The sequence below is a fragment of the Mus caroli genome, unplaced genomic scaffold, assembly GCF_978045245.1.
Source record: "Mus caroli unplaced genomic scaffold, Mus_caroli_1 scaffold_1, whole genome shotgun sequence".
In the NCBI taxonomy this organism is placed as follows: Eukaryota; Metazoa; Chordata; class Mammalia; order Rodentia; family Muridae; genus Mus; species Mus caroli.
The window spans coordinates 51,338,246-51,482,424 of NW_028227256.1; the positions used below are offsets into that span (position 1 = coordinate 51,338,246).

Below are 144,179 nucleotides of genomic sequence, written 5' to 3' on the forward strand. Positions count from 1 at the left end.
TCTTTTCCTTCTTCCTCTGCGTGTTTGCTTGGTTTTTTTGGGTAGCCCAGGGACCTTAAACTCTTGATGTTTCCTCTCCACCTCTGGGATTTCAGGTGTGTGTCACCACATCCCACTGAGTTGACTGCTTTTTACAAGTTAACTTAAAGCTGTAAAGTATAGCAGCAGCAAGATGAAGAGACTCCAATCCCATTCTTGTATATAAGGCCTTGGGGAGCCTAGAAAATAAGGGCATTTTCTGGCTACACCAACAGAGATGCTAACCCTGTTTTCGATCTTTCCATGTCATAGAACCAGGACAGGTTCCAAGTCAAACCTAACCCTGACTGGCTTCACAGAGACTTCTCAATTTGAGCATCACAAGAGCGCCCCAAAGGCAGCTCACTTGTTTCATTTCTGCCTCCCTGAACTAGCAGATGGCAACTGAGGTCCTGACAGTGTTGGCCTTCTCAGTGAAGACGCCAATCATTTGGTTCTTAGACATCACTAACAGCATGCAGGATGCAGAGAGGCAGCATCCCTACCTTATATAAAGAATTCTGGAATGTGATCACGTGTCCATATGGCTTGGCTGCTTGAGCAGAAGAAACCAATGCCTAGAAAGAGTGTCACACAGCTCTTTTAATGTACCTCTCCAGAACCATGTTTACATTGGAAAATGAATCCCAAACATTACATTCCAAATGACTGTAACATGGGAACACCAGTTCTTCAGGCGGTGGAGGCAGGAGCATCATTTATACAAACTGCCAGCTCCATGACAGTTGGCTCCTTTCATAGTGTAGAACAAACAAATTTCTCTTTGCATATTCAAGGTTTATCTTGGGCCTCCTCACAGCGCTCTCAGCAGAGAAGCCTGCAGAGGAAACTGGCATCTATGTTGCTTGTTAGTAAGAGTTTCTGATCTAGAAACCTAATTTTTATCTTTACAATAACTAGATCCCTATCTTTCATCCCACATAAAATTCAAAATGGATCAAAGACCTTAATTTAAGACCTGAAACACCAAAACTGCCAGAGAGAAACTAGCTCACACAGAGAAACCATTTCAAGATAGTTCCTGGTAAAACCTTCCTGAGCAGAAATCCAATAGCATAGGCCACAGTCCCAAGGTCTGGCAAATGGGACTACAGGAAACTATAAAGTTTCTCCCTGGCATAGCAACTATCGGCAGAGTAAACAGACCGTGCATAGAATGGGAGGAAATCTTTGGCAGTTATTCTTGAGACAGGGTGCTACTATCTAGTACACACAAAGAACTGAAAAAAAAAAGTAACACCAAACATTCAAAACTGAGTATCAATAAATGGGCCAAGGACTTGAACAGAGTTCTCAAAAGAAGAAATATGGGACTGGAGAGATGGCTCAGAGGTGAAGAGCGCTGACTCCTTCTCTAGAGTTCAATTCCCAGCAACCACATGGTGGCTCACAACCATCTGTAACGGGATCTGATGCCCTCTTCTGGTGTGTCTGAAGACAGCAACAGTGTACTCACATAAAGTAAATAAAATTTAAAAAACCTCCTATTAAAAAAATAAATATGAATGGCCAATAAATACTTTTAAAATTGTTCAACATCCTTGGCCGGCAGGAAAAGGCAAATCAAAACTATTTTGTGATTCTGTCTCACCCTGGTCAAAATGGTTATCAAGAAGAAGACAAGCATACAACAAAGGTTGGGAAAGAGCTTTAAAAGGAAGCCTCCTACAAAGGAGGGGTGTGGTGGTATAAGTGAGAATGGCCCCCACAGACTCGTGTTTGAATGTTTGGTCTCCAGTTTGTGAAACTGCTTGGGAAAAGTTAGGAAGGCTGACCTTGTTGGAGTAGGTGTGGTTTTGTACGAGTGGCCTTTGAGGTTTCAGAAGCCCACACTAGGCCCAGTCTCTCTCTGCCTGTGGATCATGATGTAAAGCTCTTGAACTACCAAGGGAGCATCATGCCTGTCTATTTTCTACCATGATCATTGACTAATCCCCTGAAACTGTACCAAATAAATGCTTGCTTTTATTAGAGTTGTCTTAGATAAGGTGTCTCTTCATAGCAATAGAACAGTCACTAAGGCAAATAGGTACCAGGAATAAAGTATTGCCGTGACATCCCTGGCCATGCTGCTTGTTGGAAAAATATGGAAGGCGCTGAGACTCTGGACTAGAAAAGCAGTAGAATGCTTTAAGTGGGCTTAATAAACCATCCTAGTGTGAACATGGAAGACAGTGGTGGACACCCAGCTCACGAGGTTTCGGAGGGGAAGAATATTAGAGACCATTCTTGTGATTATTATGGCTAAAAATGTGGATGAATTTTGCCCTTATCTGAAAAATCTGCCAGTTGTTGAATTGAGTTTTAGGCTAATATCACTCACAACCACCTATTATTGACCGTGTTTATGGTTGTTAGTGTTCACTCTAATATCACTGATAAGGGAAATTTCACAACAGCTTACCATTGACTATGCACATGGTTGTTAGTGTTCACTCTTATGCAGATCTACAGTGAAAGTACAAGTGGGGCAAAGAGAAACATGAAATGTACAGTCCGAGGAGAAACGGAGTATCAGGTGGCCCAAGGAGCTGAGGTGTTTAAAGCAAAACCTGGTACTAAATGGAATGGGGGTGTGTGTGGGGGGGTAACTTCAGGGCAAGACCCTGCCCAGCTAATCCTGCAATTTATTAAAGGAAAAAACCAGAGAGATTTCCTAGGTCTAAATAACAATATTTATGCAACAAAGTTTATGCAAAAGTAATTTAAGGAGGAGGCCAGGTTCCAGTCCCTGCAGAACTTGGCAGCTTCAACCATTTGGTTCTGAATTACAGTCAAGCATAATACAGGAAAGGTGTTATGGAAAGCCCCTGAGACCAGGCCTCTTACAGCAGAGTCTATGCATGGAGGCCCGAGGAGGCCATTGCATGAAGCTGGAGAGTGAAGCCTGGCTTGTGTTAGAGATCCCAAGATGTTGGAGATGCCAAGGAGCGCTGCAGACAGAGTGTGGAGCCATTCTGACAGAGAGGTGGTTTGCAGAAATGAAAGCAACACTATAGTTTATATGGGGTGGTTAAGGCATTAATGGACTACATTACTAAATATCCACTATATTCAAATTAACATAACCATCATAGATTGATGCACCTTCAAAACACTATTCCCAAAAGCCACAAGTTGAAAATGACAGTAATGCCTGAGCAACCATATCTACAACTTTCAGCTCTACTAGAAAGAATAACTTAAGACAAACATCTCTCACCACTAAAAATAGTTAAGATTTGAAAACCAAATTGATATTACTACTGTCCTAGTATGTTCAGTGTATGTAGGCATACCTACAGTAGGGTGCAGACCAACAGGTGATGATCAGTATCTTCCACAACGTTCCTCCACATGATTTTTATTTTATTATGCATTTTTTTAAAAAGTTTATTTTGCCAGGAATGATGGTGCACACTTGAATTGTAGCATTAACAAGGCAGAGGAAGGCAAATTTCTGTCATTTCCAGGCCAGCATGGTCTACAGAGTGAGTTTCAGGCCAGTTGGGGCTACATAGTAAAACCCTTTCTCTTTGTCAGTCTCTCTCTGTCTCTGTCTCACACACACACACACACACACACACACACAAACACACACACACACACACACAATCAGTATAGAATCTTGCCATTGTGTATGTATGTGGATAACTTGCTGGAGTTGGTTCCAGGGGTTGAACTCAGATTCTCAGGCTGGTGGCTATTCCCTTTACACACTGAGCCACTCACTCCATTAGCTCTCTACCTTATTTTTTTGAGACAGGTCTCCAATAGAACTTGGAATTCACTGGTTTGTCCAGGCTGGCTGGCCAGTGAGCTCTAGGGATCCCTTTGTCTCCATCTCCTGCCTCCCAAGCATCAGGGTTACAGGTGTGCACTGCCATGCCTTGCTTCTCTTGTGTGTTGTACACACACACACACACACACACACACACACACACATGTTTGAGTGTGTGCCTAAACTCAGGTCTTCACACTTGCAAGGCAAGAACTTTACCAACTGAGCAATCTTATCTTCTGGCTCTCAATCTTAAAACTGACATTTTTTGGGCCTGTGTAATAACATATACAATATTTGTATAGAAAGATAATGAACATTTGCTCATATTTAGGGATGCTGGCTAAAAATACAAGAAACATGCCCCCTAAGAAATATCCTATCTCATTTGATTCCTTCTGTCTAATTCTGTAACAGTGTTTGAATTTATGTTAAATTCTCAAATTACTGTCACTTGGAAATCTAGAATTATATAAGTCTCTCCAGTTGCTTCTAGATGACCTAAGAAGTTGGGTTTATTGACTAACACAATGTCTACCAAACTTCAGAAAAACCTGTTAACTAGAACCCAAGGCCTCTCCTCTCCTCTCCTCTCCTCTCCTCTCCTCTCCTCTCCTCTCCTCTCCTCTCCTCTCCTCTCCTCTCCTCTCCTCTCCTCTCCTCTCCCCTCCCCACTCTTCCCCTCCCCTCCCCTCTCCTTTCCTCTGATTAACTGCAAAGTAACCTATACATTTGCATACAATGCCTAAATCGCTTTTCATTCTTTCTATGCTAGAACCTGATCACCTAGGATTATATCCAGTTAGCACGTGAAAAAAGAGAAAGTCAGTCTCCGGAAAACAGACTATGACCCATGTGCTGTCCACAGAGATGCTGGGATGGGGAAACTACAACATGCCAAGCTGTGAGTGTCAGCTTTTCCTGGCGCCTAGGGCACTCTGTGCTCACACACTGCTTTCCCTGAAGGGCCAGGTAAAGAAGATGCGTGGAATGCTTTCTTTTCTGAGACAGCATTGCAGAGTATGAAAACCAGTAAACAACCTTTGTACCAAATGTGCTTATTCACCGAATTTATTTTTGAACATTCAGAACACCAGTTATGACAAATTAAAAACAAAGCACCAAAAATCGCTACACGTTAATACCTGAGCGGAGACTGAAGGCAAATATTCACATAATAAAACCACATCACAATGCTGAAACACAGGTAAAAACATTCACGACACTCTACAAAGTAGAATAAGTAGCACTTTCCCCCTGAATCACAACCAGTTAAATGTAACAGTGTTAATTATACCATACCAAAAATACACAGAAAATTACACACACGTGTATTAGTGCACTGCACACGGCACACAGCACTGGGACAAGCATGCATGTTGAGACAGGGAGATCTGCACCGAGGCCGTTCTCACTGCTCACGTCAGGACAGGCTCCCTTCATGACGCATTGTTACTACACTACATTTTATGGATAAGAAGATAACCATTAGTGTACAAATAAATGATCTCTGTACACAGTCTCCCTCAGCAGCCATGAGGAGTGTGTGCTCTCAACGCTCAACCATAGAAACTGAGCTCACTAGACACCCACTGCTTGCACAACTTCTTTGTCAATCTAACCAGGCTTTAAAAAAAAAAAAGACATATTGTCATTTCTACATAGTTTTAAGACTCTTATTTAAATATAAAATTGTAATTGTAATGGAGGTGAACTAGGAGGACATACATTTGAGTTTATGCCCAAAAGTAACATGTAAAAATAAACAACAGACTGAGTTCCCAGAAATGAGCATCTTTGGGCAAAGAATATGATTATACTATAAGATGAGTAATTTGGACTTTAATGGAAATTATACTCATTATTTTAAATCAACACATACAAATATAAAAGTTTACATTAAATTAAAAACAGAGGAGCTAATGCCCCCTTAATACCATAAAGATAATGAGGCAGGACAAAGAACAAGGGAAGTGAAACGGTAGTGCTCAAAACAAGAGCTACATTCATTGGAGTTTAGTCGCTGGGAAATCCTTACTATAAACCTAATAACCCTTATTTGAAAATATAAACGCATCTTGATCTGCCACAACACCGACCACAAGTCTCAGAGGGAACGCACATCTTTGATAGGATTATTATCAATAAGACTAAGATATATTTCAGTGATTAATCTTTTCATATTCAGCAAGTTTAGAAGCAGAAGTGCCCTGACTACCCTTAAAATATTTTCCCCCAGAAACTTTGGCCAAATCTAATTTCTCACATATATTTAGACTAAGTCAATTTTTAAATTAAAATAAAATCAAAACAAAAAGCTCTGGAAATTAAGGGCAGCCCCAGGAACAGCAGCTAAGGGATACTAAAGTAAGTGTGGGTCCATTGCTACTTAAAACTTTTATCTCGACAACTTGAAAGCAAGGGATTTCAGACAACCTCTAGAAGACCACCCACAGTAAAATACAGTTATAAGACTGCAGGGCATTGCTTTGTCATTTTAAGGCACAGTCTGTTTTATCCCAAATAAGTTCAAGGTCACAGTGATGGGGTATACTCAGTTTTGGTTTATCTTGGGCATGGTGCTACATTTATAGTTAGTCCTACGTTTAAGAAACCACAGCATCACTTCAAAAGGATACACGTCAGTGCCTATTTTCAAAAAGATATGAGAAAAAAGGTATGCAGCACAACTTCCTAATTTATACACAATAAAAATGAAGATTTCTCTCCCAACCACACGGCAGGGGACGGAGATCTGCACAAACCTCTGCCTCCATAAGCACAGAGCCTGTTTATGTTAAGGGACAGGCATCTCCCACCTAAGCCAAGATCACTGCACACAGAAGACAAACTCCTTCCAGAGGACAGAGCATCCTGAAGCCAGCTCTCATAAACTACCTTTCTTCTAATTTATCCACAGTCCCCAACAGTTACTTAGATAATCATTACTCGATCAAGACCAAATATTTCAATATCTGGTTTTCTGTGCTGTCTCTTCAATTGTGAGGCTAACTTATGAAAAATGTACCAACATTACAGTACTGTAGGGCAAAGAAGCAGTAGATGCTAAGCAAAACTAAAGAAACACTGCGATTTCCATGCCGTTCCTCTGAGGAGGAACTAGCATTCTCATGACTGCACTGTGGTTATAGTTCTAGTCTTATCTAACACTGTATCAATGCCAGGGTTTTTCATTAACAACTGTATTTCAGAGTATTTGGCACAAGATATGCATGCTAACTGGTTTGCCTTATACTATATTAGGTTCTAGTGGATGAACACTAGGGACTGAGCAGAGACATAAAAAAAGCAAAAGAAACGCCACAGGGAAGGCTTCAACTGTATAAACCAGACACCTACACCAAAAATGGATTGTGCAAAACAACTGAATTTTTTTTTTTAACACCACAAAACAAGCCACAGTCAGATTACTTCAAATGATTATTACCGCAATTAACTGCTAAAAGATTCCTACTAAGTGGATTCACCTTTTAGCCAGCAATGTCAGGAAACCAGACACAAAAGAACACAGAACAACACACTGTTCTAAATCTTGGAAAATTTTCAAAGAAAAACAGAGTATGGAACATGTTTTCATGATATCCACATTTATTGTAAGTCCTAGATGAAAAATACTGAAAAGATTACTTTTGTTTTAACCCCAAATTACTAAGAAAAGTTCATTGGCACAAATCTCCAGAGGTATCTTACAGTTTCATTTAGCTTTGGTGGTAAAGTATGTTTGCTAACCTTGAGACTACTTAGTTTCCAATACAGATTACCCTAAAAAGAATTTAAATGTATCTTTTTTTTCCTAAAAAAGGGATGTAAAAAATCCAATATGAAACCGAAAAAGTACACATGAAATACAAAATACACTGTCTGTTTGGCTCTAGAGCAGTTAGTAGTGCTACACAGTGTCTATAAGCTTTCTCGTAGTAGCATCACTACCGTACAAATACTAAAAATAAAAACATTTAAAATAGCACATGAACTTTACAAAATCCCCACAGGCTTCTTAGACTAAGATTAGAATTCAGATATGCAGAGTTTACAGTAACTAAACACCAAGAGATAGCGTTTCCCACTGATGTTCAAGTCAACAATGACAGAATGATTACAGGTTGAGTCTGACTCAAGAGACCAATTCTACATCAAGTCATCAGAAATTAACTGGTTTCTTAGTATAAGGATGTTTTTTTGGCAGCATTATACAACAAGCACTGAAAAAAAAAACTGTTCTCGATTTTAAAATTATTATTCACACACGTTAATCAAGCTGTAGGTTAGATAGTGCCAACTTTGAACATGGTCACCTTAGCTGCACTACTACATTTACGGTATTAACAGAGTAACAACGTGCCTAGTATCAGCATTTCCAGATCTTACTCTGTTCTCAAAACCAAGGTACCGACATATAAAATTCTGTTTTTTATTTATTCGCGGTATGTTTTACAATTGCAGAAGTTTAAGCATTTAGAGCACACATTCGGACTGCTGACCTGACTCCCATTTTCCATAACACTCTGAAAAGTTAGGAGTGTGAGGAGCCCAGAGCTTTCTTATTTCCTCACACATCAGCAAGCCTTATGTTGAAAGAGTAGATATTCAGAGAATTATGTTTCTTGTTCAAAGAGTCTGCAGTAGAATCCTAGCTGTCAACCTTACAGTTTGTAGGGTGAGTTCTACATTTACTTTATCTGGTAAAGAAGCTTTCCCGGAAGGAAGCAATGTCTTAAACCCAGAAACTCCCATGGTTCCCTTTATTCTGGCAAGTGTCATACTCCCCAAATGGACTGTGACCCTCAATAAACTTCATAGTCTCTTGTTTCCTATGATATACAAACTCACAAATCTTCCACACAGATGAAAAGCAATCAACAAAAACCTAGCTATCCAACGCATCAACATACTTTTGGATTTTTTTTTTCCAAATGATTTTTTAGAACCACTTCCCATATGCTTAAGTACAGCATTCTAAAAGTTTGCATCAAACCAAATAAAGCAAGGGACTGCACTCATTGCACAGTTATGGAATCAACTGCTCTGGTTTACTTCATGATATTTGTGGATCCCCACCTCTTGAGTATTTGTGTGTGTGTTTACATGTTCACATATGTGTACCCATGTGTATATATGAAGGTGGAGGGAGAGGTGAGAGGGGTAGGGCAGAGGTCAATGCTGGATGTCTTCCTCAATCACTTTCCACCTCATTTTTTGACATAAAATCTTTCACCAATCCTGAAGCTTGCCAATACGGCCAGGCTGGCCAGCCAGCAAGCCCCAAAGATCTGTCTGTCTCCACTGCCCCAGTGCTGGGATTGTAGGCATGCACTAGTTAGACAGTTTCTCACATAGACTCTGGCAGTCTACACTTGGGTCCTCATGCTTGCACCGCAGGCATGTGACTGTCTGAGGTATCTCTCCAGGCCTACTTCTCATGTGCCTCCTGCGGCTTTCAAGAACTAAAAACTGAGTTCTGCTTCCCTCTCCTTCAGTATCTTCCATAGGAGGGATTAAGAGAGTGCATGGTGAAATGAACACATTATGCTATAAGTGCAAAGACTAAAAGGCTAAAAAGAAAAAATGTACAGGGACTTGATAGGCAATCAGCCTTGTATGCGTTGGTGAGCATTGTGAAAATGTGTCATATTGACATGTGTGATAATTATAAAGATCACTCAATAAAAAGTATCCCTTCATAGTCAGCTGAAATTACATAACTAAAATATAAAAAGATTTAAAAGACTAGCCAATACATGATCAATATAGACATAGGACAACCTCAAAAATCGGTGTTAATCAAGCATAAATGGTTTCTTTTGAAGTTTTCATTATAGTGACACCAAGAAAAGAGTAAAATATACTTAATTTTGGCATGGAATGAATCCAGACAAGCTGTGTATTACTCAATAGTAGAGAACATAACTAACATACACAGGTTCCGGATTCAATCCCTAGTATACTCATTCACATAGACGCAGAACTGCAATAGCAGTCAGGTCCAGGGGCTGGAGAGAGGGCTTCGTTAAGAGTGCTTGCTCTGAGTTTGGTTCCCAGCATTGACATCCAGCAATTCACAACCCACCTCTAACGTCCTCTGCTGGCCACAATGAGCACCAGCACACATACGTGTACACACACACACACACACACACACACACAAAATCAATCAATCTTCAAAAAAATGATCAGGTCTAAATTATAATAGCAATAATCTATGAGGGCATTTTAAAAATACTAAGCACTCAATAATCAGACAGATAAACTGTCTGATATATACCCAATCTACTTACAAGCAAGAACCCAGTTGTTAAATAAGTACATTTACCCCAAAACTCAATTTCTTAAAAAAACAAAAACAAAAACATGACAACAGAACTCAAAAATTTGTTGTATTAATCTCTACCATAATCTATATTCATGTAAACATGATAGACAAAAGTATGTAATGTTTATATGAAATCACTTCCTTTTAAGGGATAACACTTTTCCTAATCAGATAGTCTACCTAGCTTTCTGAGTCTAAATGCTTGATGAAGATTCTATCAAAGCATGCCCATCTGTGTTTATGTGTGAGTGTGTATCTCTGAGTATGTGTGGCAAATGGCTGAAGACCCAGGCTACTATTATTTGAAATATTTTGCTGGCATAAATAAGACTTTAAGGGCTTAGGGAATTAGTACTTTCAGACAAAAATATTGTTGTTAGTATTAATGTGCTTTAATAACAAATATACTACTCGTAAAATCAAACTTGATACAACCCATTCATGAGCAATACTGGCTAAGCAGGGAGACTTTAGATCTCATAAATAAATAAACATGGCTGTCAAAAAGTCTAACACCAAACTTTGGAAAGTTCTTTCTATGTGTATATGTATGTTCAAATTCAGAAAGTTAAAGTATTCAGTTGCCATTAAGTTGAGCTACGTCTATAATACCACTGACAGAATGAAAGACAGCATGTGTAGAGAGGCCACACATCTCCAGCAAAGTTAGAGCAGATACATTCCTACTTAGATATGTAAGTGTTGTGCCATGAGAAAATTGTAATTATCCAATGAACTCACTCTTGGGTACTCCACAAACACTATGGTACAGTTTATTCCTTTTGACTCTCTTCTAAAACAAGGGACTAAAGGGTCTAACATGTCTAGTACGATGGCTTTCCTTTAAAAGTCTTAATAAGTGAAAATATGAATATTTAACAAGCACGATGCCAGTCAGACAGTGACAGAATCATACAAACCAACTAACTCTGTGGTAATAACCTCACCCTTTGATTAGCTCTGAAGAAGCAAAGGTCCAGGGAAGAACTAACGTGGCTGACGTGGGCGGAACCCTCCGGTTGGCAGTAGCAGCTGAGAGGCTGTGACACCGTGTGTAACAGCCGATAAAACAAAGCGGATTCTCTTAGTACCATTCCTGGGTACTGAGAAGGACGTAAGTTCACAAGTGCAACTGTGAATTCCGTAACATGGAGGACTTCACGGGAAAGGCTTATGGGCATTTACAGGACACACATCTAAGTGAAGGGTTTGACGACACAGGTCTGACTCAGCTTGAATTTATTCTAATTGAAGGCAAAGAGCAACTATATTCTTCAAGCTCCTGACCTTCCTATTTTTCTGTAGCTAAGAATGAACTATAATTAGAAATGAAATAAAATGTTACCCCCACTCCCCGAGGTGGCAAAATTATAGTCTTAGAGACACCTCTACAAACCAAGATTCTGCTCTTAATGAGTGATATAGGTGTGCAATCTATTCAGGCAGTGTTCACATTTTCAGTAAAGGCTGTCAATTGTTTCTCTATTAGTATATAGCTTTGTACATTAAGTACAATGTTGTATTTATGCTGAGACCCTTCCTCCTCAGTAGACAAACAAATGATGCAAACCCAGAGTTGTTCTGGCGTCTGGATTTATCCCTTTAACAACCTATCATTGCTACAGGCACTTTTGGCAACCACTGGGTCAAGGATTTAAGTCAGGGGCAGAGGCTGACTGTGTCAATGCAGAATCTGCAAGAACATTCTTTTGTTAATAGATCTTTTGATAGATCTCTTCCATGCTTCTAATATTCACCAAGTATACACTGTAAGATTCATATTTGAAAGCTCATGAAAATGCCATTGTTTTGAATCTGAACTGCAGCGATTAACAAAAAACCCTCCCTTTAATTTGAGGCTCTTTTTCACAGATGTAAGATGATGAATCAAACTTTGTCCACTATGGCTGCCAAAAATTGACCAGACTCCATGACCATTTTACTTCTGAGAAAACAAGTTGTCACTTCTAACAATCTTTTAAGACTTATTTTGAATATGTAAGTTATAACAAATATAAAACCCACTTTTCAAATCAAAGTCTGATGAAACTAGCAGAAGTTTCACTTAGACTGCACACAGCACTGCATCTATAGTCTTTAGAAGGTTCCTGGGATGGCAGATGAAAGCTAGTTGGTATGTACAGGAGTCCTTAAGACAGAGGCCACAGAATCCCTTCACTAATCTGTCAGATATGACAAGTATACAGATGCTACACCACGGACTGAAACCATGCTTCAACTACTTCCCTCAAGCATTACAAAACTAATTTCCTATTTTCAATACTGTAAAAATAGACTTGTCTTCTCCAGAGGACCTCACTGTTCCTGGTGGTGGCGCTGTATGTTCACTGTGTCACTGGTCCAAAAGGCATGAGCTGCTTCTCCCTCCTTAAGTCCAGTCTTACATAAAGTTGCATAACGCATGGAATACAAGAGGGATGATCACAAAACACGGGACCCTGTATAAGTGGGAGGAGCCGAAAGCAATCACGCCAACAGCCAGAGGAAGTGGGAACTGGGAGACGGTCTTCAGCAATTTACTGTAAAGGGATGGAGAAATATGCATTATTAGACAAATTACATCGTGAGCCAAAATGAAATATCTAAACTTTTAATATTGCTTTGGAAAGTTAACACTGTAAGTGATATTTGCTTGTACTTATTTAAATTTTATTTATTTATTTATTTTTAATTTTCTGGTCACCCTCTTTTTTTCTTGGGGTGTTTTGTTTGAGACAGCATCTCACTATGTAGTCTTAGCTGGCCTGAAACTTACTTTGTTGACTAGGCTGGTCTCAAACTCACAAAGATCTGCCTGCCTCTGCCTCCCAAATGCTGGGATTAAAGTTGTGCACCACCATGCCCAGCTCTTTTGGTTTTCTGAGATAGGTGGCCAAGTCAAGATTTGCTCTCATTTCTCTCTATCATTTATTTATTTGAGAATTGGGCCAGTGTAGCTCAAGCTGGCCACCAAGTCTGAGGATAACGTTGGCTGTAGGTTTTACCCCCCCTGTGCTCAGACCACAGGCACCTCTGCTCCTACCTTAGCCTGATCCTGGAACAGCTCCAAGTGTCTCAAAGCTTGGAGGTCTCCCAGAGCGAAGGCTCAGTCAAAAAAGTTCAAGTGCTGTCACGAAGCACATCAACCATGAATACAAGCATAAAAGGCTAAGCCTTCAAGTACACACTAAGGCCTCAAGTACTTATTACTCAGCTGCTGCAAAAGGCCAGTCTTAGCTACAGTTCAATCTACTTAACATTACTCCTATCTTTTGGAAAGTTAAATCTTAGATATCATATAAGAGTTAAGTTTTAAAAGAAAAAAAAAAGACGCATTTTTTCCTAACAAAACTCCTACTCTTCAGAAAACAAGCATAATATACGTGCATATGAACTATATTTGCATATAAATGATAGTCACCCTATGGTTTTAGTTTTAGTAACAGTCAAGTTAAACATAAAGAGTATATTTCAAGAAATAAAGTGATAACATCCAGCGACACATGGAGGAAATAAACTGTCCTACCTGGACTTTACTGAAACAGTGTGAGTGTTTCCGAGAATTGCTATAGCTGGAATAAGGAGAAATGCCAGGGGTTTGCATGGGTCAGGACTAAGTTTAAAATAATACCTAGGACAAAAATAAAACATGTATCAACAAAGCAGTACTGATGGTTTTAAATGATCAGAATCAAACTCATTTTCAAAACGTTCCAGTAACATTACAGTTATGAGAGCCTAGACTGCTCTCGAAGCCGCTAGTAACAATTGTTGCTCTACATGGTCCCCAGAAGCAGGGTTGCACGATGGGCACTACACTCAGAAGTCCCTGAGGAAATAAAGATATCACTGTGGAAAGTACTCTAAACTGACTAAAGGCCCACACAGCTCTGGAAAACAAATGACTTAAAATACATTAATCTGTCCTTATACCAAACCAGATAATATAGAGTCTCGAGTAAAATAACTTCTCATTAGTTTTTAATTTCATAATAATCACTTGCAGTCATTGACAGTAAGAATCCCATAGCCTTTGAGAACCTGACTTTTTCCTCAATTCTGACTAAATTTGAACAAAATTCTGGATCTTGACTAAAATACAAACAAAAGGATTTCAACATCTGGTAACCTTTGATTTTGTTTCCTGAGTTTTGATTCTGCCATTTTTCAACCCCATGTGAGAAGGACCAGAAGTTCCAACCACAAGTGAGCCAGGCTGTCTGGGACAACAGAAGTGCACAGGAGAAAGCCACCATCCTTGCAAGCTTTAGCTGCAGTAGAGGGTTATAATGACAGTGACCCCTAAAGTACACCATAACACTGCAAACTGACCTTTTAATTTTAAGCAGAAGTAAGGACCTTCATGATAAGAATTATCAAGAGTAATTCAGGGACATGAAAGGAGCAGAGCAGGAGAAGATACTTAAAGATATACCACATACAAGAGGAGGAAGGAGGCGCACAGCATGAGAACTTGGGAAAGAATCTCGGGAGAAAATCAATAACTACATGAGACAGGAACAAACCAAACATAGCAACAGCATGTAAGCAAATCTCTAAGAAGGAGAAATGAGTGCACTTTTCAATAATTACACCAAACAGAAACAGTCTAAACTCTCCAATTAAGATATGAATGGGCTGAACTGTGTGTGCCCTCAGAAGGAAACTCATCTCTCTGACAAAGATGAGATGAAAGTGCAGGAATGGAAGGCGAGCATTCTGTCTAGACAAGTCGGGAACCGGAAGGCAGGCGTTCCCATCATCTAGGTAAGTCAGGGATGGAAGGTTCCCATCTGGATAAATAAAAGTAGCTACGTCGGCAGCTGAAAAAGCAGACTTCATGAAGAAAAACAAAGAGTTCAAAGAGATAAAGAAGGTAACTATACATTAATGAAGAAAATGGCCCATCAAGAAGATATAAGGGCTCAAGAGCTGGCTCAGCATTTAAGAGTGTGGTATACTCTTACAGAGGACCAGAGTTGGTTCCTAGAAGCCATGACAGATGGGTCACAACTATAACTCCAGCTCCAGAGGACCCGCTTTCTCTGTCCTTCAAAATGCATCTGCACTCATGTGGATGTATGCACACACAAACACACACTCATGCATAAAGTTAAAAATAAGGTAAATAAGCCCTCAAAAAGATATAAAAATCAAAAATATATATGATGAATGTTGAAATCTATACATTTCATAAAGCAAGAGCTATTGGACATGAAAGAAGAGACTGAGCCGGTACAATGGTGACATCCACACGCTCTCATCAAAAGCTCAACCATCCACACACTCCTCCCTCAAACTATTTCAAATATCAACTGTACTTAACAGACACACATATTCTATCCGCCACCTGTGAAATACACATTCTTGTAGCCTACAGGATTTTCTCCAGGAATAAGTCATATTATAGGGCCTTAAAGCAAGTCTTAATTTTAAAACACTAAAATAATTTTTGTATCTTACCAAATCATAAAATTATAAACAAAAGAAACTACAGAATTAATATTAGCAAATCAACTTCAATAATATACTTTTGAATAGTCAGTGGTGTTGATTTCCTTAATCAAGGGAAATTTAAAAATTTGATAATCAAACGAAAATGAAACGTCACTTATCAGACGCTTTGGAACAAAGTAAAGAGAGTTTTTAACAGGGAAGTTATAGCTGTAAGGACCTACCTTAAAAAAAAGGAAAACAGATCTCAAATATCAAATTAAACTCTAAGTTAGCAGACAGATGAACACTAGGACAGAAATTAATGAAATGGAAACTAAGGAACAGTAGAGGGGACCATGAAATAAATAGTAAGCTCTCTGAAATGGTAAACAACACTGGCAAACCCTTACCAGTGTTTGCTGAAAAATTTCACACATTAGAAAAAACCATGCCACACCTGTTTTCCTGACTCCAGCTTACTTCACGGAATTTGGTAACCTCCAAGTTCATCCACTGTCTTGCAAAACCCACCATTTTGTTCTTCATGGATGAATGACATTGTGTATTCGTGCTATACTTTCTTTACTCATCCATGTTAATGAGCCTCTAAGCTCATTCCTAACTTGGCAGCTGTTGGTACTGTTGTACCTGATCATGTGCGGGCACAGCTGTTGCACAGAGTGCTCTTTGTGGGTGCAGCATTGCTTTGGCTGTTTGGAATCCACTGTGCTTCCAAATAAGTGTTAACCCTGCTTCATTCAGCCTCCTAATTACGACTATTCCTAGGCATTTCCCTGACTTTTTTAAAGGTTGCTTAGACAAGGTTTCATTGGAAAGAGGGGGACCAATGGAGAAGAGAAGCTGGGACACAAGAAGATGACCTCAACATAGGAAAAGGCATGTACAAACAAGTCACAGTGAAATCCACTATTTCTTTTTTCTATACCATGCATAATAAAATGGTTTACATATCACTCAACCCTGAGATTCCACCTCACACCAGTCAGAATGGCTAAGATCAAAAACTCAGGTGACAGCAGATGCTGGTGAGGATGTGGAGAAAGAGGAACACTCCTCCATTGTTGGTAGGACTGCAAGCTGGTACAACCACTCCGGAAATCAGTCTGGCGGTTCCTCAGAAAATTGGACATTGTACTACCAGAGGATCCAGCAATACCTCTCCTGGGCATATATTCAGAAGATGTTCCAACTCGTAAGAAGGACACATGCTCCACTATGTTCATAGAAGCCTTATTTATAATAGCCAGAAGCTGGAAAGAACCCAGATGCCCCTCAACGAGGAATGGATACAGAAAATGTGGTACATTTACACAATGGAGTACTACTCAGCAATTAAAAAGAATGAATTTATGAAATTCCTAGGCAAATGGATGGACCTGGAGGGCATCATCCTGAGTGAGGTAACCCAATCACAAAAGAACTCACATGATCTGTACTCACTGAGAAGTGGATATTAGTCCAGAAACTTAGAACACCCAAGATACAAGATACAATCTGCAAAACACATGAAACTCAAGAAGAGCGAAGACCAAAATGTGGACACTTTGCCCCTTCTTAGAATTGGGAATAAAACACCCATGGAAGGAGTTACAGAGACAATGTTTGGAGCTGAGACGAAAGGATGGACCATCTAGAGACTGCCATACCCGGGGATCCATCTCATAATCAGCCTCCAAACACCGACACCATTGCATACACTAGCAAGATTTTGCTGAAAGGACCCTGGTATAGCTCTCTCTTGTGAGGCTATGCCGGGGCCTAGCAAACACAGAAGTGGATGCTCACAGTCAGCTATTTAAAAAAACAAAAAACAAAAAAAAACAAATCACCTTCTCTGGCTGATTTCTGAAGAATATTATAATCTGAAAACTTATATCATCATGGCTAATGAAGGAATGGAAACGTACTGAGAACTAATGCCAGGCAATCCACCACAGCCTACTGAACATGGAGCATCAGGAGTACAGCCAGGCTCCGGTAAGAGAGACGTACTGCGGGAACCACAGAAACAATACTGACGTAAATGAACGCACCTAAGGTTCTTTAGCCAGTAGATTAGAGACGGCATGCTGAGCAGCACAACCCACGTCAGCAAGTTAATCACGGTGCTGTGCATGCGCAGACTGTCTTCAGCATCATTAGCACATAAGCGAAGACTCTGTACAGCAGAGTCTTTATGGTGGTTGGATTTTTTTTCACTTCTTCTAGAGTGTTTGGGATTCTAGAAAGCAAGAAAATAAGAATGCCAAGATATGAATAAGCAAAAGTAAGTTCAAGATATCGCTCAGAATCAATCACTAAAGTACTTAACTAACTCATCTTTTCATTTCCAAACATAAACAAAATGCTGAAATTACTTTGTTAAAAATACTTTAAAATTGTTACCATGATAAGAATTTGGGTTTTCTGTTGTTTGTTTGTTTGTTTTCTTTGAGGTGTGGTCTTGCTATGTGACCCTGGCTTGTCTCAAACTCTTGCGCTCAAGCCGTCACTCTGCTTCAGCTTCCTGGGTGCTTGGAGCACCAGCATGTGTGACCACGTCCAGCTACGTGCTTTTGACTTCTTTTTTTTTTTGGTTTTTTTCGAGACAGGGTTTCTCTGTATAGCTCTGGCTGTCCTGGAACTCACTTTGTAGACCAGGCTGGCCTCGAACTCAGAAATCCGCCTGCCTCTGCCTCCCGAGTGCTGGGATTAAAGGCGTGCGCCACCACGCCCGGCTCGACTTCTTATTTTTATTGTTAGTAATAACTCAAAATAAAATTTATAACAGTTTATTTCTCAACAACAACAAAAGTGCTAAATGTAACAAATTAAACTGAGAATGAGTCAGATCTGTTAAAGTTAATAAATTCTTAATTCCCTTTAAACATTGTAAAATCCTTACCCCACCACACCTGGCTTAGTTAGGGTTTCCATGGCTGGGAAGAGACATCATAAAAATTACTCATATAACTCTTATAAAGGACAACATTTACTGGGGCTGGCTTTCAGGTTCAGAGGTTCAGTGCATTATCATCAAGGCAGGAACATGGCAGTGTCCAGGTAAACATGGAGCTGGAGTAACTAAGAGCTCTACATCTTCATCCAAAGGAAGTCAGGGCAGACTGCCTCCCAGGAGGCTATGAAGAGGGTCTCAAAGTCCACCCCCACAGTGCCACACTTCCTCCAACAGTGCCACACTTTCTCCAAGAAGCCAATACCTCCTAATAGTGCCCAACTCTGAGCCTAACATATTCAAACCACCACATTCCACAACACATGAGTCTATGGTGGCCATAGCTAGCCATAGCATTATGCAAAATACATTTAGTCCAACTCCAAAAGTTCCCATAGTCTCTAGCAGTCTCATTTGATAAAAGTCCGAAGTTCAAAGTCTCTTCTGAGATTCATTCAATCACTTTACTATAATCTCCTATAAAGTCAAAATAAAAAAGCAGTTCATATACCTCAAACATGGATATACATTTCCATTCCAAAACTTTATAGAGAGGAAATATGGGATGAAACAAGACTAAAAGCCATCTTGGAAAACTCCAAACTCTGCATCTTCAGGTCGGATGTCAAAGTGCTCTTCAGATCTCCAACTCCTTTCGTCCTTATTGACTGCAACAGACTTCTTTTTCCTGGGCTGGTTTTACTCTCTGTTAGCAGGTTTCCTCTGCAGGTATCCCAGGGCTCTGGCATCTCTAACATCTTGGGGTCTCCAAGTAAACTTCAACTTCACAGCTTCTTATTCCAACATTTGAGATCCATACATGATCTCCTGAGCTCCTCCAAAGCTCCAGCTTTGCCCTCTGTAGCACTCCAGGGACAGGTTGACTCCACTCCACTGCTGCTGCTGTTCTTGGTGGTCCTGCCATGGTACTGGTACGTCCAATATGCAGGGGTCTTCAACTGTAACTAGGCTTCACCAAAACCCTCTCAGAGGCTCCCTTTATGTGGTGCAAGCATCAACTTCTTTGCACGACGCCTACAGTCTTGGGCTATCTATTGCAACTGAGGATGCAACTTCACCAAATGGCTTTCCTGGCCTCTCACAGTGCCAAGCCTCAGCTGATTTCCATGACCTCTTCATACCTTCAAAATCAGTACTACCTGGGTGATTATTACACATTACCAAGTCCAGCTGCAGCATAAGGTACAACCTTGGCTATCGTTGGAACATAACTTCTTTGTGCTTTCAGAAAACTCTTCCCAGAAAATTTCACCTCAGTGATGCTGGTCTCTTCTTAATCACCGCTAATTTCTAAGCTCCAGCTAACCAGCATCGATTGTCCCAGTAGTCCCTTCTATTCCTGACTCTAAAGCCAGAGTCACATGACTGGAACATGACTCCCTTGTTCTATCACATTATCACCAACTTTATGTTTTCCAACTCCATCACTGCCTAAGCTTGGCTATCATGGAACTTCCTCTGTAGATTGACCTTGAACTAGAGACCTGCATAGCTGTGTCTCCTGAATGCTGGGATTAAAGGTGTGTACCACCATGCTTGCGTCAAAGCTTTTCATGGTCACTATTCCTCAAGATCCAGATCAAAAGCCTGTGTCTTCCAGCTTCAAGATCTGGATCACAAGTGTGCTCTCCATTTCTGGATTGCAGTTCACTACAGATTAAAAGTCCAAATGGGAGCTGGATGTGGTAGCACACACCTTTAATCTCAGCATTTGGGAGGCAGGGGCAGGGGCAGGGGCAGGGGCAGGGGCAGGGGCAGGGGCAGGGGCAGGGGCAGGGGCAGGGGCAGGGGCAGAGGCAGAGGCAGGCAGATTTCTGAGTTCGAGGCCAGCCTGGTTTACAAAGTGAGTTCCAGGACAGCCAGGGCTACACAGAGAAACCCTGTCTCAAAACAAAAACAAAAACAAAAACAAACAAACAAAACGTCCAAATGAAAACGATAACCAGGTAACAACATCTAACATGAGATAACTATTCCTTGTTCAACTTCAAAGGCAAACAATAAACTTAGCTGGATGGGATCCTGCCCTGAGATTACCATGCCCTTAATTTGTGTATCTCCTTAAACATGAGATTCAGCTCCATTTCACTTCCTGGTGACCCTTTATTACTTGAACTAGACATTTTGTATTTTTCCTTTCTACGCTTGCTATGCTTGATGAAAGTACTCTTCATGAGCCGGAGTACTTTACATAAGCCGGAGTACTTTACATAAGCCGGAGGCAAAAGGGTATGCTGCTGGGCTTTGCTGAGACTTTCTTTTTCAGTGCCATTAATCTGATTCTTTTTACCTGAAGAGTCTGCCTTAGACTCAGGCAGACTCTTCAGACAAGGGCAAAAAGAAGACACATTCGTCATCAAAATATCACAAAAATAGTCTCTAGGCTACATACTAATATTCTTCTCTGAAACTTGAGCCAGGCTCCCACAGTTCAAATCACCCTCTGCACCAATGGCTTCCATATTTCTACTAGAATGGTCCACTAAGTAATACGTAAACTGCTTCCCAAATCCAAAGTCCTCAAATCCACATTCCTGCAAACAAAAACATGGTCAGGTCTATCACAGCAATACCCTAGTCCCTGGTACCAACTTCTGTCTTAGGGTTTCCATTGCTGTGAAGAAACACCATGACCAAGGCAACTCTTATAAAGGACAACACTTAATTGAGGATGGCTTAGAGGATCTGAGGTTCAATGCATTATCATCATGGCAGGAGGCATGGCAGCATCCAGGCAAGCATGGCACCAGAGGAGATGAGAATTACAATTCCTTCGTCCAAAGGAAGTCAGGGGCATACTGTCTTCCAGGAGCCTAGGAAGAGTGTCTGAAAGCCCACCCCCACAGTGCAACACTTCCTCCAACAAGGCCACATCCACTCCAACAAGCCAATACCTCCTAATGATCCTACTCCCGGAGTCAAGCATATTCAGGCCACCACACCCCACACCCTCCAAACTTCAAAACACAAAAAAATCAAATGTATATTTTCTCAAGTATTTTCATATCAGCCATATAGAGTTTAGAAACAAAAACTTACCACTGGCTGATTATTTTTAAATGTTGTTAGGCTGGCTTGCAGATGAACAACCTAGGAGGAAGAAATTATTTTACTTGTATCTGGAACAAAACCAATAGACTTTGTTTTTTTTTGTTTTGTTTTATTTTTTTTTTAAGATTGTATTTATTTTATGTATATTAGTAGGCTGTCATTGTCTTCAGACACACCAGAAGAGGGCACCAGGTCACAATATAAATGGTTGTGAGCCACCATGTGGTTGCTGGGAATTGACCTTAGGACCTTTGGAAGAGCAGTCAGTGCTCCAATAGATCTGTTTTAAAAAGTTAAAACTGAGAAGCATTATAATCTGAAAACTAAAAAATACATAGATGAACATGGAGCTGGAGCGATGGTTCAGTGATAAAGAACACTATCTGCTCTTGCAAGGACCTGGGTTTGGTTCCAAGCCCCCTCATGGCTCACAAGCCTCCATAACTCTACTTCTGGGATTCTCCATGCCATCTACTGGCTTCCATGGACACTGACACACATGCAGACAAAACACTCATACACATAAAATAAAAATAAGCAATAGTGAAAACATTTTAAAAAGCTAGTAACCAGACTTCATTTAAACGTTTTAAAACGGTATGTTATGAAAGAAATCATAACAGATGCTAACTCTTCTGGATTTAAAAAGAAAAACACAGGGCTGGAGAGATGGCTCAGCAGTTAAGAGCACTGACTGCTCTTCCAGAGTTCAATTCCCAGCAACCACATGGTGGCTCACAACCATCTGTAATGAGATCTGATGCCCTCTTCTGGTGTGTCTGAAAACAGCTACAGTGAATTCATATAAATAAATAATTATTTCTTTTAAAAAAGAGAAAAACACATATAAATAATACAAACTTCCAGACTATGCAGAGACTGTTTAAATCCTGTGAGCTTATGTGTAAATAATGTTTTGCTATAGTAATTTTACATCTTGCAGATCAAAAATTTGATTATGTTTAATATTATATAAAAAGTTCAATTATATGTGGGGGTAAATTATCTACAAGACTAAATTATCTATAAGAAAAAATTGTAAATTTATTGTTTCCCATAAATATCTGATGCAGTTCTGTCCTTGAGTCAGTTTTTTTAAAAAAAATTTCTAATTAAAAAACAGAACCTAACCATGTAATTTATAAACTGAAGTAGCTCTAAACTGCTTTTCAGATGCACAAAACTTCCCTTTAGAAAACTGAAAGTAATCTACAGTGTGCACGTCTTAGTGTTTAAAAAGAGTCAGTAGAAGCAGTTATCTGGTGTGGTGTCAACTGTGCACCACACGATCAATGCACCGTGCATGTAGCCTGTAGCCTTCTAGATCCCCTTCGAGGCTGACCATTTATTCAGCGTTCTCTTCCTCTCCAGGAAAATCAGCAGACAGCTTGATTATTGTTATCATTGCCTTTGATTCTTCAGCAATATATGTCCATGTTCATCGACATGACTGACAATATGATTAAAACTAAAGTTTCCTTTTCCTACTTCTGAAAAGTGTAAGTCCAGTCTTAAAATGTTTAAAAAGTTAATGCTTGCAAGAACAAAAAGCAACCTAAAACAACAGATTACAGCTTTCTTCCTTTGTTTTAACCAAACTCTGATTCAGACCAATAATTTCAATTCTATACTTAACGAAATATATATTAAATAACCAAGATGCAAAAATCAAAAAACAAAAAATGCCACCTTTGCACCATCAATTTTCTGATATAACAGAGGGCTGCACTCAGGAGAACCACAGTCTGTGATATAACAGAGGGCTGCACTCAGGAGAACCACAGTCTGTGATATAACAGAGGGCTGCACTCAGGAGAACCACAGTCTGTGATATAACAGAGGGCTGCACTCAGGAGAATCACAGTCTGTGATGTAACAGAGGGCTGCACTCAGGAGAACCACAGTCTGTGATATAACAGAGGGCTGCACTCAGGAGAACCACAGTCTGTGATATAACAGAGGGCTGCACTCAGGAGAACCACAGTCTGTGATATAACAGAGGGCTGCACTCAGGAGAACCACAGTCTGTGATATAACAGAGGGCTGCACTCAGGAGAATCACAGTCTGTGATATAACAGAGGGCTGTACTCAGGAGAATCACAGTCTGTGATATAACAGAGGGCTGCACTCAGGAGAACCACAGTCTGTGATATAACAGAGGGCTGCACTCAGGAGAATCACAGTCTGTGATATAACAGAGGGCTGCACTCAGGAGAATCACAATCTATGATATAACAGAGGGCTGCACTCAGGAGAACCACAGTCTGTGATACCAAGGCCTCTGAGGCAGTCTCCAGGGGCCTAACACAAAGCCCAGGCCTTCCGGCTTTCCTGATGCACATACCTTAAACACATAGTACAGATAAGACAGAAGTATGGCAAGGGCTCCACAAGTTGTCCAACTCACTATGAGAAAGACAACTGTCAAAACAGGTAAGTCTGGTGACATCACCTTGATATCTTTAGGAAGTTCAGCAGGTCTGGAACAAAAGGAACAAGGTTTTTTAAAAAAAATAGTAACATATATTCATATAGTCCAAAAACAAACCAATGTATAGGCTGAGGATCCCTTATGTCACAAAAGGACATTCTAATCCATGAGCTGATTGGTAGGCCACAGCCAAAACGCAGGTGTATTATGGAAACTGTAAAATAACCTTCAGGTTATATAAAAGATAATTTTCACATTATGTATGTGTAAATACTTAAAAATCTAAGAGTGTCTGACGCTGCAAACATTGAACAGCCTGAGCAGTTCAAATGGAAAGCAACAAGCCCGAAGTGCTCTACCAGGCCCTCTGCTGGTTATTAATATTGTTAATATGTGAGGAACACAAAGCAAACAAGAAAGTATTTCTCAACAAAGGTATGATGCCATATACAGTTCTATAACACACTGTGACTATTATTCCAATCAGTCATTATGACTGTCACTAAGGAAGAAAACATGGTAATTATTGACAGGTCTTCTGTCAGGCAAGCCTGACAGAGGAACACATTTCCATCTGTGAAGCCTGAGGTCTCACTGACAGAAAGCTGAGAACCACCTCAGGACTGAGGGAAGCAGCAGCATGAGTAACATGCCGGGTGACAGGAAACCACATCACAGCCATCCGGCAGGGAGGGGTGAAAAGAAAACCAGACTCAGGTTTTTATCAGGAAAGCCTCGAGTAACTTTAAATTCAAACTGCCTTTGGGGCTGTACTCAATACAAGCTCAGGCTCTGTTTTTAGAATTTATCCATTCATCCAATCAGGTGGTAAGGACCAGGATTGGAGTCTCCTTCCTTTGAGCGTGATAACAGAAGTCGGCGTCTTATTTACAAAGTTGTGACAAGATTCCTGGTGGAATGTGTGTGAACATGCACGTGATTTTGTGCATCCCCTCCTCGCTGCTTCTCTTCTTTTCAGTGCTGGGGATTAGGATCGGAATCAGGTCCTAGCACACACTAGGCGCATGCTTTTCCTCTGGTCTACACCACAGCCCTTGCATTTTCTTCCCTGAGAGTAGTAAGGAAGCTTTTTAGCATAACTTTACCTTTTCAGAGCTAGCCACAGTGAAGAGAGAAGCTGCACAGATGTAGAAGAGAGCAGGCCACTCCAGTATGCAGTACATGTCCCAAACAGAAAGAGGATCAAGGATACAAGGGGGAAACACATACTCTGGCTAGTCAAAACGATGGCATCTAATTCCGGTAAGAACACTGCATCCCATAATTCCTTAAACCATTTATACCTGTAAAGCACACACAGGAGACCATAAAGTAGAAGCAAAGACAAATGAAATTGCAACAGCTGTTGTTTAACTGTTTATTATCATCAGAGGTGTCTAGCCGTCTACCAGAATCCATAATGTGCTAAAATAGTTTATAAAATATACTGAAAACAAATCTTAATTCTTTTTTGTCTGTTTTGTTTTTCGCATAAATGTTCATGTAGCCCAGGCTGGCTTTGAAGTGTAGATCTTCCTGCCTCCACCTTTTGAGTGCTGGGTTACAAGTGTGCGAAACCACGGATGGATTATACTCCACTCCCTTCCGGTGTGTGTGTGTGTGTGTGTGTGTGTGTGTGTGTGTGTATGATACTGCACACAGACGGAACCCCTTCTTCTACAGCTCTATGCCTATTCCAGTGAGATAGGGTCCATCACTGAACTGGGAGTTTACCATTTCAGCCAACAAGCTCTCAGGTTCCTACTGTCCTTTCCCACTCAATGTCGGTGGCGGGGGGGGGGGGGGAAGGGGGGTGTTAAGGCAGACAGCCACACTGGCCTTGGAGTCAGTACTAGGGATTCAACTCATGTTTTCACAGAAGCACCTTTACCCACTGTCTTAGCCCAGGTTTCTATTCCTGTACAAACATCATGACCAGGAAGCAAGTTGGGGAGGAAAGCGTTTATTCAGCTTACACTTCCATACTGCTGTTCATCGTCAAAGGAAGTCAGGCCTGGAATTCAAGCAGGTCAGGAAGCAGGAGCTGATACAGAGGCCATGGAGGGATGTTCTTTACTGGCTTGCCTCCCCTGGCTTGCTCAGCCTGCTCTCTTATAGAACCAAGACTACCAGCCCAGAGATGGTCCCACCCACAAGGGTACCTCCCACCTTGATCACTAATTGAGAAAATGCCTTATAGTTGGATCTCATGGAGGCATTTCCCCAACTGAAGCTCCTTTCTCTGTGATAACTCCAGCCTGTGTCAAGTTGACACAAAACTAGCCAGTACACCCACCAAGTGACTGTCTCAGTCCTTGGTTCTTAATTCTAATGAACAAAACAAGTAACTTAGCCTCCAAGAGAGTCGACTAAGCATTATGTATCTGGGTGCTCCTTACTCCTATCAATCAATCCCTACCTCAACTAATACAGTGCTTAGCAGCTTAAAGTCAGGAAGTCAACAGCTATTTGGAATGATCTATAATTACTTCTGAAATGATTTCACTACTGAGAATAGACATATTGGGCCTTTTCGTAAAAGAAAATTCAAATTAATAAAGTGTATCAATCGCCAAATATAGACGAAAGTTCATACTACATTATGAAATCAAACATAATTATTTTATAAACAAAATTATCACAGATAATAAAACTTACCCCAACAAAAACTTAATCATAATTACAAATGGGTCAACTTTGTATGGTTTGGCTTCTTTATCCAATATGGTAGAATATTCTAAGCAATAACCTGGTGATTAAAGAAAATCATTTGTGTGCAACAAAAATTCACAGTAATTAAACAATGATACTTTATCTCACAATTCCAACAGTAACATCTAACAAAAGAATAACATTTTACCCCCAAACTGCAAGGGTCTATAGCTTTACCAAAGACGGTTCTCTTGGAAGGTTCACTGCAATCCACACATCTAGTCACCTGTTAAGCAAATCTAGGGTGTCAAAGCCAGGGCTTCACATCTGTTATTTTTATAAATATCAATAAGTGATTTTAATATTATTATTGAGATATAATTCTTATGCCATACAGTCCATCCGTTTGAAGTCCATAAATTCAATGACTTTTAATATATTTGGTTTTACATCCATCACTACAGTCAGTCTTAGAACATTTTCATGACACAAAAGAAATTACTTTTAATTTTGCCGCTGTTTGGTAATCGCTAATCTTCCTTTTGTCATGATAGATATTCCTATCCTGCCCATGTAATATAAATGTAATCATATAATGCATGGTCTGGGTGACTAGCTTCTTTCATTCAATACTTGCCAAGACTCAACCACACTTGAACATATATAGAATGTATTTTGATCACACTAGGGAGGGCTTTGTGCACACCAGGCAAGTGTTCTATCTACCACTGGGTGACACCATCAGCCCTTCAGATCTTTTTAGCAACTGCTTTGCTCATGAATAGTACTACTGTGGACATCTGTGTACTTGGCTATGTGGGTGAAAGCTTTCGGTTCTCTTAGGTAAGTTCCTAGGAAGAGAGGGGCTGAGTTACACAGTAACTGTTCATCCATTTGAGGAACTGCTAAGCTGTTTCCTACAGTTGCATGTGAAGGTTCCAATTTCTCTGTTTCCTTAATATCCCATAACTATCATTTTACTATACTCATTCTAGTGGGTACAATCTACAGGTGACATGATTTTCACATGCTTGCTGCATGACTACCTCTGCATTTGTTCTAGAACAGCTAGTTTCAAATATCCCTAGGGTCTAATCCAGCATATCTGTGATTAAAAATCAACTGTCAGTCTGTTAGAACAAAGCAGTATGGAGTGTCTCTTTCCAAAGTGGAACAAACATACTAAAATCTGGCTGATGCCATACTGCCAGAATAGCCCCACAATTAAACGAGTATGTATGAAACTCAGAAGGCAACAGTTTCATGTTCTCTCTAAATGCTGAACTTGGTTTGCAATGCATGTATGTATGCATATAAGTGGGTGCAAACCAGAGTCCATCCTAATACAAAGGAGACCAAGAAAGAGTGAAAAGTTGAAGAGGAGATAGGGAACACATCTAGGGACAGGCTACACAGGGACACATGACACAAACGGAGAGCACAAAGGGTGGAAGGGGAGCTTAGTGCGGAAAATCAATTATAACATACTGTACTTGAAAAATCCACCATGAGAATTAATGGATTAAACATTAACAGAAAGACTATTAAAGGGCACTGAAGTTTTGTGCAGGTCATTTAAAGAACTGAGTAGTTAGAAAATGATTTGGTCCATAGACATGATGAGGATTCCTGACATTCCACAGCTTGGCCCCACTCTTTCCCCATCTCCTACCTCCTCTGACTACTGTTCAAGCTGAGCCAAAGCTTGGCCTGCTGGGAAGCCATATTCTAGATCTGCTCTTCCCTTTGCTGACTCTGGGAAGCTGACTTCTGTGGACTCTTTTGTCTTTTGCCACATTAAGACTTTTAAAAAGTAGCAATAGAGCATTGCCTCAAAAACTAGGAGAAAGGGGAAGGCAGGGGCATGGAGGAGGAGAGAAACAGGTGAGATATGGGAGGAAAGGAAGAGAAGGGATGGAAGAGGAGAGAGGATGGGGAGGAAGAACGGGGTAAACTAGGGAGGCAAGCAAGATTATCAAGTGCACGCACACTGCAAGTTTATCAACACAAGCATCTTAGCATCAAGAGGAAAGGGTGTGGTCGAGAAGAAACTCTAAGTCCACAGCCTTAATTACCAACATGTGTTTGAAAACAGAAGAACAGGTCCCTCATGGGGGCCTGATCAGCGGAATCTAAGCTATGAGCAACACAAAAGCACACAATGTTTTCACTAAATTACAAGGGGGAGTGGTGGGATGGTGGGAAACTGTAGGTGTGGAACTTAATGATGAAACCTAACGCCAAGCTGCAGTGTGTGGATCTTACCTGAAAAGCACCCAACACTAAGATCCTTTGACACTGGCAGGCCACCACTAACCCTCTCTTCTGTCCCGCTGCTCCCATTCTTTTTGGTTCTTTCCTTCCTACCTCCTTTCCTATCTCCCTTGCTTTCTCCTCTTCCTCATCCTTATGGGTTATTTTTAATGTATATAGTAACTTTTGTTCCTTTTAAAGACCAAAGTACTGAAGGAACTGAAAAGAGACAGAGAAGACTGGTCACAAAATCACACGCTATTCTGGCATTTCCAAGGTGGTAGTTAATTCTAAGAACTTCCTTATTATGCTTTCTAATTCATCATAGCTTCATTAAATATGACCACACAGGGTACTAGCTTTGCTCTCTAGTACTGACAAAATCAAACCAAACAAAATCAGCAAGGGAAAATGACATGAAACTAAATGTCTCTACTGTAAGATTTAAAACAGCATTAACTTTTAAGGCATGAGCATTTTTACCTGTTGAGAGGAGAGAGTATAACTGTCCTCCATAAGCAAGAAGGATGCTAGATACAACATAGGCAGGAAGGGCTCCACCATGAAACCTAACTACCTAGAAGATAGGCAAATCAGACGTCAACTGTGGAATATCCGTGCTGATGAAACAAGAATATTTTCACACAAAATAAAAAAGGTTATTCTTCACTTTGCATTTTTCTTGACATGGCTGCACACACATTTCTAGTAAGGAGCATCACAACCCTGAGTAATATTTATTATTGATGTAGAGCATCATAGAAAAATCTGAGTTTTTCACCAAGGCATAACTGAGCGCCCACACTATAAGGTATTTTCAAAGCATCCTTATTGAGCACCCAGTGTTCACTCATGATGCCCAGCATCTTATATGCATTATCTCATTGTGCTCTTAGCAAAAACAACACTTTGAAGTGGTTTCATCCCTATTTTAAGGACAGAAGAATTCAGGTATGGAGAGCAGACGTTGTAGTAGTATAAATGTTCATGGTTAGCTTACCTCACCTCTGTGCTAATTAATAAAATGGGGACAGTGCTAATGCTTATAGGTGGGTATAAGATAAAGCACGTCACTGCTTATAGCAGCTGGAATGGTAACGCTCACTAGACAAGCCATCACAAATCCTTCGCTGTAATTATTAACCTTCACTAAAGTGGAAATCCTGTGAAACCTGAACTTAAACTCAGCCTAAGCTCATGGCCCTGCGCCCCAGTGCTTCAGGATGGCATAATCTGTTTAAAGCACGCTGTATTCAAAGTGATGTTAAGTCAACTGTTCCATTGGCATACAGTAATTAAATAAATCATAGGTTCAATTGTGATAGTCCTATATATACATTAAGTATGTCTCTCAATATTAGCATTAGATTACTTTAAAGTTTTTCTCCATTCTATGGAGTCTGCTTAAAACATAAACTGTCTGATACCTGGATAAAGCATATGGCAGTTGAAGCCTAACACAAAACAGTGTGTAAAACTTCCAAAAGCCCAGTGTCCTCCTCATTTTCCTAGTACTTTTCAAAGCAAGCTGAGGGTTTACTGTTTGAGAAGCATGTTAGAAGCATCATCTCACCTCTCCAAGTCCTCTGAGGGAGTTCTTACCCCCCGTACTGAGCAGACAAGACAGATTTAGGAGCAGAGACTGCTTGCTCATGTACTAGGGGAATGTAAAGAACCCTTTAGTTACACAGAACGGAAGGAATGCTTGCATGCAGCTACTTAGGGGGCTGAGGCAGGAGAATCACTTGAACCTCACACTGTAGACTAAGTTGAGCAGCCTGGTGCGTTCAGGGCTATGTGCGGCTTTAGCTCTCACTGAGCTGTATGTCCTTGGTACAAGGCATCCTCCTTCTCTCTATACTTCAATCAGGAGAACAATGGACAGTATTTCACTAAGTGCACTGACATCACGCTCCCACTTGAAATGGTAACTGACACACAGCAAGTGATTGAGAGTGGTCGCTGCTACCAATCATGAACATCCTTAACTGTTCCAGAATTCTGGACATGGTCCTACAGTATATTCCAAACACGAGATTTCTTGTAACGAGGAAGGGCCATTGTTAGAAGCGTGTTGTACCAGGCCGTGAATATAGCTGGTCCATAAGGTCCTAAATTAGCAATCAGAAACTGGTCTTCTCTCAGTTAAGTGTAGGCATGCTACATTTGGCTCAATACATAGCATAGTATTTGCTAACAATTTGAGTAGATGTCAACAGTGAAAAATGGAAATCTTTAAATCCAGATTTCAGTTTCCCTTAAGATGTAAAGATTAGGCAACACTATGGAATTCTCTCAAGACAATGACCACAGTTTACTGTTTATCCTCTTTCAGGGGAATAATCTAAAGAAAAGTTAACCTTTTCTTTTTCAGAAAAAATAATTTAATGAAAAAATAATCTATTCAAAGGCTGAAAAATCAAGTAGCTACACTTATTCATCTTCCCCAATTATTTTCTTTCATTGTAGCAGAAGTATGTGTATGTATACAAAACTAGGGGCATTGGTAGGCATGAGGCCATAAAAGAAGAGGGACAGAACACAGGTAGAGAGGAAAGTAGAAAGAATTCTAGGGTGGGAAAGTTTAAGTAGGGACTGGGGTAGGGGGATCTGATGGAAGAGAGGGTGGGGGGATTAACCAAACTGAAACAGACAAATAGAACTTACTATCATGTAAACCCAATTAACATATACACATACACACATACACACACATACACATGCACACATGCTTATGTGCACATACCCACACATATGCACTTGCACACACATATGCAAATATACATGTGCACATGCATACACAAATATACTGAAAGGAGACACACTGCACAGACAGACAATGCTGCTTCTAGAAGGACTGTGTTACTAAACAAAGTGCCCAGTGCTGGGTATGGGATGTGTATCTCCATAGGAGCTGCTGTAAGGGAGGTCCCAGAGGACCCCCAAATAAAAGTCTGATATCAGTTCTCTTAGTTGCCCACTAGAACCAGAGAATAAATCCTATTGCTGAAGATACATCTTGCTTGTAAGACACTAAGATGGCAGGCTGGAACTGAGCAGGAAACTTCTCTCAGCTGGCTGACTTTCCAGTACCAGGTGTGATGCTAGTGGCCCAAAGAAAATGTTTTGGTAGCCACCAACAGTCTTTTCTAGCTGTAAAGTCTACTAACTCCAACTCAGTCCACCTGGCAAGATGTGTCCATTTCAGCAACAGTGGGAGGTTGTTGGCTCAGCCATTTGCCCTCTGACTGGATTGGAGGCTCTCTTTCCAGAAGGGAATTAGCCTATGCCTGGTACTGCAAAAGCAATAGACAATCCATGCCTGGGAAGGCCAGAGGCCCGAAGGGAGAACTTTCTACTGTTGAATGAAATTGACATAGTATCAAACTGCCTAGTAAATCTCTAGTTTTATACCAAAGGCAGAAGCCATTTCTAGCTTTAGTCAGAAAGTCTCTCTTTGCAGTGAGTGAATAGTGGTGAAGACAGAGATTTATAACGCCTAAGATACTAAAATACAGTTGAGGACCCAGTCTTAAATAAACCATTTATGTCACCCCTTAAAGGGCTCAGGGAACATTATAGAAGTGGGAGGAGAAAGAATGTAGACCTGGAAGGCAGGGTGAAGTCGGGGGTGAAATGCCATTCTCCAGACATTACCCAAAAATTGCAATCATGAACCCTCAGCTGTGGTTACTGCACTAGGAATGTATAAGACTGGCCCTGTCAGTCATTGCTGTGAAGAGATATTGAGGTTCTACTTCTTACTGTTGAAATATTTGCTACTTAGACATTCTGGGAGAGGAGGAGATATTGTTTTGAATTGTATACCTAGGAGAAACTCCAACAGGTTCCATTAGATAGCTCCAAACCCACAGTCATGGGCATGGCCCTAGTTCAATTAAGCAAATCACACAATAAAACTAACAGAAATGTGAGAAAGATTTGTGGGGAAGAGGTGGGTGGCTAGTAAGTATGGTAGGGGGATGAAAGTAATCAGAATATCTTGGGCACAAACCTGGTGGAGGGTGACAAGGTCCCCAGAGGACTCTCCACGCTGTAGGCACCCTAGCACACCCAGGATCTTGAGATCACTGGTGAATAGAACGAAACATCTGTTCCAAAAAAAATCCCAGAGGGTCTTGTGCCAGCAGGAACAGGGACAAAAGAAACCCACCCAAAAAGTGGCTGGGGTTCATTCCGGTCAGCACCAGCCCTACACATTCTTGAGTGTGAACTCGGCAGGCCCTAGCACACCCAGGATCTTGGGATCACTGAGACCAGTCTACGAAGAGAGCATGTGGACGGCAGAAGCAACAGAGCTTCTTGGACAGGGTCCCTTCGGGCCTTCATCCTCAGCCAGGAGACAGAGCTGAGACCCCGAACCCTGGGGACCTTCCCTACCAGAGGAGAGTTGGCCTCCAGGGAGTGCTCTGACCCCAGGACTCAGAGGTGGATCTGAGCTCCAGACTTCTGTGCACCTTCCCTGCAAGAGGAGAACTTGCCTACAGAGAGTGCTCTGACCACTGGGACTCAGGAGAGAGTTGGACTCCCAGGAATGCTGACAGAGGCTAAAGAATCACAGGAGGAACAAGCTCTAACCAGAGACAGCTAGAACATCTAATACTGAAGAATACCAGATGGCAAAAGGCAAACGTAAGAATCTTACTGACAGAAACCAAGACCACTTATCATCATCAGAACCCAGTACGCCCACCACAGTGAGTCCTAGATACCCCAACACACCCAAAAAGCAAGATTCAGATTTAAAAATCATATCTCATGATGCTGGTAGAGGATTTTAAGAAGGTCATTGATAACTCACTTAAAGAAATACAGGAGAACACTGCTAAACAGGTAGAAGTCCTTAAAGAATAACAGGAAAGCACAACCAAACAGGTGATGGAATTGAACAAAACCATCCAAGATCTAAAAATGGAAGTAGGAACAATAAAGAAAACCCAAATTGAGGCAACGCTGGAGATAGAAACCCTAGGAAAGAAATCTGGATCCATAGATGCGAGCATCAGCAACAGAATACAAGAGATGGAAGAGAGAATCTCAGGTGCAGAAGATTCCATAGAAAACATGGACACAACAATCAAAGAAAATGCAAAAAGATCCTAACTCAAAACATCCAGGAAATCCAGGACACAATGAGAAGACCAAACCTAAGGATAATAGGTATAGATGAGAATGAAGATTTTCAACTTAAAGGGCCAGTAAATATCTTCAACAAACTTATAGAAGAAAACTTCCCTAACCTAAAGAAAGAGATGCCCATGAACATACAAGAAGCCTACAGAACTCCAAATAGACTGGACCAGAAAAGAAATTCCTCCTAACACATAATAATCAGAACAACAAATGCACTAAAAAAAGATAGAATATTAAAAGTAGTTAGGGAAAAAGGTCAAGAAGGACCTATTAGAATTATACCAGACTTCTCACCAGAGACTATGAAAGCCAGAAGATCCTGGACAGATGTTATACAGACCCTAAGAGAACACAAATGACAGCACAGGCTACTATACCCAGCCAAACTCTCAATTACCATAGATGGAGAAACCAAGGTATTCCATGACAAAACCAAATACACTCAATATCTTTCCATAAATCCAGCCCTTCAAAGGATAATAAAGGGAAAACACCAACACAAGGATGGAAATTGCGCCCTAGAAAAAACAAGAAAGTAATCCTTCAACAACCCTAAAAGAAGACAGCCACAAGAACAGAACCCCAACTCTGACAACAAAAATAACAGGAAGCAATAATTACTTTTCCTTAATATCTCTTAATATCAATGGGCTCAATTACCCAATAAAAAGACATAGATTAACAGACTGGCTACTTAAACAGGAACCAACATTTTGCTCCATACAGGAAACCTACCTCAGGGACAGAGACAGACACTACCTCAGAGTAAAAGGCTGGAAAACAATTTTCTAAGCAAATGTTCTGAAGAAACAAGCTGGAGTAGCCATTCTACTATCAAATAAAATTGACTTCCAACCCAAAGTTATCAAAAAAGACAAGGAGGGGCACTTCATACACATCAAAGGTAAAATCTTCCAAGATGAACTCTCAATTCTGCATATCTATGCTCCAAATGCAATGGTAGCCACATTCATTAAGGAAACTGTAGTAAAGCTCAAAGCATGGGAGACTTCAACACCCCACTCTCATCAGTGGACAGATCCTGGAAACAGAAACTAAACAGAGACACATTGAAAATAACAGAAGTTATGAAACAAATGGATTTAATAGATATCTACAGAACATTTTATCCTAAAACAAAAGGATATACCATCTTCTCAGAACATGGTATTTTCTCCAAAATTGACCATAAAATTGGTCATAAAACAGGCCTCAACTGATACAAAAATATTGACATTATCCCATGCATCCTATCATATCACCATGGACTAAGGCTGATCTTCAATAACAACATAAATAATAGAAAGCCAACATTTACGTGGAAACTGAACAACACTCTACTCAATGATACCTTGGTTAAGGAAGAAATAAAGAAAGAAATTAAAGACATTTTTAGAGTTTAATGAAAATGAAGCCAGAACATACCCAAACTTATGAGATACAATGAAAGCATTCCTAAGAGGAAAACTCACAGCTCTGAGTGCCTCCAAAAAGAAGCTGGAACAAACATACACTAGTAGCTTGATAGCACATCTAGAAGCTCTAAAACAAAAGGAAGCAAATTCACCCAAGAGGAGTAGACAGCAGGAAATAATCAAACTCAAGGCTGAAATCAACCAAGAGGAGTAGATGGCAGGAAATAATCAAACTCAGGGCTGAAATCAACCAAGTGGAAACAAAAAGAACTATACAAAGAATCAACCAAACCAAGAGCTGGTTCTTTGAGAAAATCAACAAGATAGATAAATCCTTAGCCACACTAACTAGAGGGCACAGGGACAGTATCCTAATTAACAAACTCAGAATGAAAAGGGAAACATAACAAGAGAACCTGAGGAAATCCAAAACATCATCAGATTCTACTACAAAAGCCTATACTCAACAAAACTGGAAAACCTGGATGAAATGGACAATTTCCTAGACAGATACCAGGTACCAACGTTAAATCAGGATCAGATTAATGATCTAAACAGTCCTATTTCCCCTAAAGAAATAGAAGCAGTCATTAATAGTCTCCCAACCAAAAAGAGTCAGAACCAGATGGGTTTAGTGCAGAGTTCTATCAGACCTTCAAAGAAGACCTAATTCCAATTCTCCTCAAACTATTCCACAAAATAGAAACAGAAGGTACTCTACCCAATTCATTCTATGAAGCCACAATTAACTCTGATACCTAAACCACATAAAGACCCAACAGAGAAAGAAAACTTCAGACCAATTTCCCTTATTAATATCAATACAAAAATACTCAATAAAATTCTCCCAAACCTATAACTCCTTCCATTGGTGTTTTGTTCCCAATTCTAAGAAGGGGCATAGTGTCCACACTTTGGTCTTCGTTCTTCTTGAGTTTCATGTGTTTTGAAAATTGTATCTTGTATCTTGGGTATTCTAACTTTCTGGGCTAATATCCACTTATCAGTGAGTACAGATCATGTGCAAAGTTTGGAGCTGAGACAAAAGGATGGACCATGTAGAGACTGCTATACCCGGGGATCCATCCCATAATCAGCCTCCAAACGCTGACACCATTGCATACTCCAGCAAGATTTTGCTGAAAGGACCCTGATTTAGCTGTCTCTTGTGAGGCTATGCCGGGGCCCGGCAAGCACAGAAGTGGATACTCACAGTCAGCTATTGGATGGAACACAGGGTTCCCAATGGAGGAGCTAGAGAATGTACCCAAGGAGCTAAAGGGGTCAGCAACCGTATAGGTGGAACAACAATATGAACTAACCAGTACCCCTGGAGCTCCTGTCTCTAGCTGCATGTGTATCAGAAGATGGCCTAGTCGGCCATCACTGGAAAGAGAGGCCCCTTGGTCTTGTAAACTTTATATGCCTTGGTACGGGGGACCACCAGGGTCAAGAAGTGTGGGGGGGTGTCTGGGTGACTTTTGGGATAGCATTTGAAATGTAAATGAAGAAAATACCTAATTAAAAAATATAATAAAAAAAATAAAACGGAGCTACCTAAAAAAAAAAAAAAAAAAAAAAATTCTCCCAAACCGAATCCAAGAACACAGCAAAACAATCATCCATCATGATCAAGTAGGCTTCATTCCAGGGATGCAGGGATGGTTTAATATATGGAAATCCATCAATATAATCCACTATATAAACAAACTCAAAGACAAAAAACACATGATCATCTTGTTAGATGCTGAGAAAGCATTTGACAAAATCCAATACCCCTTCATGATAAAAGTCTTAGAAAGATCAGGAATTCAAGGCCCATGACTAAACATAAAAAGCAATCTACAGCAAACCAGGAGCCAACATCAAACTAAATGGAGAGAAACTTGAAGCAATCCCACTAAAATCAGGGACTAGACAAGACTACCCACATTCTCCCTACTTATTCAATATAGTATTCAAAGTCCTAGCCAGAGCAATTAGACAACAAAAGCAGGTCAAGGGGATATAAATTGGAAAGGAAGAAGTCAAAATATCACTACTTGCAGATGATATGATAGTATATATAAGTGACCCTAAAAATTTGACCAGAGAACTCCTAAACCTGATAAACAGCTTCAGAGAAGTAGTTGAATATAAAATTAACTGAAACAAATTGGTGGCCTTTCTCTACACAAAGGATAAACAGGCTGAGAAAGAAATTAGAGAAACAACACCCTTCACAATAGTCACAAATAATATAAAATACCTTGGTGTGATTCTCACTATGATAAGAACTTTAATTCTGGGGAAAAAAAGAATTTCAATTCTGAAGAAAGAAATCAAAGAAGATCTCAGAAGATGGAAAGATCTCCCATGCTTATGGATTGGCAGGATCAATATAGTCAAAATGGCTATCTTGACCAAAGGAATCTACAGATTCAATGCAATCCCCATCAAAATTCCAACTGAATGGCTGAGAAGCACCTGAAAAAAATGTTCAACATCCTTAATCATCACAGAAATGCAAATAAAAACAACCCGGAGATTCCACCTCACACCAGTCAAGATGGCTAAGATCAAAAATTCAGGTGACAGCAGATGCTGGCGAGGATGTGGAGAAAGAGGAACACTCCTCCATTGTTGGTGGGATTGCAAGCTGGTACAACCACTATGGAAATCAGTCTGGCAGTTCCTCAGAAAACTGGACATAGTACTACTGGAAGGTCCAGCAATTCCTCTCCTGAGCATATATGCAGGAGATGTTCCAACTTGTAATAAGGACACATGCTCCACTATGTTCATAGCAGCCATATTTATAATAGCCAGAAGTTGGAAAAAACCCAGATGTCCCTCAACTGAGGAATGGATACAGAAAATATGGTACATTTACACAATGGAGTACTACTCAGCAATTAAAAACAATGAAATTATCAAATTCTTAGGCAAATGGATGGATCTAGAGGATATCATCCTGAGTGAGGTAACACAATCAGAAAAGAACACACATGATATGCCCTCAGTGATAAGCAGATATTAGTACAGAAACTTAGACTACCCAAGATACAATTTGTAAAACACATGAAACTCAAGAAGAAGGAAGAGCAAAGTGTGGATACTTCGCTCCTTCTTAGAATGGGGAACAAAATGCCCATGGAAGGAGTTACAGAGATATAAAGTTCGGAGCTAAGAAGGAAAGAAGGAAGAACCATTCAGAGAATGCCCCACCTGAGGATCCATCCCATATACAACCACCAAACCCAGACACTATTGCATATGCCAGCAAGATTTTCCCGACAGGACCCAGATATAGCTGTCTCTTGTGAGGCTATGCCAGTGCCTGGCAAATACAGAAGTGGATCCTCACAGTCATCTATTGGATGGAACACAGGGCCCCTAATGAAGGAGCTAGAGAAAGTACTCAGGGAGCTAAAGAGGTCTGGAATCCTATAGGAGGAACAACAATATGAACTAGCCAGTACCCCCCAGAGCTGTGTCTCTAGTTGCATATGTAGCAGAGGATGGCCTAGTTGGCCATCAATGGCAGGAGTGGCCCTTGGTCTTGCGAAGATCATATGTCCCAGTACAGGGGAATGCCAGGGCCAGGAAGCAGGAGTGGGTGGGTTGGGGTGCAGGGTGGGGGAGGGCATAGGGGGCTTTGGGGATAGCATTTGAAATGTAAATGAAGAAAAGATCTAGTGAATAATGAAGGCTGCATTTATATGCATAAAAAAGAAAGTAATCAGAAACTGTCCAAGAACCAATTTAACTCATAAAGGAAATGGAAAAAGATGGTATCAAACTTGTACATCCCTGTCTACTGCTGCTCCATCCACAGGAACAAGGAGACAGAGCAAGCTCATCAACAGATAAATGGGTAATGGTAGTATGGCACATACACATGTAATGAAACTTTATTCAACTATAAACAGATGAAACTATAAAGTATGCAGGGTGATACATGGATCTAGAAAGTGATACAAATTAAAGATAAAAAAGCAAGGTCTTTCTCATATGCAGATTCCAGCTTGTGATTGATGTATGTAGACAGACTGGCAGGCAGGCATATAGACCGACTGACGGACAAATAGATAGATGGGTGTAAACTGAAAAAACTACAAAGGTAACCAAAGGCAGGCAACAAACAGGTGTTGAGGAAGAGGGAGGGGGCATGAGGGAACATGTGACATGAAGCTGTGTAGGAGACACAAGGTTCTTGTGCTCACGTATGAGCACACTGGGAATCAGGAATGTTCAACACTCAGGGCTGTCTCTCAAGGGGAGAGGTGTATAACCTATTTCTGCCCAGAAGGCAGGAACAATGTGATTCATACTTGGTGGCCTCTACACTATCTATACAGCTAGGTCACACTGCCTCCCTCAAACTCATGTTCATGTCATGAGTTTCAATATACCCATCTCTTAAGCTTTTCTGTACACACACAACTGGTTAATTATCACCAGAAACTAGTTTGAAATTGTGCTGTGCTTAAATATGCCTAAGATAAACTACCCGGTGTCAGAACCCAGAAGTTTGAACGAAAATTGTCCACTGAGTCATGCTGAGGCAGACTTCTTTCTTACCACACTCAGCTGGTCAGGGTGTTTGTAGAGACTCCTCTGGAGAGGAGACTGGGGGTTGCCAGGGGCTGGGGGAAGTTAAGGAGTGGAGGGCATGGGAATTGAGTAGGGAGGGAAATCTAAAACAGTTTGAAAATATTACAATGACATCAAAAAATGCTTTGTTTGCTAAGAATCTAAAAATATACATATGTGGAGTGAATTAGATACGTTATAAACTTGAGTTCATTCCTCTAGGATCTTAAATTCTTGACCTTTGATCCAATGACACTAGTCTTACTTTTTAGAAAGATTTCTATAGCTGAACATCAGCATCAGCTTGACCTCTTTTGATATAATTGTCTTTGGTTAGACTGCACGTTAAGATAGCTTGAATTATCTCATCACTGATCTGAAATATGGGTAAGGAGTGTCCACCTTTACTCTAAGCTATGCAAGTGACAAGTCCTTTGCATACTTTAAAAGCCCAAGAGCTGGAATTGTTTGGTATTACAAAAAAATAATTTTTAATTGGTTCCTTAACTCTTTATAAAGTTTTAAGTATTTAATGATGCTTTTTTACAACTCAAACTAAAATTTACTTGTTTCTTCATGATTTATACAAAGCACTTACACATTAACTGAATTTTATTATGTTCACAAATTTTACATCTCTAATCCCAGCACTTGAGAGGCAGAGGCAGGAGGATCTCTGTGAGGTCGATCCCAGCCTTGTCCACAAAGTAAGTCTAGATAGGCAGGGCTACAGAGAGGAATCCTGTATCAAAAACCAAAACTAAACAAAATCTAAATATCTAATTCTCACAGGCTGTTCAAATGAGATAATGCATACAAAATGTTTCATTATAACAGTTGAATTACAATCATGACCAAATACAAAATTATCAATGTTAATTATGTCTGAGTCACAAAACACAAAGATCAAAAACTCAAAGCAGCAATAAAAATTTTTGTTGCATTAATTTCTCTTTTTAATTTCTTAAAAATTTTTCTGTCTTAATCAATATTATACAATTCTACAAATTCTAATAATCAACCAATTGCATTAAGTCTGTCTTACCTGTCCAAGTATTTGTGGGAAGGAAGTCTTAATTGTCACCTAGTATAAAATAATTGTTAGAAAAGGAGATTATTTTTCCTAAACTCATTTTATATCTTATTGAGTAGCTCTGCATACTTTTTAACAATTAAACAAGATCTTCCAGAATGTTCTCAACCATCATTTTAATTGTCTAAAGTATAGTTTGCCATTCTATACATTTTCCAGTATACTTCCTCCTCAACAACTGGCTGAATGCAACGGTCTATGGGTAGTAACCCTTTACCACTCATTAGCCACAGTATGTTATGAAGGGATCATGCTGGTTAAAATAATGTAAATCCTAGCAATATTTATGAAAGTCATCTTTAATATAGATTAGATATTAAGAAAGCTGGAAAAAGGAGAACTTTCTTAAGAAAGTTGTAACAATTATATACAACATGCTTATGTCTTGGTAAAATACAGACTTCTTCAAAATATGTGATATTGCCTTTCAAAAAACATGGACATTTGGTGAGCATGCAGTATTTGAAGCCAAACTGAGAACTTTTTTTTTTTTTTTTTTTTTTTTTTTTTTTTTTTTTTTTTTAAGATAGGCTTTCATTGTGTAACCCTAGCTGGCCTAGAACTCACTATATAGACCTGGGTGGCCTCAAACACAGATTCTGGGTGTCAGAAATCGACCGGCCTCTGCTCTCAGGAGAATACACTTCTTATCACTTTAATATTGGAAGTACAAACTTTTAAACTGAAAAACACAGTAGAGCTGCAATACTCATCACTGTTAGAAACAGATGGCAAACTGTCATCCATGACATCCATGAGACACAAATTAACTCCTCACACAGGTGCACCTGAAACCAGGTCACGGGAACAGATCCCGTTAATCTGGAATCTCCTAGTGTACCCTAAAGAAGTGAGTCCTATTACAGAGTCCAAATACTTAGGGCTGCTAACCAGGAAGAAGATATTTGACATATACTGGAGTATTATAATGTCACCACTGAAAAGCATACAGATCTTTAAAAAGTAGTAAAGGCAAGATCCTTAAAATAACCCAGTACTGGTACAAAACCAGTATGCACTATGTCAATTGCTATAGCGGAGTCATGGCAGCTAATTAAATGAAGCTCTTCAGTTTACGAAAAATTCTTGATCCTGGGCTTTAAAATTTAGAGTCAGCTGCAGTATCCACTTATTATATAAGATGCTCACATGCTCGGTCTAGCTACAGAAATGCTAAATGGTAAAGAAGAGAAGTGGAACATATTTAACATTTGAATTTCTCATACTTATGGGATGCCACATGATATATCTGCAGCTAATAGAAAAAAAGACCTCTACTTGTCTATAATTAAATCATACAATTATGCAAACATGTCTTACCTCATACTGACAGTCTGACGACGTGTACATTTTTAACAGTGCCACATGGCTGTCATTTTCTGGCTGAGCAACATGAAGCTTCAGAGAAATGTCTGTGGAAGATGGAACCCTGAAGAGATTATTGGAACATCAATCCTCAAATATAGTGACAGTAAACAGCCATGGCTAAGGGGATTCCTAACACAATAGAATGAACTAACGTAGAGGAAGGAGACAGACAGAGGCATTATCCCAGGTGGACACTTGCACTCATATCACAGCTACCTGGCTGTCCCTCGAGCACACGGGGAATGGTGGAGGTTAAGGGAAGATGGTCATTTTTCAAATAGGATTTAAGTGCTATATTGTTTAAATAGAATGCTATAGCTCTCAAATAATGGGCATGAAACTAAAGGGTGTGTATATTTTACTAATAGGAACTTTAATAATCCATACGACGTAAATAAACTAAGCACAGATTCTACTTTAGAACAACAAAGTTTAAAGCAAATTTTTCTATGCTTACTGTGCGATGGTTAGTGAATCTTCATAGGACCAGGGAATATGAAGTTTATAGATACTGGTTATTTCTTCTGTTAAAACACAAAGGAAAGAAGCATTATTCTGTGTGTTACCTTAACTTGTACACAGGCTATAAGACTACTACATGTCAACTGCCCAGTTTACAAAAAGATCAGTGAAAAGATTATTGAATACAATGCTCCCAAAAGACATTAAGGTATTTGGGTAGTACTAAGAAACTAAAATAAAATTAAACAGCTAAGCCTGAATTGCTACTATGATAAGACATGAAGATCTACAGTTTGACACTTAGTCTATGGTTAATATTATGTTTGTGTATGATGACTGTGTATAGGTACACGTGGTCAGGTGGCGGTCAGAGAGACTTTATAGACTCATTTATTTCTTCCACCTTTACATGGGTTCCGGGGACTGAAATCAGGCCTTTGCTGAGCCGGCTCACCCACCTCAAAATATATAGTACTTTTAAACAGATAAATATGGTTTACTATTAAGAAAGAGTGAGTCTATAATAAATCTCTTGAAAATAGAAATATTTTCCCATGATGATATATTTAATTGTACTCCATATAAAATACATGGAAGAAAAGACATGAAATAAGCCTTGGAGAAACTTGAGAGCAAATGGACTGTTCTTCAGACGAGCGCACTATGCCCTTACCTTTGCTTCCAGTGCACTTGCTGACCACGTTGACTTTAAAAGCTTGGTATATCTGATGAAGGTTGGCAAATACAAAAAAATAAAATAAAATAAAAACAAAAACAGAAACAAGGTTCTTTGTTTAGTGAAATAGCAAATGCAGATGAAGTTTTCCTGTTCTACACATGAAGATTACCTGCCCAAAGTTCAGCAGCTCTATGTTGTAGTATAGGCCATTTGTATTTAATATCACCTTCCTAGAAGACAATCCTGTCGAATTAAAAGCACTGTGTTATTTATAATACCAGAGAATTTCCAAAAATGTGCTGATTGCTAAAATAACATTTAAAAATACCAACAGAACTGTGAAATTAAGAGAAAAAAATTTAAAATTCGCTGTGGTGGTGTACGAGCAGAGGGAGGCAAACTTAGGGCCAGCGCAAGCTGAGACTGAGGCCACCTGAGCCACGAGGGACACAGATGGTCTAAAACTCAAGTCAACAAGTTTTACCTCTGCTGTATAAGCAGTAACTGTCAAATATAACAGTCTTTATAATGACTTTCAGTTATACTGAAGGTGAGTTTAAAAAGTCAAGTCCTTATTTCCAGCTTTAGGAAGATTTGGATCCTAAAGCATGTGATTTTTAAATGATACAATTAATTCAGAGTTGTTACTTTGGTATTTTCCTGAGCATTTTGTTCCCCAAAACATCAAGCTGGGGTCGGGTAAGGGGGAAAAAAAGCCTTAAAGGGAGTTTCCTATTACAAGCAACACTGATATTTTTCATGAAAGGGATACGTGTGTGTGTGTGTGTGTATGTGTGTGGTGTGTGTATATTTGCGCGCACACACATGCACTATACTAAAGGGTACTGGGACCAAGCTAAAGAAGACCCTAAAAACCAAAGCTAGAACAACTTAAGCAAGACAGTACATAACACTAGCATTATAACACCATGAGTAAAATATCCACGCTAAGCAATCACTCCACTGTTGAGCTAGGCCCTAGCCCAATATATTTTTTCACTAGTTCATACAGTCTTGAAAAATAAATGAATAAACAAGGCAACTCTTATCTCAGACAGGATTTAAATAATGGAGACTGCAATAGTAATTACTTGCTAAAGAATAGCTAACCCACTGTATGCTAAAATTAATAAGTTCCACATTTTTTTCAAATTATTTCCTACAAGATATTTGTAATGGTAAAAAATAAAAACCAGTAATTACATAGTAGAGAAGTCGTTGACATACAATTTTAATAAACAAAAGATCAAAGTTAATACCATGAACAATTAGATTTATTAGCATCTAACTCCTGTAATTAATAATAACAGGGATCTGTTGCCCTCTTCTAGCCTCTATAGGTACTGCACACACATGGTACACAAAAAAAAAAAATACATGCAAGCAAAACTCCCATACACATAAATAATCTATTAACATATAGTTGAGAAACCTTCATTAGACAGACAACCATTTAGATATGCTGTGTGTGTGTCAGAAAATTACAATGACAGTGTTGAAGGCACAAGCACAGAATCAGAATAAGAAACAAGTGGGGTTTATTTAAATAATAAAAATCAAAGCTTGTTCTGTGAAAAAAAAAAAAAACAACTCTAAAATGGACCAGTATCACATTTGAAAATACACATATAGAAGCACCTGGTTCCTGCATTTTATATAAATATGGGAAAATACAGAGTGATTTGTAATGAAAATGGCCCCAGTAGGTTCATGTGCTTGAGTAATTTCTTCCTAGCGGAAGGAAGAGTTTGAGAAGGATTAGGAGGTGTGGCCTTGCTGTACTTTCCAGCCCCTTTCTCCCTCCTCCTCTGGGATCCCCTTGGGTCTCAGCTTCCCAGCCTCCATGCTTGCTTGGCCACTCTGTTCTCTAATTACAGTCTTTCTTTTATAAATTGCCTTGGTCATGGTGCCTTATCACAGCAAGAGAAAGAGACCTGAGATAAGGCCTGTCTAACCTTCAACCTCAGAGGCTGACAAGCAAATCACTGCTCCTGACCACACTGTTTCCTAAGCACTCGACTTGGAACATGCTAATATTTAATATTCTACGACTGGCAAAGTCAGTCGGCACTGCTAAAAGCTGTGCTTAAGCTTCAAAAACAAAATACTTACCAAAGGAAAAGAGGTGAGTCACAGGTAGCTGCATGGACCTTGCCTCTTTCTTAAAGAATTCACAGTCTACAACAAACTGAGATATAAGACATTGACTCATTAGAAAATGGAGAATTTAATTTAGAAAACTCTTGAGGTTTGTGTGGAAAATAAGCCTCAGCTTTAGCAAGGTCTGTTAAACTGATTGTTTTGTAACTGTGGCACAATTTCCCAAGCAGGTGCCATGTCAAGAACACTTGATAAGCAATTTCTTAATCAAAATACTGTCTAAAGGTCATTTTTATAACAAATTCATGGCAAATCTTAATTATAACACCAGGTGTTTTCAGAGGAAGAGTATTAAAGTCTAGATCAAAGTACTGAGATACAAAGGCAATTTAAGATTAATTAAGGGTTTAGACAACATGTCTCTGAGTACTTTCCTAAAGAAAATTATGTTCGTTGCTTTTTAAATTAAATCCCGTATCTCTCAAGTATCTATAGTTTAATCAGGCTATAAAAGCATTTGTAACCAGTCATCTAACTCATCTATAGCTAACGCTATTTGTAGGAGATTATTGCAGATCAGCCAGTTACTACAGAAAATGGAAAAAAAAAATGAGTGTCTATCCTAGGCTTCTGTGACAACGCTCCCTCCGGTATCTCAGCTGTGTTATTCCTTTGCCCTCAGATGGACTCTCAATAATTTATTAAACTGAAGACCAGGTGAGTGGGCTGCTGTTAGATGTGTGCTATACGGTGCATAGGGACATTACCATGCAAGAGCTTTGCTTTCATTCCTTCTCTCAAGGCAAAGAAGCAGCACTTCCATTACAGAAAAGACTACCCAAAGACGACTGTGGTGGTATGAATATGCTTGGCCCGGGAGTGGCACTATTGGAGGTGTGTTCTTCTGTGTCACTGTGGGTGTGGGCTTTAAGCTGCCTTCAGAACAAGATGTGGTACTCTCAGCTCCTCCAGCCCGACATCTGCTTGGACGCTGCCATGCCCCCACCTTGAAAATAAACTGAACCTCTAAACCTGTAAGCCACCCCCAATTAAATGTTGTCCTTTATAAGAGTTGCTTTGGTCGTGATGTCTGTTCAAAGCAATGAAACCCTAACTAAGACAAAAGAAATCACTTACTGAACAAGATTATTCATATTTTTACAGGTTTTGGTTTTTTTGGGAGGGGTGAATCATGAGATAGTGAAACAGTTTTAAAAATACAATTTCAATGATTTTGTGTAAAGATATTTAAATACTAGATTTTTTTTTAGTTTTCTTTTTTTATTAGATATTTTCTTCATTTACATTTCAAATGCTATTCCCAAAGTCCCCTATACCCTCCCTAACTCTGCTCCCCAACCCACCCACTCCTGCTTCCTGGCCCTGGCATTCCCCTGTACTGGGGGCATATGATCTTTGCAAGACCAAGGGCCTCTCTAGGCCATCCTCTGCTACACAGCTCTGGGGGGGGGGTACTGGTTAGTTCATATTGTTGATCCTCCTATAGGGTTGCAGACCCCTTTAGCTCCCTGGGTACTTTCTCTAGCTCCTTCTTTGGGGGCCCTGTGTTCGATCCAATAGATGACTGTGAGCATCCACTTCTGTATTTGCCAGGCACTGGCATAGCCTCACAAGAGACAGCTATATCTGGGTCCTGTCAGGAAAATCTTTCTGGCATATGCAATAGTGTCTGGGTTTGGTGGTTGTATATGGGATGGACTCCCGGGTGGGGCAGTCTCTGGATGGTCGATCCTTCCATCTCAGGTCTGCACTTTGTCTCTGTAACTCCTTCCATGGGTATTTTGTTCCCCCTTCTAAGAAGAAACGAAGTGTTTTTAAAGACAAGCCATAATCAGTGTTGAGGTGGGTTGGAACTGTTTTTTGCTATCCTAGTTTTTTCTTATTCCAGATGAACTTGCAAATTGCCCTTGCTAACTCGATGAAGAATTGAGGCGGAATTTTGATGGGGATTGCATTGAATCTGTAGATTGCTTTCGGCAAGATAGCCATTTTGACTATGTTAATCCTGCCAATCCATGAGGATGGGAGATCTTTCCATCTTCTGAGATCTTCTTTCTTTCTTCAGAGACATGAAGTTCTTATCATACAGATCTTTGACTTCCTTAGAGTCACACCAAGGTATTTTATATTATTTGTGATCATTGTGAAGGGTTTTGTTTCCCCAATTTCTTTTTCAGCCTGTTTATCCTTTCTGTAGAGAAAGGCCACTGATTTGTTTGAGTTAATTTTACGTCCAGCCACTTCACTGAAGCTGTTTACAAGGTTTAGAGGAGTTCTCTGGTGGAATTTTTAGGATCACCTATATATATTATCATATCATCTGCAAACAGTGATATTTTGACTTCTTCCTTTCCAATTTGTATCCCCTTGACCTGCTTTTGTTGTCTAATTGCTCTGGTTAAGACTTCGAGTACTATACTGAATAGGTAGGGAGGAAATGGGCAGCCTTGTCTAGTCCCTGATTTTAGTGGGATTGCTTCAAGTTTCTCTCCATTTACTTTGATGTTGGCTCCTGGTTTGCTGTAGATTGCTTTTATTATGTTTAGGCATGGCCCTCGAATTCCTGATCTTTCCAAGACTTTTATCATAAATGGGTGTTGCATTTTGTCAAATGCTTTCTCTGCATCTAACCAGATGATCATGTGGTTTTTGTCTTTGAGTTTGTTTATATAGTGGATTACATTGATGGATTTCCATATATTAAACCACCCCTGCATCCCTGAGATGAAGCCTACTTGGTCATGATGGATGATTGTTTTGATATGTTCTTGGATTCGGTTTGCAAGGATTTTTATTGAGTATTTTTGCATCGATATTCATAAGGGAAATTGGTCTGAAGTTCTCTTTCTTTGTTGAGTCTTTATGTGGTTTAGGTATCAGAGTAATTGTGGCTTCATAGAATGAATTGGGTAGAGTACCTTCTGTTTCTATTTTGTGGAACAGTTTGAGAATTGGAATTAGGTCTTCTTTGAAGGTCTGATAGAACTCTGCATTAAACCCATCTGGTCCTGGGCTTTTTTGTTGTTGTTGTTGTTGGGAGACTATTAATGACTGTTTCCATTTCTTTAGGGGAAATGGGACTGTTTAGATCGTTAATCTGATCCTGATTTAATTCTGGTACCTGGTATCTGTCTAGAAATTTGTCCATTTCATCCAGGTTCATCAGTTTTGTTGAGTATAGCCCTTTGTAGTAGGATCTGATGATGTTTTGGATTTCCTCAGGATCTATGGTTATGTCTCCTTTTGCATTTCTAATTTTGTTAATTAGGATGCTGTCCCTGTGCCCTCTAGTTAGTCTGGCTAAGGGTTTATCTATCTTGTTGATTTTCTCAAAGAACCATCTCTTGGTTTGGTTGATTCTTTGTATAGCTCTTTTTGTTTCCACTTGGTTGATTTCAGCCCTGAGTTTGATTATTTCCTGCCATCTACTTCTCTTGGGCTTCCTTTTATTCTAGAGCTTTTAGGTGTGTTGTCAAACTGCTAGTATATGCTCTCTCTAGTTTCTTTTTGGAGGCACTCAGAGCTATGAGTTTTCCTCTTAGGACTGCTTTCATCGTGTCCCATAAGTTTAGGTATGTTGTGGCTTCATTTTCATTAAACTCTAAAAAAGTCTTTATTTCTTCCTTGACCAAGGTATCATTGAGTAGAGTTTTGTTCAGCTTCCACATGAATGTTGGCTTTCTATTATTTATGTTGTTCTTGAAGATCATCCTTATTCTGTGGTGATCTGATAGGATGCATGGGATTGTAGCCTCCCCTCCCCAGCCTGAAACCTGCTAGATCAGGTTTCACTGTATACATCAGGGTGGAGCTTGCCACGCCCACTGCTGGAACCTGCTGGTTTGCTGTTCTGGAGCCATACACGTGGTCACCCTGCTACTGGACCACAAGATTATTTGGCGGGAATCGGGCCCCTTCCCCTCCTTCATAACTGCGTGTCGGAATAGTAAAATTGAGCTTTGATCAGAATGACTGTCTTAGCTACATCTTTTTCTCGCTTCGCCTAGCCCCTGTTCTCTTCCAGGTTTCCAAGATGCCTTTTCAGACTAGAACCCAGACATGCAAGCCGCTGGCCAGACACAACATGGGATAATTCAGTATTTTTTGTATCTGTTGAGGCCTGTTTTGTGACCAATTATATGGTCAATTTTGGAGAAGGTACCACAAGGTGCTGAGAAGAAGGTATATCCTTTTGTTTTAGGATAAAATGTTCTATAGATATCTGTTAGATCCATTTGTTTCATACCTTCTGTTAGTTTCATTGTGTCCCTGTTTAGTTTCTGTTTCCATGATCTGTCCATTGGTGAAAGTGGTGTGTTGAAGTCTCCCACTATTATTGTGTGAGGTGCAATGTGTGCCTTGAGCTTTACTAAAGTTTCTTTAATGAATGTGGCTGCTCTTGTATTTGGAGCATAGATATTCAGAATTGAGAGTTCATCTTGGATGATTTTACCTTTGATGAGTATGAAGTGCCTCTCCTTGTCTTTTTTGATAACTTTGGGTTGGAAGTCAATTTTATTAGATATTAGAATGGCTACTCCAGCTTGTTTCTTCGGACCATTTGCTTGCAAAATTGTTTTCCAGCCTTTTACTCTGAGGTAGTGTCGGTCCTGTTTGTGTAGCCAGTCTATTAGTCTATGTCTTTTTATTGGGGAATTGAGTCCATTGATATTAAGAGAAATTAAAGAAAAGTAATTGTTGCTTCCTGTTATTTTTGTTGTTAAAGTTGGGATTCTGTTCTTGTGGCTGTCTTCTTTTAGGTTTGTTGAAGGATTACTTTGGTTTTTTTAGGGTGTAGTTTTCATTTTTGTGTTGGTGCTTTCTCTTTATTATCCTTTTAAGGGCTGGATTCGTGGAAAGATATTGTGTGGATTTGGTTTTGTCATGGAATACTTTGGTTTCTCCATCTATGGTAATTGAGAGTTTTGCTGGGTATAGTAGCCTGGGCTGGTATTTGTGTTCTCTTAGGGTCTGTATAACATCTGTCCAGGATCTTCTGGCTTTCATAGTCTCTGATGAGAAGTCTGGTGTAATTCTAATAGGTCTGCCTTTATATGTTACTTGACCTTTTTCCCTTACTGCTTTTAATATTCTGTGTTTATTTACTGCATTTGTTGTTCTGATTATTATGTGTCAGGAGGAATTTTTTTTCTGGTCCAGTGTATTTGGAGTTCTCTATAATTTTGTTGAAGATATTTGCTGGCCCTTTAAGTTGAAAAATCTTCATTCTCATCTATACCTACTATCCTTAGGTTTGGTCTTCTCATTGTGTCCTGGATTTCCTGGATGTTTTGAGTTAGGACCTTTTTGCATTTTCTTTGATTTTGTGTCCATGCTTTCTATGGAATCTTCTGCACTTGAGATTCTCTCTTCCATCCCTTGTATTCTATTGCTGTTGCTCACATCTATGGTTCCTTATTTCTTTTTTAGGATTTCTATCTCCAGAGTTGTCTCTCTTTGTGATTTCTTTATTGTTTCTATTTCTATTTTTAGATCTTGGATGGTTTTGTTCAATTCTTTCACCTGTTTGCTAGTGTTTTCCTGTAACTCTCTAAGGGATTTTTCTGTTTCCTCTTTAAGGGCTTCTAGCTGTTTACCTGTGTTTTCCTGTATTTCCTTCTTAATGTCCTCCATCATCATCAGGAGAAGTGACTTTAGATCCATGTCTTGCTTTGTGGTGTGATGGCATATCCAGGACTTGCTATGATGGGAGAGTTTGGTTCTGATGATGCCAAGTAAACTTGGTTTCTGTAGCTTCTGTTCTTATGCTTACCTCCTGCCATCTGATTATCTTAAGTGCTTGCTGCCCTCAATATATCTGATTGGAGCCTGTCCTTCCTATAATCCCAGTTGATTCAGGACTCCTCAGAGTCCAGCTTTCTTTGTGATGCTGTGATTCTGGGTTCCTGTGAACCTGAGATTCTGGGTGTGTCAGAGTTCTTGGCAATCAAGCTTCCTCCTGAGACCCTGAGATCCTGGTGTGACCAAGCTCCTGTTATCCTGGAATCATGGAATCCTAAGATCCATGTTACAGCGCCTGGAAGTGGTGTCTCCTCTGAAGAACGTGGAGTTGTCTGGTCTGTTTGAAACCAAGGTATACCAATACCCATCAAAAGGAACCTGAGCCTCAGGTCAGGCAGGGCTCCCGTGTCCTTGCTCCTGCTGTCACAGGCCAGTCACAACTGGTTTGGAACAGATGTTGTCTTCCACTCACCAGTGATCCTAAGATCATGTGGAGAGTCCTCTGGGGACCATGGGACTGTCCGCTGATTGGCGCCCAAGGTGACCCGGAGCTGGCACCTACCGGAAGGGACTTGTGCCCCTGGTCAGGCAGGTTTTCTGCTTCCCTGCTGGTGGATCAGGTCCCGAGAGATTGGATTGGAACCAATGTTGTGTTCCACTCACCAGTGATCCTAAGATCGTGTGGAGATCCCTCTGGAGACCGTGGGACTGTCTGCTGAATTGCACCCCTGATTTTTTTATTTTATTTATTTAGACTGTGCTGATAACTTGGCATAATGAAACAAATCTTTAACTGAGAAAGACAGAACACAAATCACCAAGCTATCAGCTGAATCTGCTCTTTGTGCACAGTCTACTGATGACGAGCTATGTGTAGATGTGCAGAAATCAAAGATCAAAGTTATCATTCTAGTGAAAGAAAAGTGAGTACCAGCACAGGCAGTCACATCATTTTCTGAAGAGGATTAAGATATATTGTGCATTTTACTAGTCTGCTGCATTTATCTATTTGAATGAAGGCTTGTTGGTTTCTTGGTATAACTAGAAAAGGCCTTTTCAAGTTTTGGAAAGACATTCGATTTATTTGAAACCAACTTACCTGATGGAACAACCCTTAAAGAGAGCTTTCATTATTGAAGATGCTGAATTATCTCTCACTTGAGCTAAGCAATCCATGAAAGGTACTTGTGAGACTCAATCTTCAAGACAACTGGCAACAATCCTCACTTATTCTTTTCCTGATTTCTTCTAAATTTTCCTAATTATTTTGGTCACAAATCTCATTAACTTCTCAAAAAACTTTGGGTTTTGTTTCTTTGTATATTAAATGTGATATTCACTGCAGATTGGATAAAAATTGGCGGGGGGGAGTATCTGCTTGTTAATCTAAGAGTTCACAGTATGTTGATAACAATGAAGATATTAGCAAATAATTTAAAATGGAATGTGATATGAATATTCCTCAAAGAGGCATCAAAAGTATCATGTGATTAAGTAGAAGTCTGCTGGAGGAGCATGGGAAAGGAAGGATGTTTTGGCCCTCAGAGGGTGTAAGTGGGCTGGTCCTAATGCAGAAAGGAAGAGAGCCAGGGCTTCCCCCCTCTACCTACCTACTTCCCTGTGGCTCTTTCAAAGTCATTGCCCTTCATTTCTACTCCCACATCACTAAAAAAACCCCTCAAAACCCCTAAGTGGTGCTTACTCCTCCTGTGGCAGGCCCATCCTCCACCACAAAAAGATGATGCAGTCCTGTTCACAGTGAGAGATCTCACGGCTTCCTACTGCCTTCAGTTCAGGGCTTCAGTCAAAGACTACACAATATAACAAGGACAGTTTCCCTCCATTTCTGCCCACAATTCTTCTACATCTGGTGGCCATCCTTTCAAAATCATTCACTCATTCACTGTTTTCCACACTGTGCTTTTTCCCAGTCACTGTTTTGTTTTGATTTGTATTAAAGTACTGTTGATTACAATTTCTGTAGCCATGCCACTACTGACACTCCAGAATGTACGGAGTACAAAGGAACTGGAATTTGAATTTTGTTTTATTTCAATTAATTTAAATTAACATGCATGGCAGTAATTTGGAGCTTGACAGTACTGATCTAGAGTATCATTCTTTCCTACAGAAGTCCTGTTCCTTAAGGCCATTTTGCCATCCTCTCACTAAACAGCCACACTCGGTTCCTCCGTCTGTGATGTTATTTGTGTTTGTTCTCGTCATGTTCTTGCTACATTCTGACCTGTATTCTATGCATTCAAAAGTCTTCTATTACTCTGATTCACATTGCTTTTTTTTTCTCCCTACATGACAGGATGACAAATAACAGTCTTTTCTATATCTCCTATTAACCTCTGATATCTTGTACATAAAAAGGTACCTAGCAAGTAAGAGATCTGGAAAGACTGTCAAACTGAAGCCAGCTCTCACTAGGAACAAAAGGATCTGTGTTTATTCTGCTTAATTCAAGCTGAGTGGACACTATAACGACCTAACATCAGGTGGATCACCACACTGACCATGATGTTAGATAAGCCTGTATCTATGCAGAAATCATCAAAAAGTAAACTCTCACATGAGCATCCACCAAGCATCCCAACAGAAACCTCATCACATCTGTTACCTTACTTCCGTGGACGGATGGCACATAGACAACAATATGCGACAAGGATGGATAGTCTTGAAGTCTTAGCGTCAGAGACTGAAAGGTAAAGACACAAAGCCATTTTTGTTTCTGATGCATGTTAAAGAAAACTTACAAATGGGTTATTTTAGAAATTACCTCTTAAAGCACCCACTTAATATGCATGAGACCCTGAATTTAACTTTCAACATATACCCACACTCCCACAAAAACACACAAAAATCAAGTATATATCCACATGTATATTTCCAGCTCAATAATTTTACAAAAAGATAAATTTGTAGTAATTACTGTTAAATATAAACCATCTAAAATATTGCTTGAACTGTCTCTTCAGATAAAACAAATGATGCTTAACATTAAAGTTAGGATTTTATATAATTATTTCCAAATATGGTGTTCTTTTTATAATTTAGCTATCTACTATGGAGAGCATTATGGTATTGTTCCTATATTTATGACAGTAACTTTCAAAGAACATTCAAAAGCTGCTAAATGTGATGGGAAAGTCACAACTTAATCTCCAAGGAGTCTGACTTAGCCAAAGTAGCAAAGAGCCGCTGGCTAATGTATGAACACCATCTAATAAAATACTTAATATCTGACGAAGAACCATCACTAATGATGAATTTCACCAAATGAACACTATGGGCTCCATAAAAATTAAAATCAGATTTTACATTTCATATTTGATAAATGGACAAGTAAGACACTAGTCTTTCCAGTAACTCCCAAGATTCCAAAGACAGTTTTCTTTCTGGATGCAGATGTAGGACACGAATGCGTACATTAAGAGTAATGAATAAATATGAACATGTTTCCACAGACACTTGTTTTCTTCACTTTCCTTTAGAAACGTCAATGTTTCTGACAGGTAGGACAGAGATGCAGAAACTAAAATACTGAGAAAGTGGCTACAGCCTGGCCAGAAGCCCAGCTAAGCAGCAAACTCCTAGGTCTTCATAGAATCTAAAGATGTTAAAGATACCACATAAATTACAGCTACAGGCAGCTGAGGCCCATCAAAAGGTAGAGCACATGAAAGATAACTCAATTAGGAAGAACTGGGCTGTTCTGTGTAGCAATCGGCTCCAACAGCTACTAAATATGTGTTCTTACTGTGCGTTACTGTAATGCTCCACCTACTTATTAACATACAGTCAGCAGAGAGCCTCAGAGTGATGCATTTCATGGCATAACCTTTGTTTAGATGGCATTAATATGCCAAACCTACAAAATATTTCCACTTAATCATCTCATTCTGTTTATCTTTAAAAATATGGTGTAGAGAAAGGGCTACTTTGAAGTTGATGCCTAATTTGAATACACATTACATTGTCCTAATTAAGGGAGTTAAAGTTACATTTGGCAGTGATCCCTCTGAGTACAACACTGGTCACAAATGGGGTAACTAGTCAAAAGGTGTCAGCCTAAGGCCTTCTGAACATTTTTATTCAGGGCAAAAACTTAGAGGTGGCTTTAGTTTGTTTAAATATGTAAGATCTTTGTTGAGTCTCAGGCAACAATGTTTTTTTCCTGTAGAATTTCCAAAGTGGAAATGTAAGGGAATGCTCACTGAGTTTCAAAATGCTGTTGAGTAAAATTGCTTCTTTATACATCTGTTTTACAAATCAAATAATATTTGTTTGCAAAGGAACATGCACAAAGAGCCAACAAGACAAGACATCCAAAGTTGCAGACGTGACCATTCCTTCTGACACAATTCTTCTTGTGAAGTTGTTTTTTGCTAGCACAACTAACATAGAGTGAATTGTTTACACAAATTAACATCCCAGCTATTCAAGAGACTGATACAGGAGGATCGCATGTTCAAAGCCCATTTGTGCCATAAAGGGAATTCAAGGGCAGCATTCATACTTAGTGAGGGCATCCCCCCATCTCAAAAATAAAAAATCGAGGCTGAGGATAGGCTCAGTGATATAGAATTTAATCTACAATACTGCCTCTCAATAAAGAAATTAGTATTAGTGAGAAAACAAACAAACAAACACAATTGGTATCAGTTGGAGAGGACTGAGACTAGCCAGAAATCTTCTGTTTCAAGTCTAAGTTCATTAGAAAATATATTTAATTTTAAAATATGGATTTACTTAATGACTGAAACCATAAAATCTAGATGAGATTGTAAATTATAATAAACATAATTTGAAAATTAGAACAGATGTTTTCATCAAATTATAGATGTCTTTTGTGTTTTCCACAGTAGATTTTGAGAATGTACAAATTAATCTTTTTTAAGAAAGACTTGCGGGGCTGGAGAGATGGCTCAGAGGTTAAGAGCACTGAGTGCTCTTCCAGAGGTCCTGGGTTCAAACCCCAGCAACCACATGATGGCTCACAGCCACCTGTAATGGAATCCGATGCCCTCCTCTGGTGTATCTGAAGAGAGCAACACGGTACTCACATACACAAAATAAATAAATAAATCTCAAAAAAAAAACAACAACTTGCTAACTTAGTAGAGTTACTTAAGGAAATCACTATTATTAAATAAATCTGTGCTATGATTTACCACTCTGCAGAACTAGCCACAAGTTACCCAATTGCTTAACCACCATGTGATGTAACCTGGAAAGTTACGAAATGTCTCATTGAAATACTCACTGCCCTACTGCAGAGTCCTTTCTCCCAAAATGAATTCTCAATAGAATTCAGTAACTAGCTTTTAGTTAAGACATATATTTACACATATTCTCAAGCTGCATTTTAGAAGTCTATCTGGCTCTTTCAGCATGATGCTGTAACAGATTCAGAAAGTTGGCAACTTACAGTTTTTAATCTCTGAAAATAAACAAAACATGGCTGTTTTTGCTATTCCTCATCAAATACATTTCTAAAGGAAATACTCCCAAAATATATTTCTAAAAAAAAAAAAAAATGCTTTTAAGACTTTTTACAAGAGCACAGTCCAGAACATCTATTAGCTGATTTCTTTTACTTAAATATAAAACTCTAAAGCTATTGTTTACCTTAATTGTTGGCAACAGCTCAGCTTTCCATGACAAATCAACCCCTTGCCGGCTTTGAAATAAATATGAAGATATAATTAGAGGGCAAATGTTCAAGCATTGTAATTTGCAAACAAACTTTAGAATAAAAAGACAGCATCTGCAGCCCTGAAGACGAGAGGCTGCAGTTACAATGAATATGAAGTCTAATGTGTAAGCCCACAAAGTTCCCTTGGTGAAGAAAAAAAAAAAGCTATTGGCTTTTCTTAACAAGCAATTAGTTTGATGTTTAAAAAAATTACTAGTGTATAGATTTCCTTGTGTTTTCACTTAAGAAACAATGCCAGAACCAGTGAGATGAGTCAGTTGGAAAAAGCACTTGTAGAGCAAGCTTGACAACCTGAACCCAGAATGAAAGAGGAGGGCCAACTCCAACAGCTGACCTTTGAACTTCACACATATGTCATGGCAAGTGTACTCTTGTATGCCCACATATACACATGCATGATGCACTCAACACACACATGCAAACACACACGGAGCACATGTATACATTCATATACATGCATATACATATGTATCCACATATGCATGCTCATACATGCACAGTACACACACACACAATAATTAAAATTTAAAATATAAAAATTATAATCTGCAACAGTAGCATAATAAACATATGAGCATATAAAGCTTTTCTGGCTATTTGTTGTGGTTCATGTCTGTAATTTCAATACTGGGGAGGCTGATGCAAATAACAGTGTGAGTTCCAGGCTAGCCAGAGCTACACAGTAAGTTCCAGAACAGCTTGGGCTACAGAATGGAACCTTATCTCAAAAATCAAAACAGAAAAAAACTAGTGTGTGTGTGTGTGTGTGTGTGTATGTACATATGTGTGCACACATATGTGTGTGCATGTGTGTACGCATGTGTGGGCATATATATGTATACATACATGTGTATACATATGCCCATAGCTATTCTGAAAGTTTAATTTCTAAGCACCGTTTGTGTCAAGAAAAATGAACAATCAGTTCAAAAAACTCACCACATGGAAGTGCTGTTTATGCAGCCAAAAATCCAACTATTTGTATCCTGTTGGTTAATAACAGAAAACAATGGTGTAAAACAAGCATTTCCAATACTTTCCTGTTACATAACATTCATAGAAAAATATATGGAAACATTGATGGTTAGGATCAAGAAAAACATAGTGGTTGGTGACTAAGAAACATGTTCTTAAAGACACACAGGTCGGCAGGCGTGGTGGCACATGCCTTTAATCCCAGCACTTGGGAGGCAGAGGCAGGCAGATTTCTGAGTTCGAGGCCAGCCTGGTCTACAGAGTGAGTTCTAGGACAGCCAGGGCTACACAGAGAAACCCTGCCTCAAAAACCAAAAACCAAAAAAAAAAAAAAAAAAAGACACACAGGTCTAGGATAGGGGGAAAGTAGACTACTAACTTGGATGGCCTGGGTGAGCAGCTAACCTGTAGTGCAGCACGAGACTGCCCTCGGGGCACTTGAAGAGCCTAAATCTGAGTAGTTCTAACCGCTTAGTTACACATAGTAACCTACATTTTAACAAAAGTAAATATGAACTAGAGATAGACTTTTCTAGAACCAAACACCCATAGCCAGGAAGGTGAAAGACAATTAAAAATGAGTGCCTTTAATTTAAAAAGTCAGGTTATGCACAGCTTTTTACTTTATCATCTACATTTCCATTTACTACCAGGACATAACTTCTGTATCACCAGGAATGTGTTTAGTCTGAAACCCAATCGCAAGGGCTGGAGACTGAAGGCAGCCGCTACTTCATTAGCACACAATTAGATGCTGCAGAAAGAACTGCTCTTTTTTGTTTTTTTAACAAAGCATCCTACATTTAACTTTGGTTATTTTAAAAAGCACCACCACCTGAGATGTTTATTCCAATTTCTACAGAAGCAAAAGCGATATCCAAGATCTGATGTTACTGAAATTCCCCAGAGTGTAAAATGATGTGGAGTACTATCAAGACAGCTACATTGCTTCGGAATCACAAATACAACAATGAAGACATCAGTCTTTTGATCCGACCAGTGTTTATAAAGTCCATTCTAAAGCCAAACAAGTTACAGACAATGATACATCAGGCAGGCAGTCTTCCATTTCATGAGCTTAAATAAAAGATGACCTTTTTAAAGAATATTGGAAATTAGCAACTAAGTTTTTTTTCTTTCCTTTCACTGTAGGCTTCTTAGCTGTGTGATTCTGGCTTCTCAGAACAATAATGAGACATTATGAAGCATGAGGACAGGGCAGAGCTGCAAATTAGCATGGTTATTCAAATAAACTCATAACCACAGCACTTGGAAGTAAGCAATAAATGACAGAAGAATGGCAGAATGTTGGAAATTGTTTAAATTGCGTTAGTTACAAACTAATCCATTATTGCCGGGCGTGGTGGCGCATGCCTTTAATCCCAGCACTCGGTAGGCAGAGGCAGGCGGATTTCTGAGTTCGAGGCCACCCTGGTCTACAAAGTGAGTGCCAGGACAGCCAGGGCTACACAGAGAAACCCTGTCTCGAAAAACCAAAAAAAAAAAAAAACCAAACTAATCCATTATCATATTTTCCCTACTTTTATATAGGCTTAAAACTATTACAACAAAAATTATAAAACAAAATTTTAAATTCACATATTATTTTCTGGTAATACTCACTGACTGACTTACTCTTCTACTGCTGTGACAATGGCAACTTTATAGAAGAAAGCATTTAATTTGGGGTTCATGGTTCCAGAGGGTTAGGTAGAGTCCATGAACCTCATGGCATGGCTGACATGGCAACAGGCAGGCAGGCATGATGCTGGAGAGTAACTGAGAGCTTACATCTCCATCCACAAGCTCAGGCAGAAAGCGTAAGTGGAGATGGTGTGAGCCTTTGAAGTCCACCCCATGACATATCTCCTCCAACAAAGCCATCCCTACTAATCCTTTCCAAACAGTGCTACCAACTTGGAACTAAGTATTCAAATGTATGAGTCTACAGGGGCCATTCTAATTTACACCAACACATCCGAAGACATTACACAAAACATTCTCCTAGTCACTCAAATGCAAGATCTGCATTTTGACAAGCATTTTCTCAATATAACCTTGACCTCTTGCTATGGTTTGAATATGAACCATTCCCCATAGGCTTATGTTTTTGAACACTTGTTTTCCAGCTAACCGTGCCATTCTGAGAAGAAGTGGAATTGGTTAGGAAGTGAGGCCTAGCCGGAGGAAGTGGGATGGTGTGGGGAAGCCACTGGGGGTTATAGTGCCAGTTCTGCCCCCAGCTGTGCTTCCTAATTTGCTGAGATGCAAGGGGGTACCACCAACAGCATGGTCTGCTCCAGGAACTGCCTCACCTTCCCTGCCATGACAGATGGTACCCAGTTCAACCACAAGCAAAAATAAACTCCTCTGTAATTTGCTTCTTTCGGGTATTTGATCACAGTGACATTGAAAATAACTAACTCACCTCCTAGTTTGCAATTCAGCACTATATTAATGGACATGCTAGAATACCATCATTCTCAGCATCAACTGCCTCGCTTGAGGTTGAGAGATGCTGATATCTATGAGAAATAAAACGCTGATAATTACACTACAATGTAGTTTTTTGGAATCATGACTGCCATGGCCACTTCTCACCTTTTCTTTTAAAAGTTTCCTATATGTTGTTTCACATGTTAAGTTCTACTGGCAAAGTCACACACTCGGTCTGAGTTCTGTATACATGTAATCTCAGCTACTCAAGAGCCTGGGCAGGATGTGGAAAGGCCTATCTACACGAGGCAAGACTCAGCCTCAGCCTCACACAAGTAATACATTTGTAACAAGAACTGAACAGATAAAGAATTAAATTATGAAAGATGAAATGTAATATAAAGAATGTCATTTGCTTTGACAGTGTACGTCTGTCCTCTACTCACTTTACTGTCCTACAGAGCATCTGGCATAAAAAGCCCCTGCACTCTAGTATGTGATCACATAGTAAAACCGGGTTCACTGCCTCACACTCCATCAGGACAGCTTTATCACCTATACTTATCCTTTAAAAACAACAAAAGTTTAGGATTCAAGGCCTCATCCCGAGGACAATAAATCTAAGGTAGAAGAACAGGGTGGAAGACTCAAGTAGAAGTTAAGAGAACATTATCACTTATAGATAAATGGTGCTTAGTAGTTCTCAACCAAAACATTGCTCAAAACAAACGTTTCTAAGTGACTCAACTTAATGACAGTTACAGCTGATCCTATGAAACCAGCAGATGAAACTAAGAGAATGAACAACAGCGTTCAAATTTAAATGATATGAGCCGATCTTCTTACCAGCATGGTGCTCTGACAATAGGCATGAGTGTAGATTTTTCTATGATTTGCAAGAGGAAATGCAAAGTAAATCTTATCAGATTCCTAAAAAAGAGAGAAATGAATTTAAGTACAATAAGTGAATAAATCTCATCATTCAAAACTCATGGTAACAAGAATAAACAATTATCATCACATTACTGCTGTTACTAAGAACCAGTTGGCTAAGACTGGAAGGCAAAGGACAAGGAGACAAGAGGTTCACACTGCAGAAGAGGGGTTGGGGATTTGGCTCAGTGGTAGAGCGCTTGCCTAGCAAGTGTAAGGCCCTGGGTTCAGTCCTCAGCTCTAAAAAAAAAAAAAGAAAAGACAAAGACTGCAGAAGAGCCGTCCAGAAAGCATCAGTGTCTGTGTGATGATTTACCTTTTAGTTAATGGTTTGGTTTTGTTTTTTTTGAGCCAGGGTTTCATTTTTTAGCAATGACTGGTACAGAACTTACCACATAAGCCAGGCTGGCCTCAAAATTTCAGCAATCCTCCTGCCTCTGCCTCCCAAGTGCTGGGATTAAAGGTGTGGTGTGCACCACCATGTGTGGCTGTGGTAATTAAACTTTCAATTGCTTTGGCTACTGAAAAGGTTGTATAACCAACCTAGGAACCACAGCCAGATTCTGGGTTTTTTTTTTTGCAGGTACGGTTTTCTAAATGAAACAATTCCTTACCTAAACAGCAAACTCAAACCCTGGAGGAGGAGAGGCTGAAATGCTTGCACTCATAGTGTGGCACTCATCTGGAGAATGGGCACACTAACAGACACAAATAAGAAGCTGTACTGAAAAGGTTAAGGAGACAAACTCTGGATGGCTTCAGCTTGTCAGGCAAAGATTCAGTGAACTCAGTGAGTACACACATATTCTCCTATCCATGAGCTGACAACAGGAACCCCGGGGAATGAGAACAAGCCAACCCACTACCCTTAACAGCCAGCAACTCGAGTGCAGTGCAAACGATCGTGTCATCCTTTCCTGTGGCATTTGTCCTACTTTTAACAAACTTAGTAGATAAGGGGAAATTCTTCTGTGAAGCATTCTAATCGATAACTGAAAGAAAAATAGGATAGAATCATTTTTGTGTCCTAAATTAATTCATTCAGATATTCCCTGCCAACTGATCATGTCTCAAGAAGAGGTTCCAGGCGAAAAAAAGCTAATAAAAAATAGACTCCATCAGGCATTTAGATCCAATCACTAAATCATAGGAAGAGTTGGTTAAGGAACGTACTGAATGACCACGGAAATGCAATCAGTAAAATGAACCAGTATGAAAGTCCATCATAAAAAGTGACTGATATTTTGTCAGTAATTTTCAAAGAAAATAAGAGCTGAAAATATACTCAAGAGGAATACAGACATATCAGCCAACAGGGATGTATAGGCCTCATTTGGATCCTTACCTAAATATAAACTGAACAAAGAAAAAGGGTCCAAATTTATGATAAAACAGGTAAATTGAACATATTCAATATTTATTATTAAGGTATTCTTACCAAATCATGAGAAAATTAGATGCGATTTGCTCTTAAAAGTTCCTAACTTTTAAAGATAAATATGAGTATAAGTTTGGACAAAAATACACTGATAGAATACTTACATTATAAGCCACATAGGACCATCTGGACACTTTTACTGGAACCCACATAGATGTCCCTTAATGTGAAGGAAATTAATTTATTTGCCTCGGTTTTTTTCCATATTACAAATTTTCTTTCTGTTTTGAATTCTGATAAATACTTATCAACAATAACAAACACATGGTTCCTTACACACGGGCTGCTTTAAGAGATAAAATGCAGAAATGCACCCTTCGTGCTTAGCATCATCAACCAGTGTTCACATCAGGTAAGAATTACAAAGCCACTCAGCATCTCTAGCTTAATGGATTCTCAGTAGAAGGAAATCAGCATGACTTTCCCCATGCAAAACATTTACGTGACTACCACAGTGTATGCTTAAGAGCAAACTTATCAATGGGATGATGTGTTAGTAACTCAAAAGAAGGTCAAAGAGTAAATGACGGAGAAATAAAGATGCTATAAATAATACACCTCTCTCTTTGGGTGACTATCAGGAAAAAACAAGGGCATGTAACGCCAAAACCTTTCTATTTATCCAATAAATTCCAGCACAAAACTTTTATCTTACAATTTGCCTTTCTACTTTATTATTTTATCAAAAATAATGAAAAGTTCGACTTTAAAGGTTATTACCACAAACCTGTTAGGTCAGAAATTATGGACGGATTTTCCTCAAACTGTTTAGCTGGGTGTCTTATAAAATGGTGATTCAAAACGGACAATTTCTTCTTAGGCTTTTGAGTTATCTAGAAAGAACATTAAATATCGTCTAGATCATTTACATCATGACAATTTGATGAAGCATTTCTTTGAGTAATAGTCAATATTTACTCCTTCTGAGCCAGGCACAGTTCTAAAACAATACACTATTAACTCTAATCCTAGGGAAAATTCTAAAGGTAGCATATACCTGTATTTTATTAAAAAAAAAAAAAACAACAAAAAAAAACAAAACTAAGGCACAGAGAAATAATCTGTTTAAAGTCACTCAACTATTAAGATTTGGGGCTATAATGCTCTGTTATAATGAAAACAGACTATCTCAAACACTAATGTTTTCTCCAGGAGGAAGAAGCCAGAGCCACAGCTCTTAAAACCATTCCCATGGAACAAAGATGCACTGCAAAATGACCCGAGGGAAGGCAGTTTAAGATGAGTCATATCAGCTTGTTCTTAACTCACAGAAGATCCTGAAGCTAATGAACACAGGCCTGTTAATTAAGCTGAAATGATTGCTACCACAACCCATCCAGCAGTCGTTAAGGAAGTGACAAAATAAGGTGATGTTCTCTACAGGGCATGGTGATTTCTGTGCTTTGCTAACCGAACAACTGGAAACCAGGTTTGAAGAATTAATATATGAGATCTCATTACAGCAATGACTCAACCTGGACAGTACATAGGCAAATCTCTGGTGAGCGTGAGTTCCTGAATGACTGTGAACATTTTGATCTTACTGCATACATTTTGATCTTACTAATATGCTAAACTTTAAAACATGGTTCAAGAGAACCTAGTAAGAAAGATTATGATGTTCAAAATGCATTACTAAGAAAAATTATTAGTCTGTAATAAATATTTCCCTTAAATTAAAAATAAAAGCCAGAGAAATATATATCAAACTCTGAACTGCTCAACGAACTGATGGCAGAGTTAAAAGATCCTTTGCTCTTTAGTTTCACCACTTCCTGAACTAATGGTTTACACAGCACACCAGAAGATACAAAGATATTTCCATTTCAGAACTTATTTAAGTTGATATAAGGTCCAGGTTTCTCTTAGTATCCATTTTGAAATGAATTAAATCTATTAGTGTTAACAAAAGCCTTCACTTTGCTAAAACAAGCTTTCAGTTTAACATGCATACTTGTTTGGTATCGGCATCAATAAGATCAAAGAACGCTCGAATTGTAGTCAACTGCAATTGTTTACACCTAAAAAATAAAGGAAGCACATAAAATCTTCTTAAAACCCATACTTTTTTTAAAAAATTGAAATTGTGATCATTTATTTATTAAATCAAATTTATTTATTAATCATTTATTTATTAAAATAAAATATGTTAGAAATGATCATACTCTATTCTTTGAAAATTTCTTATCTTGATCATATCATCAACCCCTTGCTTCCTCCCCAACCCGTCCCACATCTCCCACACCACACCTCCTTTCCAACTTCATGTCCTCCTCTTAAATTTAATTTACTTTTTAACTTGCAAATTCCAGCTAGTCACACCCATATATGCATGAGTGTGGGGTAACCCATAAGGGAATGAGGACTCTACCAAACATACCTCCCGCCACACAGTGACTGCCTCTCCCACAAGCTGTCAACTGTCAGTTTTGATTCAGATATGCACAATTGTATTAGATAATGGAGTGTATTATATTTCTTTAATGCTGTACACTAAAAAGGTTTCCAACAGATCATTCTTACTAAGTGTATGTATTAAGGTTGAAACATAGAAAAGCAAAGCAAATGAAATCTTTCTGGGTATCTGATAGTACAACAGCCTTTCTGTTGCCCATGTAACTTCCATACATTATATCTGCTTCCTCCTACATGCCTGAACTGTGTGGATCTGGAAGACACTGTGGCTTGTACAGGCAGATGAAGGTAGGATAAAAGAATGTTTTTAAAAGATGTATTTATTTTATGCATATGAGTACACTGTAGCTGTCTTCAGACATACCAGAAGAGGGCATCTGATTCCATTACAGAAGGGTATGAGTCACGAAGTGGTTGCTGGGAAATGAACTCAGAACCTCTGGAAAAGCAGCCAGTGCTCTTAAGCAGTTATCTCTCCAGCCCGAATAAAAGAATCTTAAAGCCAGAACCCAAGGAGCTAGACATAGGAGCCTTTGTTTTTTTTGATCCATATGTAATCTCTTATGTTTCTATATATTAAGTATAGATCTACACTACATTAGCTGTGTCTGGGTGCAGTGACTGGCCAGGGGCTCAGAAGGTCGGTCCTCTGCAGGCACGTCTGACTGCCCAGCTACGGCAAACCCTAAATTTAGTATTTGATGCTGAAGACAGAGTGATCTAGCTTCTTCAGAAGATGTTACAGGTTGTCAAGGAAACCATGGTCAAACAAACAAGAACCAAGTTTTGAGTTTTCAACCCAGTTCATCCTTCACTTTTGGACTTATTTATGGGTCAAATTCTATGAAAGACAGCAAGTCAATGACTGCATCAGTGAGAAAGAAACACTATAAAAATCACCAGTGCAATGTATAACTTACCACACGATGGAGAGGTGGTCTGTTGAGACCCAGGTCTTAGGCACTGCTGAGCTCTAAGGGGAAAAGGAGAATAATTAAACTCAAGCACATCTACTATTTCCTATTGCTGGATTGTTCAGACTAATATTTAGAAACACATAATGTTAACTTTACTATATTGTTTAATTCTTTGAATAAAATTATTAATTTTTACAAAAGATGATTCAAGTATATTATTTCCTACATAATATAACTAACATCATTTCTGGTTCTAAAAAGCTTCTATTACTTTTTAAAAACGAACATTAACACAGATCCTATGCTAAAGTTTAACATTTAACACAATTTAAAAACACAATTATAAAGTTGACCTTAACATTCCTTTAATAAGGAATCTTATTAGAGAATCTTATTAAATACCACAGCTTTCTTACATAAAGATCTTTTTTTTCTTTTACATAAATGCAAAAGGGCCTGGGAAGGGGTGGCATTTTGGATGTAAATACATAAATAATTTTTTTCAAAAGTTCCAATAGATATTTCAGGATTTTAGTTTTGAGTAAACTACTACTTGGTTTATTCTAAGATGAGATTTTATAAGCAGGAGTGTGCCTAAGAAATATTTATTAGCATATATTAGCCATACAAAGTAAGAAGATTATGGCATTTCCATACATTAACATAATATGTACTGTTCATACATATTATGATGATCAGTACATATTACATACTGGTCTCTATAACTGCACTCTATAACTCTTATTCCTCCCCATCCCTCTTATAAATTTATGGGGACTACTGCTGGTAAATATATATATTTATATATTTGGGGACTACTGCTGATAAATTACTAAAAATCCTGACAATCAGAGTTCTCTTTGGTTCTAAGATTTAATTAGCTACTGAGCGGAGTAACAGCTCAGCTACTAGCAGGCAGCATTTAGCATTATCAAGAACATAAAAGTGCTTTATTTTCTTTGACTTTATAAAGGCAACACACAAACACTGCCCCTCCCTTCCTCTACAGTTCAAAGAACACTGCCCAGGAAGGGAAGAAAGAACTGGGAGCCCATGACAAGGAGAACAGCTGTGAAAAGCCATCTTCTAAGAAGTCAAGCCACTGCAAGCATGAGCCCACATTAGCCTTAGTTACTGGCATGTGGCCATACAAGAACTGCCCTGTCAACAGTCATTTATGGATGGAGGAGTCGCTCATGAGGCCCTACTGTTGCATTATTGGCTATTGGCAGACGCTGAGCAGTTGTAGACCTACAGGTAAGGGATCATCAGGCTCCAAAGGGTAGATCTAAACTCATGGTCACACAGATAGCCCTGGTTAAACTCAGTGCGTCACAAACCAAAACACACGTGACTACGCGACCGATTTGTAGGGAAGGAGGTTGGCAGGGTGCGAGGGAGGTAAGAGGAATTGGAGAGTAATCAGAATATTTTATATTTTTAATGCAATTGTCAGAGAACAAATGTAATTAATAAAAATACATTTTATAAGAGTGGTTGCTCATGGAACCATTAACTGTCCACTAAAAGTCACTCATTCTTTACAACAGACAGCATGGCTAACTCCCTTGGCCTCTCTTGTTTTAGGAAGTAGCCGATTTCCTCTAATGGTGTAAGAAAAGAAGTAACGGGTGCCTTTTCAACCCTGTGCTCTACCCGATTCTGATTTTTTATCAGCTGAACTAGTGGTCACTAAGATGATCTTGAAAGTAAAGTATTCCAGGTGGGTGTCTGGCATCAGCCCAGGTCCTGTATCAGAAATCACTCACTGACCTTCACAGTAAAACTCCATTTATATTTAAGATATTGTTACTTATATAGGAATATACTATAGCAATTTAACCTATGCTACAAACACAATTATGGTTGTAAACTCATCAATTTTCTAGACACAATGAACATAAATCTAACTTAACTGTCGAGATAAACATTGAAAAACTGTTACTTCTTAATTGACCTTAATAGCATACATAAAAATGTGAAAAACTATAAAATACTTGAGAGTTAAAAGAGAAGAGTCTTAGCTGCATACGTAACAGAAGATGACCTAGTCGGCCATCACTGGGAAGAGAGGCCCCTTGGTATTGCAAACTTTATATGTCCCAGTACAGGGGAATGCCAGGGCCAAGAAGCAGGAGTGGGTGGGTAGGGGAACAGGGTGGAGGGAGGGTATAGGGAACTTTTGGGATAGCATTTGAAATGTATATAAAGAAAATATCTAATAAAAAAAAAGAGAAGAGTCAAGTTCTACTATAGACAGTGTGGAAAAAATTCTGTAAGTAAAATATTTTCATCAGAGATATATATTGGCAGCAACACACTACCAAATGGATTAGAGAAGAAAGGAAACACACACACAATGCATGTACACACACACACACTCACAAACAAGGTCTGCTACTGACAACACTCATTTACCAGCAGGTATATACTATTTCCCTTTTGATGTTCCATTGTGTCTATATTATATTACTATGTAGAATCTTTAAAATAATTACCACAACAGATAAGGCACTGGTGTAATGGCTCAATTTTGGTAGAAAAGTCAGTCCTGAACGAACTTGGTAATCCCGGAATCCTCCAGCCACAGAAAGTGTAGTCAAATTTATGTGCCGAGCATTTAAAATCCAATAGTTGTTTACAGTCATATAAAACTCTGGAAGGAAATAAAAAAGAAATTCTGAAAAACAAGCCATTTCATGCAACAATGCTTATAATACTAATATTTACCTGCATTTTTACTTAAGCTATTTGGTCTATAAATAACGCTATTCCCATTTCCCTATTTTGAGAAATTTGCATATTCCCCCATGTTGCAATCACAGTACAAATACTGAGACTTACTAAAGGTGTCAGTAGAGAAAAAAGCCAAATTGTACCTTTCATTAAGTTCACACACAAACAGAGCTCTGTACCAAATAAGAATGATGCTCCACAAACCATGGCAAAGAAACCCTCATCTTCTTTCAAAGACCACATAGACTTTGCTAAGGAGTTGTAGACATTAGTGTCTTAGTTTCATGGTATATTCTGTGTTCAATCCCATCATGTTGTATATATTAAATACATGCATTTTTGTATATAAAGTGCCCTCAATAAAATGGTCTTCAAAAAAGACACATACACTTTCCCATGTCACAACAGTGTTCCAGTTTTTGAAGGCTTAGCCACTCTGCTTTGGATAACCATTACTGCACGTTATTATTTAAGTTCCTACAACGACCAGGGCTGTACCATAATAATTTTAGGATTACACTTCTGAAGAAAAGCTCATGCTTAGGATTTTATCTAGTACATTTAGCAGTAGATGTAAAGTGGTGAGTTTCCAGGCAATCTTTCACTCCATGTATGAAAAGTAAGAGAAACGTAATGTTGATTACTCAACTGAGACCAGAACAAAGGAAATCTCACTTCCTCTCAGCATCAGAACTTAACGCTTTGTGTTCCTCCATCAGACCCCATGCATGGCCATGCACATTTGCTCTACAAAGTTCTCAAGATCTCAGCACTAGGCACTTGAGGCATTAGCAAGTGTACCAAGATCGGACACATCGAGAGCCTTGGACAATTATCAATGGGGCTAAAAAATATTAAAGTAAAAAACAGGTGCAAAACTACTAAATTAAGTATTTTCTATTCTTTTCTTGACAAACTATTGAGAGAACTTAGTAAGCAGAGTTAAAGGATTCTCAGAGACTTCAAAGCCACACACCAGATTATGAAAACACAGAAAAGCAGATCTCTGGTCTACTGCTGTATCTCCTCTCTCCTCCCAATCTAATTTTACCCCCCCATCTCAAGAACCCTGTATGAAAGTCCAAGCTCCACTGCAGAGCCACACCCTGGCCACAGTTCAATTTAGATTTGTGCATACCTGCTTTAGAACAAAGACATATAAGAGGCACACACAGGCCCTGGAAAGAGCCTGGGGGATGTGAGTAAGAAAAACTGAGCTGGTTATGGAACTGCAAACGTGTAAACCCAGCAGTGGGGAGGCAGAAGGATCCGGAGTTCAAGGTCAGCTCCAGCTATAGTAAGTTTAGATTAGTAAGTGGGCTACATGATCACACTCCAAAAAAAAATAACTGAGCAATCTCAGAGTTTAGTTTTCTGAATCATGGTCTGAGCATAAGAGCATGAACCACAGGGAGACAAGCTGTTCAGGATACGCATCCCTCTTACCCTGTGAGAAGGCTATGGTCAGAGATGACCCTCTAAGGTCTGGCCCAGTGCAGGACCTCTTTCCTTTTTTTAAAGGTAGTATTTCTACCAAGTATAAACCAGGAATCTGTTAAAAGTCATATATATATATATATATATATATATATATATATATATATACATGAGGCACTGGGAGTATGGAGCACAGTCTGCAAGAAGGCCAAGAAGTCTGGTTCGTAGGCTCTCGGACACCCAGGCACCACTGGGTGCTGAGGAAGAGCTGAGAATAGAGTGGGGACCTGCGGGCTGGATCTAGCAGGGGCTGAGGGGGAAAAGAGGGAGGTCCGGCTGGCCCCATGGGGGGAAGTCCTTGGCTTGTCGGTGGGCAGCTGGCTTGGGCTTGGGTTGGCTTAGTCGTGGCTGGGAGTGTAGAGAGACCTTCTATGGGAGATTAAATGGTGACTCTAAAGACAAAGGCCTCTATGGCTCCCCACAACGGATCCCAGTGAAAAGAGACAATCCATGGTTTTAAGGCATTTATTGTCATGGTAGAAAGTAGATGAGTAAAACTGTATCGGCTTGTCAGGGTGGGCCTGAGATTAAATACCTTTTGCAGGGAGGAGTTTCTGGGAAGGAGAGTTTATTGGCTAAGTCCTCCAAGCCTTTAGGTACCTCATTAAAACGGGGATCTGTCTTGAGACCACAGGACACATCCCTGTGGAGGGCTTTGGGGCTTTGCCCTTATGTGACTGATGACCACAAATCTATGGAGGGCTGAATCCTTATGCGAGAAGCCTGGTTCCCCTGGGAACAGGTAAACCACCTACCATCCCTTCAAGGTCACTGGGGTTTCTAGCCTTAGCTCAACCAGGAACCAGGATATTTTTCACAATCTCATATCCATACACACACACCACACACATCAAAAGCTTAAAACCCTTGACTACTTAAATATTGTTTTCACTCTGATTCTGATTTAATGAAATAAGAAATCAGAAAGTAGGTTTCCTATAACTCAGGAAAAGCTCCCTAAGTTTAAGAATCACTCAGACCGGCAGTTTTAGAGGTGAACCATTGCTGTTCTTTAGAACAATGAGAACCTGGTGGTACTGAAATTACATTCTTCAGGGATGAGGATGCAGCTGAAGGATTTACCATCTGTTGAGCAAATACAAGAGTCTAGGAGACAGTGAGCTCCCATTGCTGAAGAGGCCACATGACTGAGTTCTAGAAGATGCTGAAATCACGCAGATACAGTCCTGGGAGCTTCATCCCTAGCGGCTATCTCTAATAGTGCTAAGAGATGCTATGCACCCTACCAAAGGGGAAAAGTAATTATCAATCATACCCAGCTGTGAACCCTGAAAGTTACATCGATGATGGGCCTGGAAAGACACGCCCACCTGCTGTAACAGTGGCAGGAACATCATGGGAGTAACCAATAACTTTCTGATCAAAATTAAGTCCTCCTCTACAAGAACACGTACCTTGCACCATTACTGGACTAGAAACCTATGGCTAGATACATCATAGACCCTAGGGGAGTACCTACCATTATGCTGCTAAATGAACACAGGGTTAAACTGACTCTTGGTGACTTATTATTATACCTACAGATCCATGCACCTCTCAGCCTTCACCCTCAGAAGCTTCTGTGTGCAAGAGATGGTGGTTAACCCAGCGATCGGTAACTGGCCAAGCAGATGAGAAGAATGGATTACAGAATTTCAGCCCTACAGGGAAGATATGTACTGCACCCTGCTTCCCATGGCTCAGGGATCATTGTAGAGGAGGGGGAAGAAAGAGTGTAATCACTGGAGGAAGAGGATAACTGAAAGGAAGTGTTTGCTTGACACAGCAGGGCAGCTGCACTTGGGAATTTACAGTGGGTTTCAACAGCAGCTTACAAAACCTGTGCAAGCCTATGCCAGACAAAATCCTAGCAAGGAGAGAAAACTTAGGCACACACCACCACCCCAGGCCACTAAGCTACTGGCAATTATTAGCTGCTGGCAGGAGAAATCATTTTTTTCTCTAAAAGTGTAGCCTCGAGTAAACTGACCACTCTCCAATGCAAGGCTGTACATCCAAGAATATTTGGGCAGCACAAATTGGTCTTGAAGGAGTCACAAAAATGAAAGTCAAAATGGTGGGTAGGTAGAGTGGGGAAATGATCTGAGAAGTGTTGAGGGAAGAGAGTGAATATGATCAAAACTCTAAAAAAAAGAAAAGAAAAACCTAAGAAAAAAATAATAAAATAAACAAAAGAATAAAAGAAAGAGGTTCAATCTTGAAAGATTAATTTTAAGTGTATCTGGAATCATTTTTAACTCAATGACATGGATCATCAATATGTACTGTGCAAAATGTAATAGAAATGGTGCTAATAGATTTTGCTGAAAGGACCCAAATATAGCTGTCTCTTGTGAGACGATGCCGGGGCCTAGCAAACACAGGAGTGGATGCTCACAGTCAGCTATTGGATGTATCACAGGGCTCCCAATGGAGAAGCTAGAGAAAGTACCCAAGGAGCTAAAGGGATCTGCAACCCTATAGTTGGAACAACATGATGTACTAACCAGTACCCCGGAGCTCTTGTCTCTAGCTGCATATGTATCGAAAGATGGCCTAGTCGGCCATCACTGGAAAGAGAGGCCCATTGGACTTGCAAACTTTATATGCCCCAATATAGGGGAATGCCAGGGCCAAAAGAATGGGAATGGGTGGGTAGGGAAGTGGGGGGCGCTATGGGGGACTTTTGGGATAGCATTGGAAATGTAATTGAGGAAAATATGTAATAAAAAATATTAAAAATTAAAAAAAAAGAAATGGTGCTAACATGTAATTTTCAGATTTTTATTCTTTTCCTAAACATACACTCATTCATGACTATTAGAAGCAATACAAAGGATTCGAACAATTTTAACAGCAACATTTCTTAATTTTATTATGATACAGTTCTGACATGCTAAGTTTCAAATAAGTAATTCTTAAAAGGCCAAGGATCAGTCCCAAAAATAACAAAGTTGAAGCTGTAGCACCTAAGAAGAATTAAACACATGCCACCCGTATTTAATGGCCAGACAAAGAAAACTAATGGTATTTTCTATGATAAACCTAGATGGAAAGAGATTAATGACACTGAGAATTGGAGGTGCTGATTTGCAGCTAAACTGTTTCATATTTCATTTAAGCCTGCACTTTCTCAGCATGCAAACTGGACTAATCCATTTTTCCAATATCCCTTTGGGCCCCCCAAAAGGAATTCTTTACCCCAATTCATCAATAAAAAATTATAAGAGGACTGTTGTCTCATTCCCTTAAGTTGTGTTAATGGTTTGGTCACTTTATAAGTTATAGGTATGTTGTCATTTTAGGGAATGATTACAAATGATGATGCATCATGGACAGAGAAAAAACGAAATAGGGACCTTAGCCTCAGGAATCTCTCTTTCCTTTCCTCCTCTACCTCCTTTTCTTCCTCTTCCTCCTCTTCCTCCTCCTCCTTACCCAGTGTCTCTCCCTCCCTCCCTCCCTCCCTCCCCTCCCCTTAGCTAAGGGGCAGGGGGTTGAAAGGAAAAACAGAGGCTATAATAATATTATAAACTAGACAAATAGGGATGGATTATCTACTCTTAAACCAAAAAAAAAAAAAAAAGTATAGTCATACTCTTATGTTGGTACAGATTTTTATATTTTGATACAAAAATAAAGTTATAGTTTGTTACACTGGTACAAAATTTAATATATTGGTATAGGTTTAAGGCTTTCATTGGTATAAATCTTTGTATATTAATACAAAAGTTAAGTATAATTTTGTTACAACATAATATATGTATGTTTCAACTCTTAAGACAGGCATTGTGCCTATGCAACTCACTTAAATATACAAGGTTTAGGGCTGGAGAGATGGCTAAGCAGTTAAGAGTACTGGCTGCTTGCTCTTCCAGAGGTCTTGAGTTCAATTCCCAGCAACCACATGATGGCTCACAACCATCTGTAATGGGATCCGGTGCCCTCTTCTGGTCGGTCTGAAGACAGCTACAGTGTACTCATAAAAATTAAACAAATAAATAAATAAATCTTTTTTTAAAAAGTACAAGGTTTAGTCCCAGTCTTTTTAATAGCTGCTATTACAAACTGTTTAGGACAATTAAGTAATGCAAGTTAACAGTCAGTCAATCAAACTCATGGTTATGTTAAATTCTAGTCTGGATTATCACAGAAATATACACCCTGGGTTGTACAGATAACAGGTAGCTGGAAACACACAGTCTTCAAAAACCTCAGAGACTCACAGACTATGGATTTAAAGATGTTTTTATTAATTTAAGGCCTTTCTGACATTGAGACATGTCAGCTCTTGGCAGCACCTCATTCGACTAGGAAGAAGATGACGGGCATCAAAAGGCCTCCACATGGAGTTGCTTCAACTGTGGCAAGCTAGCCACTGGGCACAGAAAATGCCCTAACTTCATCTGCAGACAGAATGTGTCCAGAAAGGAGAAACAGGGGTAGGGAAGTCAATCGCCAAGCTCTGCCAAGACAGGGTAAGCAATTACTGCTTCCTAATTCCTGCTTCACAAAGGTCTGTCAGATAGTGTGGGCCAAAAGGCTTAAAGATAGATGCTCCAGCATTATAGAGAATATGGGGGGACTATCTAAGTGTCAGCTGTCCCTGTCATTACTTTATTTTTGGAAGCTGCATCCTGTGCTTCCTGAATACTCAGGTAGTATTTATCCCTTCTCGGGTCTCTGATGGGTTAAAGATTAGAAAGTCATAGTCTTACTAGAAGTCGTTTAGGATTTGAGAAGATGTTCTAGGTCTGTAAAGGTATTTAATAGGTTAGAAAATGATTTACGTACAGAACTCTGAAGTCACCAGGATATGATAGCTAATAGAATACTTTTTCCTGAGTTGTCAAATATAGATTAGAACTTTTCAATGTAACCCTTACCGAATAATTTTTATAATAATTTCATTATTGTTCCTACTATATATGGTTTATTATTTTTTAAGATTGATTGATTGATTGATTGATTGATTTAAAGTATGTAAGCACATTGTCACTCTCTTCAGACACACCAGAAGAAGGCATCTGATCCCATTACAGATGGTTGTGAGCCACCATGTGATTGCTGGGAATTGAACTCAGGACCTCTGGAAGAACAGACAGTGCTCTAAATGTCTGAGCCATCTCTCCAGTCCCTGTTGTTTATTATTACAAGAGAAAGACCCTTTCTATTTAGACAAAAAGGGGAATTGTTGAGGTTTGGTCTTTTGCTATGTATTGTAATGCTAAATTCTGTACCAGAAAGTCTAGGCCTACACAGTTCTTGAATTCTCTTTACAAGCTTTTCCTGTGTAAACCTTGTTCCTTGATTTAAAACTATTTGTTAAATAAAATTGGCTACATGCAATTACTAGAGGGATTAGATATAGATGGGTTTTGAATTACCTAGTTGGGGATAAGAAAAGAGAGAAGGAGGAAGAACAAAAGGAGAGGAGGAAGCTGCCATGAGGGGCGATACACCATGAGCACGTGGCCAGGAGAAACAGCAAGTATCTGGGGTACACCGCTGGGGGAGGGGTAGATGCCCAGCAGTTAGAAAAGTAGATTAAAACTGCATGGTACTGGTATAGTGACAGACAAATAGACCAATGGAATAGAATTGAAGACCCAGAAATGAACCCACACACCTATGGTCACTTGATCTTCGACAAGGGAGCTAAAAACATCCAGTGGAAGAAAGACAGCATTTTCAACAAATGGTGCTGGCACAACTGGTTGTTAACATGTAGAAGAATGCGAATCAATCCATTCCTATCTCCTTGTACTAAGGTCAAGTCTAAGTGGATCAAGGAACTTCACATAAAACCAGAGACACTGAAACTTATAGAGGAGAAAGTGGGGAAAAGCCTTGAAGATATGGGCACAGGGGAAAAATTCCTGAATAGAACAGTAATGGCTGGTGCTGTAAGATCGAGAATTGACAAGTGGGACCTCATGAAACTACAAAGCTTCTGCAAGGCTAAAGACACCATCAATAAGACAAAAAAACCACCAACAGATTGGGAAAGGATCTTCACCTATCCTAAATCAGATAAGGGACTAATATCCAATATATATAAAGAACTCAAGAAGGTGGACTCCAGAAAGTCAAATAACCCCATTAAAAAATGGGGCTCAGAAATGAACAAAGAATTCTCACCTGAGGAATACCGAATGGCAGAGAAGCACCTGAAAAAATGTTCAACATCCTTAATCATCAGGGAAATGCAAATCAAAACAACCCTGAGATTCCACCTCACACCAGTCAGAATGGCTAAGATCAAAAATTCAGGTGACAGCAGATGCTGGCGAGGATGTGGAGAAAGAGGAACACTCCTCCATTGTTGGTGGGATTGCAAGCTTGTACAACCACTCTGGAAATCAGTCTGGCGGTTCCTCAGAAAATTGGACATAGTACTACCGGAGGATCCAGCAATACCTCTCCTGGGCATATATCCAGAAGATGTCCCAACCGGTAAAAAGGACACATGCTCCACTATGTTCATAGCAGCCCTATTTATAATAGCCAGAAGCTGGAAAGAACCCAGATGTCCCTCAACAGAGGAATGGATACAGAAATTATGGTACATTTACACAATGGAGTACTACTCAGCTATTAAAAAGAATGAATTTATGAAATTCCTAGCCAAATGGATGGACCTGGAGGGCATCATCTTGAGTGAAGTAACACAATCACAAAAGAACTCACATAATATGTATTCATTGATAAGTGGATATTAGCCCAAAACTTAGGATACCCAAGATATAAGATACAATTTGATAAACGCATGAAACTCAAGAAGAATGAAGACCAAAGTGTGGACACTGTGCACCTTCTTAGAATTGGGAACAAAACACCCAGGGAAGGAGTTACAGAGACAAAGTTCGTAGCTGTGATGAAAGGATGGACCATTTAGAGACTGCTGTATCCAGGGATCCGTCCCATAATCAGCTTCTAAACGCTGACACCATTGCATACACTAGCAAGATTTTGCTGAAAGGACCCAAATATAGCTGTCTCTTGTGAGACGATGCCGGGGCCTAGCAAACACAGGAGTGGATGTTCACAGTCAGCTATTGGATGTATCACAGGGCTCCCAATGGAGAAGCTAGAGTAAGTACCCAAGGAGCTAAAGGGATCTGCAACCCTATTGTTGGAACAACATGATGTACTAACCAGAACCCTGGAGCTCTTGTCTCTAGCTGCATATGTATCGAAAGATGGCCTAGTCGGCCATCAATGGAAAGAGAGGCCCATTGGACTTGCAAACTTTATATGCCCCAATATAGGGGAATGCCAGGGCCAAAAGAATGGGAATGGGTGGGTAGGGAAGTGGGGGGCGCTATGGGGGACTTTTGGGATAGTATTGGAAATGTAATTGAGGAAAATATGTAATAAAAATATAAAAAAAAAAAAAAAAAAAGTAGATTAGAGGTTATCCTCCAGTAATTGTCAATGCCAAAAATAAAAACAAAAACAAAAACAAAAAAAACCCAAACAAAACAAAACAACAATAACAACTCCTCTAATGGACATAGCTACAAAGACTTCCTAGCTTCACTCTGAGCAGCGAAGGTCGGTTGGAATGTCAGGGGACTTACCTGTAATGAAACGATCTAATGGCATCACAGGGGCCACATGAGGAGTAGCTTGTGTAACAAGAAGATTGATCAGATCTTGCTTAAAATTTTTCAGTGTAAGCAATGCTCTGGCAACAAGGCCACCCATAGAGTGACCAATTATTGCCACACTTGTAGGAGCAAATTCTTGACCCTGTTTTTAAACAAAGACAAATAAAATAAAATCACCATGATAAAATTCTTAGTATCCTGAGAGAAATATTTAGTACTTCTGTTTGCCTATGAGCAATACAATACAATAGCAAAGATAAACCATAGCAGCACCCCTCAAAAGACAGAAAAATCCATCTTCATACAGTTCTAAACAATATGCTAATATTCTTGTATGGTATGCCTTAACATAAAAAACAGGTTTTGGTTATAGTTTTCTGAACTAAAATTTGAATCCTTGAGTTAGTGAATCGTGTTTGTATTCATTTGTTAGGTTGCTTACAATCTGAAGTATGAGTATATTAAATAATATTAGAATATTAAAAACTCAAGCAACAGCACATGCTTGCTTACTTACAGCAATGCTATGCTTATTCTCCTGAAAGGCTCTATCCAGCAGCTGACCAAACAGATGCAGACTTACAGCCAAACACTGGATGGAGGTTGGGGACTCTTAGGGAAGAGTTGGGGAAAGGCCCTGAGGGGGATGGGAACCCCACAGGAGGACCAACAGAATCAACTAATCTGGACCTCTGGGAGCTCTCAAGAGAACAAGCCACCAGTCAAAGGATGCCCTGGGCACATATGTAGGAGATGCACAGCTCAGTCTCCATGTGAGTACCCCAACAACTGGAACAGAGGCTCTCCCTAAAACTGTACCTGACTGTGGTATCTGTTATCCAACAGGACTGCCTTTTCCAGCCTCAGAAGGAGAAGATGCACCTAATCTGGCAGAGACTTGATGCCCCACGGTTGGGGGATACCCAGTGAGGTCCCACCCTCTCAGAGGAGAAGGGGAGGAAGGATGGGAAAAGGGTCTCAGTTGGTGGGGGGTAGGGGGGGACCTGGAAGGGAGGCAGTGCTTGGGATGTAAATAAATAAGAATATTAAATTTTATAATATATAAGAAATCAGAATACTTGGCACTGAAAAGAGTTTTAAAGAATGAGACAATTACAACTGTTGTTGCAATGTACTATCGTATGGTATCTCTTACTTCAAATTATTTCTCTACAGTGCATTTTAGTTTAAAAAATAAAATAGCATATTGATCATTGATTCACTGGTTATGAAATGCTTTAAATAAGTACTGCTTAAAAAGAGTCTTTGTTGCGGCTGGAGAGATGGCTCAGAAGTTAAGCTCACCTGACTCTTCTAGAGGACTGGGGTTTAACTACCACCACCTGCATGGCAGATGAAGACAACAGTGTGCAACTCTAGTCCCAGGAGATCCAATGCCCTCTTCTGGACTCCAAGGGTACCAGGCACCCACGTAGTGCACAGACATCCAAGCAGACAAAATATGTATTTACATGAAATTAATTTTTTCAAACAATAATAATCTTTGTTTATCAGGGGTGGTGTTACAACCTTTTAATCCAGCACTGGTGAGGCAGTGAAGTTGCATATCTGTTCAAGGCCAGCCAGTGATCTATGTAGTGAGTTCTAGGCCAGCTAGAAAACTACAGACTGAGATCATCTCAAAAACACACAAAGAAAAGAGTTTGTGTTCACTGTTCTCCTTAGTGTTTCCACTAAACCCGGGCTTGTTTCCCCAGCATCCATCCTTCATATGTATCTTTCTCCAGTTATGGTGGGCTGAGTCTGCTACCCTCAGAATGAACTAAAAGTGAGGTTGCTGCAGAGTATAGTCTGGGTCCTTAAATTTTGGACGGCTTTTTGCTACGCAATAGATCAGTGCTTCTCAGCCTGTGGGTTGTGACTCCTTTGGGGACTGAACAACCTTTTCACAGGGGTTACATATGAGATATCCTGCATATCAGATATTTACATTATGATTCCTAATAGCAGTGAGATTACAAAAGTCATTTCATGGTTGGAGTCACCCAAACATGAGTAACTGTATTAAAGGGTCACATTTATGAAGGTTGAGAACCACTGTTTTGGATAGTTCACAGTGCCCACAATGCAAATAGTATGGTTTATGATGAATATCTGTTGTCCTACAGGCTAGAATCCTTGTATATGTAAGGCAGAAAGTGTCAGAATTAGCCTCTAGTGAAAACTTGGGACACCGAGCTTATAATGAATGCCTGCCGCAGGCAATGTTTCTCAGGTCACAAGCTGCTGAAAGAGCAGAGTGAAGGTCGAATGTCGGCCTGCCCCACCCCGTGAGTCTCACTGTTGGAAGCTTGCACCTGCTTTTTGTGGACTTTGTCCTGTGTGCTTCCCCTTCTGCTTTTTCTCCAATTTGCTTCATGTCCTTTCACCACGTGACGGTCACGTGTTATAAACTGAACCCTACCACGAATCCCACTAGCAAGCCAGCCAGCCTGGGGATGGACTTGGGGATCTCAGAGAAAGCTCACTGCGTCAGGACCAACCTCTACACCCCTACTTCTTGTTCTTAGCCATGGGAGCTCCCTCTCACTCCTGGTCTCTGGTGCTGCTCTCCTGCATCCTTCGGCTATTAAATGAAGGGCCTGGGCCTCCGGTCTTTGACTTTTCTCTTTACACATACACAGAGACACACACACACACACACACACACACACACACACACACACACACACACGGACACACACACTTACTGATATTGGCCACACCGACTCATCTCCTCCCCACCCTGGCTTTTAATACATGTATTTAGTGTTAACTCCCAACTAATCTCACCCGGAATTTTTTTTTCCCTCTAGACCCAGTTGCACAACTCTTGTTGCGCAATTGCTATGCTGGGAACACCTTACGAATATTAAGCTCAACCTGTCTAAACTAGACTTTACTACCTCCAAGTATCCTCTACCTAGTCCTATCAAAGGCAATTCAATCCCTTCAGCTGTCCAGAGTATCTGGAGTCGTTCTTAACTCTTGTTTTTCTTTCATACAGAATTTCAATCTGCAATCTCCCAGCAAAGAGGATAATTTTCTCCCCATAACACTCTGATCACTTGGGAAGAGATCATTAAATTCTATTCCTCCTACACTGAATTTTTGTTCCTTTTTCTATACATTATTAATCCATGGACTGGTGCTAGTGTGGACAAGTGGCTTTCAGCTGTAGAGATGATCCTATGATGGACTACATACCAACTCATATTTAGATACTAAATCAGATTAGTCTTTTGCAATAATTCTATTTGGTCGTGATATACTATACTTCTTTACGCTGAGTTTGGTACTCTGGTATTTGGTTGAGAATTTTATATTTATGATCTTGAGGAATATTAACCCTTTAGTTTCTTTTTAATGACTGTTGTGTTCTCTACTTTTTTATTAAACGAAATTCTATCTCCCTTACTCTTTAAAAGTCCTTGTCTAGTTTTGCTGTCAGATCTGTGCTGGACTGAAAACTGAGTCTTTTTCTTCCTCTGTTCTTTTGAAAATTGTTTTGTTGCTGCTGTTGTTTTAAGATCAGCATTTGTTCTTAAATGTGGGCTAGAATTTTACATGACGGAAAATCATTGAACCCTAAGGTTTTTCTTGGTGGTAAGATTTTAAATTACAGCCGGGCATGGTGGTGCACGCCTTTAATTCCAGCACTTGGGAGGCAGAGGCAGGAGGATCTTTGAGTTCGAGGCCAGCCTGGTCTACAGAGTGAGTTCCAGGACAACCAGGGCTGCACAGAGAAACCCTGTCTCAAAAAACCAAAAAAAAAAAAAAAAAAAAAAGATTTTAATTACAAATTCAAAAGAAATTCTGACAGTTACTGGGTTACCCAGATTTTCTGTTTCTTATGTCAGCTTTATAATTTATACTTCAAAAACTTTATATGCTTGAGTTATTAAGTTTACAGGCATAAAGGTGTGCATGATATTCCTCTCTCACCCTCTCCAAATGTAGAAATGTGTCCTCATTAGTTCCTGACATTGTCACTTTGTTTTCTCATCTTTCAGACCAGTCTAGCCATGATCGTTTTTAATGAATCAACTGTTGGCAAAAGTTAGCTTTTATGTTGTTTTATATTTCTTTAATTTCCACTTTCACCTTGTTTTCTTACTTATCTTTATTAACTTTCTTTCCTCCCTGGCTTATAAAGCCTGTTAGCTTACGTCACTGATTTGAAAGCTTACTCTTTTCTAATGTAAGTATTCAAAACAGTACTTCTGATAACCATTATTTAATCCTCTAAATTCCCTTTTTATTAGTTGAAAATTTAATACCTGTATAAAATGTAAATTCTGATATGCATTTTCATTTTAATTCAGTTCGAAGTATCTTCAATTTTCATTTTTTAAAAACTCTGGGTAATCTAGAAGTAACAGTTTAAAAAAAATTTTTTTTTACCTTTAATTTAACTTTGCTATTTTCAGGAAATAAATTACATTGTTTTAGTTCTTTGAAGATTATTTATATCCACAACCCAGCATATGGCCTAGCACTGAACACAGCTTAGTAACTGTTCATTGTGTATTGAAAAAGAGTATTCCTATAGCTAATGAGTAAGAGTGTTTTAAAGTTATCAATAAACATTATATAGAAGAACCTGGTGAATGTTGTTCAAATCCATAATTTACTGATTTTCTTATCGGTAATTAGAAGAAAAGGGCTGAAATCACTAGTGCTATTTGGGCTAATAATGCTAACTCCTTTTCTTGGTTCTACTGGATTTTGCATTGTGAATTTGGAAGGATTAGATGCATACGGATGATTCGAGGGTTTTTATTTGTTTGTTTGTTTGTTTTTGGTTTCTGGATTTTTATAAATTTGTTAGACTGTGTGTCCCTAAGAAAACAAAGCCACTGACACTACTGACTTGAACACTTATCTCCCACCTTGTAGAGTTTGAGAATCGCTTTAATGCACTCGTGTACAAACTTGGTCTGCTTCTGAAGGCTTCCACCATACAATGCCACCAGTTCTTCATTGAAGTTGACACTGAAGAAGTCGAAGTGGTACTTGAAGTCGATGTCTTCTGCTTTCCTAAGTGCAATAGAGCCGATAGAACGAACTGCAGAGTAAGAAAGAAGAGGGCTCACTATACAAAGCATCCTGGAAAAGCATCTGACTTCGTCCTGATGTTTTTAAATAAATAAACCCATCGTGAATATAAGCAACTTATGTCAGTGTGATGCACATCATCAGGTACCAGATAAGAACCTGAGGCTATAGCTCAGTTGGTACAGTGATTGCTGTTCAAGTATGAAGACCCTGAGCCCAGATCCCAGAATCCATGTAAAAAGCCAAGCCTATACTACCAGCACTGAGGAGACAAAGACAGAAGGATCCTGGAGGCTTGCTGAACAGATTTCTAGGTAAATCTGAGAGCTACAAGTTCAATGAGATCATTAAAAAAATAAATAAATAAGACAGACAGAAAGAAGAAAGGAAAAGGTGGAGAATGATTAAAAAAAAAAAAACCCTCAATGGTGATTTCTAGCTTCTATCCATACATGTCTCTATATATGTACCATCCCTAACCCTCCAACTCACTCACTACACACACACACACACACACCAATTAAAAGAGCAGATATAATTAACATATTACACAAGTCACCCTGTGCAAAATTTGTAACTCCATGGATTTTAGTGCATTCATCACCTCCAGTGAGTATTGTACAACCGCCTCTGAAACTGAGTATTTCAACCACATCACTCTCCAATCCTGCTATCCCTCCTAGCCCCTAATATGCACCAGCTTATTCTCTGTCTGCGTGAATTTGCCTATTCTTAACATTTCAGATAAATGATATCATCCCATAATGTGACTTTGTGTGACTGGCTTCTTTCACTTTTTATGATGTTTGCAAGGTCCATCCATGTTGTAGCATTCACATCACGAATTCATCTCTTCACATCCCATCAGCAATGTGTGAGGATTCCAGTTTTCCACATCTGTGTGGCACTTGCTACTGTCTGTCTTTTTTATCATGGGCATTATAGTATTATTGTAGGGAGTGGCATCGCATTTTGATTTGCCTTTCTCTGATGACACATGATGTTTAAGCATCTTTCCTGCTTCCACTCCTGCCCTGTAACAGCATAGTCTCTTCAAATCAGATCCATGCTGGTCCTTTTCAAAAAGTAAACTGCATTTATTAGATCTGTGAAAATTTTAATTTCACAATTTCAATGTTGTCAAACAGGTAGTATAAAGGAAAGTATCATATGCTAATGCTAAGAATATAATCAGTGTAATAAGTAAAGATAAGAAGATCTGTAAAGCCTGTGATGGGGAGTTAATATTACTAGGATAAATCTAGAAGTACAGAAATATTTATGTGCTCTAAGATGTATGTAGGATACCGTAACTGCCAATACAAAAATACTGTAAAAGTATACAAATTATCTCCTATAAAAAATTGTATAAAAGAACAATATAGTGTTAAATAAATGGACAGTTTACTGTACATACAGTAACTTAGAGGACTTTTACAGACAAAGTAGACTGGGCGAAACCGAGCACAAAGAATACATACTTGATGGTTATACATTATAACCATCATAATCATCCCCAGAGGAATAAAGTATCCCAGGGATGCACACTTAGGTATGTAGAAGTGTGTGTGTGTGTGTGTATAAGCGCAAATATATACATATACACATACACATACACATACACATACACATACACATACACATACACATACATATACATACACATCCTAACTTCATTTTTCTCTAGTCATGGTGGTCCTGAGTGCAAACACATTTTTGTATCAGGGACTTCCCCAAACTATGTTCAGGCTCTCCTCAAATCCCATCTCCTCGCCACGGCCTCTCCTGACCACCTCGTCTAAACAAGCCACATTCCTACTACTTACCTTCTGCCTCCTTTGGGGCTTTACTTATTATTTCTCAGAGCTTTTAATGTTACTGGAACATCTACTGATGGCTGTCTCCCAATAAAAACATGTGTTTGATGAATTCTGTCCTGTTCTACTCCGTATATTTACCTAGAATACTCCCTGGCTTATGGTAGATACTCCACAGATATTTTGTAGATGAATAATAAGCACATATGACTACTGTACTGGCTATTTTTGTGTCAACTTGACACAGCTGGAGTTATCACAGAGAAAGGAGCTTCAGTTGAGGAAATGCCTCCATGAGATCCAACTGTAAGGCATTTTCTCAATTAGTGATCAAGGGGGAAAGGCCCCTTGTGGGTGGGACCATCCCTGGGCTGGTAGTCTTGGGTTCTATAAGAGAGTAGGCTGAGCAAGCCAGGGGAGGCAAGCCAGTAAAGAACATCCCTCCATGGCCTCTGCATCAGCTCCTGCTTTCTGACCTGCTTGAGTTCCAGTCCTGACTTCCTTTGGTGATGAACAGCAGTATGGAAGTGTAAGCCGAATAAACCCTTTCCTCCCCAACTTGCTTCTTGGTCATGATGTTTGTGCAGGAATAGAAACCCTGACTAAAACAACTACCATACATGTTAAAACAAGTCTGGGTTCATTATATAACAATTCCTCCAATGTTTATAAGAACTGAAGCAGATGTTGTTTATAAACAAAATTACTTACAGATTGGGATATTTGGCTACTCTGCCAGGAACGCCGGCATTCTCTGCACTGTCCTGCAATCCCTCCATGTCTCCACATGGAGAGGAACTGATCTCTTCCTTGTTCAGCATAATTTAAGGTTTCTCTCCCCACTGAATGTTGCAGATTCCATTCTCAGAAACTTCATTTCCAACACTAACCTTTCCTCTACTTCTGAGTACCTCCATAATCTATTCACCCTACCCTATGCCATCTGATTTCTGAATGCCTATATAATCTATTCACCCACCTACACCATCTCATTCTTCTCACTCCCTGCTAAGTAGTGTTTGACTCCTCTTTTCCTTCTATTTTAAATGTTTGCTTTCTCTTGGGAAGTGGCATGTACAGTACCTGACAGAGTAAGCCTTTCACTTACAGCACTTGATTCTGGCATTATGCACATGATTCCAAGTCTGGAGATGAAGCTCACAGCTTTAACGTCTTTCTTCCACTACCTACCTTGCTTATAGCTTCCAGCATTACCAGGAAGAAAGAGAACAGGAATTCCTGTCAAAGGGAGAATTTTGTGTTCTTCAGCGTATGATCCTTCTCCGTAAAGATATAACTCATATGCTGGATAACGCTTTGTCAGCTTCTTTGGGAGCTCTATTTTCTACAGAAAATAAATAAATAAATAGGTCCATTTTAATCACTTTTATTAATACAACTCAGACTCAATGCAAACATAAAGAACTTTAAAATGGTACAGTATACAAATATTATGAATGCTATAAACCATACCCAATGCACAAAACAAGTTATCGTTTTTCACGCAGGGGATTATTTTTAAATTATATGGATCTCGAAGAGTATAACCTTCATAAAAGCATGAAACGCATATGGTTGAAATTCTAACCAATCAGTTAAAATAATCCCTGACAATGGCTATATGTCACTGGTATATGTCAGAACGTTTCACATAAACTTAACTGAAAATGCATTTAATTTAGAACCAGTTATCAATTATAATTTAAAATAAGGGTAAGACCTTTCCATGATCATTTCAATGCTTTTTGGTATTTTAAACTACTTTATAGTATCTTCTTTTACTTGGGACTACCTAAATACGCTAGCTGCTACAACTTTAAACAAAGCATGTTAGTGTTGGGGTTTGTGTGTGTACATGCATGTTCATTCGTGTGTGTGTGTGTGTGTGTCTGTGTTCATATGTGTGCATAGGCACATGCATGTGTGTGTGGATGTGGAAGCCATACGTCAACACTGGGTACTCTCAATTATTCTCCGACTTGTTTATTTGGAGACAAGATCTCTCCTTGAACCTAGAAATCTCAGATTCAGCTAGATTGCCTGACCTGACTCTGCTTCCCCAGCACTGGGATGACGATGGCACAGACTGCTGTGTGAGGATCAACTCAGGGACTATCTCATGCTGGCATGGCAAGCCCTTCATCTACTCAGCCCTTCCAGAGCCCCAGGAAGTTTGTTGGACAATGTTTTAACTATGATGGTTTAACAAAATAATCTGAACCTTACAACAAAGTCTTGACTAAGACTATGCACACTTTTCTTACCATAAACACTCCACTGAATAACGTCACCTTCAATTCCCGGACTGTCAGCAAGCTTTAAGCTACTTTGCAAATCCTAATGTTGTACTACACATGCAAAGTCTCCACATCATCTCCAAAGGGTAGGCAATAATTAAAGGTGTAGCAAAGTGTTAACTTTTCCATTCCCTCTTTGAGGCGGGGTCTCACTACTCAGGCTCTGCTGGTGACACTCCATCGTTGGACAATGTTTTAACACACACACTCCTACCCCAGTCTCCCAAGTGTTGGGAGTTACTTCACCATACCTGAAGTTTCCATGATTTTTTTTATAACAGAAATCATTAAAAACAAACCACTGTACTAAATCAAAAACTGAAAGTGATATCAATACATCAATCATCTAGAAATGTAAAACATGCATATACTTGATGAAAAAATTTACTGTATGAATTTCAAAACTCTAAATGTTATTAATATTGCTGGAAAAACTTACTGCTCAAAGGAGAATTCTAATTGTTTGTGTAGATTCTATAATATTCCCTTGAAGATATTAACATAATCCAGGCCAACTATATCACAGAAGCATCTACAGGACAATATGCTTAATAGGCTAGCACTTTAAAATCATCTTCTCCAACAGACCAAATACAGAAAAACCAACTCTACCATTTGCTTTATAAGCACGCTAGCATTTCAAGTCAAATTAGTCCCAATAATGATTATGCAATGTGCAAACAAAAGTGAGAATGATGCAACAGTTTATTTATTGGGGTTCAAGCAAGCATATATAATAAAGAAGTAATTCCTTAACTGCTCCCAAATAAGAACATAATTTGATGCAATGGTGCACACATAGTTTTTAGTTTAGTAGACAAGTTTAAGCTAAATTGAACATTAATCCAGGAAACTAGAAATTATCAAAAATGTCTAAAAAGACCAGGTGATGGTGACGCAAGTCTTTAATCCCAGCACTCGGGAGTCAGAGGCAGGCAGATCTCTCTTGAGTTCAATGCCAGCACACAGAGAAACCCTGTCTTGAAAAACAAAAACAGAACATACACACACACACACACAGAGGCGCGCACACATTTCTCTGAAGATAAAAAGTAGGCAAAGCAACATATTTGACATATTTTATAACATGCTATTTTATGGGCAATTTCATTGTAAAATATTTGTATCGTTTAAAAATTAACAATGTATACATATTCTAAAAATATACAGGTGGGGGAAAGGTAAGGGAGATGGCGAGTCAAGGAGGGGAGGGGAAAGGAGAAGAGAAGAGGACACAAGAATGGTAAGAAATGCAGGGAAATGGCACCTCCAGGCAGAACACAAGATCTAGAACAAGACAACAGGAGAGGCAACTGGTGGGTGCACAGAAGGGATGCTATGCTGAGAAGAAAGATGCATAAAGGAAGAAGCATAGCTGTAGGGCTCCAACACAAATTACTTCATATGGACGATTTAAGCAAACTCTCTCCCACAAAGGTCATTCCGCGACAGTGGCCTCTGCATTAACTAGTACTCCATTAACTAGTACTCTGTTAACTAGTACTCCCGTGAGGCAACTCTGCAGGCCGTACTGCCTCGATTGCACCTCAGAAGAGGCTGCTCTCACTGTCAGTGCACACCTTTCCCAAAAGACAAGTGTTCTAACAACCCCTCATCTGCTAGACAACACTGACTTAAGATGTCTGTGTGTGTGTGTGTGTGTTCGTGCGAGCGTGTATGTATATATAATATATATCTTTCTTTTGTAAATGAAAACTATGAAAGTTTGCTATCCATGGTTTTAACAAAAAGAAAACAAAATTATCAAAATAAATGCAGACATTTTAAAGTTCTTAGTAGGAGCTCTCGGCCCTTGACTGAGGCTACTCCCAAGAGTAGGCCTAAGGACTCCTGCTTGGTTAAAACAGGAAAAACCCACCTAGACGTAATTTAACCTTTCAGACAGGCCTTTCTTCTTGTCATAAATCCTCTGCTACAATCCAGGTCATGCTGCTACCAAACCAGCTAGCTAAACACATCCTCACGTATTTCCATACTGTATACATAAATAATAAAGACTTTAGAGAGGGTAGCTTTTAAAATTTGATTCCAAAATCTACCTCACTCTTATAATTTACAAATGCCATGTTTTAAATTTTGTGTTTAATGTATTTAAATTTTTTTTCAACTTCAGAAGGGAAGGCATTGAAAAGAAGGTCTCTTATCATGGTCCAGAGCTGGTCAGTTCCCCATCCAGATGACAACGGATGTTAACCACCTTGTATGTGCTGCCAAGTATAATTTGGATGTACACAGGCAGATACATTTATAGATTATTTCCCCCTTATCAATAGTAATATGTTATAAATGCTGATCAGACAGTATGCCCCAGCATCTTCCCTCCTTCATTATGTGCTAGCCAAATGACTTGCATATCCATGCTCAGCTCTCCTGATCCCCTCACGTCAGCTGGGTTTTATTATTAATCATTCCATTCGTTTGCATCTCAAATGTTATATTTTTTATTTTTTGTATTTTGCCTATGGAGCCAGAAGAGGGTGTCCGGTTGGAACTGGAGTTAAGAGTGGTTGTAAACCACCAGTTAGGTGCTGGAAACCGAACCCAGGTTCCATGCAAGAGCAGCAGGTGCTCTTTACCTCTGAGCCAGCACAAACATGTATATTCTTTCTTCTCTGAAGAGCCTTGTACACAGTCTCTTGCTACATTATAACTGATTTTTATATCTTTGTCTCTCTTCTTGTTAAAATATATATATTAAAGGCCTAGGGGCTTTTTATCACTAATATCCTCTCATGCCAAACAGACCTAGTCATTCAATAAATGACTGTCTAAATAAACATCAACATGCTTCATGATAAAGTATGGTTTATGTTTGCAGCATCAACATCTCCTTTCAGAGAGCAAGCATTAGGTCACACACATGAACAGACCCAAATGAGCGCATGAGAGAAAACAACTTCGGTGTTTCTGCTCAAATTTTATAATTTGCCTAAGTTATGTGCAGCTGAACAACCATTTGGCCCTACTGGCATCATAGAGCAAGAAGCTGTAAACGATGTGGTAGACTGAGGAGCCATCAAATAGAGTTAACTCCACATAAATGCATCCAGGAAACTACAGGCAAAGGATGAATAGAGATAATAAGCCATTTTAAATTCAAATTTTCATTTTTGCAAAGAGCTTCAAATACCTGTCACTTTAAAAAAAAAAAGGATGTTTATCATTTTTTGCTGACTAGCTAAGAAAGGCACAAATAAGCAACTTTTTTTTTTAATTAGATATTTTCTTTATTTACATTTCAAATGTTATCCCCTAGTTTCCCCTTCGAAAACCCCCTATCCCTTTCCCCCTTCCTTCCCTGCTCACCAACCCATTCACTCCCTGCTTTTTCCTGGCCCTGGCATTCCCAAATAAGCAACTTTTAAAAAGGGAAAAGAAAAAGGCCTGAAGAAGGATGAGATATCAAGAGGAGGCCATGCCACCTGCTGGACACCAACCTGCAAAGCATTAGAAAGCTTCAGAAATGCTAATCTAGAAGGCAGCAGATAAGCTATCTTTAGAACAGTTTTACTCAGGGGAAAGCCATTTGGCTCTTAAAAATCTCAATATTTATTCAAAAGGGCTCATTTCTATAGGTAGGCCTTAATTCTGTTTGTAAAATGACATAATTCATTCAAAGTCTGCTAAAAATGTGTACTAAAACTTCCACCACTATGATTATTACTGTACACACAAATTATTAAGTGTCAAACTCCAAAACAGCAATTTGTACCAAAATAACTACATACCGACAAAAAAAGCCCAATAGCTCTTTTGTCTCAATGACACTAATTTTCTCTTTCTAGTCAATTTCATGAGGCACAAGACACATCTGTGAGATCCATATGCTTTGTTCTGAACATGAAGGCAATTTCTACTACTGCAAATATTAAAATAGATCAAATAATTGTGGGAAATCTAAAAATAAATGGAAACTATTGTTCCAAAATGATTTTATTGTAACCACTGAATACAGTACTACACTAAAGCGACCTGCTTCAATATTACCGAGTTTTCAAATTATTAAACCATTGGCAATGAAAGAGAATTAAAATAAACTCTATTTTCAGTTTAAAAAAAAAACCTAAAGTTGATATTTTTAACTATTAAGATTTTAATGCACATAAACCAGCATCACATGAGTTCACTAGCTTAGGAATTAACACTAACTTGTTTAAAATCTCCAAGCGCATCTGAAATGCAGTGTTCACTTTCCCTCATAACCACTGATGCAAAATCAAGGTAGGAACTCATCTACTAGAAAATATCCATGGGAAAGGATGCTTGCTCCTCAGCAATTTAAACTTCAGTTTTTAAAGGTAAATAAGAGGGCATCAAACAGGCTCCCTCTATAAGGACCTGTACGCAGACGCAATCCTGATTTTCATTCTTTATCGACAGAAAAAAATCTGCTACGATCTTAAAAGTATACTAAGAACGCACCTTATCAAAATGTATTATGTATATTTTATAGGAGTCATTATAATAGATATTCCAAAATTTAGATTCATTTAGAAATCTCAAGAAAAATATCACCAAAGGGAAATTTCTCCTGACAGCTGTGTAATTTGTTATCATCTCTTTCTACTGCTGGTCATGAATGAAATTTTAGATTCTACTACGCGGAACAAATGAAGCAATTAATGAAAGCATTCAAATTAGAACAGAGCGGGGCGGTGAAAGAGGAGGCAGAGCCTGTTAAACCCAGTGAGAAGACAAAATAACACCAGAATGTACATGCAACCGTTTATAATAGATATCGTAATAGATTATGCAGGTCACTGACTGTTCAGAGGCATGCAAAAACACAGGTACGCACACGCACACACCCACGGACTCAAAACCTACAGAACAGGTGGATCGGCAAAATTCTCCACCGGAGGAAAACTAGATAGTTTTCAGTTTAATTATTAATCAGGCCAGTCTTTCACTTCACCCAGAGGTAAAACCTCAGAGCCTCTTTTTAAATCAGCTTTGGCAACTCTGCAAGACGCTGCTTCTTTCCAGAAAAGCAAAATCTGACGCGCACGCCCATCACTGGGCGCGAAGAGAAATCATCTCCTTGCAAGCAAAGGAGGGTCCGGGAAGTATAAGGATGGGGAGAGGGACCGGGGCTGGCTCTCTGGCGGTCAGAAATCGGGGTCCGGAGTCTAGGTGGGGGACGAGGGGTCGCGGAGGCGAGGATGCCCTGCCCAGCACGAAGCAGGAGACTTCAAGTGCCAGGAGGGCTCCGATTCGGAGCGTTCCATCTGAACCCGAGAGAAGCCCGGGAGGTGTGGGCGCGCAGGTGAGGGAGGGCCGTACCTGGTACTCCGGGTACTCGAACATGTAGCTCATGCTGCACTTGTTTTCCTCGAAGCCGAAGAAGACATCCCACAGCCCCAGGGTCGCCAGAAACACCATGAAGACATAGAACGCCAGGTTCCAGAGGTTGACTGAGTGGAGAAACATGGTGCAGCCGAGCGCCTCTACACCAGGAGAAGCTCCGCAGCCTAGACAGAGCGAGGGAAAGACGCCGGTGCCAAGCCGTGCCCAGCAGAGCAGCGCGCGCCTGCGCGGAGCCCCGCCAGCACCCCCTCCCCTTCGCCTGCCGCTCAGCGCGCCTGCGCAACTGCGAGCAGCCGGCCCGCGGCGCCGCCCACGGAGGAGGGAGCTGTGGGCGTTTGCAGCCTGAGCGAGATTGTGCGCCTTAAAAAATGGAATGAGAAAGCGGAGTGGGCTGGGCTGGAGGGCATGGAGAGAAAAGGGAGGGGGCGAGAGGGGCGGGGGGACGGGGAGTGGAGGATGAAAGGGAGAAGGGGGATGGGAGCGCGGGATCCCAGAGGCAGGAGAGGGAATGGCCGGGTGGGTACCGCAGGAATTGGCCAGGGGCAAGGATAACGCCCTAGCGTCCAGAGACTGTTAGATTCAGAGCTAACTGGCCAAGAGAGGCGGCACTTCAAAGGCGTGTCAGGTGGCTGTCACGCACACCTTCCCCTGCAACAATTTCAAACCCCATCCTGTTCAATTTTGAAACCGTCTCGGGCCTCCGCAATTTCGCTTCAAGGACCAACTAGCTTGATTCCAGAGGAGACAAATGGCTTTCCCCCTCCCTCTTAGACCACCGACTTGGACCCTGTAAGTAGTAACAACACTGTCTCATTGAAACAAAACACACGACAATCAAAGGAAATCCTGTTCTTGGTGGAAGCCTTAATCAGACGAAGTCTAAAAAAACAATATAAAAATACCCACCAACATGATGTTCCCAGTTGGTACCTGCAGGATCAGGTCGGCACTGACTTGAGGTGCTCTCCAAGTCCCCCATGTCTCTGGGGACTGGTTCCACAATGACGTTAGAAGAGAATTTTGCTCAAGCTTCCACTCTTTCTCATAAGTTAGTTCATTTCGAAGAATTTCCATTTGTCTTTACACAAAGGAGAAGGTTTTTAAAAAGCAAATTAAACCCATTGGTAATACTTGTAACAGCTTCGAAAGGCTGAAATGTTACGAGATGTCAGCCCTTAAAGCTGACCAGACAGCAGATGAGTTTTGTGTGTGTGTGTGTGTGTGTGTGTGTGTGCTGCTAACTTCAGAATTTTACTCAGAATGATCTTTGGCACTGACTCAATTTTATTTTATTAGATTAATTTTTAAGGAAAGCTGGGTAGGATGCATGAAATCAAAGACTTTCAAGACCGAACAGGAAGCTGATTGTTTATCTTATACAAAACCCTGCTATTCACATCAAGGAGCTACAATCCAAAGGTAAAAGGGTAACATTTTTTTTTTAACCCTATACAGAAACACTTGGATATCTAAGCAAATACACCTAGCTACAAGATACAGACTATTTGTAAAGAGAGGACTGGGAAAACGGACTGGTGAGCTGCTTTGAGCTATGGAAGTAGATTTGGAAGGGCCAGGAAAGTCTGGGTAATGCTGAGTAGCAGGGCAATAGTTAGCTAATAAGCATTTAAGGCATACCATATATGTTTTGGATGTTGTGGTGTACCCCTTGGTATAGGAGTTATTTGTCCTATGCTGTGATGATACCCTGGGACAAACAACTTAAGGAAGGGTTTGTTTCGGCTCACAGTTCCAACATATCGTCCATTGTGGCAGGGTATTTATGGCAGCAGAGCCTGAGGCAGCAGGTCAGTTTGCAGCTATAGACAGGAAGCAAAGAGAGGTGCATGTTAGGGGTCAGCTCCCTCTTTCCATTTTTATCTGGTTTGGAAGTTAGGGTGAGGTTTTTTTCTATTTTAGTTAACTTAACCTAGAAAATCACTCCCAGACATGTCTCCAGATTTGTCTCCAAGGTCTTTGTAAATCCCATTCAGTTGACAAAATTAACCTTCTTCACAACTCTACCCCTTGTCAACCTGACAGTCAGTGTTACTATTAAACAATTACCTTCTAGGATCATAGCCATCTCATGATACAGATACATTTAGTACAACTTCAAAAGTCCCCATAATCTTTGACAATCCCAATGCTAGTGAAAAGTGTGTTAGAATTAGATACTAGAAGACACTGGATTCCCCCTGGAAGTGGAGTTCTACTGGAGTTATAGACCATTTTGAACTGTCACAGAGGTGCTAGGAACCAAACGCAGAGCCTCTGTAAGAGAAGCAAAGTGCTCTTAAGCAAGTCAGCTCTCCAGCCTCATAGCTTCTCTCTTGAGTCAACTCCATACCATGCATGCATCCTCAGCAGACATCTCATAATTCTGACATTTCCAACATCCTTGGGTCTCCACTGCAAGCTGGGTTTTGCTTTCATAGCTTCATACAGTAGCCTCTCAGGGACTCCAGTCCTGCCATATTGCCTAGGCTCAGTTGTTCTCTGAAACTGTGGTATACGACTACATGATCTCCTTAATCTTGCATCTTACATGCTTACCCAACTAGTATCATATAGACGACACTTCTAAGTTGTACTGCCAGCTCAGGATGGAGACTTATTTCCTTGGACCTGCTACTGTCGCCTACACTTGCTAACCATAGGGAAATAAGTTCCTTAGGCAGGCATTTTCCAGAAACAAGGCACTCTTCCAGCAGCATTCAAATGAAATTGTATTTTCAAAAGCTGGAGCCTTTGATGGGTGAGGTCTTACCCTCATGGCATTTGTCCCAGTGAAGAGCAGACTATTTCTCTTGAACAACTAAACTTGCTTTTAATGTGTGCACTGACTGCAATGTAAAGTTATCCAGTCTCTTTTTCTTGACAAACTATACACTAAAAAAAAAAAAAAAAAAGAGAGAGAGAGAGAAAGAAAGAAAGAAAAGAAAAGTTCTGCCCACCTGTTGCTCTTTCTTTAACTGTAGGCCTAGATAAATGTGATGAACAAAAGCAATGCCACAGGCTGAATACTAGCCTCCCTTGAAATGTCCTCTGCCAAACTCATCAGTTATTCGGTTTGTTTGTTTGTTTTGCTCTGCTTTGTTGGCAGTAGTAGTGGCTTGGATGGTGTTGTTACTGTTTTGACTGAGAAGCCCTGACTGGCTGGAACTCTTTGTGTCGATCAGGCTGGCCTTGAACTCATAGAGCTTTATCTGCCTTTGCCTTCCAGATGCTGGCATTGAAGGTGTGTCCTACCATGCCTGACTAGTTATTTTTATATTCAGCTTCACTTAAGTCCTTGGGACATGTGCAAAATGCAGCTAGATTCATTGCCTAAATATAACATGAATGTTTTCTACCATTGTTTCCAACAAAGCTCTTGTCTTCCTCTGAAGCCTCAGAAATCAGACCTCCACTATCCACATCTTTCTTGCCTGTGGAATTCTTAACTCCCACCAAAAGAGCCCATTAAGCTCTTTCACATTATCAAAGAACTTTTCTAACCCAAAGTCCCAGGCTCTTACATATTTCTCCCACAACTCCATCTCAAAGCCCTAACAACCACATGGTCATGTTTATGACAGCAACGACCCCACTCCTGACCAATTTTCTGTATTAGTTGTCTTGTTGCTATGACAGAATTACCCTAACAAAGGCAGCTTTTAGAAGGAAAGAGTTTATTTTGCCTCATAGTCTAGAGTTCAGCCTATTACGGCTCGGAAGTCTTAGCAACAGGAGCTTGAAGCAGCTAGTGGTGTTGCATCCACAGTCAGGAGGCGAAGACTGACTCCCTTTCTCCTATCTACTTGAGGTGTATGTTATCATGGTCTTCTCACTACAGCAACCTGAGTCTAGAAAAATCTGTCCCAGACATGCTCAGAGATTTGACTCAAGGTAATTCTAGATCTCAACAAGATTAACCATCAACTAGGGAATTTCTTTTAAGTTCTGTTGATAAGAATAGAATATGCGAAATTTTCAGAATTATACCAACAGGATGGGATTATGGAAACAACCTGTTTTACATATGTACAGTGTTTATATATATATATATGTATATATATATGCTAATGTTGATATACTATTGACCTTGAGCCCCCAAAATAAGGACACTTGGGGTATGCTATGAAATTACCACTTAGTGTAGAGGATTATGAATCATTTGGGAAAGAATTCAAGCTCTAGATTAAAATGAGAGAAATGCATTGAGTCTTAAGAATATCAAAGACTGAACATCTGATTTTTATTTCAATATTATGGAAATATGATAAATAAGCCATGGGTGATCCCATACTCCCTCATCAATTTATTCAGTGTTTCTTTAGTTTTTTTTTAATTTTAGATGTATGAGTGCCTACATGTATTTATGTTCATGCCTTGTACCCATAGAGGCCAGAAGAAGGGGATTGGATCCCCTGGAACTAGAGTTTCAGCTGGTTGATAAGATGACACATAGGTTCGGGGAGCCAAACCTAGGTCCTCTGTAAGAGCAACAAAATGCGATTAACTTCTAAACTACCTCTGTAGTCCCCACTCCATATTTCCTAAACTCAATGGACATGTGAAACATTTCAAATTTTTATTTAAAAGTGGGTTCTTATTTCAGTAGTTCCGGGATGGGACCCAAGGTGATGTCAATGATGTTGGTCAGAAGACTGAACTTTGAGTGGCAAGGATGTATGCTCTCTAAGAACTGCTACACAAAGGAAACGGAACCTAAAGATGATAGAGCGTACTTGTCTCGGGGCTTTCGTAAATTCTGGCAGGCTACTTCCTTGATCATTCACTATGTAATGGAACTGAAGTCAGTTGAAGTGTCACTGTAATCTTAGCACTTTGGAGATGGAAGCAGGAGGAACATGAATTTGAGGCCAGCCTGGATGACATAGGAGAACGGTCTTGGGAGGGAGGAAGGGCTAAAAGGTATAATTAGCATGGAAAGCCAGCCAGCTCTGTATATTTATTATTTGGTTTTGAGACAGGGTCTCATGTACCTGAAGCTTGCTTCCACCTCCCTGGGGCAGCGACTCCAGGCATCGGGCACCACACCTAGGTTGTCTCTGGTCTTTCTAGCCTCCTTTGTCTCTCTCTTCCTCTCCTTCATTATCTCCCAGACTTCGCTTTACTATCTAACCTCACTCTCCTGGACCAGAATAGTCTGGTTCTGAGCAGTGACACTGGCATGTGCAAGTACTATGGAGGAAAAGGACACAACCGTTTTAATTACTATCCAAAAGTATTGAGTCTGTTTTTTGATCAACTTCTGCTCCTGTTTCTAACAAATACTTCTACAGATTTCTATACCTTATCTCCACTCCCTTTTAGACTGTCAGAACATAGCCGTGTCTTCAAATGTATAGAGATCATTTTGATTTTCAGGTATGCTTCGCTTGAGCTTCTCATTTCCAGGGTCCTTCCACTCTGTCCTGACTGAGCTAATACAGCTACTGAGTTTAGAGTTCTGGCAGGCTGGAAGGGTGAGCATTCGTGCTGTATTCTGCTGTAGGCAGGGCAAGCTTCTTTAATTGGGTTCTAGTTCCCACCCTCACTCCCATTTCCTTTCAGGAAACTAGTACTTTCAAGTTTAGATTTCTGCCCGTGCCTCTTCACTTATTCTGTCTTCTCTCCCTTAATCATGTTAGTGTGCTTAGGTCTTATTCATTAAAAAAAATTAAAAGACTTCTCCACAGCTATTCCATGTAGCCTCACCTTCTCAGCCCAGTCAGGGTTCCCTGAGCTGCACTATGCACTCTCCCCTCCTCGCCTTCCAGCCACACTTTAGTAAACAGACACATTTTGCCTCCAACTCCACCATTGACCTAGTTAGCAAATCCAACAGAGGCCCCCCAGACCTGCCATCATTCCCTAAACCCATTTTTCTCTGGGATTTTCTCCTGCTGATCTGGGCCTTCCCTCGTTACCATGTAGTTCACTTTTTCTCTCATCCCCTAAATATTACTACTTCCATGATTTTACCTTTCAGCTGTCACCCAAGCCTTCAGAGACCAGGAGTGTTCACCTCAGCACTCAAAGCTCAGTGAGCTAAGCAAAGAACATGAGGTCAGCCCAGCCTGGAAACACAGGGCCTTAAAAGCCTGAAAATTAAAAAGTTGATGATGAGGGGGTGGGAGGAAGGATGGAGAGTTGCGCTGTTGCTCTTGCAGAAGCTCTGGGTTCTCTTCTCAGCACCTACGTGGTAGCTGACAGCTATCTATAACTTCAGTTCCAGGAGATGCTACACCCACTACACCTTCACGGTATCAGCCACACACATACATTCAGGCAAAAAACACTCATACACATTAAATAAATCCAAAAAAAGAAGATTACGATTTGTTTTTTCTTTAGTCAGTCCTTAGGGCCTGGACAACAGTCAGGGCTCTTCTGGTTGCAGGAGATCCAGTTGTAACCCAAGCATAAGATGATTTTTGGGTAGATCTCAGGACTTCAAAAGTAAAAGAAGTCAGGACGTATGACACAGCATCTTAAACTGGGGGTGGTTGCCCCTCCTGAGGTCCTGTGACTAAATATGGGAACAGTGAAAATTTTGCAACAGCAAAGGGTTTCTGAATGTACAGCACCCAAAAAATTCAAAGTGAGATGCTTGACAAACGCAAGGTGCTACTGGCAGAGCTGACTCTGCTGGTCCAAGCTTTACCACAGCCTTGGCTCCAAACGTGGCGTGCTCACTTTCCTCCAGGGCTGCCTGCACACCACACAATCATGCCTGAAGCACCGTGGCTCAGATGCAGGCCTACTTCCTGTCCATTATGAATTGCAGCGTCTTTGCTCTCCACACAAGGTTTTGTGTGCTTATAGAAACATGACGGTTTAATTATGAAACACACGGGTGATACTCTCATACCATCGGTTCTCAGCCTGTTAGTAGAAAATTCATATATCTTTTTGGTTGTATTATACTAGAACCTTTGATTTTTATAATTGCTGTTTGAATTTTGACTTGAGTTTGGTGCAAACTAATTAAATATATTTTGGCTTTGGATTAGAAGAATTTCCAACAATTTCTGAAATGGCCCTTCTACCCATTTGTAAGACATATTTATATGAAGTGGCCTTCACAACATTGGTGGTTATAAAATCAAAATATCAACACTGAAAAAACTGAAGAAACTCTGTTGTACAGTTTAAAATAACCAAGATTTAATTTTTATGTAAAAATAAGTATATCCATCTTGTGTATGCAAATTTGTTTTTGTCATTATAAGTAACAAAATTTATATATATTTAAATATATATATTTATATATATGTAAAATTATATATATATTTAAATACATATTTATATATATTTAAAACTATATATATATTTTTTGAAATAAATGTATGGTTTATTATCAGTAAACATTTGATTTGAATACCTACTTATATTTACCAATATACCTGGGGTGGTGTGAAATTCTCTTGTACATAAAGAGGTTTGAAATGAAAAAAAAAATACTAAGAAGCCTTGTAACAGGATATGCACAGCATCCTCATGGCCATTACTCCCATCTTAATATAACTGATCTTTTAGTTGGCGAACACTAATTACAAGTCAAAACTCCTCTCTTGTCAAGCTACTTGAGATGTGTGTTTTGAGAAGAAATTGGACCAAAGTGTATGAGACTCTGGATACTGTTTCATGACATTGTCATCTACAAAGTTCACTTTTGAAAGCTGTAATTAAGTGTATGATTTTGTATTGAGACACACTCATGGCTATCCTCATGTGTGGCCCATGAGCCATGGGTTACACACACTTAACTAATCGTCCTTTTGAGTTAGTCCTTACTATGATGACTATAAGGATTTAGAGCGTATAGATTCAGGAAGATAAATTGAAGCTAGAACACAGTAGAGAACAGGATTAGAGATTTATCCAGTAAATCATGGAACCATTCAGAATTAATAGACTTGTTTCAGTGTCTGTCTGGACTGGACAGCACAGGATCTCCAATAGAGACCCACCAGAAGTTGTAAATCTAGAACAAATAGAAGGGATGAGGAAGGGGGGGGTGTTGAAAAAAATGTTAAATTGCATTTATTTCTTTGACATGAGGGGCAAGCATGTGTCACAGATATATGTGGCATGGGATTATTAGAGGACAACTGTGGGGTTATTAGAGGATAACTTACACTAGTCAGTTCTCTCTTTCACTATGTGACTTCCTAGGAATCAAACTTAGGTTGCCAGGCTTGGCAACAAACAACTTTGTCCACTGAGCCATCAAGGTGATATAGAAAGAAAAGATTTTGTTGCTCTGTAAGGAAGAACAGCAATACCTAGATAAATACTGAGAAATAGTTTGGTTAAATAATATAGAAAGATCCCCAAGATATACTATTAGTACAAAAACAAGGTGTTACAAGAAATATTAAAAATGAAACCACCATGTTCCCTCACTACTGCGGTGTACCACAGACCACATGGTTCTAGCCGGGTGATCTCAACTTGGCAGTTTCTCTGGGCCAGAGCCCCCGAGTACCTTGGTGGATCACTTGCCGCCAGCCCCACACAATGACTGTCCAACCCACAGTCGGCCATCACAACACCCATAAGCTTATATAATTAACCAAACAGATTTATGTCTCAATAAATTCTCAGTTTACAAGATGTCAATACAATAATTTCAGAACCAATTGATAATGATAATGATAAAAGCTTTATTCCAATTATTCTAACCTTATGATAATATATGATAATATAACTACTGCTTCACGTCGGAGTCCATCTTGGCCTTCTGCTTCTCTCCCTGAGGTCTCTCCAGCTCTTAGCCCCACCTCCTTTTCCCCTGTCCAATCACAGGCCTCCTGCTGCCCTAATGTAATTGGACAGGGGAAATCCCGTGACAACAGGTATAAAAATACATATATAAGGGCACTTCTACAGAACCTAAAAAGATTATTTAAAACATCCACCAGCTGAGAGCTACCGTTGTTCCACATCCTCGGAACTGCATTTGTGGTCAGTTGTCTAAATGCTGAAAAAGAAGAACATGTCTGCCTACCAGGCTTTCTGTAAGGAGTACCAGGTAACCATTGTGGCTGACCATCTAGGGATAGATTTGGGGGAACTTAGTAAAAAATTGGCTGAAGTATGGAAGCAGTTGCCAGAAAAAGACAAACTTATCTGGAAGCAAAAGGCTTAGTATCTGTAGCACAAACAGAACAGAGCTGAAGCCACAACTGTGAAAAGAAAAGCATCCACTGCAGAAGGTTCCATGAAAGTCAGAGCTTCTTCTGTGGGAATACTGTCACCCGAAAGAAGTCCCCACCCACCACAATGCTTGTGCCAGCCTCACCAGCCCAAGCCCATTGATGTCACTGCTCATCATCTCCAGTTGTTGGGAGAGTCGCTCAGCTTCATTGGACACCACCTGCAGGAGACAGAAGGCATGGTAGCAGTGTCCTGAAGCCTGTAGGCGTGCCTAGATTCCATTATCTGTGCTCTTGGCCCTTTGGCATGCCTGACCACACAACTACCTGAACTGAATGGATGTCCTCAACAGGTCTTGTCAAACACGCTGGACAACATTGCATACATCATGCCTGGACTGTGACCTCCAAGAAGCCTGGGATGGAACACTGTCTATCCCTTAGCTAGTTTATGTATATATGACTGTTCCATATCCTACACTGACCTCTGGGTGTAGGCTTTAAATGTTTATATCTATCTATATATGTATATAATTACAGTATATGCATAGGATTATAACTACTTCGCTTTTAATAATTTTATAAAATGGCAAAGGTTTAGCTAAAAGGAAACTTTGGCATGAATGTGGGCTTGGGATTATATTTTTTTGAGAAAAAGATCTGTCTTAAAAATCAGTATAATTTGGGGACTAGGGGCTTATTCTGGGTGCCATGTGTATCTCCTTATAGACTGCTAAAATGTGATTTTTTTTCAAGCATTGACCATTTGCTTTACCTGTCTTTAAACAAAAAAAACAAAAAAAACAAAACTACAGGTTTATGTATTTTATATATGTAAGTACACTGTAACTGTCTTCAGACACACCAGAAGAGGGCATCAGATCCCATTACAGATGGTTGTGAGCCACCATGTGATTGCTGGGAATTGAACTCAGGACCTCTGGAGGAACAGTCAGTGCCCCTAAGTTACCTGTCTCATAATCAGAAATGTAGTAAAGATCATAGGAGGAGGCCAAAAAATACATATATAGAAAATATACTGTGTGTGGTCATATTCTGTGTAACAACAACAACAACCACAGGATAACTAAAATGTCAGTAGAATAGCAAGAGTAGAAATAATAGCTCCTATAGGTTATTTTAATTTCTTTTTATTTTGAACCCCCAAATACAGCAACCAGTCAAAAACAAAATTATTTTTAACTGATTTTTAAACGTATTTGTTATTATTTTCTCAGGATGATTGTTTGCCTGCATATGCGCATGTGCACCGCCCGCATGTCTGGTGCCTGTAGATGTCAGAAGAGGGTACCAGATCAACTGGACCTAGAGTTAGAGAGAGTTGTGAGCTACATGAAAGCTAGGAACCAAACTGGGGTCCTCGAATAGACTAACAAACACTTTCAACCATTAAGCCACCTCTCCAGCCACAAGAACAAACTACTTTAAAAGCAATTACATAATATAAAAGTTAATTGAGACAATTAACACAACTCCATTAGACTTATAGCTAAAGTGTATCTCTTCCCCCCAAATATATTTAACTTGAATAATTTTAGACACAGGACTATGTATCATCAGTATACTAGTGAGATACAGTCCAAAGACAAGAGGAAAAAAATCTTAATTTCAAGGCTTATTGTACATGGTAATGCATGTTATTATTTGAGGGTTATTCACTCTATAATGTATGACAAAACAAATGCAATAAGCTAGTACTGAAAATTAATACTTTCAGTGCAGAAGAATAAAGAAATAATAAAAATGCAAAGGAATTTTTAAAAAGGTGATGTAGCCCACACCTGACATGTAAAGAACAGACCACCAACCCAAGAACAGCACAAAAGAACATATTAAACAATTTATTTTTAAAATGTGTCTGTTTTTATATACTTACCACTTTTATTTAATCCAAACTTGATATTTTTATAATAATTTTAAAATATCTCAATATATTTTACTTTCAGAAAAAGATAACAATAATCCATGCAGAGAATGTATTGAAAACATTTTTAAAAATAGAACAAAGCAGAAGAAATCTGAAGAGCTATTGACTCAGTATATCACTGTGACACCAGGGGAAAGGAATTAGAGATGGCTCCATGGAAGAACTGCAGTGTCATATATGGAAATAGGAAAACCAGAGGGAGGGCTGTTTCATGGGGAAGGTGTATCCTGTTTGGTGAATAATTTTAATTGGACATATCTAGAAGGCAATGAGTCTCACAGGAACACAGTCTTCAGAATCTATGGCAAATTTTCAGTAGAGCTTTTGTGTGGGAATTGAAGCTTCACAGTTAATACAGTGAGAGCTTAGACAGAGAACACCATAGATAGAAGGGTACAGAGAGGCGAGAGGAGCAGGAGAGGGCTGGGAAATCATAGCTCACCCTCAGTATTGGAGACCACAAAGAATGAGGAACTGAGACACACCACACAGGTTTGGTGGCACAAAAGGAAATAGGCTGGGAATCGCTCCCGGGGGAATGGTCCAAAAGATTTATCAAACCTCAGTTTTGTGATACAGAAAATATTTGAAGAGCTAATGACAGTGTACATACTACATTTATTCTGTGGAAATACTGTGCAGTTGTTAAAAGGATGATTCTAAGTATTTGATAATGGGCAATGCTATAAGAAAAAAGGTAAGAAACAAAACTACAAGTATAGTATGTTTTTAACTCTAAAAAATTCATAAAAATCGTCAAAGACTATAAGAAAAGTATAACATTGTTCACTTCTTGGTAGTGTCAGAGGTGGGGGAATGAATATTTGTTTCAGGTTTAATTTTATTTTTCCTACTTTCTAAAATTATTAATTTCTTTAAATAAAAACCATTTTCGGACTAGGAATGTGGCCTAGTTGTAGAGCCCAGCATGTTTAAGTCTCTGGGTTAGATTCTCAAGAAAAACAAAATAAGCAAAAATCTGTTTTATCACCATTATCAACATAACCAATTCATATTATCAAGTATATTAAAATTAGTTTATATGTGCTTATTGACATGTTCTCTGTAATGTACTGTATCATATTAGAAGTTTGTAAGTATATGTATTTTGCAAGCATAAAAATCTCTTTAAATGTGCTGGTACTTCATGAAACAATCTGATTGACATTTGAGAGGTGAATTTCTTGGTATAAACTGGCTTTGGGCATTGTCTCAATTTCATTTTGTTACTCTGACAACAAACCAAACCAAACAAAAGGCCAGGTTAGATGAGTGAGAAATTATTTTAACTCACAATTCTAGGTCTGTCTGTAACTGCTTGTATTCTAATGCAAATTGGGTCCCCCAAAACAGTTTACTTGAGAGGATCTGCTTGTAGCTTCTGGGAACCTGCCCCCAGTTAATTCTGATTGGTAAATAAAGATGCCAGCAGCCAATAGTTAGGGAGGAGAGAGAGGTGGGGTTTTAGGTTTCTTGGGATTGGGAACCTCAAGGAAGGGAAGAGAGGAGATGCCATGCCTTAGGAGTGTGCAGGACTGAGGTTGCTGTCACACCTTAGGAGTGTGAGCAGGGGAGGAGAGAAGACAGCGGCCACGGAAGGGTAAAGAATGTGCAGGAAAGGCAACAAGAGAACGCAGCCCAGAGGGCTTCTAATTGGAGTTAAGAGCAGTCAAGATGGAACTTAGCAATTAGTAAGTAGTAACTTGGAATTATCAGTGGGAGGTAGATTCTAACAGCATGGAGTTTAGGCAGTTACCTAGCTATTGTGCTGTCTAAGGCATATCAAAATATAAAGGGAGAATGTATGTCTTTCAGGAACATAGAGGGTCTAAGATGGGTAGTAACCCTGTGCTGGGATTTACTAAAATATTACTACATCAGCCCATCATTGTGGCAAAGTCAAGTGACAAGAACCTGGAGCAGCCAGTTCCATCCACAGTCAAGAGCAAAGAGAATGGAGATAGCTGGATGGATCCAAGTGAAGAGCACTGGCTGCCCCTCCAAAGGACCTAGGTATGATGCCCAACACTCAGGTGGTAGGCCACATCCTTCTTTAACTCGGTCCTACAGAATCTGATGCCCTCTTTGGCATCCTTGGACACTGTACACATGTGCATAACATACATGCCATAAGGCAGTTACAGCCACAAAACAAAAAGGAAAAACTTTCTAAAGAGCCAAGAGAAATGAATTACCACATGCATGCCTATCCTCAGCTTTGTCTCTCAACGCTTACATAGTTCTCAAATCAAACCCAGGGAGTGGAGCCACCTTCTCTGAGGGTAGGTCCGCCCACTGCAGTTAACCCAATGGAGAAACTCACTCAGGCATGAAACACCAGCCAGCTTTATCTAGACTTCCTCTTTGAGACTCTCTTCCCAGGTAGTTCTGGCCTGCATTAAGTTGACAGGTCAAAGTTAGCACCATAGGCCTCTTTCTTATATTCCTATATGGACAAGGCAGAAAGCAACAAATGCATTTGGTGCGGTATTAGTGTCATAATAGCCACCCACCTTGTATCCTCCAAGTGGAGTTCATTTTCATTCTTGCTGAATTAAATCCTGTGGTTGTTCTTCTTTCAAAAAAGTACTCTGGGTAAAGCATACTAAAATATGGATGTCTGACAATTGGGCTGAAGAGATGGCTCAGTTGAGAAAGGGCTTTCCATGCAAATGTGAAGACCTGAGATAGATTGCTAGCATCCATATAAAAAGGCAGACACAGATGTGCCCTAATAATCTCAGCTCTAGGAAGGCAGAGATAGGTGGATCCCTGATGCTCATTGGCCTGCTGGCCTAGCTAAATTGGTAGCTCTGGAATCAGTGAGAAACCTTGTCTCAAAAAAGAAAATGGAGAGTAATTGAGAAATACATCCAACATCAGGCTTTTGCCTCAGTGAGCAGTTGTGTGTGAGTGCACACACACACACACACACACACACACACACACACACACACACACGTCTCTATCTTGCCTGTGGTTGACAATACTGTAGTTGACAGTAGAATTCTATGTAAATGGTTCATTACCCTCAAAGCTTTGAGGCTCACCCTCTATTGTTTCCTGGCATCTCCACTGATGACTGAGAGAAGCACCTTTGCAGTCAGCTTGCCATTTCTTTTGGGGAGAAAAAAAACCCACCTTTTATCTCCTGTCATTTAAAAGATTTTTCTCCTTTCTTGGCATTCTATAATTTTCAGTATAGTGTCTAAAGGCATGGCTCCTTCTTATTTGTTCTCCTTGGGATTTAGGATGTGTTTCAAATGTACAGATTCACCTTTCTCTTTCCTAATTCTGGAAACGTATTGACCATTACCACTTCCAATACTCTCTTATTCAAATATTCTCACGCTTCTTTAACACTGTTAGATTTATGCTGGAGCATCTCCTCCTATCCTCCACATCAGTAAGCCTCTTAGCTCTTATTTCTCTATATCACACTTTCAAAGAGATGCTTAAATCTCTTCCAATTTGTGCTCTTAATGGTGAAAAGGGATTTTTATTTTTATGTTTAGAATGCCTGTTTCTTAAAACCCACATTGTTTCTTTTTGTTGTTAATTCTGGTATTTTCATACAATATATTTGTATTGTATTAATCCCTCTTCCTCCAACTCCTCCCGGATGCGCTCACCCTTCCCTACCCACTCCACCTTGTTGTCTTTTTCCAATACATGCTACCCATGTACTCTTGAATGTGTGGCCATCCACTGGAGCATCGTCTACCTACCAGAGGCTGCACCCTTAAAGAAAACTGACTCTCCTTGTCCCAGAAGCTGTCAATTGCCAAGACCTCCTCAGCTATGGTGGGACATTGTGAACACATCCTCTTTTTTTATTTGGCTGACTTGAGCTTATGCAGTTCTTTTGTTGTTGTTGTTGTTGTTGTTTGTTTTTTGTTTTTCGAGACAGGGTTTCTCTGTGTAGCCCTGGCTGTCCTGGAAACTCACTCTGTAGACCAGGCTGGCCTCAAACTCAGAAATCCACCTGCCTCTGCCTTCCAAGTGCTGGGATCAAAGGCATGCACCACCACTCCCGGCGCTTATGCAGTTCTTGTGCATGCTATCATAACTTCTATGAACTCATATGTGCAGCTGCCCTGCTGTGCCCATAAGACATTGTTTCCTAATGTCTCCCATCACCTATGGGCTCTTAAAATCTTCCCACACCCTCTTCTGCAATGAACCCAGAGCCCTGGAAGGAGGGGGTATGATAGAGTTGTCCCCTTCGGGAATAACCATACCAAGGTCTCTTACTCTTAGTGTCTCGACCTATTGTGGGGCTCCGTGTTCATCACTATCTACTGCAGAGAGAAGTTTCTCTGATGAAGGTTGAGAGATGTACTAATCTATGGGTGTAACACTAAGCCATTAGGAGTCCATTTAACATAATGGCAATTTAGCTAAATAGTAGTAGTGGGTTCTTTCCTAGAGCCTATGACCTATCTAGTCACAGGCTCTGGTCCCTGCAATGGTTCCAGGTATAGGCTTCATTTTGTGAAGTGGAACTTAGATCCAACCTAAAACTGTTTGGTTACTCCTCTGGCTTTTGTGTCACTTTTGGGCCAAGGTGTATATCTTGCCAGGCTGACCATTATTGTAGCTTGCAGGATCCACATCTGGGTAATACTGATAGCTACTTTTCTCCTTTGGTACTATGCATAACACTTTTCAGCACTATGAGAGCTCACAAGTAGTGATGGAGCTTCCAGGTTAGTATCAGCTTGATTTCTCCATGTTCTATGACTTGGGTATATGGTATGTTCCACAGAAGGCCCTATGCATCAAGTTCTAGAGGGTTACTAAGAGCATTCTCAATAGTATATAATGTTTAGATGGTCTATGGGACCTCACTGTGGGAACTCCAAAAGAGTAACCCATTCCTAGCTCCATGAAGCAGAGGCTTGTTGTCCCATTAAAGGGTGACTCCATCTAAATTCTTTTTTACATGTGTGTATGTATATGCTTTAGGAAAATTTATAGAATTAGGTTTCCATGTTTTCAAAATGCTGTTAGTATTAGTTATTCCGCCGAGGATTCGGTCCTCTGTCCTGCCCTCCCACCCCACACCTGTTTATCCTTTCCTAATCCATTATTCCATTTTACCCCATTCTGGTAACGTATTCCATCTTCCTCACCTCTTAAAAGTACACCCAAGCCCTCTTACTGATTTCAAGGAGTCTATGTATATTCCAAGAGAAGCATATTTATCTGAAGATTCAAATCTAACATCTGCTGGCGAGCGAGAATACGAGCCATTTGTCTTTCTCCTGTGGGTCATCGTACTCAGAAAGACTATTTCCAGAGCCATCCATTGACCTGTGAGTTTCATTTTTATCTTGACATCTGAACGATATTCCGTTCTGTAAAAGTAACACATTTTCATTATCCACCCGTCAGTTGATGGACATCTAGGCTGTTTTCACTCTTGGCTATTGGGAATAGAGCAGCGATGAACATGTATGAGTGAGTGTCTCTGTGGTAGGTGCCTACAGAAAGGGGGTAAAATCTCTATTGTCTGTATGTCTGATGGAATATTAGTACCTAGAATATACAAAGAGCCAAAAAAATTAAATATCAGGGAAACAAAACACAATTTTTAAAAAATGAGACATATAGCTAAATAGTTTTCTAAGATGAAATACAAATGGAATATATATAATATTTATATATACATATATATAATTATTTATATATACAATTTTATATACATTTATACATTTTATATATACAAATGGAATATATATAATATTTATATATACATATATGTATATAATTATTTATATATACATCTTATATATACAATGTTTTTCATCATTACCTATCAGGGAAACCCAAATTAAAACTAGTTTGATATTTTAACTTACCCCAGTCATAATGGCTAAGATCAAAATCAAAACAGGCAAAAAAGGATTAATGCTGGTGTGGATGAGGGATGGACACTTGTTCACTGTGGGTGGAAGTACCAACTGATGTAATCCCTGTGGAAATAATTATGGAGGGCCTTCGGAAGACTGGAAATAGATCTGTCGAAGGCCTGGAGGATTTTCTAATGTAAAAATGGCCTGAAAAATTGGGATTGCTCCCGCATATTTGTTCTTTGGGATGATGATTTTCGAGTTTGAGTCTGTGGGTAATCACTGTGGGCTACTGAGATGCAGCACTTCTTAGTCGCTCAGTCCCACTTAGATATACCCTGTTCCTACAGCGAGAAGGAGTATATAAAAGAAAAAAATAATTTCAAATTGTATGTGACCGGAATAAGAATGTAAAACTGAGGTTGAAGAACAGGCTTAATGTAAGCTAGTTGTTTGGAGATATTAGCTTTAGCTCCACATATAACTTTTTAATCCTGAGGCAGAAATCCTTTTGAGATCACTGCGTAATGAGTAGTGAGGGGAGGAGAGGAGGCTGAGTAAGGTGTTTCAAGGAATGGAATGTTAAGAATTTCAATAGAAACTCTAAATACAAGCTTTAAACACACCACCCCACTCCTCACCTATCTGTCTGCTAATCAGCTCTCTGTTGGTGTGAAAGTAGCATGCTCAACAACTCCTTTATAGAAGGACTATAAAATACTCGTGAAAGGACAGATATAGAGCAGTAGGCCATGCCATCCGATGAGGAGGATAGGAGGAGAAAATCTTTCTCTGCAAGACAAAACAGGGAAGAAAATAAAGCCTGAGCTGGTTGGTCTTAGTGTCCGAGGAGGGACTCCAAAGCTAGGAATAAGGGCTGACAGACTCGGTAGTCAGAACGTGACAGCTTGGGATTACTGCTGGAGAAATGAACTGTAATCAATAAAGACCTGATCAATAGTGAAGACCTCATCAGCAGTGTTCTGCTCTATTGCTCCCCAATATTGCTGATCTCCTCAGCTAATATGGATTTTTGTGTTTGTTTGTTTTGCAGTATGTCTTTCATCAAGGCCAAAACAAAAATAGAGTTTATGTGGTCACAAAACATTTAATTGACCATTTGTGCCAACCTTTGTAATGAAGACTGAGATAAATGGGACAGTCAATATTATGAAGCAACAAACCCCCAGAGTGGCCCTGTTGGTAAAATGCTTGCTACACAAACATGCATACCCAGGTTTGGATCTCCAGCACCCATGTTATCGGGGTGGGTGAGGTAGCGTGGTAAGGCACACCTGTATCCCTGCACTGAAGCGGCCGAGACAGAGCAGTCCTGGGGCCTGGTGATGAGCCAGCCAGTCTGGTTATGGAGCTCCAGGTTCAATGAAAACCTTGTCTCAAGAGTAAGGTGGGGAGAAACTGAGGAAAACACCTTATGTCTCCTCTGACCTCCACATGCACACAGGTACACACCATAACTGCATTGCCATGATAACGTGGGTGCTGGAGATCCAAACCTGGGTATGCGTGTTTGTGTAGCAAGCATTTTACCCACAGGGCCACTCGGGGGGTTTGTTGCTTCATAATATTGACTGTCTCATTTATCTCAGTCTCACAGAACTCTGACATGCTCATCAGCTGCCACCTGACAAGTATTAGCGATATGAACATGGAGTGAAGTGTATAACTGACACAGGAAAGTGGGTCCCCACGGATACATTCTGTACACAGTGTTATTGTCAGAGCTGAAGCAGTGCCCACTGAATCCTTGGCTGAATGCGTTCCTGGTTAGACAGATGGCCGTGGTTAGAAAAAAAGATGCAGTTAGATTCCCACAGTTCAAAGTACCAGGAGGCCTTGGGAACATCTTTCAGAAGACGCTTAGTTCTGACAATGTTCTGAAAAGTGAGATTGGTGATTTCTTCTCCGTCTCCTTGAATGTGACCGTCAGAGCCTCCTTGAATGTGACTGTCAGAACCTCCTTCATTACAATGAGTGTCCTTCTAGTGCTTGCTTTCTTCAGCCTGGGTTGTTGCAGCTGATGAGCATGTCAGAGTTCTGTGAAGCTGAAGTTTTGTCACCTAGTAGTGGACACACAAGGAGCATGGGATTAGAGACTTGAGTTCTAGAACTTTCTGTTCTGGTGTGTGTGTGTTCTCTCTCCCTCTGAGTAAACTGTATTTGATCAATTATTTCTGAAAGCCTATGGCATGTTTTAAATATATTCAAATCGGGTTATTTTATCTTGTTTTTCTTCAGTTTGAGACAGGTCTCAGGTATCTCAGGCTAACCTTGAGCTCTAAGGGTGACCTTGAGCTCATGAGCCTCTCACTTCTGAATACCAGGGTCCTAAGCTGTCAAACTCAATTTTAAAAGGTCCAACTGCCAGACCCCGGGACTTCGTGCTTGCTAGACAAGGGCTCTTCAGCATCCTCCTCGGCTCCTGTGTAAGCCTTGACATATCAGTTAGTGTGAGTTTCCATAAGAGCTCATCTGATCAGTTAACAACCGCCCCTCAAACAAAACACTTATTACATGTATCAGTATATCAAGCTCTCAGAAAAGCCTCTTAGGTTGTTTTTAAAGCTTCTTTTACTTTCATTTATTTGTTGAAGCAGTAACTCTCTTCTCAACACAAAGTAGCACCATGACACCCAGACTTAGGAAGAGAAAGAGAATCCTGCCTGGTGTGGAAATCAAGTTGTTTCTCAAAATTCATCTTACTAAATGATGCTAGATTTAATGCCTTATTACAGGTTTTAAAAATAAGCTTGATTTCTTTTTAAAAATACACTATCAATAGATGAGGTCTTAGAAACTAACATAGTCTACTCATTTCTTAAAGCATTCTCACACCCACCGCTCACACCTTCTATGCAGCAGATAGTAAAAAAAAAAAAAATATTTGTTTATAATTTATTTGAAAATAAGTGAGAACATACAGTTACAATCATAAAACCTCACCTTTTCTTTGATGCTTTAAAGCTTTAAAAGAAAACAAGAAAATGCAATTCTGGCAACTGTGTGGCTGCTAGCTTGGTTTCCATGGCAACAGAGAGGAAATCATCAAAAACAAAATAAGGATTTTCAAGATGATTACCCTTCTCTACCCGTTCTGCCGCCACTGCTACACACTAAAAGGCAGCAGAACCCAGCCTTGGGAACCAACACTTACTTCTGTTTGTTTTGTCTCTCGCAGTTAAAACGAAGTAGAAAATAGGATCTTTTGGGTTGTGGGTTGGTTTGCTTGTAGAGAGAGCTATACTCCACAAGCGTGAAGAGAACCCTGTGGGTATAAAGCACTGTGTAGCTTACTGACTGTCTTGATGTGCTTCAACCTCTATCTGATGCATATATCATTCATTATCAATATTCATATTTCTTGGAACTATATAAGAAAGCAATGTGAATTTATAATAAAAGGATAAAAGCTTCTGACATGAAATGTTTTATATAAAGAGATTAGATAGCATATAGAATGGGGAAAAAAGGAGAGCTATCAAGGGGGAAACAATTGGATTTCCACTAAAATGGAAAAAATACTATTATAACCCCCCTTGTTCCACGAATTTATACCTACGATGGATAACAATTATGATGCCAAAAATAGTAGCCCTAGATATTTGGTTCTGTAGTTTTCAAAAGCTTGGTTTCGCATTGTTTTGTTTGTTATCCAGGATTGCTATGTATTTTATAAAGGCAGTTTTCCTCTATTAAAAGAAAATTAGTTAAACCAGAGAATTTGGGGAGGGGGTAACATGCACAATAAAAATGTGCTTTAATGGAAATATCATTTAAGAGGTTTTAATATCAGATGAAAATAGTGAAATTCAGACACTATCCCTAGTGGGAAAGAATGAAGAGCACAGCCATCATTGGTTGTCTTCTGTGTGTCTATAGTCTGCTCATGTACTAACCCTCCAAACAATTCAAGCTTTGCAAAAGCCTGTGCTGTATGAGATTTCTGGTCATTTTTTATACCTAAGCCACAATAAAGGAAGTAATTGGACATGCTACACAAGTATTTTGAATTAATCTCCTATTTTATTTAAGTAACACTATATTTTTTTTTATAAGGACAACATTTAATTGGGGCTGGCTTACAGGTTCAGAGGTTCAGTCCATTATCATGGCAGGAAGCATGGCAGCATGCATGCAGACATGGTGCTGGAGATGCCAAGAGTTCTGCACCTTGATCTGAAGGCAGTCAGGAGGAGACTGACATTCAGTATTTTATTTAAAGGTTTTCCCTAGATTTTGGAGCCTCTTGCCATGAAATGTAAAATTTGCAATATTTAAAAATATCTCAATGGCCAGGGTAAACAATATATTACAAACAAGTTTCGATACTAACAGCTTTTGAAAAGGTCTTTGAGAACAGAATATGAGCTGAGAAAATTAGCTCAGTTAACATCAAAGACTCTATGCTAAAAAGTACCAGTAACATATGGTTATGTTAAAAGGAAATTCCAACAATATGTGAAGCAAACATGTGCTCGCCTTGAGATGGGGAAGGCACACAGATGATGGGTTTGGGTTAAAGCGTATGTCCATGCATCAGCAAAGCACAGAACTTGAGGGCCATGGAAGTACTGGTGAAGGCTCCAGCCACGAGTACTCATCTCTATTCTAACAAAGTTGGACTAAGTCAAGGACCAGCAGTGTCTCTGTACAAGACAGATAATAAATATCTTTGGCCATGTGGGTCATAAAGCTTCTATTACCAGCTAAGCTGCTCAGCCATTGTAGCATGAAAAGAGCAATATAGGTGAGACAAGCGAATAAGACAGCTGTGAGCCAATATCATTCTGTTTACAGAAATATGCATGAGCCACATTTGGTCTGTTGGCCATGATTAATAACCCCTGAACTAAGAGATAACTAGTTCAGCATTCCATAGTCAATGTTTTTTTTTTTTTTTTTTTTTTTGTAAATGTTAATGTTAGCCAATGTGAATTTATATCAATCAAGAAAACTGGCTAGCAGGGAGATTTGCAAAGAACTTTAAGGCTTATAATTCAAATTTTGGCTAAATGTGGTGAATTTAACCCAAGTCCTATAGGTCACTGCATATATAAAATAATGTGACACTGTTTGATATTGTATTATAACTAACTTTATTAATAGAGCCACCGTAAATAATTACCTAATATACTTTATGAACATAGTCAAACATATGATAAAGGAACTTCTTCTGTGGAAATTTAAGGCAATATAAATGCTTTAAATTTATTTTCAATCTTGTTACCTCTTTAAGGGCCAATGTTGTGGAGTTGGTCTAACGCTTATAATATATTAATTGGGTCCCCAAAATTGCACAAGAATCTTCATGTAAGACACCAAGGATCCCTGACCCCAATTAGTTCTGATTGGTAAATAAAGTTGCCAGCAGCCAATGGCTGGGCCATGAGACAGAGGCGGAACTTTAGTATTCCCAGGCAAGGGACTAAGGAAGGAGGAAGGAGAGAGTCTCCATGTCAGGCCTGAGGGGTACAGTCATCATGTAAGAGTCAGAGATCGTAGCCCAGGAGGGCTGCTTGCCCAGGTCCGGGGCAGCCAAGATGGAATATAGGTTTAGTAAATGATGAGTTGGGATTCTCAGAAAGTATATCAGCAGTGTGGAGATTTGGAAGGGGCTCAGCCATTGAGCTGTTTAAGGCATATTAAAATATAAGGTCCTGTGTGTGTGTGTGTGTGTGTGTGTGTGTGTGTGTGTTTCATTCAGGAACCCAGAACATTGGGGCAGGTAGGAAGGAGCATGTACAGCCATCACCAGGGCAACTTGAGTAGAGATAATTTGGTTATAGCAACAGGCCAAGACCATAGTAATAGTAACTCAAATATTAGGACAGTTTATACAATACACTCAGAAAACTAATCTTGCACAGAATTGAAACTCAGTGTCTTACCTACAAAATTCTCCAAGTGCGTCTTACCCTGGTGCTGAAGATGGGCCACTGATGGGGGAAAGATACTTAAATAATACAGTGTTATTAAAGATTCTTCCATTATACTTGAAGGATAAATGTCTGCTTGAGACACAATGGTAAGAAGGTGGAAGCAGACTGAAACTTGCTAGAAAGATTGTTGCTTCGTTGATAAATCAGTTTTCTAAGGCCAGTTACCTGTGTCCTGTCAGTCACAGAAGGGCATTCCAAGAAATTCAGACTTCCAATCTAGCTGTGATACAAGGAGCCCCAGCTCTGTTCTTACTTCTGATGCCTTGTTTCTGTTACTTATAATTTCGTCCAGCCTCGGTTTCCTCATCCACAAAATGGGAAGAAAAGTTATCTCTTGGTGTTGTTAAAACCATTACATAAATCTGTGTTAAATACTGAATATATTAAAGGCTCAAAAATGGTAGCTCTTGTTACTCTGAAAACCTACATTCAAAAATCACCACCACTACCACCACCACAACAACAAACTTGTCAAGTAGTGTTTTTGTGATTCTAGCACTAGGCAGGGAGAGACAGGAGGATGCTGAACTTCCTGATCAGCTGGGCTCCCCTAATGGGCCAGTAAGAAACTCTGTCTCACAAAACAAGGTGGATGACTCCTGAAGAAAATCAGCCTGAGACTGACTTCTGCCCTCTACCCACATATGCACCCACATACACATATGCACCTACTTACACATATGCACCCACTTACACATATGCACCCACGTGAACATACAACCCCAATATGAAAATACTATAAAGGAAAACATTTGCCTATTAAGGAAGACTAGTGCTTGTCTCTACAATGAAAAACCATTTTCCTGGTACCAGAGATAAAGGACAAACCAAGAAGTTCACTGACACAAAGGCTGTCATCTTTCTGTCAAAGTCTGGTTATCGCATACAATTGACATTCATAAGCTTTAATTTAATGAAAAAGGATGTGAAGTCCAAAGGTATCAGACAGCTAGTGAGATTATTTCTCAAGGCTAGTGAAGAAGGGAAGGATATTTTGGTGACACCCACACTTTCTATGGGTAATTAATTTTTGTTGGTATTCCATCTGGACTCAACCCCCACAGTTACCTGGCAATAGCCAGGTATGCTCCTCCCCCAATAGCCTGGCCCACTATAAAAGGGGCTGCTTGCCCCCCTCCTCTCTCTCTTACTCTTACTCTTGCCTCTCTCTCTGGCCTCTTGTCCTCTTGCTCTTCCTCTCTCCCTCTCTCCCTCTCTCGCTCTCTCTCCCCCTTCCCTTCTCCCCTCCATGTGGTCATGGCTGGCCTCTACCTCTCTTCCTCTCTCTCTCTCTCTCTCTCTCTCTCTCCCCCCCCCCTTTTTCTGTCTCTACTACCCTCTTAACTTCCCTCCCCATGCCCTGAATAAACTCTATTCTATACTATACCATCATGTGGCTGGTCCCGCGGGGGTAAGGGATGCCTCGGCATGGGCCCGCTGAGACATCCCCTTTCCCCACACCTCACCACACCTAGCTAGAACATATCCTTATATCTCTTTATTTTTTTATAATCACAACAATTTTGAACTCAACACACCAAAGACCCAAAGCAGCTGTCTTGAGGATTTCAGTTTGGTGGCTGTTTGTACAGCTAGCTGTGTGACTGGTTTTTCTTTCTGCTACTGAAAGGCCTGCTTCAGAACTTAGAGCTGCCATTGTGCATCTGAAAGCTTCCTGGCTCAATCCCTGCCTGCTGCCAAAGTTCTGTTTGAAAGCCTCCTAGAAATAAAATTCTTAGAGATTCATATTGTGGCGCATTGCAAAAGGCAACACTTAAAGAAGGTGCACACCCAGGTTGCTGGCTCTGCTCTTAAGATCCTGAATTCAATGAGTCACACAACAAGCTCCAACAGCTCCCCTCTGGAGGCTCTGTATGACTAATAACCATTTGTCCCCAGAGGAGAGGAGCCAGCCTGATTTTTCAATCTGTTATTTCTTTTTCTGCATCTTGTGGGTGGATCACATGATAGAGAATTTAGGAAAGCAGGTATGTACAGGTAGGTGGCCGTATCTGCTAGCTCTGTTCCAGGAGTTCCAACAGCTGTGCTTATTCTGATGATGAAAAAGTATAACAAAGTAAAAACAAAATTCTAGGCCTTTAGGCCCAGGCTTGGGAATGTGACCTCTGTGACTTAATGCTCCAAGGTATGCTAATCATAAAACAGATAGCGACATTCCTCCACACACCCGCTTCCTGGGTTCAAAGAGTGTTCATTCAAAGAAAGTCACCTTGACCCACCCTGACCATTGCTGGAACCCGCTATGCAAATGTGCTATTGTTAGGGGCTCTTAGAAACTGTCTTGAGAGAGAACCTGCACAATTACCAGGTATTCCTTGTGACTTTTGTGACTTTGTACTTCCTTGTGACTCTTAACTGGTATCTTTGATATTTTCCAACAACGCCCTCCCCACTTCCTTGAGTTGTGGTTTCTTCCTTTAAATACCCCCTTACCTAGCTACTCAGGGCGCCACGGTCCTCTACCCCTGCCATGGTGTATGACCGTGGGCCCGAGAGCGCTCTTGAATAAAAAAATCCTCTTGCAGTTTGCAGCAAGACCGTTTCTTGTAAGTGATTCAGTCGCCTCTTCTGAGTCAGAACATGGGGGAGTCCTCACATTGTGGGTCTTTCAATGACTAGCTAGAAGAACAGGGATGGATCCCTCCCTCCTTTCTTGTTCACAAAATCAGTGCTGAGATGAATCCCTTTAAACAGTGAAGAGAACAGCAGGTGTTGTATCCTGAAGAGGTAACAAGTTGTCACAGCTGAGGAAAGAAAAGCTAAGAGGAGCAGACCTCAACAGTTAGAGACACCGTGTCTGAAAGGAAGAAAAGAAAGAAGTTAAGGCTAAAGAACAAAGCAAAAATAACTGCAGAGCCACGGGACCTGGGGGGGAGGGGGTCTGGCCTTGTGCTGATAGGGAAGTGGGCTAGGACACACCTCAAAGGCTCCTTGCACCAGCTTGTTACTCTTCCTCACCAATATCTCCTTTTCTAATCTAAGTTCTCCCAGTTGACAATGGTTGGAGGTGTAAAAGTAGAAGGCAGCCCTTACAAAAGTATTTTACATCACAACAGCCCAAGGACAGAAGGAAGAAGTGGCCCAAGTGAGCAGGCTGTGTTTTTCCACGTGAACTTGTTCTGAGTGGGGTGAACGCCCAGGAGAGGCATGCACCTGAACTTTCACACCGACATGCACACGCAGGAAGGAGATTCTGACCCGTTCTACTAGCTTGATCCCTAATGAGATGCAAAGTGGAAAAAGAAAAAAAAAAACAGAAAGGACAAACACTTCCTGTTGAGGTACACAGGGTGGTTGTATTTATGAGACAAAAAAGCATTGTGTCCAAGCAGCTAAGAGCTGTAAAATTAACATATGAAAGAAGCCAGTTGCTAAGAAAGACTGGAGGCCCTTCCCCACCTGGGCTCTGCTGCTGCTGCTGCTGCATGTTGTTCTCCTCCTCCTCCTCCTCCTCCCCTCCTCCTCCTCCTCTTCCTCCTCCTCCTCCTCCCCCTCCTCCTCCTCCTCCCCCTCCTCCTCCCCCTTCTCCTCTTCCCCCTCCCCCTCCCCTCTCCCTCCCCTCCTCCTCCTCCTCTCCCTCCTCCTTTTTTCTTTTCTCTTCCTTTTTACTGATTCCCTGGGAACCCACACATCTTGTACTCTAATCCCATTCATTTCCTTATCCCTTTGTATTTGGCCTCCACCCTTACAACCTCACCCCACCAATCCATAAACAGGAGAGAGAGAGAGAGAGAGAGAGAGAGAGAGAGAGAGAGAGAGAGAGAGAGAGAGAGAATGAATCATGGAAGCTGAGGTGTATCACACCTTTACTGGCAAATGTTCATTGCAGTGAGACGCTGGGCTTCTTGCAGAAGCAGAACAAGCAGTGGAAAAATCCCAGTGAGACACAGACCTAGGAGAGGTGGCTACTATGTAACCTATAAAGCTTCCTGAGCCTCCTATGTGGATGCCTTTCTTCCACCTCACTACCCTCTCCCATTCTAGAGAGAGTCTTTCTCTATAAACCTTTCCTGTTTCTATTTTCCTTAATAAACGTTATATAAAACATTTCTTGGAACCTGGAAAACTTCAGCAGGTAGGTAGGTGCCCCTGGGGACTCAGCTGCATTCCTGTAGCAGTAGATTGTGATTCTGGGGGGCATTGGGGGAGAGGGAATAGAGTTATTGCTTAACGGGTTCAGAGTTTCAGTTCTAGTGAGGAGAGATATACAGATGGAAGGCTGGGACAGTTGCACAACTGGGTATATATTAAATATCACTGATCTGTACACTAAAAATATGATAAAAGTGATGGAATTTTTGGTATAAATATTTTACCACAAGATTTTAAGCATGAGTGACGGCCTTGGGAAGATCATTTCTTATACTGGCTACACACACGTGCATTATATGTGATCCCAGCCTCTAGTCACTTTCACTGAGAAATCCAACAATTCTTGATTGTAGGAAAGAAAAGTATATTAAGAAGGTATTTTTTAATTTTTAGGAATTGCTTTTAATGGCAGTATCTTCCTTTTCATGCTGCCAAGAAGTTAATCTTTTTTTTTTTTTTTTAACAAAAATGACATTTTCCTGAGAAGTAATTAATCCCACTATGAGAATGAGCAGGAAAGAAAAGACATTGGGACAATGTGTCATGCAGAGCACAGTATGCTCAGGGAAAAAAGGACAAGGGACAAAAACAGAAGTTGTGTAAAACTGGAGGCATAAAAAAACTGGTTATAATAACTGTCTGCTGCAGAAATCCTTGAGTCTTCGGCAGCAAGGACTCCAAACTCAACAGTAATCTGCCAACAGATGAGCTCAAGAGAAGCAGAGCAAGGCTAAGAGGGGACTGGGCATAGGCCATGGCCATCCCTGACCTGGGGGTGCAATAACTGGAGGAGAGCTGCACTACGGCCAGATGCTCTCCTGTGACCATACTCGATCCATGGCCCACGGGCTGCATGTGGCCAAGTGTGGCCCAACACAAAATCATAAACTTACCTAAAACATTATGAGAGTTTGGGGTGGGGTTTTGTGTATGTGTAACTTGATGCTACAGTTCTCCAGCATGAACTTTGTAGATGACAATGTTGTGTGACAAGGTAAAAGCAGTTAAGCATGCCTGCTAGAGTATACTATTAACAAAACCACTTGAAAAGCTTTGTGACAGAGATACTGAGGCCATTCGAAGAGGTTCTGATTTGAAGATAACACTTTGAGAGCCATGGCTCTAGCATTAAGGAGGGTAAAATATTAATGATTGGCTCTGTATCTTTCAGTCTTTTCAAGTATGTAAAAATGCAGGTCCAAGTCAAGAACTATTGAAGAGACTTGAAAAATTACTTAAATTCAGGTAGATATTATATCTATTATACTTGCCTTAAGGTAGTGGTGAAGCTTCAGACCAAATCTGGCAACATCACTTTCTAATATTGAGTTCTTCTGGCCAAGTTACTTAACATTTCTAGACTCTGTTTTCTTTATCTGTGAAACTGAGGTATGTTGTAGTAATTATTTAAATCCCAACCTGAGGTTTCTACACTTCTATAGACCATTTAAATTCCCAGATGAAAGCACACACAGCCTTTATATTTATGATAAACTTCAAACAACACAAGAACTGAGCAAGTACTACTCTCTATGCTGTTAGAATCTACTTTCTCATCGGTAACACTGAGTTATTACTATGTTTCATCTGGGCTGCTCTTAACTCCAATTAGCCAGCCCACAGGGTCATGTTCTCTTGACTCCTAACTCATGGCAGCTTCTCCTTCCCCCTCCTGTACTTTTCTTCTTCCTCTTCATCTTCCTCCTCCAACCCCAAGCCTATGAAACCTAACCTCCACCTGTGTCTCTTCTGCCCAGCTATTAGCTGTTGGCATCTTTATTTATCAATCAGAAATAATTTGGGGGCAGGGTTATGTAAGGACTCTCCAGTCTCTGGGGGTCCCCAAATTAGCATTAGAATACAAGCAGCATGAGGCCAACCCACTACTGGGGTAATGTTGTATCAACCCACAGAGGTTGTTGGAAGATTAGGCACAGAGGATTTAGCACAGTACCAAGCATGCTGGAATTAGAACAGGCATTTCTTTTGGCAGCCCAGCCATCTCTCTGCTATGTTTGGGTGAACATTTACCTATCCACTTTTGTCTATCATCTTTTGAAAACTGAATCTTAGGAGTGAAGCCAAGACAACATTCCTGCCATTTTTATCCTCCTCACTTAGATGGAAACCACTTTACCCCATGGCAGATGATTTATAGACAAAAGAACAAGGATATATACATTGCCTTTATGGAGATATTTAATCCTAGAGTATTCCCTCCAGTGGATACCAGAGAGGGAGAAAGATAGCTTCAGAGGTTCCCAGAGTGAATTAATTACTTTGCAATTGCTATATTATGCAGTCTCTTGCATTTATAGCACTGTGCAAAAAGTGTTCCAAGGGAAGTAAGGCTTCTGCCCTTTAATTTGATGAAAAGCTGGAGCTAGCTGATAGAATGGAATGCAATTTTTTACTATCTAAAAACTCAATAAAGATAATTAATTTGGGAGGAGACTAATATTTCAATAAAGCTGAAATAAATGACCACGTTCAGTTCTCTTCCATTAGAGGGTTACTTAAAGTGGAGAAATGACTTGGTTAATAATTTCCCTTGACTATATCATGAGAGAACACCATGGGCTGTGTGTTTAAGATGAATTTATATGCTATCACTTCTTAAGGGAGATGCAAATTCTTACCCTTGGTAACTTCAGAACCCATCACTTAAGAAGACAAGCGCTTACTAACATGGTTCCATTACATAAGTCCCAAAAGAACTCAACACATACAATGACCTATGTGATCTTTGGGCTTGGGTTTTTGTTTTTGTTTGTTTGGTTTTTCCAATGGTTCTTCCTTTGAAATAATTTTTTGATAACGTTATCTAATAGTAACTGAACACTCAGACTTGAAATATGTCAGATAATAGAACAATTGACATTTACACGAGCCAATCCTTTGAGTGAATGAAATATTGGGCAAAGACGATAAAGAGAAATCTGATGATAATGAGTGCCTTTGTTTGATTGTGGCAATGGAACCATGAATATTATATCTGCTACCAATTATAAACTGTATATTCTCTCTGTGTGTGTGTATGTGTGTGTGTTATTATTATCTGACAATAGAATATTAAGGATTACCTTCTCTGAGTATAAGTTAGAAATTACTAATAAAACCTAGGAAATTTTATTTAGATATTTACAAATTGTTCTAGAAATTCATGGATCAAAAAAAAAAAAAGTGAAGATATAGTTTAGAAATTTCTTAAAAATCGAGAGTGGAAAAACAGCCTGAGGATTGTAGCTCAGTGCTCACACAAGAAAATGAACATGTGACATCATATTACTGGGAAATCAGAATTAATAATGAATAATGAAAAATAAAGAGTACAAATTAATAGAACCGAAAAATATATAATAGGAAAGGTCATCAAATATTGGTTTCTTGAAATGACTAATCAGATAAGCCCAGAAGAGTTAACACTCATTTAAAGATAAACACAGACAAAAAAAAACAATTTGCAAGACACTGGACATGATTCTTAAGAAGAGAAAAGCCCATGGGTACCCCAAGCTACTGTCATCTTGGGTGTTTCTAGCTGATAGCTGATGGATGAGGACAAGGCAGAGTCCAGCAAGTTCTTTACCTTGCTGAGGAGTTGTTTCTCCCCGAGGATCCAGAGCTGAGGATCCAGAGCTGAGGATCCAAAGACACCAACAGACTGGAGTTTGTAGGGCAGAGCACAGGACACAGCAAGTTGCACAGAACACCTAGAATATGGTGTAAAGAAACTACCCAAGGGAAGAAAAGGGGCCAAAAGTCAGCAATGCCCCAAGACTACATAAGGGCAGGACTAATGATTCCATTAGCTAGTACAGAAACCCACAGTTCTCTAGAGTACTCTTAAGTGGCCTATAAAAGAACATGAGAAAAACATTAGAGGTAATGGATCTATATTTGCTACCTTAACTGTGGTGATAGTTTTATGGGTATATGCATATGTCAAAACTTAAACACTTTAAAACTTTGCAGTTTGTCATCTGTCAAAATATCAATATATCAATAAAGCTGTTAAAAAATACACTTTATGGGATCAGCAAGTTGGACCATTAAGTAGAGGTGGTTACCACCAAACCTGGTGATCTGAGTTCAACCCCTGCGACACACATGGTAGGAGAGAACTGTTCCTCATAAATCATTCTCTGTCTTTCATAAGTGACCTTTGCCCCCTGTCCCCTCCATATAAATAAGTGAATGACTAAGTACAGTTTTAAAAATTTAAAAACTAGGGGCTGGAGAGATGGCTCAGCAGTTAAGAGTTCTGACTGCTCTTCCAGAGATTCCCAGCAAATGCATGGTAGCTCACAACCATCTTGTCTTAGTCAGGGTTTCTATTCCTGCACAAACATCATGACCAAGAAGCAAGTTGGGGAAGAAAGGGTTTATTCGGCTTACACTTCCATACTGCTGTTCATCACCAAAGGAAGTCAGGACTGGAACTCAAGCAGGTCAGAAAGCAGGAGCTGATGCAGAGGCCATGGAGGGATGTTCTTTACTGGCTTGCCTCCCTTGGCTTGCTCAGCCTACTCTCTTATAGAACCCAAGACTACCAGCCCAGGGATGGTCCCACCCACAAGGGGCCTTTCCCCCTTGATCACTAATTGAGAAATGCCTTACAGTTGGATCTCATGGAGGCATTTCCTCAACTGAAGCTCCTTTCTCTGTGATAACTCCAGCTGTGTCAAGTTGACACAAAAATAGCCAGTACACATCTGTAATGGAATCCGATGCTCTCTTCTGGTGTGTCTGAAGATAGCAACAGGGTACTTCATATAAAAATAAATAAATAGATAAATAAACCAACAAATCTTTAAAAAAAAAATTTAAGGGGCTGGCGAGATGGCTCAGTGGATAAGAGCACTAACTGCTCTTCTGAAAGTCATGAGTTCAAGTCCTAGCAACCACATGGTAGCTCACAACCACCCGTAATGAGATCTGACACCCTCTTCTGGTGTGTCTGAAAGTCAGCTACAGTGTACTATACGTAATAATAAATAAATCTTTAGAACTGAGCAAGCAGGGACTGAGTGAGCAGAGTTGACTAAAGTGAACGGGGCCAACCAGAGTGAGCAGAGATCCTAAAAATTCAATTCCCACCAACCACATAAAGGATCACAACTACCTGTACAGCTACAGTGTACTCACATACATTAAATAAATAAATAAATAAATCTTTAAAAAAATTTTTAAACTAACTTTAAAAATGTAAGGCTGATTCAGAGGGCATGTGTACAATGCCTACCTAACATGTTCTCAAATGTCTAATGAACGATTTTATAGCTTAAATTTGAAAATTATATGAAATAGATGGGGTCCTGGAAAATCACAATCTATAAAATTTCTCAGGAAGAACGAGGAAAACTCAGTCATCTTAATAAAATCAAGCAAAATTTAAAATTTATCCCCAAAAGGGCATTAGTCCCAGAAAACCTTTCAGGAGTATTTTAGCTTACATTCAAATGCAAAAGATAACCAGCATGCACCGTAACGTGAGAGGATAAATATGCATATTCAGTGTTCACTAACAACATGGAACACACTTGTAGCATGTAGTTCCTACTACCCTGCCTTAAGCTCTGGGCAGACCTCACTACCAGCCCCACCCAGGTTCCCCAGATCTTTGGATGAGATACACACACACACACACACACACACACACACACACACACACACACTCTTGCTTATTTTTTGTATTGCTTTAGCTCAATGGTCGGGCTCTTCTAAGCCTTCTTCAACTATTGTGCCCTTCTTTGCACTCCCAGTTCAGCACTCTAAATCTGCCTTCAACTTTAGTTGCTCAGTTACCTTTAGTTCTAGTTCAGTACCCTAAATCTGCCCTCAGCTCAGTTGGACTCTAATCTCTCACCAGATACCCCAGGACAATGGCTACTCCACCCTAGATCTTACACGGCTGGTGGCTCTTTTTCCCTCCAAAGCATGGCAGAGCTTTTTCTCCTCCCTTTCATCTGCTAGCCTGCCTTCTGAGAAAACTAGAAGTACCGCAACTTTACTGACTGCTAGCAATAAAGATTAATCGATCAAGAACCAGTTGGGGAATAGGACCTTCAGGGTTCATGTGCAGATTTCTGATCAGAGCATCAGAATCACCCCTACATACACTAAACTCAATGAGAGGAAAACTTCAATATTCATGAAAGAGTTATAATTATGTCAATACATGACATATGAAGCATGCAAAAAGTAATAAACATAATTTAATTATCATAATTTCAATACTTGCATATTTTCAGAGGATAAGGTCCATTGTGAGACTAAAATACCCAGATTAAAAACCAACTACAAAAAGCAAAATCAACCTCATTTGTAAATATGAAAGCAAAAATTCTAAACAATGAAGATGTCTACCAATGTTTTTTAAAAAATCAAAAAAAGATAGGCTTTAATCAATTAGTTGTTTTCCTCCAAAATACAAGATTTATTTAGCATTATTTAGAATTATAAACATATGTTCTACCCTAACAGTTCAGGGGAGATCTACATGATTGATGCTTTAAAATTATAAATATATGTGATATTTTAACAGGTTAGGGGGATATATATAGTTGTGTAGATGGAGAACATTTTAAATAAAATCCAATTTCCTAGTCTTGAAATTCTTTGTAAATAAGACTATGGGGAACTGGCTTATTCTGACATACTTCTCTACAAAATATTTTTAGCAGACCACATATTTACTGGTAAGTCCTCTTGAAGATCAGAAATAAGACAAAAACACTATCATGGCTTTTATTCCATTCTCTATTTTATGATATAGATGCTTACCATGCTAACCAAAGATACTAGCCATTGTGAGAAGATTTTAAAAAGGAAGATAAACAGAAACAAAAGGAATAAGAAAAAAGGGCAGTGTGCACACAATACAATTTTCTGTGTGGAGAATTTAGGAGATCTCTAGACAAACTTTTGGACTTACAATTTTATAAAATTGCCAGTTCCCAAATCTAACATGTAAAAGTTGACTTGCATTTCCAAAAAATATAAAGTGCCTAGCAAAAAATATTGGCAACAGATACAGAAACTCTGTATGGGAAAAGCAATGCTGTTGAAATAAATGAACAAAAATCTAAATAAAATGGAGGTTATGTGCATGGATAACAAAAACCCATCAATGTTGCAGAAGCCACCACAAATAGAATAAAATTTTAGATAAATTTGTTCAGTAATCATAGAAAAGGGGAACCAATGGCAATCAATGGAACACAATTAAACCCCTCCCATATTAGCAAAAGAAATCAGACATCACCAAATGTTAGAGATGATGTAGCAAAACGGGAGTTGTCACACAGTTTCTGCCAGCATGGTAATCAATGCCACGGCTTGGTATCACATGCCAAAGTTGATCATGCACATTTATAACCCAGGTTTTCCATACTGTGCAGCGTTTATGCACACACTCTAGAAGATGTGCAAAGATGCTCATAGCATTTCCATTACTGGAAAATAACAGAACTAGCAACCTGTATGTCCATCAATAATACAATGACTAGAGTCTTATGCTTCTGTACCAGGCTACAGTGAAACTACCATAGAGAAGTCAGAAGATTGGTGTTCAGTGCTCAAGTTTGCTTTTTGTGACTGATAAAATACTGACCAAAGCCAACTTGGAATAGAAAACTTGCAGATAACATTTTACCATCGGACACCAAGGCAGGAATTCAAGGTGGGAGCCTGAAGCAGAAACCATGGTGGAAACACTGCTTGCTGGCTTGTTCCTAGCCCCAGTCCCACCTGTCAAAAGATAACTCCGCCCAACCTGGACTTAGACTCTCTACCTACATCAACTAGCAAACAACAAAATGCCCTACAAATATGAACACAGACCAAACAAATGGTGGCTGTTCCTCCTCTAAGGTCTCCTCTTCCCAGGTATGTCAAGTTGACAACTAAAATTATCTATGACATGAAGAGAACCAGGAAGAAAAACAGAAAGGACAAAACTATATAACATTTAGAGAGGCATACTTACATTAATATTTATGAGGTTTGAATATTCTTGGCCCAGGGAGTGGCACTATTTGGAGATGTTGGCCTTGTTGGAGGAAGTGTGTCACTATGGGCATGGGCTTTTAACACCATCATCTTAGCTGCCTGGAAGCCAGTCTTTTCCTGGTTACCTTTGGAAGATGTTGAATCTCATCTCCTCCTGAGAGTACTGAGTGCCTGCCTGGGCACTGCCATGTCCCCTCCTTGATGATAATGGACTGAACCTCTGAACCTGTAAGCCAGCCCCAATTAAATGTTCTTACAAGAGTTGCCTTGGTCATGGTGTCTGTTCACAGAATTAAAATCCTAACTCAGATAATATTATATAGTGTTTTGTTATAATGAAACAAGCAACACAAAATGTACCTATGAGGATGGAAGGGGTGGACACATAAGGAGTTTTTAAAGCAGTGGTTTTGTTCAGTTTCTTAAGCTTGGGTGAATTGGTCCAAGGGTGCCCACTTCATTCTTTAAATCATATATTTATGCTAAAGGTTTCTCTCTTCTTTAGAGAGGAAGCATTTCACAGAAAAAGATCTTTTCAAAGTTAGAAAGCCAACAGAGATTGTGAATTATTGAGACACTTCCAGCTGGTATGATTGATAGAAGGGCTCACTTTTGTAATAGAATCTATGTCCCGTTCAGAGGACCCATGCCTTTTTATTTCTGCATGACTAGACTAGTGTTTTTGTTTGGACTTTCTTCCTTCTCTCTCTCTCTCTCTCTCTCTCTCTCTCTCTCTCTCTATCTCTCTCTTTTCAAGATAGGGTTTCTCTGTGTAGCCCTGGCTGTCCTGGAACTCACTCTGTAGACCAGGCTGTCCTGGAACTCATCTGCCTCTGCCTCCTAAGTGCTGGGATTAAAGGCGTGTGCCACCACTGCCTGACTTGTTTGGACTTTCTTGGGCATAGAGCATATGGAGGAGATTTGGGAGCAGATAGAATACTTTCTAGTTGACCATAGGAAGCAGCATTGTGAGGCAGGGAAGAAAAGAGACTCATAGAGACTGGTACAATTTGCTGTGTTCTAGATGTCTTTGCTATGAGCAATAGAAGCTCAACTTGTTAGGAACCTCCAAGCAGTAATCAGAATGCCTACCAGATTCTTCAGAAGAGCCAGATAATGTGCATTTACTGACTTTGCCCCCACTGGTTGAGTTGGTCCTGGGTGTGGTCATTCACTTATCACTTTGGGCCACAGTTGGGCTAGACAGACACAAAGCTTCCAAAGAAATGCCTGGGCAGAAATGGTTTTGTGCATATGATTGCATGAGGAGTAGATTCTGACAACAGATGAAAGCAGCAATAAGAAAGTATTTAAATTGTTTCACAATTTTATTTATTTATTTTTCCTTTAAAAAAAAATAGATGTTTCTGAGGCTCGAATCTTGAAGCAGCTTTCTGTGATTTGCCCTGGCCAGATTAGATTTCCCATCACACTTGAATGATGCCTTAGGGTTATTGTTGCTGTGATGGAACACCATGACCAAAAGCAAATTGGGGTACAAAGAGTTTATTCAGCTTACTCTTCCACATCACAGTTCATCATCAAAGGAAGTCAGGGCAGAGACCTGGAGTCAGGAGCTGAAGCAGAGGCCTTAGAGGAGTGAGAAGTGCTGCTTGCTCTTCATGGCTTTCTCAGCCTGCTTTCTAATAGAAGTCAGGACCACCAGCCTAGGAGTGCCCTCACCCACAGTGGGCTGCCCCTCCACCCCCCCACACCAATGAAGGAAATGCCTTATAGGCTTGCCCACAACCCAACCTTAAGGACGAATTTTCTTAATCTGAGTTCCTTCTTCTCAGATGACCTTAGCATGTGTCAGGTTGACATAAAACTATACAGCACATATATGCAAAAGACCTAGGTCAGACCTCAACAGGCTCTCCAATGTCTGTCAGCTCCCAGACAACTGATTCTGTGGGCCTTATTCTTGTAGTGTCCCCGATGCCTCTGGTTCCTCCAATCCTTCCTTCTCCTCTGCAGAACTCCCAGAACTCTGCTGTAAGGTTCTATGATTCACTGAAGAATGATACTCTGGACTCATAGTCTGCAAAAGCAAAGAGTGTTTTATTCTGCAGAAGTCCAGCATCCTGAGGTCTACTATCTTCCAAGATGGAGGTGCCCCAGAGTTTATAGGCCCAATTTAAAGCACATTAGGGGAACTCTAGGGAAGGGTAGGTGACCTCTATCTTAATCTGTTGGCTCTACCTCTAGAGACAGTCCAGAACCATTGCTGGGACATGGGGATTGGTAGAGGGGGCTAGAAACTGATGCTGAGGAGGTCTGGAAACTGCTGCTGACCCATTGTCCTTCCCTCAGGCCAGGTGGCAGTGCCTGGACTTGCCAGGACTTATTTAGTTCTTGGAAACAAAGATTTAGACCTAGTCTCTGGAACTGCCAATTTAAAGCCTGTCTCGGAGTCATCCTAGCCTGTCTTACTGCCTAATGTTGGGCTGTGATACTTTGCATCTGCTCCTACCAGTTGCTGGATGGAGTCTGTCTGGCCTCTCTGGTGATGATTATGGTATTCTTTTGCCTGCTTATGGGACCCTGTCTCTCCTACTGGGTTCCCTCATCAAGCCTTGATGTGATGGGATATGCTAGGTCTTATGGTAGCTTGTTTTGCCATATTTAGTCGGTGTCCCTGGAAGGCCTCCTCTTTTTCCGAAGGGAGGCAGAGGTGGGTGGAGCTGGGGGAGAGAGGCGGTGAGAGGGAAGGAGGAAGGGCAGAGAAGGGAGGGGAAACTATAGTTGGGATTAATATATGAGAGAATTTTAAAAAATATATATCCAGCACAGAAGCTTCCAAAATTTACTGCCTGCTTCTCTGAAACTGTACTTAGCTGTACAACACATCAGCAATGTGTGCTACTGTCACTCCCACCATACTTTGTGTTAGTCATCCTGGAGTGCTACAGTCTTAGTTTGGCATGTGGAAATTAATTAAATGCTTGAATGGAGTAGGGAGGAACAAAGTAAATATGGAAATAAGGTTGTAGCTGGAGCCAGGCAATAGTAAAAGAGACAAAACCAGAGAAGGATGAATGAGTGATCCCCGGGACATTACTAGACTTGCCTCATTTTAGCAGTTTTTCAAATTACCGACGTGCATTAGCTACATAGTCAGTCTTGTTTTTCCCTAGTGTGTGTCTGCATGTGCAGGCCATGTGTGCACATGAGTGGAGACCCAAGATTGATGTTGGCTGTCTTTCTCATTGCTTTCCACTCGGTTTTTGAGACAGGGTCAATCACTGAACCAGGAGCTCAATGGTTGACCAGAAGGCTACAAGGTCCTCTAGTCCCTACCTCCTCAGTGCTGGAATTAAAGGTACCTGCTGCCATGCCTGGATTTTTATGTGGGTACTGAGAATCTGAACTCAGGTTAGTGTGGTGAGCCCTTTAATGACTGAGTCATCTTCTCCCTAATTTTTTTTTTTATATTTTTATTACATATTTTCCTCAATTACATTTCCAATACTATCCCAAAAGTCCCCCATAGCGCCCCCCACTTCCCTACCCACCCATTCCCATTCTTTTGGCCCTGGCATTCCCCTATATTGGGGCATATAAAGTTTGCAAGTCCAATGGGCCTCTCTTTCCATTGATGGCCGACTAGGCCATCTTTCAATACATATGCAGCTAGAGACAAGAGCTCCAGGGTTCTGGTTAGTACATCATGTTGTTCCAACAATAGGGTTGCAGATCCCTTTAGCTCCTTGGGTACTTTCTCTAGCTTCTCCATTGGGAGCCCTGTGATACATCCAATAGCTGACTGTGAACATCCACTCCTGTGTTTGCTAGGCCCCGGCATCATCTCACAAGAGACAGCTATATTTGGGTCCTTTCAGCAAAATCTTGCTAGTGTATGCAATGGTGTCAGCGTTTAGAAGCTGATTATGGGACGGATCCCTGGATACAGCAGTCTCTAAATGGTCCATCCTTTCATCACAGCTACGAACTTTGTCTCTGTAACTCCTTCCCTGGGTGTTTTGTTCCCAATTCTAAGAAGGTGCACAGTGTCCACACTTTGGTCTTCATTCTTCTTGAGTTTCATGCGTTTATCAAATTGTATCTTATATCTTGGGTATCTTAAGTTTTGGGCTAATATCCACTTATCAATGAATACATATTGTGTGAGTTCTTTTGTGATTGTGTTACTTCACTCAAGATGATGCCCTCCAGGTCCATCCATTTGGCTAGGAATTTCATAAATTCATTCTTTTTAATAGCTGAGTAGTACTCCATTGTGTAAATGTACCATAATTTCTGTATCCATTCCTCTGTTGAGGGACATCTGGGTTCTTTCCAGCTTCTGGCTATTATAAATAGGGCTGCTATGAACATAGTGGAGCATGTGTCCTTTTTACCGGTTGGGACATCTTCTGGATATATGCCCAGGAGAGGTATTGCTGGATCCTCCGGTAGTACTATGTCCAATTTTCTGAGGAACCGCCAGACTGATTTCCAGAGTGGTTGTACAAGCTTGCAATCCCACCAACAATGGAGGAGTGTTCCTCTTTCTCCACATCCTCGCCAGCATCTGCTGTCACCTGAATTTTTGATCTTAGCCATTCTGACTGGTGTGAGGTGGAATCTCAGGGTTGTTTTGATTTGCATTTCCCTGATGATTAAGGATGTTGAACATTTTTTCAGGTGCTTCTCTGCCATTCGGTATTCCTCAGGTGAGAATTCTTTGTTCAGTTCTGAGCCCCATTTTTTAATGGGGTTATTTGACTTTCTGGAGTCCACCTTCTTGAGTTCTTTATATATATTGGATATTAGTCCCTTATCTGATTTAGGATAGGTGAAGATCCTTTCCCAATCTGTTGGTGGTTTTTTTGTCTTATTGATGGTGTCTTTAGCCTTGCAGAAGCTTTGTAGTTTCATGAGGTCCCACTTGTCAATTCTCGATCTTACAGCACAAGCCATTACTGTTCTATTCAGGAATTTTTCCCCTGTGCCCATATCTTCAAGGCTTTTCCCCACTTTCTCCTCTATAAGTTTCAGTGTCTCTGGTTTTATGTGAAGTTCCTTGATCCACTTAGACTTGACCTTAGTACAAGGAGATAGGAATGGATCGATTCGCATTCTTCTACATGTTAACAACCAGTTGTGCCAGCACCATTTGTTGAAAATGCTGTCTTTCTTCCACTGGATGTTTTTAGCTCCCTTGTCGAAGATCAAGTGACCATAGGTGGGTGGGTTCATTTCTGGGTCTTCAATTCTATTCCATTGGTCTATTTGTCTGTCACTATACCAGTACCATGCAGTTTTTATCACAATTGCTCTGTAGTAGAGCTTTAGGTCCGGCATGGTGATTCCACCAGAGGTTCTTTTATCCTTGAGAAGAGTTTTTGCTATCCTAGGTTTTTTGTTATTCCAGATGAATTTGCAGATTGCACTTTCTAATTCGTTGAAGAATTGATTTGGAATTTTGATGGGGATTGCATTGAATCTGTAGATTGCTTTTGGCAAGATAGCCATTTTTACAATGTTGATCCTGCCAATCCATGAGCATGGGAGATCTTTCCATCTTCTGAGATCTTCTATAATTTCTTTCTTCAGAGACTTGAAGTTTTTATTATACAGATCTTTCACTTCCTTAGAGTCACGCCAAGATATTTTATATTATTTGTGACTATTGAGAAGGGTGTTGTTTCCCTAATTTCTTTCTCAGCCTGTTTATTCTTTGTGTAGAGAAAGGCCATTGATTTGTTTGAGTTAATTTTATATCCAGCTACTTCACCGAAGCTGTTTATCAGGCTTAGGAGTTCTCTGGTGGAATTTTTAGGGTCACTTATATATACTATCATATCATCTGCAAAAAGTGATATTTTGACTTCATCTTTTCCAATTTGTATCCCTTTGATCTCCTTTTGTTGTCGAATTGCTCTGGCTAGGACTTCAAGTACAATGTTGAATAGGTATGGAGAAAGTGGACAGCCTTGTCTAGTCCCTGATTTTAGAGGGATTGCTTCAAGCTTCTCACCATTTACTTTGATGTTGGCTACTGGTTTGCTGTAGATTGCTTTTATCATGTTTAGGTATGGGCCTTGAATTCCTGATCTTTCCAAGACTTTTATCATGAATGGGTGTTGGATCTTGTCAAATGCTTTTTCCGCATCTAACGAGATGACCATGTGGTTTTTGTCTTTGAGTTTGTTTATATACTGGATTACGTTGATGGATTTCCGTATATTGAACCATCCCTGCATCCCTGGGATGAAACCTACTTGGTCAGGATGGATGATTGTTTTGATGTGTTCTTGGATTCGGTTAGCAAGAACTTTATTGAGGATTTTTGCATCAATATTCATAAGGGATATTGGTCTGAAGTTTTCTATCTTTGTTGGGTCTTTTTGTGGTTTAGGTATCAGAGTAATTGTGGCTTCATAGAATGAGTTGGGTAGAGTACCTTCTGTTTCTATTTTGTGGAATAGTTTGTGAAGAACTGGGATTAGATCTTCTTTGAAGGTCTGATAGAACTCTGCACTAAACCCATCTGGTCCTGGGCTTTTTTTAGTTGGGAGACTATTAATGACTGCTTCTATTTCTTTGGGGGATATAGGGCTGTTTAGATCATTAACCTGATCTTGATTCAACTTTGGTACCTGGTATCTGTCTAGGAACTTCTCCATTTCATCCAGGTTCTCCAGTTTTGTTGAGTATAGCCTTTGGTAGAAGGATCTGATGGTGTTTTGGATGTCTTCAGGATCTGTTGTTATGTCTCCTTTTTCATTTCTGATTTTGTTAATTAGGATGCTTTCCCTGTGCCCTCTAGTGAGTCTGGCTAAGGGTTTATCTATCTTGTTGATTTTATCAAAGAACCAGCTCCTTGATTGGTTGATTCTTTGAATAGTTTTTCTTGTTTCCACTTGGTTGATTTCACCCCTGAGTTTGATTATTTCTTGCCGTCTACTCCTCTTGGGTGAATTTGCTTCCTTTTGTTCTAGTGCTTTTAGGTGTGTTGTCAAGCTGCTAATGTGTGCTCTCTCTAGTTTCCTTTTGGAGGCACTCATAGCTATGAGTTTTCCTCTTAGAAATGCTTTCATTGCGTCCCATAAGTTTGGGTATGTTGTGGCTTCATTTTCATTGAACTCTAAAAAGTCCTTAATTTCTTTCTTTATTCCTTCCTTGACCAAGGTATCATTGAGAAGAGTGTTGTTCAGTTTCCACGTGAAGGTTGGCTTTCTATTATTTATTTTGTTATTGAAGATCAGCCTTAGTCCATGGTGATCTGATAGGATGCATGGGACAATTTCAATATTTTTATATCTGTTGAGGCCTGCTTTGTGACCAATTATGTGGTCAATTTTGGAGAAGGTACCATGAGGTGCTGAGAAGAAGGTATATCCTTTTGTTTTAGGATAGAATGTTCTGTAGATATCTGCCAGATCCATTTGATTCATAATTTCTCTTAGTTTCACTGTGTCCCTGTTTAGTTTCTGGTTCCATGATCTGTCCATTGGTGAAAGTGGTGTGTTGAAGTCTCCCACTATTATTGTATGAGGTGCAATGTGTGCTTTGAGCTTTACTAAAGTTTCTTTAATGAATGTGGCTGCCTTTGTATTTGGAGCATAGATATTCAGGATTGATAGTTCCTCTTGGAGGATTTTACCTTTGATGAGTATGAAGTGTCCCTCCCTGTCTTTTTTAATGACTTTGGGTTGGAAGTCAATCTTATCAGATATTAGAATGGCTACTCCAGCTTGTTTCTTCATGCCATTTGCTTGGAAAATTGTTTTCCAGCCTTTCATTCTGAGGTAGTGTCTATCCTTTTCTCTGAGATGAGTTTCCTGTAAGCAGCAAAATGTTGGGTCTTGTTTGTGTAGCCAGTTTGTTAGTCTATGTCTTTTTATCGGGGAGTTGAGTCCATTGATATTAAGAGATATTAAGGAAAAGTAATTGTTGTTTCCTGTTATTTTTGTTGTTAAAGTTGGCATTTTGTTCTTGTGGCTGTCTTCTTTTAGGTTTGTTGAGGGATTACCTTCTTGTTGTTTCTAGGGCGTGGTTCCTGTCCTTGTATTGGTTTTTTTCTGTTATTATCCTTTGAAGGGCTGGATTCGTGGAGAGATAATGTGTGAATTTGGTTTTGTCGTGGAATACTTTGGTTTCTCCATCTATGTTAATTGAGAGTTTGGCTGGGTATAGTAGCCTGGGCTGGAATTTGTGTTCTTTTAGTGTCTGTATAACATCCGTCCAGGATCTTGTGGCTTTCATAGTCTCTGGTGAAAAATCTGGTGTAATTCTGATAGGCTTGCCTTTATATGTTACTTGGCCTTTTTCTCTTACTGCTTTTAGTATTCTATCTTTATTTAGAGCATTTGTTGCTCTGATTATTATGTGTCGGGAGGTATTTCTTTTCTGGTCCAGTCTATTTGGAGTTCTGTAGGCTTCTTGTATGTTCATGGGCATCTCTTTCTTTAAATTTGGGAAGTTTTCTTCTATAATTTTGTTGAAGATGTTTGCTGGTCCTTTGAGTTGAAAATCTTCATTCTCATCCACTCCTATTATCCGTAGGTTTGGTCTTCTCATTGTGTCCTGTATTTCTTGGATGTTTTGAGTTAGGATCTTTTTGCATTTTACATTTTCCTTGATTGTTGTGCCGATGTTCTCTATGGAATCTTCTGCACCTGAGATTCTCTCTTCCATCTCTTGTATTCTGTTGCTGATGCTCGTATCTATGGTTCCAGATTTCTTTCCTAGGGTTTCTATCTCCAGTGTTGCCTCATTTTGGGTTTTCTTTATTGTTTCTACTTCCCTTTTTAGGTCTAGTATGGTTTTGTTCATTTCCATCATCTGTTTGGATGTGTTTTCCTGTTTTTCTGTAAGGACTTCTACCTGTTTGATTATGTTATCCTGTTTTTCTTTAAGGATTTGTAACTCTTTAGCAGTGTTCTCCTGCAATTCTTTAAGGGATTTTTGTGCTTCCTCTTTATTGTCTTCTGCCTGTTTAGCAGTGTTCTCCTGCATTTCTTTAAGTGTGTTATTAAAGTCCTTCTTGAAGTTCTCTATCATCATCATCAGGAGATATGCTTTTAAATCCGTGTCTAGCTTTTCCGGTGTGTTGGGGTGCCCTGGACTGGGCGAAGTGGGGGTGCTGGGTTCTGATGATAGTGAGTGGTCTTGGTTTCTGTTAGTAAGATTATTACGTTTACCTTTCGCCATCTGGTAATCTCTGGGGTTAGTTGTTATCGTTGTCACTGTTTAAAGATTGGAGCAGAAGCTGTGTTCCACTCACCAGCAGTCTCTAAATCCTGCGGCGGGGGTCGTGGGTAGCTGACGGTACCCCGGTGCTGGTCCAGCCGGAAGAGGCCTGTGGTCCTACTCAGGCCGTTTTTCTGCTTCCCTAACTAATGCAGTCTCTGGTCCCGCGTGCAATTGGATTGGAGCATAAGCTGTGTTCCACTCTCCAGAAGTCTTAAGATCCTGTGGTGGGTGTTGTGGGTAGCTGGTGAGTGTCAGCCGACCCTGCGCCCCAGCTGCCCCGGTGCTTTTCTGACCGGAAGAGGGTTGTGGCCCTATGTAGGCCGGATTTCTCTCTCCCCAACCAGAGCAGTCTCAGGTCCCGCGTGATTGGACTGGAACAGAAGCTGTGTTCCACTCACCAGCAGTCCCAAAATCCTGCGGCGGGGGTCGTGGGTAGCTGGCGGGTGTCAGGCAACCCTGCGCTCCTGCTACCCCGGCGCTGATCCGGCCGGATGAGGCCTGTGGCCCTACTCAGGCCGGTTTCTGCTTCCCTAACTAATGCAGTCTCAGGTCCCGCGCAATTGGATTGGAGCAGAAGCTGTGCTCCACTCACCAGAAGTCTTAAGATCCTGTGGCGGGTGTTGTGGGTAGCTGGCGAGTGTCAGCAGACCCTGCGCCCCAGCTGCCCCGGTGCTTTTCTGACCGGAAGAGGGTTGTGGCCCTATGTAGGCCGGATTTCTCTCTCCTCAACCAGAGCAGTCTCAGGTCCCGCGTGATTGGACTGGAGCAGAAGCTGTGTTCCACTCACCAGCAGTCCCAAAATCCTGCGGCGGGGGTCGTGGGTAGCTGGCGGGTGTCAGGCAACCCTGCGCTCCCGCTACCCCGGCGCTGATCCGGCCGGATGAGGCCTGTGGCCCTACTCAGGCCGGTTTCTGCTTCCCTAACTAATGCAGTCTCAGGTCCCGCACAATTGGATTGGAGCAGAAGCTGTGTTCCACTCACCAGCAGTCCCAAAATCCTGCGGCGGGGGTCGTGGGTAGCTGGCGGGTGTCAGGCAACCCTGCGCTCCCGCTACCCCGGCGCTGATCCGGCCAGATGAGGCCTGTCCTCCCTAATTTTTTAAGACATCACTGAAGATCTAGCGAATAACATGTACTTGTTAATATATACTATCTATTGTTTTTTTTTCCTGTTGAGTCTTGAAATAATCTGGAAAGATTTGGTTGGACATATTTTGGTTGCCGATAGAGCAGCTAGTTGGAAATATGGTTTATGTCTGTGAGCAATATTTGTTGGCAAATCAGGCACATTCATGGACAGATAGAAGTGACTTCATGACATTCAGGCATCTTTACAGCCAGCTTTCTAGAGACCCAGTGATGAAACTGTGACAGTGTCACTGCTGTATGTGTTCCTTTGCTCAAGAGGGCCCAATAAAAGTCATGGTCTCCTTGTCCCTTCTCTCTTCTTTCCTTCCTCTCCCAGAGGCTACCTCTATTTTCCCACCCAATAAACCGCCCACGTGAGACCTGCTGCATGGTGTGATTTTGTTGGGACCCACCCCCTAGTTCTGTCAATATTGACCTTCAAAATTACACTGACATTCCCAGTCAGGCTGGCTATCTACCTGGGTATCCAGGACTGTAGAGATTAATGCTTTTTATAATCAACTGGACTCCAAGACAAGGGAGGGAACAAGATGGGACTCTCATTCTTGACCCTACATTCATAGTCAGGCAAGTCTTTTCAAAGAAGCCAAGAGAGTCTATGGCAAAGCCACCCTGAATGTGTCTGATTTAGTCTAATATTGGAAGCTTGGCAGCATTAGACCTAGTTAGTAGCTAGCTAGAAAAGTGAAGAGAGTTATACTACCTGATATCTCTTTACTTGGGAAAATAGAGCCCACCAGAGGGTAAAGAAGAGATGCTGCTGAGAAAGAGTCCATTCTATAGTTAAGGCAAACAGGCTACCTCACGATGGCACACTTGTTTTTACTGGGAGAGAACCAATGTGTACAAGTCTTATACAGTGATAGATACCATTTCAAGTTTGTTGACATAGCCAGACATTTAAGTTCAACAGCAGAAGAGGGAAAGAGGCCAGAATTTAAAGAAACAATATATATTCAGTTTCACACTAGAAAGAAGTTCCAAATATATATATTTAGCAGTTACTGTTAACATTTTAAAATAAAACAAACCTTCCAGGGAGAATAAATATCACATGTACCTGGCACAAAATTCAAAAGGCACAGCCTCATGCCATGAAAGCCTCTCTCCTACTCTGGCAATTACTTTCAAGTGCTATTTTTGTAATTATATATAATCAGAACTTTTTTTTTTTTATTTCACATGCTCTTTCTTCCTGATTTGATGAGAATGAAGATCTCGATTTCCAAATGAACATTTGGAGCACAATCTGCCTGCAAGTCAGACTACATAGCAAATTTGTTTCTAGTTTAAGGTAACTCATTAGCTTTTAATTATGCATCAAATGCAGCACACGTGGGAATATGAAACCCAATACAAGTAACCACACTGCTGCTGTGATACTTGTGTTCCAAATTCTAACCAAGCTAGATTTTCTCCCACTTTGCTCTACTCCAAAACTCCAACAGATCCCATCCCTCTATTTCCCTAATCTTTCTACTAGAATTTCCAAGCTAATTCCCAGGATAGAAGGGATAAACTGTAGGTTGATGGTTTGGTCATGGGACTTGAGGAGAGTAACTCCCTGAACTGTGCAAACCACCCAGCAACTGGGAGTGAGCACCTGAGCCACAGTGGTACTTTAAGATCACTAGAGGTTGGAGACACATCACTCAATAGAGCTTGGAGTTTGATATCAGGGATGGCAATTATAAGTCTTTAACTTAAAGACAACTGAAAAGGCCCATAATCTGTTTAAAGATAGCAATGGCACTTGCCTATCTCATAGTTTTAATTAATATTAATAGAAAGGAAAGAGTTTTTTCATGATTAATTTTTTTCTTTATTTCAAAGAAGCATAATTCTTTTATACTTTGTTTCAAAATCAACTGACCATCGTGACCTGTGACAAATATTTTGGTGATATAAAAAATAATATTTATAATCAATTTATCCCCAAAATAGCGACTAACATATAATTAAGCCAAATAGTTTCTTCTCTATCACATAATTAATTGAGCAAATATTTTAGGTCAAGATATATCCTTGGAGAGGCGTAAGTCTTCTGGGGAGAAGCTGCCATGGGAATGAAGACTATTCTTAGTGGCACAAAGGAACTTGTATACACACTAACAAATATTTGTAATTAAAAGTCCTCAGACCAATAAATTCTGAACATCATCAAAGAGAACTAACAGGACAGTATCACAAGTATAATCCAAGAATATGAGAGGTTCTACAGTTGGGTATCAGCTAAAGACATTCACTGTGTTAATAAAACCAAAGAGAATAAAACTAGCCAATTGCTTTTGTAAATGCTAACAAGGGCATTTGATAAAACTCAACACTCTTTCATGTAAAAGAAAAAAAAAAATTAAAGGATACTTCAGCCCAAATGTCAACTTCTTACATAATGGGAAAACATTACCAACAGTAGGGAAAGATGACCATATGTCAATCACTATGTAACACAGGAAACCAGAGTTGGAGCTAGTACAATTGCATCTAAAAAGCATTTAACCTTACAAGAGCTGGAAGAAGGAAAAAAAATCTATCTCTTTAAAAAATATGATTGGAAAACGAAAGCTGGACACATTACTAAAAAATAAAAGAATTCAGTAACAAAATAGGATATAAAATTAATATAAAAGTCAATAGCTTCATATGAACAAAATCAGAGGAAAGAAATAATGGTTAATAGATGTCTCCATTTCTAAGCTAGTTTTGTAAATGTTTTATCAATGGAATATAAATTCTATAGGCAAATAGAACCATTTAGAGATGAAGATGTTCAGTTAGTTTATCATGACCCCAATTCAATAGAATGTTAACTTTATCTTGTCATTATCAGATGTTAAAATAATTATAAAAACCATTTTTTAAAAACCATTCATCTGAAAAGATATTATCTCCTGTGATGGGTTATCTTGCCAACTTACGGGAATTTAGAGCTAACCAGAAGGTTTATAAACCACACCTCAACCTGTACATGGAGGATGGACGTTTCCACAAATGATTGGATTGTGAGGACTCTGACTTCATCATTGCTTTAGGCCACTGATGGATTTAAAATTTGAATAGATAGATAGACTATTGGGAGGTAGTGGTACTATAGGTGGGGGTCTGTATTGAGGATGCAGACCCTTGGGGCTGCTGCTGTAGAAGGTGTCTTGGCTGTGGCTCCTTTTTTACGTCTCTTTGTTTCCTGGCTGCCATGAGTTGAGCAACTTTCCTTGGCCATGTTCTTCTGTCATGATACTTTTGCTTTGTTACAAACATAATGGCAACAGAACCAGTTACTCAGGAGCTGAAACCTCTGAAACCAGGAGCCAAAAATAAATATCTCCTTGTTAAATTGTTCATGGCAGGTGTCTCCCTCAGCCACAGAAAATTAACAAATCAGGGAAAGAAAAAACTACTCTCTTCTCTAGCCTGCCTTTTGTCCCCTGAGGTTGATGAGAGTTGGATTTATTTGAAAGAGGATGGGGGGAGGGGTAACCGTATAAAGTGTATTTTAATAAAAATAAATGCGTTTAAATCTAAGTCAGGCTAGAACATTAGTGTTGAAAGTGGGCAACAGTGGAGGACAGCTTGCTTCAGAAATGGGAGCTTTTGTTCTTTTGTTGGCTAAGCCTTCAAACTGACTTCCTACATGGAAGCTGAGAGCAGATTTCTCTAGCAAACTGGCATCCTTGGGGGGAGCTAGGTACTTAAAATTTTTCTAGTTGGGAGAAGTTAAAGGCTATATTAAAATGTTCTAATTAGCGATAGTGATAGAGACAGAGACAGAGAGGGAGAGAAAGAGACACAGAGAGGGAGAGAAAGAGAACAAGCTAGACACAGGTGAAGATAGAACAAGCCAGAGAAGGAGCCAGATTAGAACACATTGCCAAAGTTAGTGTGAGCCCAAGCACAGCCATTCAGGAAAAGCTGAGAGAAGCCAGATTGAATCAGTCAGTTGAAGAGGAGTTTGAACCAGAGCAGCTGAGTTGAATCAACTAGCTAGATCAGAAAGAACTAGGAAGGGGTGAACTTAAGCAGCAGTCAGTGTCAGAGGCTGAAAACATCCTAGGCCTAGATTAGATTGTACAGAGGCTAGAAGCTTCCAAGATTAGGTTAGCAGATGGAGGCAGTGAGCCTCCAGGCAACAATCAAAGTTACTTTTACAACTTGATGACTCTGCACAGCCTACAGCAATAAAGCATACAGTGCAAAGAACTCAGTGAGCTTCGCCTCTACTCAGTAGGAGGATGTGGTCAGAAACTGGTTTAAATTGGTTTAACTATTTAAAGATAAATACAAATGAGCAAACAAAAGGACCTTGAAGGTGTGTAATGTGGGGTGAGGAGCTGAGTCATAAGGGGCGTTTTAATCCTTAGTGAAGTTGAAAAAAGTTTGATATGGTTACCTCCAGAGGATTCTAGGCACAGCATAAAATGCGGGCAGGAAAAGGATTCATCCCTATGTATAACATGGAAGACTGAAAGATTGCATTGTTAGGGAAACATATAGAGGCTTCCAAGAGCAAAGAAACAAAACAAAAGTAACCAAATAAAGTAACCACTTACTCAAATAAAACTTGATGAACGGGTTATTCCAGAGATGCCAAAGACAATTTGAAATAAGTGTGACCAATCCTAAGTCGGCCATACTGCCTGAGGATCCAAATGACACATATCTCATGAACCATGGGCCCTGAGCATCTGGGGGCTCATAGTCCAAAGGGTAAGGCCATAGTAGAGTTGCCCCGCCCCCAGCAATACAAACTCCAGTGTGAGGTGGCTCCAAGTGGAGTCAGGAGAGTCAGGGGAGTAAGGCTGTTCCCTCCTCCCGTGCTGGCTGGACAGGGACAGTGGCAGCAGGAGCAGGAACATAAAGAGGGGAACAGGGATCCTCCTGGGGAGCAGAAAGGGGGGCAAGACAGGGGGTTGAGGCTGACCCCTTTTTAGAGGAAGAGGGTGGGGAGTGGCAATGTCCATAACAAAAAAAGGTCTCATCCAAACATCCAAAAGTTTGATATGGTTACCTCCAGAGGATTCTAGGCACAGCATAAAATGTGGGCAGGAAAAGGATTCATCCCTATGTATAACATGGAAGACTGAAAGATTGCATTGTTAGGGAAACATATAGTGGCTTCTCGACCAGGCATTGCCACATGGTTTTAAATGGCACTTGGTCTGGGTGGCCCCAGGCCTCATAAACTAAACCTTCACCCTATAAATGATGGGGAGATGGAAAGTCCCCTCCTCGGGCCATCCTACTCTATAGGTGGGCCACTCATTCCTGCAAAAGATGGTTCATTTGCTGGGATGAACAACCAGACCCAAGTCTTCTGCAACTTGGCAAAAAATCCTTAAAATGGTTCAGAACAAGTCCAGTCAGTGCTTTGTGCTTGTCCATCCTAAGAATCAAAGAAAATTTTGTATGAGAAGACAGAAAGCACAGACAGAATACATATAGATAGACACAGAAGGACATTCCTGGGAAAAACAAAAGCAAAAGGCTGTCTCAGACGGTCTTCCTCCCTGTGTATGGGAGACCTATAGACCCACAGCCAGTCGAGAATCCAGATGAGAACTAGTAAGTCCTCCAACTTCTGGTAGGGGGTTGGGAGCATGCAGACACCCACAGCCAAACACTGCATGGAGGTTGGGGACTCTTAGGGAAGAGTTGGGGAAAGGACTGAAGGCCCTGAGGGGATTGGAACCCCACAGGAGGACCAACAGAATCAACTAACCTGGACCTCTGGGAGCTCTCAGAGAACGAGACATCAGTCAAAGGATGCACACAGGCTGGAATAAGGCCCTGGGCACATATGTAGGAGATGCACAGCTCAGTCTCTATGTGAGTACCCCAACAACTGGAACAGAGGCTCTCCCTAAAACTGTACCTGACTCTGGTATCTGTTACCCAACAGGACCGCCTTTTTCAGCCTCAGAAGGAGAAGATGCACCTAATCTGGCAGAGACTTGATGCCCCACGGTTGGGGGATACCCAGTGAGGTCCCACCCTCTCAGAGGAGAAGGGGAGGAAGGATGGGAAAAGGGTCTCAGTTGGTGGGGTTAGGGGTGGGGGTGGGGGT

General features: G+C 40.1%; 1 protein-coding gene, 1 long non-coding RNA gene and 1 pseudogene across 2 annotated transcripts; 2 read left to right on the forward strand and 1 right to left on the reverse strand.

The window, feature by feature from the left end:
• Positions 1-7,390: 7,390 nt before the first annotated feature.
• Positions 7,391-92,956, reverse strand: Pgap1 (post-GPI attachment to proteins inositol deacylase 1). Its single transcript, XM_021162705.3, has 27 exons — positions 92,702-92,956; positions 86,292-86,445; positions 83,118-83,293; positions 78,196-78,367; positions 68,878-69,035; positions 66,383-66,435; positions 65,002-65,068; positions 63,775-63,880; positions 63,152-63,207; positions 61,523-61,606; positions 58,205-58,251; positions 57,178-57,229; positions 54,167-54,244; positions 45,790-45,865; positions 43,847-43,920; positions 43,672-43,723; positions 42,994-43,060; positions 42,489-42,597; positions 41,121-41,159; positions 29,415-29,508; positions 26,685-26,775; positions 25,133-25,330; positions 23,940-24,075; positions 21,583-21,633; positions 17,621-17,808; positions 13,657-13,761; positions 7,391-12,670 (listed from the first exon to the last, which is right to left on the reverse strand). The coding sequence occupies exons 1-27, from the start codon at positions 92,846-92,848 to the stop codon at positions 12,532-12,534; spliced, it is 2,769 nt and encodes a 922-aa protein (XP_021018364.1). The 5' UTR covers positions 92,849-92,956; the 3' UTR covers positions 7,391-12,531.
• Positions 92,957-93,187: 231 nt separating this feature from the next.
• On the forward strand, positions 93,188-100,137 carry LOC147006036 (uncharacterized). Its single transcript, XR_015047010.1, has 3 exons — positions 93,188-93,514; positions 94,022-94,144; positions 95,952-100,137. It is a non-coding gene; the product is annotated as an uncharacterized LOC147006036 (long non-coding RNA).
• Positions 100,138-100,141: 4 nt separating this feature from the next.
• LOC147006037 (HMG domain-containing protein 4 pseudogene) lies at positions 100,142-102,548 on the forward strand (annotated as a pseudogene).
• Positions 102,549-144,179: the final 41,631 nt, after the last annotated feature.

Coding starts and splice junctions, on each gene's coding strand:
- Pgap1 (XM_021162705.3), bottom strand. CDS start 92,848: ATGTTTCTCCACTCAGTCAACCTCTGGAACCTGGCGTTCTATGTCTTC. Junction 65,069..66,382: donor GACCACCTCTCCATCGTGTG/GTAAGTTATACA, acceptor TTTATTTTTTAG/GTGTAAACAATTGCAGTTGA. Junction 21,634..23,939: donor ATCTGTACTATGTGTTTAAG/GTATGTGCATCA, acceptor TCTTCCTCCTAG/GTTGTTCATCTGCAAGCCAG.